Source organism: Microcaecilia unicolor, chromosome 14, assembly GCF_901765095.1.
Source record: "Microcaecilia unicolor chromosome 14, aMicUni1.1, whole genome shotgun sequence".
NCBI classification, from domain to species: domain Eukaryota; kingdom Metazoa; phylum Chordata; class Amphibia; order Gymnophiona; family Siphonopidae; genus Microcaecilia; species Microcaecilia unicolor.
In genome coordinates this window covers 44,863,238-45,007,416 of record NC_044044.1, presented here as the reverse complement: position 1 = coordinate 45,007,416, position 144,179 = coordinate 44,863,238, and the positions used below count along the sequence as shown (strand labels likewise).

Here is a 144,179-nt window from a genome sequence, read left to right as displayed (position 1 = left end):
GGACAGGATGTTGGGCTCGATGGACCCTTGGTCTTTTCCCAGTGTGGCATTACTTATGTACTTATCCAAGGGAAAGGGAGATGCTTACCCATGGGCTAGAGTGTTGAGCTGCCCTGGGAGGGGGTGGAGCCACAGCTGAAGGGTTGGCTAGGACAACAGATCTCACTACCCCCCAAACAGCCTTTGGGCCATCACTGGAATTGGGGTCCAGAGTAATTGCAGTGGTTGCCACCCCTAACGTTAGCCCTGCATCCTTCCACCCCATATGAGTGAAAATGTGAGCTCTCCGTAAGCTGTCATCCGTTTGTTTTTCCAGACCAGTGTAAGGATTACCCAAAGCCTTCACTGTACCAGAGTGATGAAGTCAGATAGGCTGCCCCTAACCTTGTTTGCCCCCACTGCGTGCAGGGAAATCAAAAATATAAATAAATGTGTGCAGTGGAGGGGGAGGGGGAACCAGGACTGAGTTAGACTCTCTAGGTTGACCTTGGTGAAGTGGTTACTCTATTACACGTGTGAGGTTCTAACAGTGCTGTACCACCAACTACAAACAATTGAGCTTCAGGGGAGTGCGAGAAAAATGGTTCCATTTTGTTTTGTTTTGCTTCATTTCCTTTCCAGTTGATTTTGTTTCATTTTCCGCATCAATTGATTAGTTCAGTTTGTTTCATTTGTCACACCCACTATTTAGTTGTGTTTTACAGTGCAACCATGCTTTTTGTTTTGTAAATAACACGTGCGAAAAATCTTTTAGCACCTGCTAAATAGTGCCATTTCCGACGGAAGGCCACATCACATCAACGCACGACTGCTGAAGTTTCCATGTCGTTTTGGAAAACAAACCCAGACATATCACTAGTACCTTTCCGCTTCTGCTCTTCAGAACAGGACCTAATGAGTCTGCTCTAGTACAATCTTGAAAGTATGCATTGGACTCTGGTATAATTATAGCAGGAATGCAAAGAACAAATCATAAAGAAACTTCAAACTGCTCAAAATACGGCAGCCAGGCTTATATTTGGAAAAATCACAATTCGAAAGCACCAAACCCCTACGAGAAAAACTACACTGGCTCCCAATCAAAGAACGCATTGCGTTCAAAATCTCTACCCTGGTCCATAAAATTATCTACGACGAAGCCCCAGGATACATGACAGACCTCATAGACCTACCAACCAGAAACACAACAAGATCAACACGAACGTACCCAAATCTCCACTACCCAAACTGCAAAGGACTCAAATACAAATCAACCTATGCATCCAGCTTTTCCTACATAAGCACACAACTATGGAACGCATTACCAAAAGCCGTGAAAACAACTTATGATCACCTAAACTTCTGGAAATCACTAAAAACTAACCTGTTCAAAAAAGCATACCCTACCGATCCATTACGGTACTTTGTAAGCCACATTGAGCCTGCAAATAGGTGGGAAAATGTGGGATACAAATGTAACAAATAAATAAATAAATAAAAAGCATATTGCAAGATCATGAACGATGCCAAAGTTTCTTAGTTTAATGGCTAGGACAGCCAATAAGCTTCATTTTTTCAGGCCAGAATGAACCAGTCCTGATCCCTCCCTCTCTCCAGTGAACATAAGGATAGTCATATTGTATTGACAGAGGTCTATCAAGCCAGTGGTGGCCCTACCATTAGGCCAACTGAGGCGGGGGATTCAGGCGGCACTGATTATAGAGCGGCATCTTTCCCCCTTCCTTCCTCAACTCCCCTCCACAGCCTACCTTCTTTTTTTGTTTTTCATAAGTCGGCAGTGGCACCGATCCCCATATGCTGCCCGGCCACCGGCACCAGCATCTCCTCTGTACTGTGGCCCACCTCGCTGAGGTAACTTCATGTTTCCTCGGAGATGAGCCGCAGTACAGAGGAGATGCTGGTGCCGGTGGCAGGGCAGCACATGGGGATCGGTGCTACTGCCAACTTTTTGACTTTTGAAAACAACAACAACAACAAAAAAAACAAGGTAGGCTTGGGGAGGGGGAGAGATGCTAGACTGCAGCTGAGGGGCAGGAAGGAGTTGGTAAGGGGGGGCCGTGATGCTGGGGTCCGGGGCACCATTTTATCCCTGCCTCAGGCAGTAGATTGCCTTGGGCCACCCCTGCATTAAGCCGAGTATCTGGTCTCAAACAATTGCCAATCCAGGTTGCAAGTACCCAGCAGATCTCAAAGAATACATCTATTTCCCAGATTTAATTTCCAGGGATTATTATTATTATTTATTGCATTTGTACCCCACATTTTCCCACCTTTTTGCAGGCTCAATGTGGCTTACAGAGTGTTATTATGATGTGGTCATTACATGATCTTAAATACAATCAATAGTAGGCTGAAGGTAGATGAGGATTTAGATGGGAAGGTGTTAGGTAAGGTCATGTGAGAGGTGTTTTTAGATGGGAAGGTGTTATGTAAGGTCATGTGAGAGGTGTTTTTTGATGAACCTGAGAGGTTTAAGGAATGATTTGTTTAATTAAGGATGTCTTTTGTAGGCTTTGTTGAAGAGATGTGTCTTCAACGATTTGCGAAAGCTGGTTAGATTGTCCATGGTTTTCAGGGTCATGGGTAATGCATTCCGTATCTGTGTGCTTTTGTACGCAAAAGTAGTGGCATATGACTGTTTGTATTTAATTCCGTTACAGCTGGGGAAGTTCAGATTGAGGAATTTGCGGGCCGATCTTTTGGCGTTTCTGGGCGGTAAGTCCACTCGGTTTAACATATAGAGTGGGGCATCTGCGTGGATGATCTTGTGAACAGTTGTGCAGATCTTGAACTCAATTATGAACAACTGGTCTCCTAAGTCTATCTGGACTGTTTCCCAGAACTTGTCCAATCCTCTATTAAATTCTATTATGTTGTTTCCTTAACCACATTCTCCGGCAAACAGATTCCACATTGAGAGAAAAGCAATGTTGTTCATCTGTACCAGGTGTTTTTCATAGTTGAAAAGACATACAAGTGAGTGACATCATCTAACTGTGCCGGGATGGAACTGCTCTCCCCAAGCTCAGAACTTTAATGCAAATTTCTGAGCATGTGCAGCCCTTCCCACTTGTACTGGTCTTCTCAGCTAGTTCCCAAACCCAACACTGTTATAGAACTTTTGGAGAGGTGGGAGGGATTATGTGCCTTATCAATCATGTTTCTTATGAAAAGACTAGTAAGAAATGCCCGTTTCGGAAACAAATGAAACGGGCGCTAGCAAGGTATTACCCCCTCCCTCCCTCCCGAGTTCCAGACCCCCCTTTCGTCCCTCCCTTCCGAGTTCCACACACCCCTGTCCCTCTCTCCCTCACTTCGTTGCGAGTTTCAGCTGCCGTCCGAGTACCTGATGCGAAGGGGAGCGTGTGAAACGGGCGGTAGCAAGGTTTTCGTCGAGGGCGGCGAAATGGCGGGCGTATTTACGTACTCCTGCCCCTGCGTGGCTTTTGTTGAACTCGTGCCCCCCTTGTGCCTTCCCCGGGCCGCGAGGGCGGAGCTACACTGCAGGCCAGCCAAACCGGATATCTCTGGCGCCTCAAGTTTCCGGCTTGAGGCTTCATTGGAACGTTGGAGGTGCCTTTTATATATAGAGATTTCTGTGCCCGTCAACAAGCAGGATTCAGTCAGGCAACAAATAGGTAACTCACAAACTTAGGGGACCTCAGTCCTTGGAGAAGCCCACACAGTCAAATATGAGAGTTGTTAGGTGGCAACATTGACTGGCTGAAGACGCTGTCCAGTGCTGAAGTCTGGTCCAAACAATGGTATGCAGTGAAAGTATGATGAGAGGACCAGGTTGTAGGTTGCAATCAATGAGGCAAATTTCATCAGTCTTACTCTAGCTTCCGTAGCTCTAAGTTGATGAGCTTAGACTTTGGAGGTGAGACGAATATGTGCTTGCTTATAGCAGAATTATATGCAAGAGGTCAGCCAAAGTTTACTAAAGTTCTTTTCACAACTGGCCTCCCACTTCTGTTTTGACTGAATGAAATGAACAGTTGAGTTCACATACTGAATGAAACAATTCTGTTCGAGTAGCAGGTAAGAGCCTGTTTACAATCTACAGGATGAAGGGCCTTCGCTCAAGAGTTTGAATGAAATCTCGGATGGAAAGTAGGAAGCACTATGTCTTCATTCAGCTGAAAAGGTATTACAACCATCAGTGAGCAGCCAGCAAATGTTTGTTTTGCATTATTTCCCAGTTGTTTACAGAATTTTCAATTTTATTCGGAATTTTCTGGCCATCTTGTTGTTTGGTCAGTTTCTGATAATAGTGCGCCCTGTTTAGAAATGGTGCACGCTATGTGGAAAGAGGCTGCACTCTCTTCCCGAGTTTGCACATGGATGGTGGTTTCACTATCAGGAAAGCGTACTCATTATTTGCACTATCATGTTTGTCCTGCTCATTTTTGGTTGGTAATGACATGCAACCCCATAGAATATGTCATTGACATTTCACACATCACTATAAATGACAGCCCATCCCTACTATGTGGTTTGTATATTACCGGTGCCTGAAGCTCTCCTAGTTGAAGTGATATCTATGAGAGAGTACTTTCCAAATTAAAAATCAAATCAATGTGGTGGGGGGGGGGGGGGGTTCTGATTTTTCTGCTGACATGCACCCACCCCGTCCACTTTGCAAGGGACGCCAATGGAAGGAGCGTGATCTTTGTGGCGCAGCTTCCCTTGCGCCCTGTGTGGCTGTACTGCCCACACATAGCTTTCTACAGCCCCGGGAGCCTTGTCCCCTGTCATGACAATGCCTTTCTTAATTTCAAGTTAAATAGAGCAGCAGGCTGAGAACCTTGGAAGTCTAATTGAAATACCTCTGCGGAGCTTTGTGACCTTGGACAAGTCAGAGGGTGTGGGCTATTATTAAGATGTAATATTTTACTGTTAACCCCAGTTATTAGTAACTAGATCTCATTGCATAAAATGGGGCCTGTGCTAAAATAATACAAGTTACTGGTAAAATAACCAATCTTAACAGTAGCCCACGTTGATAGTTTCTCCCCCATAGTATGAAGAGTTTCAGTCTCTGGTAACCTGAGCTGGTATTGTGATGCAATAATGCCTCATTCCACCAATGCAAAAGAGTCAACCTCATCAGTGATGTCATAATGGCTTGATTGTCCTATACTTGGCTCACTTTTATTACATATAGCAGTGATTTCCATGTCTAGTGATGGTAACCAGAGCTGAGATTGTGATGTCATAATGCCTCATTCCACCAATGCCTAAGAGCCAACCTCATCTGTGATGTCACAATTGCTTGATTGTCCTATACTTGTCTCACTTTTATTACATAGAGCAGTGATTTCAATTTCTGGAGACATTATCAATGGGAGCTCCTGTTAAGACAGGTTATTTTGCTGTTAACTCCAGTTATTAAAAACTAGGTCTCATTGATCGGATCTGTACTATAATAGCACATGTTAGTAACAAAATAGCATGTCTTAATGGTAGCACATATTAATAACTATGCCTCCTTAACCCTCCATTGCCTCATGCACATAATTAGATTTTGAGCCTACTGTCCCTGAATGTATCTCACCTTCAGCTACAAATGAAAAAGGCATAAGCCAAATCCAAATAAATAATCAAGCCCAGCTATTTATTTATTTGTTACCAGGCAGTGCGCATCTCAACTCACTTAGGCAAATGATCCCCCTAGGATTCTGTCCTCTGACCGCTTCTGATAGTTTTACGATGCAGAGAGAGACTTAGCTGATGTTCAGTAGCCCTTGGCTCTACAAGGAAGCCCACATGAAGCTCTTTGTAAGACCACTGATTGTGCAGACTGTGAGCGGCACGATGAGCCCAAGTACCAGATTTTTCTGCTGAGTTTCCATGACGATAAACAGAAATTAGAGAGAGGAATTAGTAATTATGACAGTGCAAATGCTCAGAGGGAGGAAGACCAGTTTTCCATGTCAGTTTGAATCCGTTAATATATACAGAGGCATCTTCACTTATTAGAGGGCTCAAAGGAGAGTCTATGACTGTTAGGCTTTCCCTTCACATTAGCTCAGGTGTCGGTCTCTTCCATCTCGGAATTTGGGTCTGCCCGAGGCATTAAAGAGGGTCATTTTAGAAGGCTTACGCAGCATTCCTAAATACTCTATGCATGTAATATGTGTTAAACTCACTGTTTACATTTATATGATCTGCAGTATGCACAGTTTGGAAGAAAGCATGTTGTGTGTGTTGTAAAAGCTGGAAAATTATGCGTATTTCTGATTTTGCAACAGCAATAAGCATATACTAAAAAACAAAATCTAGACCTATTCCAAGTTCAAGGCAGGCATAAGTGTCAGTTAACTGTTTGGATCTTGGGTTTGCATCAGTCTTCTAGATGCCCAGTTTTATGATAGAGGTCTATAAATTAATGAGTGGAATGGAACGGGTAGATGGGAATCGCTTGTTTACTCTTTCCAAAAATACTAGGACTAGGGGGCATGCAATGAAGCTAGAAAGTAGTAAATTTATAACGAATCCGAGAAAATATTTCTTCACGCAACGTGTATTAAACTCTAGAATTCATTGCCAGAGAATGCAGTAAAAGCAGTTAACTTAGCGGGGTTTAAAAAAGGGTTTGGATAGCTTCCTAAAAGAAAAGTCTATAAGCCATTATTAAAATGACTTGGGGAAAAATCCATTGCTTATTTCTAGGACAAGCAACATAAAATGTACAGTTTTGGGATCTTGCCAGGTACTTGTGACCTGGATTGGCCACTGTTGGAAGCAGGATGCTGGGCTTGACAGACCTTCGGGTCTGTCCCAGTATGGCAATACTTATGTTCACAACTCATGTGCTGCTGCTCCTATTTTTTTGAGTGTTCTTTATACAGATAGGTGTCCTCTGGCACTTACATGTCTAGTTCCCTTATCCTTATGTGTATTTTACAAAGAGCTTTGCATTCATTGAGCATTTTGTAGAATATGCTCATCGTGACCCAGCGGTCCCCTAACTCAGCAGCCTATGTGGGGCTTAGGAAGTGGGGTGGCCAACTTGCACCAGTTTTTCTCTCCTGGCAGGTTGATTGATTGCATTTGTCATACCGCCTTTCATATAACATCGAGGAGGTTTACAATACTCCAAATAAAAATGGAAAGACAATTCAGTATACAAAAATCTTAAAAATAAAGTCAAATAAGGAGGGGCATGTGGGAGGAGTGGCCTAGTGGTTAGGGTGATGGACTTTGGTCCTGGGGAACTGAGGAACTGAGGTGGATTCCCACTTCAGGCACAGGCAGCTCCTTGTGACTCTGGGCAAGTCACTTAACCCTCCATTGCCCCATGTAAGCCGCATTGAGCCTGCCATGAGTGGGAAAGCGCAGGGTACAAATGTAACAAAAATAAAATAGATACTATTGGAGATTCTACATGGAATGTTGCTACTATTTGAGATTCTACATGGAATGTTGCTAGTGGAGGAGTGGCCTAGTGGTTAGAGTGGTGGACTTTGGTCCTGAGGAACTGAGTTTGATTCCCACTTCGGGCACAGGCAGCTCCTTGTGACTCTGGGCAAGTCACTTAACCCTCCATTGCCCCAAGTAAGCCGCATTGAGCCTGCCATGAGTGGGAAAGCGCGGGGTACAAATGTAACCAAAAAAAAAAATAGCCTAATGATTACCAGACTAATGCAATCCAGAACACAGAAGAATAATTACAAACAAAATTAATCCTGTTAAAGGAAAAAGGGAAGAAGCAGAAAAATGAATGAAACAAACAGATGACTAAAGGAAAATCAAGAGCCTAAAACAGGTTCTAAATCCATTATGGTTCTACCCCCATCACATGTATGGAAAAAGCAAACATACTGATCATAATAGAAAAAAGAAGTTACGTGCGGCTGAATATCACCGGATAGCCCAAGCAAGCGATTTATTTACTGCCTTTTTGAAGGAATTCACTCAAGGCGAGAATAAGTCCAACATAAGCGATAGACAATTACACCTTCTGCTCAGTGTGCTGCTGTGGCTAGGAAAGCGAATAGAATGTTGGGTATTATTAGGAAAGGTATGGAAAACAGGTGTGAGGATGTTATAATGCCGTTATATCGCTCCATGGTGCGACCGCACCTTGAGTATTGTGTCCAATTCTGGTCGCCGCATCTCAAGAAAGATATAATGGAATTGGAAAAGGTGCAGCGAAGGGCGACTAAAATGATAGCGTGGATGGGACGACTTCCCTATGAAGAAAGACTAAAGAGGCTAGAGACGGCTGAGCGGAGACATGATAGAGGTATATAAAATAATGGGTGGAGTGGAACAGGTGGTTGCGAAGCGTCTGTTCACGCTTTCCAAAAATACTAGGACTAGGGGACATGCAATGAAACTACAGTGTAGTAAATTTAAAACAAATCGGAGAAAATATTTCTTCACCCAGCGCGTAATTAAACTCTGGAATTCGTTGCCGGAGAATGTGGTGAAGGCGGTTAGCTTAGCAGAGTTTAAAAAGGGGTTGGACAGTTTCCTAAAGGACAAGTCCATAAACCGCTACTAAATGGACTTGGGAAAAATCCACAATTATATAATGTTTGTATGTTTGGGAAGCTTGCCAGGTGCCCTTGGCCTGGATTGGCCGCTGTCGTGGACAGGATGCTGGGCTCGATGGACCCTTGGTCTTTTCCCAGTGTGGCATTACTTATGTACTTATGTATTTATGCCATCAAAACATGGCTGTTTAAATAAGCTTACCGCTATCATTTCGGTTTGTGTCTGGTATGGGTTGCTCTGGAGGTTTCTGATCCCACTTTTCCCATCTTTTCTGCTTTTTTCCTTATGTATCTCCCTCTCATCTTTGTTTTGAGTACAATTGTAAGTTTACTATCCATTACTGTAGTTTCTATTGTATTTTATTATAGAATTGTAAACCGATTTGATCTGGCTGTCAGGTATTTATTTATTTATATTTTGCTCACACCTTTTTCAGTAGTAGCTCAAGGTGAGTTACATTCGGGTACTCTGGATATTTCTCTGTCCCAGGGGGGCTCACAATCTAAGTTTGTACCTGAGGCAATGGAGGGTTAAGTGACTTGCCCAAGATCACAAGGAGCAGCAGTGGGATTTGAACCGGCCACCTCTGGATTGCAAGACCGGTGCTCTAACCACTAGGCCACTCCTCCACTAGCAACATTCCATGTAGAATCACCAATAATAGCAACATTCCATCTAGAATCTCAAATAGTAGCAACGTTTGATGTTCCACTGCACTAACCACTAGGCTACTCCTCCATTAGCAACATTCCATGTAGAAGCCTGCCCTTGCAGATCAGCAACGCGGCTGCGCAGGCTTCTGCGAGTCTGACGTCCTGCACGTACGTATGTGCAGGCCACTCCTCCACTTAGCATGGTGTCTGTCACTTAGCACAGGGCCTCTTAATGCAGGTTGCAAGTTATTAAAAGTGTGGATCCCCAACGTCTGCTCCCCATACTTGAGACATTACAATTTAAGTAGGCTCAGTTACACCAAGACTTTTGACAGCTCTCCTGTTGTAAAGTGAACTTTTCTAGCAGTGAAAAGGGAGAGCTAGTAGGGAGCAGTGGCCTGGGTTGATTTGTCTAAGGCTTTTTATACAGCTAGACCAGGAGTGGGCAACCACAGTCCTCAAGGGCCACAACCCAGTAGAGTTTCAAGAGTTCCACCATGAATATGTATGAGATTGATTTGCATGTATTACTTCCATTGTATGCAAATTGTCGATCTCGTATATTCATGGTGGAAATCTTGAAATCCTGACTGGGTAGTGGCCGTCCAGGGCCCCTTTGCCAGAATGTTAGACAGTTCTTATCCACATAAGGTACATAAGTATTCCCATACTGGGACAGACCAATGGTCCATCCAACCCAGCATCCTGTTTCCAACAGTGGCCAATCCAGGTCACAAATACCTGGCAAGATCCCCAAAAAGCACTAAACATTTTATACTGCTTATCCCAGAAATAGTGGAGTTTCCCCATGATCTATGGACTTTTCCTTTAGGAAGCCGTCCAAACCTTTTTAAAACTCCGCTAAGCTAACCGCCTTTACCACATTCTCCGGCAACGAATTCCAGAGTTTAATTACAGATTGAGGTAACACCTCTTATCCACAAGAGCATCTGGACATTTGCTTTAGTGGACTTCATAAAGTACACAGTAATCACAGAATCTTCTATTTGCCTTCAAACATAATGATGAATGTGTAGCCGTCATTCCTGGAAACCCTTACTGTCCCCCTCAACATGAATAGGAAAATTCAGAGGGGGTGTGAGAGACTACATGCTGATTTCTTGTCATCAGTAGTTAAAAAAACAAAAGAGAAGAAAAGATGTCATATTATTGTATTTCAAATGGCGAAGTTTGAGCTTAGGACTCAAGTTTAAACTAATTAAGACTGGATTAAATTTGTTTAAATCAGTTAAACAGGTGACATCGGAGAAGGAGAGAGAATTAGAAAAGGAAAGAGGAAGGGAATGAAAAGGAGGGAGAGACAGAAAGGGAGAGAAATGGAAATACCTCCAGATTCTATACATACGGCGCTTTGATTTGCGTGCAACTTCATTGATTAATGAGTCAATCAGCACTGATAATTGGGTGATAACAAAGCAATTATCGGCACTAATGGACAGTAATTAGAATTTACGCGCCCATTTTTAAGGCATGCACGTAAACCCTAGTACGTGGATCTGAAAAGGGGGCATGACCATGGGAGGGGCAAGCCTAAAGTTTATGCACGTTGTTATAGAATTAACGGGATCTGCGCCTAATTTATACATGAGAATTTACACCAGGTTTTCATTGGTGTAAATGGTCGCACCTAAATTTAGTGGTATTCTATAAACCATGTCTAATTGTAAGCATGGTTAATAGAATCTAGTCTATAGTGGGGAGGGAGGTGATGGGAAGGGAGAGAAGAGCAAGAATGAATCAGAATGGAAAGGAGGACCAGGAGAGACCTAGGTAAGTGAGTAGGGAGGCCTGCAGAGGAACCTGGGTAGCAACCTTCCTGCCTGGTGCTCAGGGACCCTCAAACCTAATGGGAAAGCAGAGACAGAGAGCAGGGTTGCTTATTATTTTCATTTGCATAATAGTCATCTCAAGCGAATTGAAAAAGGCTGGGCCAACCTCTCACCAGAAGACAAACAAGGTTTCCCAGCCACCTTCTGCTGGAGGTTTCCCTCTTACTTCCCTTCTCCGAGGACTTCAAGAGGACTGGTGGCAGGGAGTTTGCTGGTGTAAAGAAAATTGAAACAGATCGGAGGGAGAAGAGGACAGCCCTTGAGGCCTCAGGACAGTAGGGCAGAGGCGGAAGAAACAAATCCTAGGCACTGGGATCTGGGGAGTGGGGGGGGGGGGGGGGAGTGATTGAGAGTTTATTCACGCGCTAATCAGAATGACATGATGGCTGGTTCTTGACTGCAGCCCATTCACTGCCCAAACTAAGGAGGGCAGAAGGTCGCGACAGTTCACAGGCGCTGGGGCCTTTGTCATGCAAATGGGAGAAAACTAGTCAAGACTGTTTACTAAGGGTGGTGATGGCTGGGTTCAGAACAGCAAATAAAGACAGTCAAAGCCCAAAAAATAACAACTTAATGAGAAACAAACTGAAATTCGGCCTGTCTCCTTCTCCCTTTGGCCTACGAGAAGCAACCATCAATGACGCCAAGTGACAGTAACCGATCGAAACCCTGTGCCTTTGATTTGATGGGGTGTTCGCGAGGGGAGCCTGTGCCCCATGCCACAGACTGCCTTGATGGAGCGACGGGGCGGGAAAAAGACACTGATGGGCAAGACCGCACTGGCACGGTGCCTGCTGCAACCATCTTCCCAATCTTGCAGGGACAGCTGCTGTTGCAAAATCCTTTGCCTCTTGTCCCACCAACCTCCCCCACCCTCCTGCTGCCTTTTTATCATCAGCTTGTATGGGTATAACTGGCAGGGGTAACCATAGTAACGAAGGCAGCCTACCAAACTTTGATTACTGTCATTTCTTTCAGCGTGGGGGGGGGGGGGGGGAGAGATGGGATACTGTGTTTAGGGAAGGCCGAGAAGCTTCCATTTAATACATTTATTACACTGCAGAGGTTTCCCCTTTCTACTCAAACCGGCTCCTCTGGGTAGACTTTCCGGAGTACACACGCTGCTTTCTGCATTACATGACATTAATCGACATTAGCTGTGAAGTTCAATGTGAAAATACAATGTACAGGATTCAATTAATCAAATAGCCAGTGTAGGAAGCCAAAACTTGAAAGGCAAAAGAAATACAGAATAACATCATACTAGGGGAACATCAGGAATTCATGAAACAGAGACGTTTTCAACGCTTTGCGAAACTGTACATAACTTTCCTGATGCCTGCTTTCAAAATCTGCACCCTGGTTCATAAAATGATCTACGGCGAAGCCCCGGGATACATGACAGACCTCATAGACCTACCAACCAGAAACACAACAGGATCAACACGAACGTACCTAAATCTCCACTACCCAAACTGCAAAGGACTCAAATACAAATCAACTCATGCATCCAACTTTTCCTACATAAGCACACAACTATGGAACGCCTTACCAAAAGCCGTGAAAACAACTTATGATCACCTAAACTTCCGGAAATCACTAAAAACTAACCTGTTCAAAAAGGCATACCCTACCAACCCAACTTAAATGCCTGTACCCTGCAACACAACGAAACCAAAGCTGGTAATGGACATATAATAACTCTTCCTCTCTACGATTCCCTAATGTGTCTGTACACACGAACCTTATTCTATGACAACATTGCTATATTTGTTCATATCGGAATTGGCGAACGCCTTTACGGTACTACGTAAGCCACATTGAGCCTGCAAATAGTGGGAAATGTGGGATACAAATGTAACAAATAAATAAAAGCAATTGATTTCACCGTTTGGATAACCTTACAAACAACCTTTCTGCATCCCTAGTCTATGACTGAATATTCCGTTCCGATAAATGTATTAGTCCCTGCATATAATTTGGGGCAACTCCAAAATAGAATTTGATTCACTAGCAAACAGAGTTAAAAATGGACCACATTTTGACTGGGAGCCAATGCAATGTCATCAACAAAGGTGTTGCTTTCTCATATCTAGACGCTCTGAAGATTAAACGCATGATTTATAGTTAAGAAGAAGAAGAAGAGTATTTGAATGCACGTTTATTCTGGTTTCACTCTGTTTTGTGTGTACATAAGTGAGTGTTACCCTCAGTCCCACTCCATGAGGTGTTAATATGGGAGTCAATATTCAGCCGGCAATGCTCAGCATTTTGTTGGCGCTGCCGGAGTCAAATCTGGAGATTGAATGCCATGCCCTGTCCAGACTCTGGTATTGAGTTTCCAGGTTTACAGAGAAGGTGAAGCCATAGCTGATTAATCATGATATTCAGTACTTAACCAGCTATGGCGAACCACTTAAACATAAGAACATAAGCGTAGCCCTACTGGGTCAGACCAATGGTCCATCTAGCCCAGTATCCTGTTTTCCAAACAGTGGCCAAGCCAGGTCACAAGTACCTGGCAGAAACCCAAATCGTGGCAACACTCCATACTACGAATCCCAGGGCAAGCAGTGGCTTCCCCATGTCTGTCTCAATAGAAGACTATGGACTTTTCCTCCTGGAATTTGTCCAAACCTTTTTTAAAACCCAGATACGGTAACCGCTGTTACCACATCCTCCGGCAAAGAGTTCCAGAGCTTAACTATTCATTTCTGATGTAACTTCCTCGAGTGTCCCATAGTTTTGGAACGAGTAAAAAATTGATGTACTTCCACTCGTTCTACACCACTCAGGATTTTGTAGACCTCAATCGTACCTCCCCTCATCCGTCTCCTTTCCAAACTGAAGAGCCCTAACCTCTTTAGCCTTTCCTCATACGAGAGGAGTTCCAAGCCCTTTATCTTTTGGCCGCTCTTCTTTGAACCGTTTCTAATTCCGCGACATCTTTTTTGAGATACGGCAACCAGAACTGAACGCAATACTCAAGATGTGGATGCACCGTGAAGCAACAACAAAGGCATTATAGTGTGGAGCTGAGGGAGACAGAGAGGTACATAGCATCTATGTCTCTACCGCAAATCTGGAAGTGTATTGCCAAAAGTAGGAACATTTGTGCGCCTGGATTCCCAGCTAGTTCTCCTTGGTTTGTTGAAACTTCTTACAGCCTCAGGTGCTCCCATGTTTTATCCCCACAGTCTTCATTTGTTTCTCAGCAGGGATCAATTGGCTTCCTTTTCCTACACCAGTTTAAACTGCCTTTATCCAGTTATACATGCTCTGTACTGCCTTGGGTGAATTTCTAGAAAAAGGCAGTTAATAAATCTTAATAAACAAGAAATGCCTTTCAACATTAAGATCTTTATTCCTCTGGCAGAAAGATGCAGACCATCATGACAGTAGAGCTTTTTACCAGTCCATATACAGCTCCAGTTTTTGGGCAATATGCTGGAGCTGACTTTTTAAAAACAGAGGAGACCTTTTACTAAGGTGCGTGGAAAAACGGGCTGCGTTAGTGTAGGCGTGTGTTTTGGGCGCGCACAGATCCATTTTTCAGCACGCCTGTAAAAAAAAGTCCTTTTTAAAATTTTGCCAAAAGTGGACGTACGACAAAATAAAAATTGGCGCATGTCCATTTTGGGTCTGAGACCTTACCGCCAGCCATTGATTTAGCAGTAAGGTCTCACGCGGTAATCGTCTGCGCAAGTAGAACTACGGTTACCGCCCGGTTTCCGCTGCGCAGGGGAAAATAAAAATTATTTTCCGGCACGTGCGTAAAAAACAAAATGACCGCCCGGGCCTCGCAATAGCCGGGCAGTAACTGCAAATTTACACGTGTTAGGTGCATGTATAGCCCTTCCTTTCACTTCTCTGATAGTGCTAAGAATATGTTTTGTCTTCCTGCTAGACAAGCATCCTGCCAGGCATGCAACCTTCTTTGAATCTCTCAAAATAGGTGCCCAAATTAATGCCTTTGATAGAGTTCCTCGGCTGAAGTAATTTGGGAATCTTTTGATCGTGGGATATTACCTCAGGTCTCTCCAGCTCTGATGCCATTTTCAATTTCCATTTCTGTAATCTCGTCCGTTTCCAGTGCCTTGAGGGTATTTTGTATGGTGACATGCAAGAGACCAGTGTCTTTGCATCACAGGTCTTATCCTGCCAGAACCCAGTGTAACCCACGTACTTCTCCTTCTTCAAAGGTAGATTTTCCAGATGTTGTATATGGAGGGAGGCAAATTCTAATTAAAACCAATATATGCCCACGTTGCGTCAATAGGTGTAATGCAGAGGCGTACCGACAGATGGCGCAAGCTGTGAGCCTCCACATATCTTGCTTAGAGACTGGAGTCCCCTAATTAACAGCAACCAAGGAGAGGAAGAAGCATTAAAACCTTTACTGGAACTCAGGTGTGCTACAGAAACTTGCTTGTGGTCTTCATTGCTTCCTTTTTCAGTCATAGTTTTAGGTTTCTTTCCCTGGTTCCCTTTTGTATTCTACAGAATCACTTGCTCTGTTTGTCTGGAGTCAGCTGTTCACATGGCTATGCTGTAAGCATTCTTGGTGTCTCAGTGTGATTCTCACGTGGGGCTTCAAACAAGCCTACCCAAACGACCCAATTTAATCCTCGAACCTAGACCACACCACCAGTACTACCCACACTCCAATCCTTTCCCCACATCTTTTACTATTGTCCCACCCTATATAACTATGTTTCTCTATGACACATTGTACCATACTTTGTATTACCTCTGTTATACATTGTAACATACTTTGCACTATCTCTGTGATACTTTGTAACTTACTTTGTATTGTATCTGTGATACGTTGTACCATACTCTGCACTGAACCTGCAATTGAGCGAGAAAGAGCGGGGTATAAATGCTACAATTAGGATTTATTTACCGCCTTTTTGCAATACCTTGGGGGGAAGGAGTTTATAGGAGTGATTATGATCAGCACAGTAGCACCCCATGGTTTACCTGGATTCACAATAATTGGCGTGCCTTGTTTGGTAGGGCAACTATTTTGAAAATACGCACAAGTAATGTCCTCTGAGAAACAAAATACAGATACTAAAGAAAAATCATAAGAAGTTTTTTTTCCCTGATTCAGTTAAACCAGTTTTTCCCATCGGTGTCACTTTAAACTGAAATGGGAGTATGGGCCAGCACCCCTTCCAGTATCCTCCTGCTTCCCAGCCACCACTGCCACCTTCCATCAATCAGGAAGATCCGGGACTAACCATTTCCTTGAAGCTGCCTGAACGTTTTGTGTTTTTCCAAGAGCAGACAACAGGGGCTGTAAGCGATGCTCCTTTGATTCAGAGGACAACAATGCTGTGTTGTATGTGTCATGGGCCCTTAATGGACCTGGCAGATCCCCTTCAAAAAACCCAGCAGCAACTAAAGCTCCCTGAGGCTACATTATTTTGACTAATCATCTGCGTTTGGGCATTTTGCAGTGGGCTCCATTTTACAAAATGTGTTGGTTCCGGCGGGGGGAGAGGGGTAGATTTGCAAGCCAGAGACTGTTCCAGCTTCAAAATAAATAGCAAAGATGATTTTTTAAAAATTTTTAAAAGTGAGAAAGCCCATGGGTTCTTTTGCTAGGTTGGTACATAAGTAATGCCACACTGGGAAAAGACCAAGGGTCCATCGAGCCCAGCATCCTGTCCATGACAGCGGCCAATCCAGGCCAAGGGCACCTGGCAAGCTTCCCATATGTACAAACATTCTATACATGTTATTCCTGGAATTGTGGATTTTTCCCAAGTCCATTTAGTAGTGGTTTATGGACTTGTCCTTTAGGAAACCGTCTAACCCCTTTTTAAACTCTGCCAAGCTAACCGCCTTCACCATGTTCTCTGGCAACGAATTCCAGAGTTTAATTATGCGTTGGGTGAAGAAACATTTTCTCCGATTTGTTTTAAATTTTTGATAATTTTGAGCCCAGTTTACTAAGCCATGCTATAGGTGCCCTAACTGTTTAGTGCATGCTAATTTACGATAGAGACACCCATTATATTCCTATAGGTGTCTCTAGTGTTAGCGTGCGCAAATTTTTAAAATGCGCTGAAAAATTTGCATGTCTACAGCGCAGCATAGTAAACCGTTCCCAAAATGCTTGAGTCTTTGAGGGTACAGCTTTCATTTCATTTCCCCCTCCTGAGCATTTTAAACTTGGTCTTTAATCCGTTTCTGGATAACAGGAGACCTCCCATTTCATCCCCCTTTTGAACCTTGCACCATTGTGGTCCTTTGACTAAGGTAGGCTAACAATTAGCACACACTATATGTTAAGAGGGCCATTATATCCCTATGGCTGCCTTATCATTTAGCACACATGTAATCATTAGCGGTGCTAAATCCGTTATTTGTTTATTTGTATCCCACATTTTCCCACCTATTTGTACGCTCAATGTGGCTTACGTAGTACCGGAGAGGCCTTTGCAGGCTCCGGTGTGAACAAATACAGGGTGATGATGTGGTAAGATCAAGTTCATGTGGCACAGCCACACTAGGGAATCGTACAACTGAAGAGTTGTGTTATGTCCATTACTTGCTTTAGTTTGGTCGTGTTGCTGAGGTTAGTCATTTAGGTTGGATCGGTAGGGTATGCCTTCTTAAATAGGTTAGTTTTTAGTGATTTCCGGAAGTTTAGGTGGTCGTACGTCGTTTTCAAGGCTTTTGGTAATGCGTTCTAGAGTTGTGGGCTTATGTAGGAAAAACTAGATTCGTAAGTTGTTTTGTATTTAAGTCCTTTGCAGCTCGGGTAGTGCAGATTTAGATAAGATTGTGTCGATTCGGATGTATTTCTAATTGGTAAGTCGATCAAGTCTGTCGTGTAAGTCGGGGCTTCTCCGTAGATGATTTTGTGAACCAGGGTGCACACCTTAGTAAAAGGACCCCCATTCTGCCTTCCTAAAATCGAAAATGCACGTGTGAAATAAACTGCTGACCGTGGTCTGCTTTAGTGTTCAACTTCAAGTTTCCAGTTTATTGCAGCTTGATATACAGCGCCATCAAAGCCCTTCTGAGCGGTTTACAAAAAAATATTTTCAAAGGAAAGAACCAACAAAAAAAGAGAGAAGTTACAGAGAAGAAAAATCATAAAGAACAAAAAAACTTCAGTTGGTTTATCCAGTTGATACAGTTTTTGTAGGGTAAATACTCCGAAGTGAACATGTCAAAATATAAATGAATTTTACATACTTAAGGGGGAGGGGAGAAATGAAGGAAATTCTGACTCATTAGAAGAAAGTCCTTCATAGAGCAATTATTGACTCTGATGCAAATTTTACAAATGGTGCCTTAAAAATTGGCGCTGAAAAACTGCACGCTTAGCCCGATTCTATAAACGACGCCTAAAGTTAGGCGTTGTTTATAGAATACGCTCACGCGCCTTTCTCGTGACAGCATTAACAGTGAACAGAGAAGGGCAACGAAAATGATAAATGGGATGGGACAACTTCCCTATGAGGAAAGGCGAAAGCGGCTGGGGCTCTTCAGCTTGGAGTAAAGACGGCTGAGGAGAGGTATGATAGATGTCTATAAAATAATGAGTGGAGTGGAACAGGTAGGACTAGGGGGCATGCGATGAAGCTACAAAGTAGTAAATTTAAAACAAATTGGAGAACATATTTCTTCACCCAACGTGTAATTAAACTCTGGAATTCATTGCCAGAGAATGTAGTAAAAGCAGTTAGCTTAGCGGGGTTTAAAAAAAAGGTTTGGATCTCTTCCTAAAAGAAATGTCCATAGGCCATTATTAACTTGCAGATCCCGTGTTAATTTTTCTGTTAGTGCACAGGAGTTGCAAAACCAAAAAATAACATGGGAGAGCTTTCCGCCTCCTATTTGGGAAGTGTTAATCTTGCATTAAGAGGCCCTTTTACTATGCTGTGGTAAAGGGGGCCCTGCGGTGTCCTCTGCGTGTGAATTTGCCACACACTGAGGCCCCTTTTACCGCACCAATGTTTTTGTGAAAAAAGGAAATGGCTGTGCAGTAAGTATGAGGAGAGGTTAAGAAGGCTAGGGCTCTTTAGCCTGGAGAAAAGGCGGCTGAGGGGTGATATGATAGAGATCTACAAAATAATGAGTGGGATGGAGAGGACGGATGTGAAGCGTTTGTTTACGCTTTCTAACAATAATAGAACCAGGGGACACAAGATGAAATTAGAATGTGGTAGGTTTAAAACAAATCGGAGAAAGTTTTTCTTTACTCAGCGCGTAGTTAGACTCTGGAACTCATTGCCGGAGAAGGTAGTGACGGCAGCTGGCCTTGCTGAGTTTAAAGGGGGTCTGGACAGATTCCTGAAGGAAAAGTCCATTGATCGTTATTAAATTTGGGGGTTTTGCCAGGTTCTTGGGGCCTGGATTGGCCGCTGTCGGAGACGAAGTGCTGGGCTTTGCTCTTTTCCCAGCGTGGCAGTGCTTATGTACTTATGTACTTACCGTGTAGCCATTTCGTGGCGGACTCCTGCATTAACCTGACAATAACAGCTCCTCACGATTACCACCGGGTAAGCCCCCAGTGGGAAAAAAATAATAATTTGCGATGCGAGCCGGCAGTAGTGCTGGATTGGCGCATGAGAAAGTCACGGTGCGGCTTTGTAAAAGGGCCCTTTAATCTTTCCACATGTTGGTTTCAATTTACTGTTTTCAAGTTTACCTCATTTATTGTACTTACGTTTATTCTTGGTTATTTTACTATTGTTATGCTGTTAACAAAATTGTAAGTTTGATGTTAAATTGTACCTGCTTTACACCGCCTTGGGTGAATCTCTTCGCAAAGACGGTTAATAAATCCCAATAAATAAATAGATAAAAAAGGTTAGCTCGAGTTATCTGCAACAGTTCCCGTCTTATTCCTATGAGTCCTACTGCAGATAACTCGAGTAATCTTTAGTAAAAGACCCCCCCAAATAAATACCCTGAACGGAGTTGAAACTTGAATCTGCTTCTCGCTGGTCTTTATTCTTCTGTCCAAGAATTTGGCTGGCAAACATGGCCGCCGGTACTCAATGGCTAAAGAGATTGTTGGCGGTTCTCTGCTCCGTGCATCAGGGCTTTTGTTCCCCTCCCTAAGCAACATCGATCATATTTCATTTCTTCATCTTACCATAAATGTTTCCTTATTTATTTGTATTACATTTGTACCCCGCGCTTTCCCACTCATGACAGACTCAATGCAGCAGGCAACGGAGGGTTAAGTGACTTGCCCAGAGTCACAAGGAGCTGCCTGTGCCAGGAATTGAACTCAGTTCCTCAGTTCCCCAGGACCAAAGTCCACCACCCTAACCACTAGGCCACTCCTCCGCTTCTCCACTTATCAGGGAAACACCTACAGAAACGTATTTTTCATTAAAATAATAATTAAAAAAAACAGTATGTACTGACATTCCTTGCGACCTTGGTCAATCAGTTTCCTGTTGTCTCTGGTACGTCTGTAAGCTCTCTTGGGCAGGGACTTTGTCTTACCTGAGTGGTGTTTAGCATTGTTGCATTTCTGATAAGGAAACGGTTATGGTAAGATGAAGGCGCATAACATGATCGATGTAGCTCAGGGAGGGGAACAAAAGCCCTGATACACAGTAAGCGCTCTTCCACCCCAGCACCTACTGTTCCATTCTCCGCTGTGCCCCATTCCTTCCTCCACTACAGAATATGTCACCTTACAGCAAGTGTGATGATTTATTAGAAACAAAAACTAGAAAGATGTAACCATTTGATCCAAAGACAAGCGTGTGCCCACATCCTCTGAATGGATGGCGACTGACTGACCTTGAGCAACCGAGATGGTTCATATTATCTTTTCTGGCATTGCATGGGTTTTTTTTTTCTTTTCAAGAGGAAAAAAAAAACCCTTTCAAATCGTACTGCAACGATACCTGTCTATATTAAGTCGTTGCTAGGAATAAATATTTTCTATTCCCTTTAGTAGCAGGGAGATTTTATTATTTCCTGGCAGTAGTAACAGCATTTTGATAATAAAACCTTGTACTTCGGTTAAAATAAGTAAAATTTCAAAATGTTTTCTGTCCTTATTAAGAAGAAAAAAAAAGGTTTTCCCCCCTTCTGTGTCTAAGGCTCATCTTTTTACAGAAAACAAAAATATACATTTCTCATGGGGAAGAGAGAGTGAGAAACATTAAAAATATATTCAAGTATCTTTCTTTAGATTTTATGTTAAGATTTATAGTCTATTCTGTTTATCTTGGAGGATATCTTCAAACTTTATAAATGATGATTTTGGGGTGCAACTCTGGGCCATATGTTTTGGGGCTGCCCGCGAGTAAGAACCTTTTGGAGACTGTTGGCTCAGCAGACTGCCGTCATTTGGGAGATACATTGGCAAGTTGAGGCCCAGCTTCTGTTTGGACACCCCCGGCTGACGGGATACTTGCCAAGGGGATGCCGATCATTTGTATCAAAAGCCATAATGGTGGCAAAAAGGACAATACTACTGTCATGGCTGTCTGCGGAGGGCCCTACACTCCCTCAGTGGAGAGGACAGATGATCCACTTGTTGCGTACTGAAAGAACGAGATTGGGAGCTCGAAGGCCGCAGATTATGAAAGCATTCTGGCATTGCTGGACTCCTTTCTGGCTGACTTTGACACCCCAAGTCAGAGGGCAGGTAATGAACATGTGATGGGGAAGTGGAAGCCAAGCACTCACAGCGTGGGGATGCGGACTATAACTGAGATAGGGGAGAAGGGAGGGGAGGGGGGTAAGGGGAGGGAGGGAGGGAGGGGAGGGGGGAGAAAATTGTAAAAAGTTGTTGGAGAATGCAGATCAGGGTGAACAATGACCTAGATGCTAGAGTGTATGTGTTAGATATGTAATCTGTTCAAATTCTATTGGAAATGTTGTGCTGAGGTTTTTCAACAATAAAAATCATTGAACCATAAATGATGATTTTGGGGTTATTTTTAAAAAACTCACTTTCTTCTTACCCTGTTAAATAATCGATCCCCCTTACGTCCTCCATGTACAAATTCCACCCAATTTAGAATTTTTGCTTTACCCTTTATCAGCAATTTTAAAACAAAATTTGCTTCATAGTAACACAGTAAATGACGGCAGATAAAGACCTGAACGGTCCATCCAGTCTGCCCAACAAGACAAACTCATTTTACATGGTATGTAATACTTTATATGTATACCTGAGTTTGATTTGTCCTTGCCTTTCTCAGGGCACAGGCCGTAGAAGTCTGCCCAGTACTGTTCTTGTACTAAGTTCTGAAGCTAACATCGAAGCCTCTTAAAATGTACACGGTGCCCACCCCTATCCAGTCTCGATCAGGGCCTAGACCGTAGAAGTCTGCCCAGCTTTCATTATGTTTCCAGTTACCGGCGTCGCCACCCAATCTCTGCTAAGATTCCATGGATCCATTCCTTCTAAACAGGATTCCATTGTGTTTATCCCACGCATGTTTGAATTCTATTACCGTTTTCATCTCCACCACCTCCCGCGGGAGGGCATTCCACGTATCTACCACCCTCTCTGTGAAAAAAAGCACATCCTGACATTACTCCCGAGTCTCTGCCCCCCCTTCAACCTCAATTCATGTCCTCTAGTTCTACCGCCTTCCCGTCTCCGGAAAAGGTAGGTTGGTCATCATCTTCTTTATGGTAGCTCCTGGTTTTGATGGGCTTATCTCCAGTCTTTAGATGACAATGACAGTCGGTCACAGCTGCAAGGAAGATGTTGGGGAATGAGGTAGGGAAGCAATGAACGATAGCTGGAAAGATGGTAGACAACCCACCCAAGCCCATGTACATCAGAGATAATAATACTTATGCATCCAACACAAACCTAAAAATTGGGTTTTAGCATTGGAAATTAAAAATGCTAGTAATTGATCGGCTAGAAAGTATGGCATGCTAAATATGTAGGATTCCATAGGAGAGAAAGAAACCCAATAACATTTCACAATACCAAAATGTAATGCTTATGGTATTTCCATGATGAGAAGCAGAAACACGTTAGAGATTCCATGATACATGAGACTACATAGATTACGCCATGACATGGCAGCATCTGTGCAGAGAGTATTCCAGGACATATGGCAGAAACAGAAACACGTCTGACGTTTAATCATGGGAAGACATGATCGCCAAGGCTCTCCAATACATGACCAGAAGTAGCTCGTGCAGAAAGAGTATCTGAATATGTACACACACAAACCCTATGGAATTCACTTCAAAGACAGCTAAATTGATGGGATGACAGAACATATTATAAATAATATAGACGCATTATAGTTACAGACATTAGATGCATGTGTACAAAACACTTGAATAAGACAAATTATCATTCCTACCACAAAGGATCTTGCATATCTTTAAACTAAGATGCCTCCCTCCCACACACACACATAAGTGTTCTGATGTTCTGTGTGCATGTGTTTTCTTTTTGGGTAGTGTCAAAACCTAACACAGCTGCCATCTCAGCTTTGGAAAGGAAACTGACATGGAGCCTAATGTTTTCCTCGTCAAGCAGGCTTGTACAGTAGACGCTTGTCCTACATGGCCAACTCTCCATCCCATTATCCCCGACACTCTTTTCTATCTTTTCATTTATTTCTCTTTTTATTTCTTCACTCAACGTGTAATTAAACTCTGGAATTCGTTGCCAGAGAATGTAGTAAAAGCAGTTAGCTTAGCGGGGTTTAAAAAGGGGTTGGTTAGCTTCCTAAAGGAAAAGTCCATAGATGGACTTGGGGAAAATCCATTGCTTATTTCTAGAATAAGCAGCATAAAATGTATTGTACTGTTTTGGGATCTTGCCAGGTACTTGTGACCAGGATTGGCCACTGTTGGAAACAGGATGCTGGGCTTGATGGGCCTTCGGTCTGTCCCAGTATGGCAATATAAACTCTTCCCACTGCCCATTAATTATAACCCTTTTCAATGGAATGATTTTTCTAAGGGAAGTTGCATGTATGTCTTAGAGAAATCATTGTATCATAAAAAGCATTCCCTCCTCCCCTCCCCAGATTTGATAATTAATGGAACCAGTTATAAGAACATGTTTTTTTTCAATCCTTGTAATGTTCTATTTGTATTTTGGCAGAGTGGTGGGGCAAAATCAGATGCTCTTAATAAATGAGAAAAATAAATTACTTCTTGCAAACTGTAGTGGAATTTTCTTAACCTGAGATTTTGAATACAGCGGAGCTGTTTCCACCGGAGGAGAGAGAACGTCGAAGACGGAAGTCAGGGTGTGTGCATTTTTGCAAGGATTTTTTACCAAAAGACTTACTGGAGAAATAGGAATGATGAGTAAAGTGATTTGCAGATGACACAAAATGGTCTATGGACTTTTTCTTTAGGAAGCTGTCCAGACCTTTTTTAAACCCCGCTAAGCTAACTGTTGCTACTTTTCAGATTCTGGCAGGTACTTGTGATGTGGACTGGTCACTGTTAGAAATAGGATACCGGGCTAGATGAACCTTAGGTCTGACCCAGCTGCGCAAGAACGTATTTCCTGTTTATGTGGTGGTTGCTCTTCTGTAAAAGTCAGTCACAAGTTTGATCACTGTGTTAGTGTAAAATAGGCAGAGAGGGAGGGAGGGGAGGGGTAAGTTGCATCTATTTTTATGATTAACCAGCCCAGAAGTCATAATTCTGTTGGTCAGTACAGCTGAGTTCATTGTAGAGAGCTTTCTTTGGCTTTTTTAGATGGTCACTTTAAAAGATCCACACTTGGCAATGATTGCAGAAAATAAATACTCAGTTATCAATTGAAAGAAGGAAAAGTCTCAAGGCACTCAAGATCCGTAGGTCTAATGCGCAAAATCAATCAAAACTGAACTGACCTAAATGTTGGTCAAATGATCTGTTCCTCACCACTGGCAAAAACCTTCTATTTCAAGACTCGTTAGACCGTGCGCTTCTAAACATCGGCTGCTCCTCCCCGAAATAAACCAACGATGATCAGCGTCGCCGGAGTGGAGCGGGTAATTTTACATGCTGCCAGAATATTCCCTGTTCGAGAGAACCCTGAAGCAGCTTGGCGAAACGCTGATCATCGTTGGTTTATTTCGGGGAGGAGCACTGGACCCCAGAACTTTGAAACAACTCTGTTCAGAAAGAAAAGGGCAGTGTGAGCGGCGGATACGACCAAACTCAGCTAAGTACATTGAGAGTGGATTACATTATTCGAATGATTCACCGGCTATGTGTAAATGTTTATCTGAACTGAAAAGAGGGGCATTTAAAGCGTGCAGCCAATATTTAGGAGCACACAGTGTAATGAGTCCCGAAACAGAAGGTTTTTGCCAATTAACCAACATTTAGGTCAGTTTTGATCGATCTTGCTACTGGTTCTAACCGGCTTAGGCTACCTCATCTCACATTTAGCAGCTATTCTGAGCCAGCCCTGGTGTTTTCGGTGTTACTTGCTAGATTTGGTTTCATGTGCCTGGGTAGGTCATCGAGTGTAAAAGAAAGAGCAGGAAGATCGGAGCCACATCTACTGCCTCGCTATAAAGTTGCCGCAAAGTCACGATTTAAGTAGCCAGTCTACAAGATGCTTGACTGGATTCATTAGTCAGCTCAGCATTAGGAATTGATGCGAATGCAAGGGTTAGCTCTAACATAGCGGCAAATTTGAATTTTAAACAGAACCACTTTAGACCAGAAGGATTATGAATCAGAAGTCTCCTGTCCTGATATGGAATTTGGCACCGTACTAACTCCTGGGTTTTTAGTTTCTCCCACTGCTCTGGTGCAGTTGCACTGAAGAAACCTTACTTTGTAGCACAGGGATAACCTGAAGGGTGACGAAAATGATAAAGGGGATGGGACGAAAGGCTAAAGCAGCTAGGGCTCTTCAGCTTGGAGAAAAGACAGCTGAGGGGGAGATATGATAGAGGTCTATAAAATAATGAGTGGAGTGGAACGGGTAGATGTGAATCGTTTGTTTACTCTTTCCAAAAATACTAGGACTAGGGGGCATGCGATGAAGCTACAATGTAGTAAATTTAGTATGAATTGGAGAAAATCTTTCTTCACTCAATGTGTAACTAAACTCTGGAATTCGTTGCCAGAGAATGTGGTATAGGCGGTTAGCTTAGCGGGGTTTAAAAAAGGTCTGGCCGGCTTCCTAACGGAAAAGTCCGTAGACCATTCTTAAATTGACTTGGGGAAAATCCACCGCTTATTTCTGGGATAAGCAGCGTAAAATGTATTGAACTTTTTCAGGATCTTGCCAGGTATTTGTGACCTGGACTGACCACTTTTGGAAACAGGATGCTGGGCTTGATGGACCTTTGGTCTCTCCCAGTGTGGCAATACTTATGTACTTATGAAGGCTAACACGTGATCCATCAGAAGATGTTATATATCTAGCTGCCTCCTTAACAAACATCGCAGCTTGTGCGGTTACAGGTTGCCTCAGCATGGATTGCGTTCGCAATCAAACCGTTTGCAAAGGAAAATAGCTGGTGCGCATGGCCTGAGAGGCAGCAGCTGCTAAGCAGGCATTCAGACCTCCATATTGTGTGAGTCTGACAAGCTTCTGGGGTGGGGAGAGCAGGGCAGCAGTGGGGAGTATCTTCTTAAAGTGACTTTCCTCGTTTTAAAGAAAGCTCCCCTCCTTTTCCCCCCAACTATGTACTTGACACAGTTGCCAGAGCCGCCTTTGCTCAAAAAAGAGCCAAGGCTGATAGAGGACTTTGTTATTTAATTTCCACTTCTTCCTCCCCTATTAGAAGGACAAGGAGTGAGCTACATTAATGAAGCATTGTTGAGGGAAGGGGCCAGCCCATGAAGTGCCTTGGTGAACTCTGAATGAAGAACTCAAGACGGCCTTAGCTTCCAGCCTTCTCAGTCTTGTATTATAGTTAAGTACTCAACCAAATTCTCAACTTAAAACAAAGCTGGTCACTCTTCTGCACCTCCCCCCCCTCCCTCAATCTCCCTCATTATCCACCCACACCCCCTCATCTTCTGCAATGGGAGAAAAATCTCATGCAGAGGGTCAGAGCGTTCCCTCGCAGTTTAGCTCATCCTTTTGCCCATTCAGGAAGGTCTAATTTAAAAGGACATCGGGGAGGTTGCCCTCTCAACTCGTAACCCCCTCCGTTTCCCTGCGCCTTCTCTTTTACAAGAAACTGGCACTCAGTCGTGGGAAATGCACGAGCAGCTGTCCGTCATAATACCGTCTGGTGTCTCTGCTCGCTCGCACCCCCTCCAAGATGCCCTCTCTCAATTACCCCCTCTTCTGTTCCTTTCCCTTTCAGCGCTACCCGCCCGAATGCCAAGCTAAGCTGGGCAGCGAAAAAGTCTGGAATAGCCCCTTCTTAGACAAAACAATGGCCAACAACAGTAGAAAAGAATTAAAAAAAAAACATCGTTAGCACTAATTATTAGGCACAGGGACAGACAATTAATTTGCAAGTCAATTAGTCTCAAATAGGGTTTGTGTTCCCTGTTCTTAACCACTGAGGGGGAAAGACATAGCGAGGCCTTATTTCTTGATGCTCTGGGAAGGTTTGTCTCTGCCACATTCTTGGCAACGTTGGAGAAGGAAAAAGTGGGTTTGAGGTTATAGCTGTGACCATGAGGAAATGGACAGGCTGCATTCTTGCCAACGTTGGAGAAGGAAAAAGCGGATTTGAGGTTATAGCTGTGCCCATGAGGGAATGGACAGGGAGGCGAGGAGGGTGGATGCCTGGGTGACATTCTTGTAGCTTTTTCTGGTCTCCTTTTGCAATCAGCACTCCTGAAGGAGCTGTGAAAGCCTGGAGGTACCTTTGATGCCCTATCAGTGATGTCCTTCCCTGGTACACTGGTCTGGTTTGGAAGAATCCTTGGGTACACTCCCCTCCTCTGTCAGGCTGCCCCGGAGGAGGTTTTCTGGAACAGTCACACACACTGCTGGGTCACCTATAAAACTTTTATAGAAGTTTCACGCAGGGGAGGTAGATGCACAGAACAGACTCTCAAAGGGGGTAGTGGAAGCCAAGCCAATAACAGAATCCTCAATTACTACTACTACTTATCATTTCTATAGCGCTACTAGACATACGCAGCGCTGTACACTTGAACATGAAGAGACAGTCCCTGCTCGACAGAGCTTACAATCTAATTAGGCCAGACAAACAGGACAAACAAGAGATAAGGGAATATTAAAGTCAGGATGATAAAATAAGGGTTCTGAACAAGTGAATAAGGGTTAGGAGTTAAAAGCAGCATCAAAAAGGTGGGCTTTTAGCTTAGATTTGAACACGGCCAGAGATGGAGCTTGACGTACTGGCTCAGGAAGTCTATTCCAGGCATATGGTGCAGCAAGATAAAAGGAACCGAGTCTGGAGTTAGCGGTGGAGCAGAAGGATGCAGATAAGAGAGATTTACCCAGTGAAAGGAGTTCCCAGGGAGAGATGAGAGTGGAGAGGTACTGAGGAGCTGCAGAGTGAATGCACTTATAGGTCAATAAGAGGAGTTTGAACTGTATGTGGAAACGGATAGGAAGCCAGTGAAGTGACTTGAGGAGAGGGCTAATATGAGCATAACGACACTGGCGGAATATTAGTCGTGCAGCAGAATTTTGAACAGATTGAAGAGGAGAGAGATGGCTAAGTGGGAGACCTGTGAGAAGCAAGTTGCAATAGTCTAAGCGAGAGGTGATAAGAGTGTGGATGAGGTAGTGTGCTCAGAAAGGAAAGGGCAAATTTTGCTGATATTATAGAGAAAGAAAGGACAGGTTTTAGCAGTCTGCTGAATATGTGCAGAGAAGGAGAGGGAGGAGTCGAAGATGACCCCAAGGTTACGAGCTGATGAGACAGGAAGGATGAGAGTGTTATCCACAGAAATAGAGAATGGGGGAGGAGGAGAGGTTGGTTTAGGCTAGGGAAGGTTGGAGGGGAAATACGGGGTAAAGATGCACACAAGCACTGTTCCCTCTAAGCTGAGTAGGAATCTACTCATAGTCCTCCCAGTGGGGGGGGGGGGGGGGGGGATGCTGTTTCACTATCACTTTTTCAATAGTGAGGGACAGGCAAGCTCTGCAGTACTCCAGGGAACCTGCCTGTTCCAAGTCCTTGAAAACACAATTTTGAAGCAGCGCCCCCTACTGGCAACAAATCTGTTGGAGGAACTCCCGGTCAGCATAGAGGGGAGACCAGTGGCGTTCCTAGGGGCGCTGACACCTGGGGCAGATCGCCGATGTGCCCCGCCCCCGGGTGCAGCGCCCCCCCCCCGGAACAGCACGACGCCCCCCCACCAACAAAGAACCCCCCCCCCCCGGTGCACGCCGCTGGGGGGGGGGGGGGGGTTGCCGCGCACCTGCCGGCTCTTCGTTTTCATGCTCCTTCTGCCCCGGAACAGGAAGTAACCTGTTCCGGGGCAAAGGGAGCATGAACACGAAGAGCCAACAGGCGCGCAGCACCCCCCCCCCCAGCAGCGTGCACCCGGGGTGGACCACCCCCACCGCCCCCCCTTGGTACGCCACTGGCGGAGACAACTAGGATGCTGTGCATTTAACAGGCGCTAAACTAATATTCTTTAACGGCAAAGTAGCGTGCCAAATCTGTTATGGAATATTAGCATTATTTCGGCAATGACGCACCTAAATTTAGGTGAGAACACTTAGGCCATGTCAATGGCAGGTAGAAATGTGCATGCAACTAACGTGATTCTATGAAGCATGCGCTGGGATAGTCATTTCGTCCATGGCCCGCCCATGTGTGAATTGGCACTCAGAGTGTATGGGCGTAGACTTGCGCATGTGCGGGAATTGCTAATCTGTGCACATGTCATGATACGTACACAGAATAGCACTCCAACGCAGGCAAATCAGCGTGCTGCTACAATTTTTCCAATGCCCACGTTTATCAGCATGTGCTTACGTTACCGGCATTAATTCTCAGCCCAGCACACCGCCTTGTCAACTCATTCCCTTCAAGGAAGCCAGAAAAAAAAGTTGAGTCTATGATTACAGTGAAGAGAAAAAAAACAGGCATGAAATTACTACTACTTAACATTTCTAAAGTGCTACTAGGGTAACGCAGCGCTGTACAATTTAACATGGAAGGACAGTCCCTGCTCGAAGAGCTTACAATCTAAAAAGACAAATGTACAGTTAATCAGATAGGTCAGACAGATTGGGGCAACCTATATGTTCAAAGGTTAGGTTCCGAATGCAGCATTGAAGAGGTGAGCTTTAAGCAAGGATTTGAAGATGGGTAGGGAGGGGATTTGGCGTAGGGGTTCAGGAAGATTGTTCCAGGCATAGGGTGAGGCAAGGCAAAATGAGCGGAGCCTGGAGTTGGCAATGGTGGAGAAGGGTACTGAGAGGAGGGATTTGTCATGTGAGCGGAGGTTGTGGGCAGGAACGTAGGGGGAGATGAGGGTAGAGAGGTAGTGAGGGGCAGCAGACTGAGTGCATTTGTAGGTAAGAAGGAGAAGCTTGAATTGGATGCGGTATCTGATCGGAAGCCAGTGAAGTGACTTGAGGAGAGGGGTGATACATCAGTTCTGGCGGAATATAAGATGTGCGGCAGAGTTCTGAATGCATTGAAGGGGGGATAGGTGGCTAAGTGGGAGGCCGGTGAGGAGTAAGTTGCAGTAGTCGAGGCGAGAGGTAATGAGAGAGTGGACGAGAGTTTGGGTGGTGTGCTCAGATAGGAAAGGGCGAATTTTGCTGATGTTAAAGAGAAAGAAGAGACAGGTCTTGGCTATCTGCTGGATATGCGCAGAGAAGGAGAGGGAGGAGTCGAAGATGACTCCGAGGTTGCGGGCAGATGGGACGGGGCGGATGAGGGTGTTATCAACTGAGATAGAGAGTGGAGGAAGAGGAGAAGTGGGCTTAGGTGGAAAGACGAGGAGCTCGGTCTTGGACATGTTCAGCTTCACTAATGCCGAATGCAGAGGAATGAGCTAACCTTTCAGTGGCAAGGGCCCACCCAGTACTGAGCTGCTCCACACCAGCACCTGCTGCCCTGCTGTTGAGCTGTGCTGGAGGGAATTCTGGCCGCCTTCGAAGAGGTCTTCAGCTGGCAGGGCTTGGGGGTTCAAGGGGGTACCACTGCTGAGTGGGCCTGAGCCAAAAGTGAATGGGCAACTGCCCATCTGTAGCGATGTCAGTGCCAGACACAACTCTAGACACCTGGTTAGGCAGACTGGATGTCAATATTTACTATTGTTATTACGTATTTATTATTTTAAGTTGATTTACTTATTTGTTTCATTTGTATCCCACATTTTTTCACCTATTTGTAGGCTCAATGTGGCTTACATAGTATCAGAGAGGCGTTACAGACTCCATTGTGAACAAATACAAAGTGATGTTGTGGTAAGATAAAGTTCATGTGGCACAGCCACATTAGGGAATCGTACAACGGAAGAGTTGTGTTATGTCCATTACGTTCTTTAGTTTTGTTGTGTTGCAGAGATCAAGCATTTAAGTTGGATCGGTAGGGTATGCCTTTTTAAACAGGTTAGTTTTTAGTTTTTTCCAGAAGTTTAGGTGGTCGTACGTAGTTTTCAAAACTTTTGGTAATGCGTTCCACAGTTGTGTGCTTATGTAGGAAAAGCTGGATGCATGAGTTGATTTGTATTTGAGTCCTTTGCAGCTTGGGTAGTGCAGATTTAGATACGTTCGTGTTGGGATTTGGGATTGAAGGTGCCCAGAAGGCTGCAGAGAGGACATTGCGCCCACCCCAAATCTGATTTATAGTGGATATCCCGTGAATTAGCTGACGATCCAGGACTTAGGTTTGCGGATCTCAGCCGTAAGCGGGCACGCAATCATTTTATCTGCTGTGAAGCCGGAAGAATCCGGGCTGTATTGAAGTGATGATACTTATCAAGCCATCCTCTCAGACTCACCGACCCAGATTAATAACATGCAATTTTTAAGAAATGTGCTCACATTTTAATAGCTGCTGCTACGAAACCTATTAAAAGCCCTAAACATCTCCCACTGTTCACATAAACTGTCTGTCCACTTTTGGCACGGCAGGCGGTCCTTGTCTGCTTGCAAGCTTTTGCAGCACCTTCATTAGTGGTTAATAACAGCGTTGGTATTTTTGCTATTATTGTCATTTAATATAGTTTTAAGGCAGGCACGGTGTATTGTGTGATACGACAACCATGCAATGAATGATTTTCAGTCCCTTCCAACATCATAGCCAATGAAAATGCAATGTACAAAGGAACCCCACTCTTCCAGTATTCAAATTTAGGAGTGGAGGAGTGGCCTAGTGGTTAGGGTGGTGGACTTTGGTCCTGGGGAACTGAGGAACTGAGTTCAATTCCCACTTCAGGCACAGGCAGCTCCTTGTGACTCTGCCCCATGTAAGCTGCATTGAGCCTACCATGAGTGGGAAAAGTGCGGGGTACAAATGTAACAAAAATAAAATAGATACTATCGGAGATTCTACGTGGAATGTTGCTACTATCGGAGATTCTACATGGAATGTTGCTAGTGGAATAGCAACATTCCATGTAGAATCTCAAATAGTAGCAACAGTGGAGGAGTGGCCTAGTGGTTAGGGTGGTGGACTTTGGTCCTGGGGAACTGAGTTCGATTCCCACTTCAGGCACAGGCAGCTCCTTGTGACTCTGGGCAAGTCACTTAACCCTCCATTGCCCCATGTAAGCCGTATTGAGCCTGCCATGAGTGGGAAAGCGCAGGGTACAAATGTAACAAAAATAAAATAGATACTATTGGAGATTGTACATGGAATGTTGCTACTATCGGAGATTCTACATGGAATGTTGCTATTCCACTAGCAACATTCCATGTAGAAGGCTGCGCAGGCTTCTGTTTCTGTGAGTCTGACGTCCTGCACGTACCGGCCCACCGCTCCCCCTTCCTACGCCACTGATTGAAATGCTCCACCATTGTTTGGCTTAATACTGGCTATGGGCTGGAGATAAAGTGTGAACCGTTAAGATTGCCTATCCTCCTTTAGATTAAACCAACTGGCTCTTAGCAGCTCCATTTCCTTGCTGTAGATCGCTGATGTGCAAATTGGAGCTTCTTGTCTGGCAGGGAAGAACAGAAAGGATGATGCACAGTGTCTGCTTCATTTTGGGTCCAAGAAAACAAATAGGCAGGCGATTCTCAAGATCCAGCACGGACTAGAAAAAAGATGCGAATCGCCAATGGGAATGTTGAGAAAAATAATTTATTCATCACATTATTTAAAAGACACCCGACACGGCTGCATTTCAAAGTTTGCACCCTGGTCCACAAAATCGTCTACGGGGAAGCCCCGACCTACATGTCAGACCTTATAGACTTGCCTACTAGGAACGCAAAAAGATCATCACGCACGTTCCTCAATCTCCACTATCCTAACTGTAAAGGGCTAAAATATAAATCCACGTACGCGACCAGTTTCTCATACATCTGCACGCAGCTATGGAACGCACTACCGAAGGCCATAAAAGCAACGCAAGACCTAACCATCTTCCGAAAGCTACTGAAAACAGATCTTTTCAAGAAGGCATACCATAAACATCCATCTTAAATACTAAATAATGCCATTATACATTATACACGATCTATACAAATTTGACCTCTTATCGCATGACTGCTTAAACCCTTTCTATTATTGATCAAGCACTACCACTTTAAACCTTACGTTGAATAGGGTCTCTCTATAGACGATGACCTAATGTACAGTGGGGGAAATAAGTATTTGATCCCTTGCTGATTTTGTAAGTTTGCCCACTGACAAAGACATGAGCAGCCCATAATTGAATGGTAGGTTATTGGTAACAGTGAGAGATAGCACATCACAAATTAAATCCGGAAAATCACATTGTGGAAAGTATATGAATTTATTTGCATTCTGCAGAGGGAAATAAGTATTTAATCCCTCTGGCAAACAAGACCTAATACTTGGTGGCAAAACCCTTGTTGGCAAGCACAGCGGTCAGACGTCTTCTGTAGTTGATGATGAGGTTTGCACACATGTCAGGAGGAATTTTGGTCCACTCCTCTTTGCAGATCATCTCTAAATCATTAAGAGTTCTGGGCTGTCGCTTGGCAACTCGCAGCTTCAGCTCCCTCCATAAGTTTTCAATGGGATTAAGGTCTGGTGACTGGCTAGGCCACTCCATGACCCTAATGTGCTTCTTCCTGAGCCACTCCTTTGTTGCCTTGGCTGTATGTTTTGGGTCATTGTCGTGCTGGAAGACCCAGCCACGACCCATTTTTAAGGCCCTGGCGGAGGGAAGGAGGTTGTCACTCAGAATTGTACGGTACATGGCCCCATCCATTCTCCCATTGATGCGGTGAAGTAGTCCTGTGCCCTTAGCAGAGAAACACCCCCAAAACATAACATTTCCACCTCCATGCTTGACAGTGGGGACGGTGTTCTTTGGGTCATAGGCAGCATTTCTCTTCCTCCAAACACGGCGAGTTGAGTTCATGCCAAAGAGCTCAATTTTTGTCTCATCTGACCACAGCACCTTCTCCCAATCACTCTCGGCATCATCCAGGTGTTCACTGGCAAACTTCAGACGGGCCGTCACATGTGCCTTCCGGAGCAGGGGGACCTTGCGGGCACTGCAGGATTGCAATCCGTTATGTCGTAATGTGTTACCAATGGTTTTCGTGGTGACAGTGGTCCCAGCTGCCTTGAGATCATTGACAAGTTCCCCCCTTGTAGTTGTAGGCTGATTTCTAACCTTCCTCATGATCAAGGATACCCCACGAGGTGAGATTTTGCGTGGAGCCCCAGATCTTTGTCGATTGACAGTCATTTTGTACTTCTTCCATTTTCTTACTATGGCACCAACAGTTGTCTCCTTCTCGCCCAGCGTCTTACTGATGGTTTTGTAGCCCATTCCAGCCTTGTGCAGGTGTATGATCTTGTCCCTGACATCCTTAGACAGCTCCTTGCTCTTGGCCATTTTGTAGAGGTTAGAGTCTGACTGATTCACTGAGTCTGTGGACAGGTGTCTTTCATACAGGTGACCATTGCCGACAGCTGTCTGTCATGCAGGTAACGAGTTGATTTGGAGCATCTACCTGGTCTGTAGGGGCCAGATCTCTTACTGGTTGGTGGGGGATCAAATACTTATTTCCCTCTGCAGAATGCAAATAAATTCATATACTTTCCACAATGTGATTTTCCGGATTTAATTTGTGATGTGCTATCTCTCACTGTTACCAATAACCTACCCTTCAATTATGGGCTGCTCATGTCTTTGTCAGTGGGCAAACTTACAAAATCAGCAAGGGATCAAATACTTATTTCCCCCACTGTATGTGACAATCCAACTTATTACTCAGAAACCTTCATGCAATACCATAATGCAATCTTCCTTACCATGTATGTATGCACATGGTATATATATATTCCACGATCTGTTCCATATATATCATGTTCCATGTATGTTACCATGTATGTATGCACCTAAACGCAATACCATTTGTAATTCTGTTACCCGGAAATGGCAACCGCCATTACGGCAAATGTAAGCCACATTGAGCCTGCAAATTGGTGGGAAAATGTGGGATACAAATGCTACAAATAAATCAATCAATAAAGTTATATGCTAGCCCCTGATGCAGCCCTTTAGGAGGGCGATATGTGGCCGGGTCGGGCCTATTTTAAATAATGTGGTGAATAAATTATTTTTCTCAACATTGGCGATTCGCATCTTTTTTTTCTATTCCGTGCTTCATTTTGGGTCCAGGTTGACTTGTTCATCTTGTGTTCCATTATATTTTTTCAGTTCTTGTTGAGGGGGTTTTCCTGTTTACCACTGTTCAGGCTAGAGACAGGTTCGAAAGACAAGATCGTGAATTGCTGTCTGTGCAGTCTGACCAGAGTTAATTAGGCATGGATCCCCAGGGCTCAGCAAACAGGTCCTTTGTCTGGGAAAGAATCACTTGACCCCTGTCTTCTTGTGGCCACGACCTTTGCTTTGGGTCATGCTTCCGACAAGACAAGTGTGTCCATGCAGGTCTATCAACCCTTCAGCATGGTGGGAATCCCCAGCTTGCCTTGTCTGTCATGATGAATAGTGGATATTACAGTTTGAAGCTTTCCGACTGATAGCAGAGAGCAAGGCAAATGATTAATGTAACATAGTAACATAGTAGATGTCGGCAGAAAAAGACCTGCATGGTCCATCCAGTCTGCCCAAGACAAACTCATATGTGTATACCTTACCTTGAATTGAATTTGTACCTGTCCTTTTCAGGGCACAGACCATATAAGTCTGCCCAGCAGTATTTCCCGCCTCCCAACCACCAGTCCCGCCTCCCAACCACCAGTCCCGCCTCCCATCATCGGCTGTGGCACGGACCGTATAAGTCTGCCCTCCCCTATCCTAGCCTCCCAACCACCAACCCCTCTTACGGCACAGCCCGTATAAGTCTGCCCAGCAGTATTTCCCGCCTCCCAACCACCAGTCCCGCCTCCAATCACCGGCTCTGGCACAGACCGTATAAGTCTGCCCAGCACTATCCCCACCTCCCAACCACCAGTCCCGCCTCCCACCACCGGCTCTGGCACAGACCGTATAAGTCTGCCCAGCACTATCCCCACCTCCCAACCACCAGTCCCGCCTCCCATCATCGGCTCTGGTACAGACCGTATAAGTCTGCCCAGCAGTATTTCCCGCCTCCCAACCACCAGTCCCGCCTCCCATCACCGGCTCTGGCACGGACCATATAAGTCTGCCCTCCCCTATCCTAGCCTCCCAACCACCAACCCCTCTTACGGCACAGACCGTATAAGTCTGCCCAGCAGTATTTCCCGCTTCCCAACCACCAGTCCCGCCTCCCATCACCGGCTCTGGCACGGACCATATAAGTCTGCCCTCCCCTATCCTAGCCTCCCAACCACCAACCCCTCTTACGGCACAGACCGTATAAGTCTGCCCAGCAGTATTTCCCGCCTCCCAACCACCAGTCCCGACTCCCATCACCGGCTCTGGCACGGACCGTATAAGTCTGCCCTCCCCTATCCTAGCCTCCCAACCACCAACCTCTCTTTCCCCCACCTGTTCTGCCACCCAATAATCAATATTGCCCTTCCAGGATGATACTGAAAAAGCTGAAGAATGGATGAAAACCACAGAGTGGGAACTGGATGACAACTAGAGAAATAGAGGCTGAGCTGGAGAGCTACGGAAGGAAAGGGAGAGCGTAAACTTTGAAAATACAAGATGAGCTCCAGAGAGAAAGGCATAACGAATAATGAAATGGTGAGCCCACGAATCTTCGATAAGGATTTTCTATTGTACGGGAAAAGCAATTGTTATTCCAGTCTTCTGTTGTACAACACAGATGACGGACTGAAACGCTTTAGCAAAAAGGCAGCAACGTAACAGTCACGTTAAAGAGAAAAGGCTGGTGGTAGCGTGGATGTAATTTCTGCTTACTAAATCGGTGAGTATAATTTTGGACGTGTTTAAGTTTGACCATTGTATTAAGTCAAATGCAAATGGCATTTTTCTCCACCTGTACTATTCACTCTCCCTGTGATAATAGAACAGTTCCAAATTGCCCCATTTTTGTTAAAAAGGGAAGAAAGGGAACACATTCTGCCTATATGAACATCTGTTCAAAATCCAGATGTGTTATTAAAACATTCTATTTATGAGAAGATCTTACGTGGCTATCCCTTTCCTAATAATTCTTGGTACCCTGTTTGCTTTTTTGGCCGCCGCACACTGAGCAGATTTCAGCATATTTTTTTGTTTTTGTTACATTTGTACCCCGCGCTTTCCCGCTCATGGCAGGCTCAGTGCGGCTTATGTGGAGCAGTGGAGGGTTAAGTGACTTGCCCAGAGTCACAAGGAGCTGCCTCTGCCTGAATCGGGAATCGAACTCAGTTCCTCAGGACCAGAGTCCACCACCCTAACCACTAGGCCACTCCTCCACTGTTGCTACTATTGGAGATTCCACTAGCAACATTCCATGTAGAATCTCCAATAGTAGCAACATTCCATGTAGAATCTCCAACAGTAGCAACATTCCATGTAGAATCTCCAATAGTATCTATTTTATTTTTATACATTTGTACCCCGCGCTTTCCCACTCATGGCAAGCTCAATGCGGCTTACATGGGGCAATGGAGGGTTAAGTGACTTGCCAAGAGTCACAAGGAGCTGCCTGTGCCTGAAGTGGGAATCGAACTCAGTTTCTCAGTTCCCCAGGACCAAAGTCCACCACCCTAACCACTAGGCCACTCCTCCACTGTTGCTACTATTTGAGATTCTACATAGAATGTTGCTATTCCACTAGCAACATTCCATGTGGAAGTAGGCCCTTGCAGGTCACCAATGTGGCCGCGCAGGCTTCTGCTTCTGTGAGTCTGACGTCCTGCAGGACGTCAGACTCACAGAAACAGAAGCCTGCGCAACCTTCTACATGGAATGTTGCTAGTGGAATAGCAACATTCAATGTAGAATCTCCAATAGTAGCAACATTCCATGTAGAATCTCAAAGAGTAGCAACATTCCATATAGAATCTCCAATAGTAGCAACATTCCATGTAGAATCTCCAATAGTATCTATTTTATTTTTGTTACATTTGTACCCCGCGCTTTCCCACTCATGGCAGGCTCAATGCGGCTTACATGGGGCAATGGAGGGTTAAGTGACTTGCCCAGAGTCACAAGGAGCTGCCTGTGCCTGAAGTGGGAATCGAACTCAGTTCCTTAGTTCCCCAGGACCAAAGTCCACCACCCTAACCAAGTTGCCCCCTGGTCCTAGCATTTTTGGAAAGCTTAAACAGATGCTTCATGTCTACCCGTTCAACTCCACTCATTATTTTATAGACCTCTATCATATCTCCCTTCAGTCGCATTTTCTCCAAGCTGAAGAGTCCTAGCCACTTTAACCTTTCCTCATAGGGAAGTCGTCCCATCCCCTTTATCATTTTCGTCGCCCTTCTCTGCACCTTTTCTAATTCCACTATATCTTTATTGAGATGCGGCGACCAGAATTGAACACAATATTCAAGATGCAGCCGCACCATGGAGCAATACAAAGGCATTATAACGTCCTCTTTCTGTTTTCCATTCCTTTCCTAATAATACTTAACATTCTATTTGCTTTCTTAGCCGCAACAGCACACTGAACAGAAGGTTTCAACGTATCATCAACGACGACATCTAGATCCCTTTCTTGGTCAGTGACTCCTAACGTGGAATCTTGCATGACGTAGCTATAATTCGGGTTCCTGTTTCCCACATGCATCATTTTGCACTTGCTCACATTAAACGTCATCTGCCATTTAGACACCCAGTCTCATAAGGTAACCTCGGCTCGTAACCTTGGAGTCATCTTTGATTCCTCTCTCTCCTTCTCTGCCCATATTCAACAGATCGCCAAAACATGTCGCTTCTTTATCTACAATATTAGCAAAATTCGCCCTTTCCTTTCTGAATATGCTGCCAGAACCCTTATCCACATCCTTGTCACCTCTCGCTTGGACTATTGCAGTTTACTTCTCACTGGTCTTCCGCTCAGCCATCTCTGTCCTCTCCAATCTGTCCAAACTTCTGCGGCATGACTTGTTTTCCGCCAGAATCGTTATACCCACACTAGCCCACTCCTCAAGTCACTTCACTGGCTCCCTGTCCGCTTCCGCATTCAGTTTAAACTTCTCGTACTGACCTTTAAATGCATCCACTCTGCAGCCCCCCCATTACCTCTCCGCTGTCATCTCTCCCTACATTCCTCCCTGTGAACTCCACTCGCTTGACAAATCTCTCTTGTCGTCCTCCTTCTCCTCCACTGCTAACTCCAGGCTTCGCTCCTTTTCTCTCGTGGCACCTTATGCCTGGAATAGACCTCCTGGACCTATACGTCTAGCTCCATCTCTACCTGTTTTCAAATCTATGCTGAAAACCCACCTTTTCACTGCTGCTTTTAGCTCCTAGCCACAATTGCCCTCCCCTTGTCCCTTCCTCCCTTCTCACCCATTACTTCCCTCACCCGTAACTGTCTTATTTGTCTGTATTATTTAGATTGTAAGCTCTTTTGAGCAGGGACTGTCTCTTTGTGTCATGTGTTCAGCGCTGCGTGCGTCTGGTAGCGCTATACAAATGCTAATAATAATAATAAGGTCCTCTTGTAATTTTTCACAATCCTCTCGCAATCTAACAACTTTGAATAATGTTGTGTCATCAGCAAACGTAATTACCTCACTAGTTACTCTCATCTCTAGGTCATTTATAAATATGTTAAAAAGCAGCGATCCCAGCACAGACCCCTGGGGAACCCCACTAACTACCATGCTCCATTGAGAATACTAACTATTTAACCCTACTCTCTGTTTTCTATCCTTTAACCCATTCTTAATCCACAATAGAACACTACCTCCTATCCCATGACTCTCCAATTTCCTCTGGAGTCTTTCATGACGTACTTGGTCAAATGCCTTCTGAAAATTCAGATACATAATATCAACCAGCTCCCCTTTATCCACATGTTTGTTCACCCCTTCAAAGAAATGTAGTAGATTGGTGAGGCAAGATTTCCCTTCACTAAATCCATGTTGGCTTTGTCTCATTAATCCATGCTTTTGAATATGCTTTGCCTATAATTTCCCGGATCTCCCCTGGAACCTTTTTAAAAAATTGGCGTTACATTGGGCACCCTCCAATCTTCCGGTACCACGCTCGATTTTAAGGATAAATTACATATTACTAACAATAGCTCTGCAAGTTCATTTTTCAGTTCTATCAGTACTCTGGCATGAATACCATCCGGTCCACCTCCTGTTTTGGGGAGCGGGCAACGTGAAATGGGCTCTTCTATTTGAAAGCTGATGGGTACTCTAGGAGGCTCAAACTGACCACTGTCGGCAACAGATGATAAATATTGTTAGTAATATATCATTTATCTTTAAAACCAAGCATGGTTACAGAGGATTGGAGGGTGGCCAATGCAATGCCAAATTTTAAAAAGGGTTCCATAAGTGATCCGGGAAGTTATAGACCAGCGAGTGACGTCAATGTCAGGCAAAATGGTAGAGACTATTATAAAGAACAAAATTACAGAGCATATACATAAGCATGGATTAATGGAGAAGGGTAGAGAGCGAGGTTACCCAGCGGTCTGTGATATAGAGATGGGAATAGCTAGTGAGGTAATTAAATTTGCTAATGACACAAACTTATTCAAAGTAGTTAAATCACAAGAGGATCGTGAAAAATTGGAAGAGGATTTTACAATACTGGGAGAATGGGTGACTGGGTATCTAAATGAGGTTTAATGTGAGCAAGTGCAAAGTGATGTATGTGGGAAAGAAGAACCCAAGCTACAGCCGCATAACGCAAGGTTACACATTAGGAGTCATAGACCAGGAAAAGGATCTAGGTGTCATCATTGATGATACGTTGATGAAACCCCCTGCTCAGCGTTCAGTGGTGGCTAAGAAAGAAATTGAATGTTAGGAAAGGCTAAAGCGACTAGGGCTGTTCAGCCTGGAGAAAAGATGGCTGAGGGGAGATATGATAGAGGTCTATAAAATACTAGATGTAAATCACTTGTTTACTCTTTCCAAAAATACTAGGACTAGGGGGCACACAATGAAGCTACAAAGTGATACATTTAAAATGAATCTGAGAAAATATTTCTTCACTCAGCATGTAATTAAACTCTGGAATTTGTTGCCAGAGAATGTGGTAAATGCAGTTAACTTAGCAGGGTTTAAAAAAAAGTTTTGACAATTTCCTAGAAGCCCACAAGCCATTATTAAGATGGACCTGGGAAAATTCATTGCTGATTTCTAGGCTAAGAAGCATAAAATCTGTTTTACTGTTTGGGATCTTGCCGGATAGTTGTGGGATTGGCCACTGTTAGAACCAGGATACCGGGCTTGACAGATCTTCGGTCTGATGGAGGATCAAGTGAGTTGGCCAAGAGGTCTCAAAGAGATCCTGCAATAACTATTAGGCTACTCTTTCATTCTCACAAGACTCCATTATTTCCTTGGGTCACTTAAAAGAGAGAGAAGGATTTTTCCATCTTGCCTAGGTCTCCCTCCCCCACCCCCCCCAACCCCAGTAAAGGCTTAGAATATCTCCATTGAACTTGAAGCAGTCCCTTCTTGGGCTCCAGCGCCATCTTCTGTTGGAAGAGTCTCAGGCAGCTCTCACAGAGGGCAGAGCCTGGCACTGATCTGTGTCTTTCTGCTGCTGTTAGCCCAGTACACACTAGCACTCCAAGCCCAGTCACGCAGATAGTACACAGGCATTGTCCCTTTACTCCTCTTCAGCCCTTCTGAAAACATTAGAGAATAGAAATAAAAGCCCCATGCACAACCCAGTGTCCCTCACCCAGAAGATGGGGGGTGGGTATGGGGGAGGGGAGGTGGTTTATTTTATTTTTTTTTCCCCTCATGACATTTCATCAGATTCCCAAGCAGACAGCCTTAAACAAAGGCATTCTGTCGAGGTGGCTATAGAAGCCAAGGGCATTACACTTTCATCTCATCCATATGCAAAACAGAAATGCACTGTGGCAACAGAGGTGCAGGCAGAGACTGTGATTCTCAGGGGCCCTGGCGATGGGAAATTTCTCCTACTGTTTGCTCATTTGCATAATACAACTTTCCTTAATCCAGACACTGAGGTGCATTGTTTAAAGAGAGGAGAGGGGAGGGGAGGAGCGGGGGTGCACCGAGGGTTTGAGAGCATGGGATGGGTATTCGCATGCCAAAGAAAAATATGACCTTGGGAAGCATGGCAGGGGGGGGGGGGGGGGGATGTTAAAACCTGTACATAAAAAACAGCGACAAACACTGGAAATGGTAAACTGCAAATTTAGGAATTCATATGTTCTGTACCTGCACAATCCCTAAGACTCCTGCATGAGCACAGTTTCTTTAAAAAAAACCCCACAGTTTGTACTAGGGAGCAATGTAGCATTGTAAGTGATTAATTAGGTTTCCGTTTGAATTACTTGTCAAGTAATTCCATTAATAACCTGCCTTTTGCTTCAACATGTGCTCTTTACCTCCTTGTCTGCTTCTAACTCACTCAGAAATGGGGATGGGGTCTAGGAGGATCATGAGCCTTCATTCAGACCCGCACAGAGATTTTTTCCTTATATTTTAAAACCTTTCTCCATCGTACCTACTAGTCTGGACATTGCCGACTACTGCGATAGCATCTTCATCGGTTGCAAAGCCCAAATCATGAAAAAAACTCCAAACCGCCCAAAACACAGCAGCCAGACTCATTTTCGGCAAATCACGATTCGAAAGCGCATCACCGCTTCGTGAAAAACTTCACCGGCTCCCTATCAAGGAAAGAATAAACTTCAAAACCCACACAATGATCCACAAGATCCTCAATGGTGAATCTCCAAGCTACATGTCCAATTTGATCGATCTTCCAGCCAGGAACTGGCCCAAATCTTCTCGAACATATCTCAATCTTCACCTTCCCAACTGCAAAGGCCTCAAATACAAAACCTACTACACATCCAACTTCTCTGTTATAGGCAGCCAACTCTGGAACGCCTATCCTAGACATATCCGAAAAACCAGTGAACATCTACCCTTCCGTAAGCTGCTGAAGACTTACCTCTTCAAACAAGCTTACCCAAACGACCCAATTTAATCCTCAAACCTAGACCACACCACCAGTACTACCCACACTCCAATCCTTTCCCCACATCTTTTACTATTGTCCCACTCTATATAACCACGTCTCTCTGTGATACATTGTACCATACTTTGTATTACCTCTGTGATACATTGTAACATACTTTGCACTGTCTCTGTGATACTTTGTAACATACTTTGTATTGCATCTGGGATACTTTGTACCATACTCTGTAAGCCGCACTGAACCTGCTATCGAGTGGGAAAGAGCGGGGTATAAATGCTATAAATAAATAAATAAATTGCAGTAGGGTTGACTCAAAAGCCTGTGGAGCACTGAGTCAACTTTTGAGTGGGTGCCCAACCCCCCTCCCTGCAAATCTGTAGCTCCCCTCTCTCTCAAGTCCCCTCCCCCCCACACACTAGAGATAAAAAGTGCTGAAATCCCGAATTGCGGTCCAGCATCTCTCCTCTCCCTCAGGATTTAGGTGCCCTCTATTACTGGTGCCCTGGGTCAGTTCCTCACCTGGCCCGTAGGTTGAGCTGGCCGTGCATTGCAGTAAGATTTGTCAACAAGAGGCTGTGGTCCAGGTCTCCTTCCAGAACCTGCAGCCTGGAGTCATAGGCCCGGAATCTGGACCACTGTACAATGTCTGTCACTTCAATCTCTCTCTCCCTCCCCCCTCCCCCCCCCCCCCCCCCCACCCAGCACTGTGAGGGCCGCCTCTGTAGCGTGGGTTCTTTTGAATTATATAGAGGTCGTTTTACTAGCCTGCACGTTATTCAAAATTCTCACAGGAGAATGCCCAGGCTACCAATTTATGATATCTCTGGTCTGTTTTCCGATATCTAGAAAACGCTATAATATTTGTAGCATGAAAATAAAGACACAAACAATTTTTTCTTAAAGAATTCCTCAAACACTGGGAAGAGAGAAAAATATATCAGCTTTTGGAATTCTCTCCCATTTACATAAAAGAATCGCTTCAGCTATATCAGTTTTTTTAAAAAGATTATCAATAGATATCAAACAACATAAAACATGGAAAAGAAAATAAGATGATACCTTTTTTATTGGACATAACTTAATACATTTCTTGATTAGCTTTCGAAGGTTGCCCTTCTTCGTCAGATCGGAAATAAGCAAATGTGGAAGATGACAGAATATATCAGTGAAACATCAACACCTCTCTACTTAAAAAAAGATTAAAAACTTGTTTGTTCTGTAAATATGTAATAAGAAATTAAGTTTATAGTATTGATAATCGGTCAACGTTTGATAGTTTATGATGATTTGTGAGTCTCTCAGGCTCATTTTCAAAAGAGATAGACGTCCAAAAAGTGACTAAGTCATGGACGTCTTTCAGCAATAATGGAACAAAACAAAGATGTCCAAGACTAAAACTTGGACGTTTTGAGCTAGACCTGTTTTTATAAAAAATAGCTGTAGTGAGAATTGAACCCACTTCCCCAGGATCAAGGTCTGCTGCACCAACCACTAGGCTACTCTTCTACTCCACATAAGAGGTGCCCCAAATGACCAGAAGACCACTGGAGGGACTCGGGGATCACCTCCCCCCCCAAATCATAAAACATTTTTCCAAACAGCACTTTCAAAAGGAAAATGACCTTTCCTGTTCTGATTTTGGACATTTTACAAAAAAACATCCAGATTCAGACTTAGATGTCATATCCAAAAATGCCCCTTGTGCATTTGACTTGCCCAAAGTCACAAGGAGCAGCAGTGGGAATTGAACCCATGTTGCCAGGAGCAAGGCCTGCTGCACTAACCATTAAAACACTCCTCCTCTGTTTTGGATGTCTTGCATGTGGTCGTCTTTGTGTCTTCTCCCCGCCTCCGAATTTGGACGTTTTACAAAGATGTCCAAATTCCAACTTAGACGTTTCTTTCGAAAATGCCCCTCCAAGTCTACTAAATAATATATAAACTGTTTATTTTATTTTTGTTACATTTGTACCCCGCGCTTTCCCATTCATGGCAGGCTCAATGCGGCTTACATGGGGCAATGGAGGGTTAAGTGACTTGCCCAGAGTCACAAGGAGCTGCCTGTGCCTGAAGCGGGAATCGAACTCAGTTCCTCAGGACCAAAGTCCACCACCCTAACCACTAGGCCACTCCTCCACTATAAGTATGGCAATACTTATGTACTTATCTAGGCGCTGATATATAGAATCTGGAGGATATTGTGGAACCCGTAGGTGCAAACGTTTCTGCCTGCTGTTGACCTGCTGTAGCAGTTCACACCGCATTTTAAGAGTGCCAATACTGACATTAGCCTTTAATAAACGGCATCTTGCCGGACATATGCAATTGTAGAATTGGCGCTCAGTGCGTGGTATCGGCGTGTCTATCTTTAGCCACCCAGTTATACAATTCCCCCCCCCCCCCCCCCCCCAGTGATTGGATTTGATCTAAAAGGTAAAATTAAAAAAAACAAGGAACCACACCAGCTAGAAGGAGGGGATAAATTGGCAGTGAGGGATGACAGGCCTTCCTGATTCCAGCACTTTTAGCATTCAAGGGTTCGGGGAGGGTTAGGGAAAGAGAAAATTGCAAGGCAGTCGCACATGGAAAATTGTGTTGGGAATCCTAAGGATAGGAAGCAGAGGCAGCTGCGTGGAGTCTGTTGCCAAGGATACCAGGCTGGTGCTGCAAATGCCAGCAGTCTTGTTATCCCTTTCTTGACTTAGGAACGCAACGAGATGCTCTGGCCTCGGATTTGTTTTCCAATTGCAATCCACAGGACTGACCACACAAACTGAGCCAGGGATTTGGGGGTGGGGGGGGGGGGGGGAAATACATTCTTAACGAGCCGGTATATACCCCGAGCATGAAGGAGAAAGACAGCAGTGCATCATGGTACACAGAGTATATAATTAAACTATAGAGGGGGTCAAGCACAGATAGGAGATGATGTTGTAAAATGATTTCTTTTTATTTTGGAAGCCTTTGTTTCCATTAATCATAAAATAAAGCTTTTCTTGTAAATCTAGGGTTGACACGCCACCTCCACCCACCACAGTAATGAGTTCTAAGGCCATCTTTTCCATTCATTGTCTACTTTCCCCCAGATAATGTGATGGCATTGTGTGCCTTCTACCCAGGGAAATGTCAGGAGGTGACCCACTTGGCCAGAGAGTGCTGGACGAAGGCGGTGGCACAAAATGTGCGTATAATTATCTACCCCACCGCATTCCACGGTTCCACCAATTTGTCACTGGTCTACAGCTTAAATTGAAGAACAAAGCCGAGGGGTCAAACTGTGCAAACATGTCACAAGGCAGAGGTCAACAGCCTGATGGCGCTCCCCTCAGGCCATTGACATAGGCCCCCTCCTCCCCATTGCCCTGAATGGGCCCTGAAGACAAAGTCTTTGTCCTGGAGGTCCCTTAAGAATTAGCTTTATCAATAAAATTGACCTCCAGGGCTTGTTTAAGAGACTTTCCATTCATTCGTTTATGTGTTAACAATCCCCAGCAAATAATTCAGAGTCAGTTCCCAAGGGCAATAGAAAGCATGGAGAACTTTGCCTAGGAATAGAATGGGGGGAAAGGAGGATTTTCTAATGGGAATATTTGTTCTAAAAAAATGTAAGTACCCCATTCAGCCAAGCTTACATTTTGATCTGTTAACCAATATCTCTAGCTTTCTTTTCATATGGGAGACCTGGTTCAGTGTGATGGGAGGGGTTGGTGTTGGAAGGGATTTGGAGGATCTCTGCAGGTTAAGGTGAAAATAAGACAATTTTTTCTTTTTTTCTTTTGTAATGGTAGGGCTTCAACCAGTGTTGTCAGTGCATTTAGTACCGAATAGCAAAACAAGGGATGGTACCTAGGAAGCACCATTACTGAACACTAGACCTTACAGGTCACAAAGCAATGGGGAAAAAAGGCATAGGACCTTTGCCGGAGGATGTGGTACAGTGGTTAGCGTATTTGGGTTTCAAAAATGGTTGGACAAATTCCTGGAGGAAAAGTCCATAGTCTGCCATTGAGACAGACATGGGAAGTAACTGCTTGCCCTGGGATTTGTAGTATGGAATGTTGCTACTCTGAGATTCTGCATGGAATCTTCTCACTCTTTAGGATTCCAGATTCTTGCTATTTCTTTGGGGTTCTACATGGAATCTTGTCACTCTTTAGGATTCCAGAATCTTGCTATTCTTTGGGGTTCTACATGGAATCTTGTCACTCTTTAGGATTCCAGAATCTTGCTATTCTTTGGGGTTCTACATGAAATGTTGCCACAATTTGAGTTTCTGCCAGGTACTTGTGACCTGGCTTGGCCACTGTTTGGAAAACAGGAACCTGGGCTAGATGGACCATTGGTCTGACCCAGTATGGCTACTCTTATGTTATGACCAGGTCATGGGGTCATGTTTAATAAGCACATTGCAAGTTGTCTATGAATTGGGCAAGTTCCTGGAGGAAATGCCCACAGACTGTTATTTAGAGGGAAATGGGGGAAGCCACAGCTTGCTCCAGGATTGGTAGCATGGAATGTTTCTACTGGGTTTCTGCCAAATACTTGTGACCTGGATTGGCCACTGGATACTGGGCTAGATGGACCATTAGTCTGACCCAGTATGGCTATTCTTATGTTCTTATGCCTTAATAACCAAGGTTTGCAATAAAGAGTTGGCCGTCATATTTTGGTATTTCCTTGCAGGTACATTTGGTTGTGGAAGACAAGCAATTGTCCCTTCTTGGCTGTTAAAATGCCTATCAAAGTAACCTCTGGAATCCTAAAACATGGGATCTGCAGTTTCTCCGTCGACAAGCCCATTGTCCGATGGTACCAACACAGATTGGCTCTCTCCAATTGCTGAGGGCCAGGAAGAGTGGTCGGGTAAAGCCACTGGGGCTCAGAGATTTGTGACTGAAGTTTCCTGTTCATGTGATGACATTTTTTTTTGGGGGGGGGGGGGGGGGGGAAGATAAATGAGACCCTAAGGCATTTTACAGGTAGACATGCACATGGATGGAGTCTGGGTGAAGCACGGGCGGGACCGATAATTAACCAATGGGTCCTTTTACTAAGGTGCACTGAGAATTGGCCTGCACTGTTGTAGGTTATTCGTTATTTGATACATTTGTATCCCACATTTTCCCACCTATTTGCAGGCTCAACGTGGCTTACATAGAGCCGGAGATGCGATTGCAGTCTCCGGTGTAAACAAATACAGAGTGATATTGAGATAAGATAAAGTTCACGTGGTATTGCCACATGAGATAAGGTAAAGTTCAGGTGATGTAGCCACATTGGGGTGTCGTACATGGAAGAATTGTGTTGTGTCCATACCGTATTTTGGTTTTGTTGTGTTGTAGTGGTCCGGCATTTATGTTGGGTTGGTAGGGTATGCCTTTTTGAACAAATAAGTTTTTAATGTTCTCCGGAAGTGTAGGTGGTCGTACGTAGTTTTCAAGGCTTTTGGAAATGCGTTCCACAATTGTGTGCTTATGTAGGAAAAACTGGATGCGTAAGTTGATTTGTATTTGAGACCTTTGCAACCAGGGTAGTGCAGGTTTAGGTACGTTCGTGATGATTTTGAAATATTTCTAGTTGGTGTATTAGACACGCGCAGGTCCATTTTTCAGCGTGCCTGCAAAAAGGCCTCTTTTTTTTTGGCCGAAAATGGACGTGTGGCAAAATAAAAATCGGCGTGCATCCATTTTGGGCCTGAGACCTTACCGCCAACCCATTGACTTAGCGGTAAGGTCTCATGCATGAACTGGGCAGTAATCGTCAGCGCGCATACACTGTCGATTACTGCCCGGTTAGCGCCACATGGTAGAAAATAAAAAATTATTTTCTGCTGTGTGTATCGGACGCACATAAAAAATGGAATTACCACTCGGGGCTCGTGGTAGCCAGGTAGTAGTTCCAAATTGATGTGCATTGAATGCATGTAGGCGCCTATGAGGCTCATTTTCAAAGCACTTAGACTTACAAAGTTCTATAGGTTACTATGGAACTTTGTAAGTGCTTTGAAAATACACCTTTATGTGCCTTAGTAAAAGGGCCCCCAAGCAGGGGCGTAGCTACATGGGGCCACAGGGGCCTGGGCCTCTGTAGGTTTGGCCCTGGACCCCCCTGCCAATGACCCTCTCAACCCACCCTCCTGCCGCCAACCCGCCGTCTAAGATAAACTCTACCCCTACAACAAAATGGTAGAGACTATTATAAAGAACAAAATTACAGAGCATATTCAAAAGCATGGATTAATGAGACAAAGCCAACATGGATTTAGTCAAGGGAAATCTTGTCTCACCAAGTGGAGGAGTAGCCTAGTGGTTAGTGCAGTGGACTTTGATCCTGGGGAACTGAGTTCGATTCCCACTGCAGCTCCTTGTGACTCTGGGCAAGTCACTTAAACCTCCATTGCCCCTGGTACAAAACAAGTAACTGAATATATGTAAACCACTTTGAATGTAGTTGCAAAAACCTTAGAAAGGCGGTATATCAAGTCCCATTTCCCTTTCCCTTACTACATTTCTTTGAAGGGGTGAACAAACATGTGGATAAAGGTGAGCCAGTTGATATTGTGTATCTGGATTTTCAGAAGGCATTTGACAAAGTACCTCATGAAAGACTCCAGAGGAAATTGGAGAGTCATGGAATAGGAGGTAGTGTTCTAATGTGGATTAAAAAACTGGTTAAAAGATAGAAAACAGAGAGTAGGGTTAAATGGTCAGTATTCTCAATGGAGAAGGGTAAATAGTGGGGTTCCCCAGGGCTCTGTGCTGGGACCACTGCTTTTTAACATATTTATAAATGAACTAGAGATGAGAGTAACTAGTGGGGTAATTAAATTTGCTGACAACACAAAGTTATTATTTTTTTTGTTACATTTGTACCCCGTGCTTTCCCACTCATGGCAGGCTTAATGCGGCTTACATATTGTATACATGTACTTATTTGTACCTGGGGCAATGGAGGGTTAAGTGACTTGCCCAGAGTCACAAGGAGCTACCTGTGCCTGAAGTGGGAATCGAACTCAGTTCCTCAGGACCAAAGTCCACCACTCTAACCACTAGGATTGTGAAAAATTACAAGAGGACCTTATGAGACTGGGAGACTGGGCATCTAAATGGCAGATGTGATTTAATGTAAGCTAGTGCAAAGTGATGCATGTGGGAAAGAGGAACCCGAAATATAGCTGTGTGATGCAGGGTTCCATGTTAGGAGTCACCGACCAGGAAAAGGATCTAGGTGTCATTACTGATGACACTGTGAAATCCTCTGCTCAGTATGCAGTGATGGCTAAGAAAGCAAATAGAACTCTCCATTCCCTTTACTATCGTGACGAGATCTTACTGTCATTTAAGAACATAAGATCAGCCATACTGGGTTAGACCAGTGATCCATCAATTGCAGTGTATTGGAATTCACCAGTAGATTCTAATAAGGAGGCCCATTCCCTGGATGCACCTCCTAGTGGAAAGATGGAATTATACTATTCCATGTTCTGGGGACTAGGGTTAGGTAAAGCTTCAGTGTATAGAACTATATTTGTCATTCATATTCAATATGAGTAAGCATTCTAAAACCCAGTTCTGTCAGGTGAGGATCAATGAATGGGATAAGAAGTGTACACTCACTGATTCTGCTGGTCTGTGGCCGTTTTCAAGTCCAGACTAAAAACCCACCTCTTTACCGCTGCTTTTGACTCCTAACTCACTTGCCCTGTCCTTTATCCTCACCTCATTATTCCCTTACCCTTAATTGTTCTGTCTGTTTACCTGTCTTTCTAGATTGTAAGCTCTTTGAGCAGGGACTGTCTTTTGTGTATGGTATACAGCGCTGCGTATGCCTTGTAGCGCTATAGCAATGATCAGTAGTAGTAGTAGTAGTCTCTAAGGGGAGAAACTGAGATTCTCACAGTTCTGAATGTTCCTACATAAAATGTTTGGATTCAGGATATGATGGAGATAGGACAAGAGTCCTGACGGCCTGTAGCTAGCTGAAGGCTGAAGTAATCCCTGACGGATAAGTTAAACCAGTATCAGCATTAGCCTTACCTTGCACGCGTGGAACCCCAGTCCCACTTGACATTCGAAGTATCTCAGCTCCACAACGTGCAACAAGACAGAATGGGTTCAGTCTATGGCTGTAGATGTACAACCATCTGGCAGCCGTAACATCTAGTCAGGGTGACACTACCACCTAGCAAAGCAGAAGAGAGGTACAGTAAGGTACATCGCATGGGGGCATGCGATGAAGCCACAATGTAGTAAATTTAAAACGAATCGGAGAAAGTTTTTCTTCACTCAACGTGTAATTAAACTCTGCAATTCATTGCCAGAGAATGTGGTAAAGGCGGTTAGCTTAGCGGAGTTTAAAAAAAGGTTTGGACGGCTTCCTAAAGGAAAAGTCCATAGACCATTATTAAATGGACTTGGGGAAAATCCACTATTTCTGGGATAAGCAGTATAAAATGTTTTGTACTTTTTTGGGATCTTGCCAGGTGTTTGTGACCTGGATTGGCCACTGTTGGAAACAGGATGCTGGGCTTGATGGACCTTTGGTCTTTCCCAGTATGGCAATACTTATGTACTTATGCTGGAAGGCCATATTTTCAGAAACCCATGGAGAAGATACAGACTTACGTGTATTTAGTGTTTAATCTTCTGCCCTAAGCTTTTGTAGTCACGCAGCCCCTGAAAACAGGAAACAGACCCCAGAACAAGAGAGAAAAGCCCCGATTAATTCCTGTCACCTATGAGCTTTCAAGGGCCATAGAGGTCACCACCTTCAGAAATGCAAACATTTCTTATCCCTCCTGCTGCTGAGAGGTAGGAGTAAGGAACTGGTACACTGGAAGAGAGGCACAAGGTTTATGCTAATCACAGCCATGATGGTAGGTGTACAAGAAAAGTCACAAGTGTCCCTTTCTTGTGTGACCCTAAATTGTGTCCAAGCAGTTATGGGCAATTAGTGAACCAACAACATTTTCAATTCAGGAGCCTTTATGGTCTCTCCCATTATGCGGTAGGCCCTCTTTGTTCCAAGAGTCTTTCATTTCACATTCATTCATTTTATAAATAAACTTGGCGTTTCAGGCTTTTGGGCCTTTTTCCTCACAAAGAGCGAGCTGACCTTGACTGTCCTATTCTACCCAGAAACGTCTATACAGGAGGAAAGTGAAGGCCAGAGAGGAAGCACAGTGCTGAAATACTAATTAATTTAATTACTTCTTTTTAAATGAAATTTGTTTAGACGGCAGGAAAAGAAAAAAACCATATTGTGTCAAGAGGTCAATAGAGAAACCAGGGAAATAAAACCTTATAATTACTGCTGGCCAAGGTCAGGGAAGCAAGTGTGCTCTTTCAATGGCCAGGAAAGGAGTGAAAACCTTTCCATGGCTCTCTTATGCAGAGAAGTTAAAAGATCCATTTTATCTTATTCACAGGCTTTATCTTATTATTATTAACATTTGAAATGCCCAGCTCAGGCAATGTGCGAGGTTTGTAGCCCTTCTCCCGTTGTGTGGTACAAGGAGTCCGTAGCTATCTTAGGACTCAGCTGATATTCATTAAGGAAACAGAGTTCGCTTTGTGTTTAGGTTCAAATCCATCTTTTTAAAAATTGAATTTGCTTGTTTGTTTGTTTTTTTTCAAATCCAACCATTTTCCTCTTGCTTTCCAAAACAGCTGCCCCTTTGATTGACTGCCCTATACTGTAAGAGCGCAACCAGCAACCACTCGAATAGGTGAGGGTGGTTAGAGGTCAACAGACAATCAGGGAAGCCCAGTTCAGATCCCGCTGCTGCTCCGTGTGACCTTAGTCAAGTCACTTACGGGTCCTTTTACCAAAGCGCGCTAAAAAAGTGTCCGGCGCTGGTGTCAGCGCGTGGGTTTTCCGTGCGCTGCAGCCACATTTAGTGCAGCAGGAAAATGGCCACTTTGTCACATGTTTTTGTAATGGTCATGCGCTAATTTCCCCATTAGTGCATGGCCATTACCGTGGGAGCCCATATCATCACCTATTTTGGAGGTGGTAAGAGTTCCCGTGCTACTCAGGTAGCGTGTGGTAATATGCCCATGCTACCTGACTAGCGCTGACATGCCTACTCTCAGCCCATAGGCACGACTTCCATGCTGTAAAAAAAATTTTTTTTCTAGTGCGGGATTAGCGTGTTAAGCAAAAAACTACCGCAGGATGCCTCTGCATGTCCCACAGTAGTGCCCTTTTAGTGCATGGTAGGCCCACGTTAGGCCTACCATGCCTTAGTAAAAGCAGGACCGCTTTTACCAATGGGCAAAGGGGGCAGCTGCCCCAGGCCCCTGCACAAAGCGGGCCCAGCGAATCCCCTTGCCCATCGGTCAATTTATCCTCAAGTCCTATATCTCTCTCTCTGTCCCCCTATGTGAGTCTTGTATCTTTTCTTCTCTCCCACCTCATTACTACCCTGAAAAGTGTTCTCTGGAATCGGCGACTTAACACAGTCAGCCTTCTGCTTCTGCCATGCCCAAGGAGGTTTGATTGAGAACAGGAGACGGCATGACGTGAAAAAGTTGAAGCCACTTAGGGCAATCTCTTTTCCCAGCCGTCGTTCTGCATATACTCAAAACAAAGCTAACTAAACTGTGAACTGCTGCGTCCACGTTGTCATTCTTTTTTGTTGGTAGCATTTATTATTTAATCTCACTTATATTTTCAAACATGCCAGCTTGTGCAACATACCGATGTACACAGAGGAAGTATAATAATGGAATAACGTTTCATAGGTAGAGTAGTAATTTGTTGTAAATCGTAATCAGTGTGTCATTTGGAGGGGCTGGTTATAGGGACTTCCTAGCACGCGTTGTATTCATGCAGACATTTTTTTTCTCCTGGAAAAGCACCACTAAAACAGATATCAAGTTATGAAAATCAGGTGCTCAACGTTTACAGTTTCTATGTATTTACTTATTTTTGACATTTATATTCCACATCAAACATGAATTAGGGAGCACTTAAAATCTTTTTTTTTTCCTGTGTGTACATCAAAAGAAAAGGATGGCATCTGGGAATATGCTCCTTTTGTTTTGTGGAATGCAGTGGTATATTATAAAAATGCACTTAATATTGTTTATTACTACTATTTATAAGAGAGAGATTGAATACTATATATAGATGCATTCTGGGAATAATGATGGTTAACAGAAAGCAGCAGTAAAAGAGTGGAGCTGAATGACAGGAACAAATCTGGTGGAGGGGAAATGAGTCAGCATGAGTTCAGTAAAAGTTTGTATTGTGCTACGTTGGACGGTTCACTGTTTTTATTGTAGGTGTTGTGCTTTGAATAAAGATGTTACTGAATTCTATTATTCTGTCTCACTGTATTTCCACTTTGGCACAGTATAAGTCATCACAAGGACAAAATATAAGAAAACCAATGGACTGCATTAGGGGCTTATAGCCCGTTTAGTTATGTTTAAACAAAAGGAGATCTGCATGAAACAAAATATTTATTTTTATTTTGGCTTCTAAAACCACTTGTCCCTGAAACATGCCTCAACACAGAATAATCCATTTACAAAAGAGATGAGGTGATGATGTGATTCCAGATGTGCCCCAATGAAAGAATTTAATTTTACTTGCAATCTCTAACACCAGGCTTCCCAAGGCAGATTACAACAACAGTTAAGATGAATGAACCCATCAGTAAACAGGATATCCTCACTGAAATTTGGCCATCTATTACTGTATTTTATAGTACAGTGTAGAAAAATGAGCACAAAATACAACGTTTATAACTGCTTTTGCTACCAGCTACAATAATTTTTGAAGCTGTTTTTGTGATCTTCAGTTTTTATTTCATGATCTTTATGTATGGGAAGCTTTTAAATAAGTTAAAAAAAAACAAACAAACAACTTTTGTCCTCCACCTTTTAGGGAATTGCCTATCCAACTGGAACAGCATTTTGCCTTCTTACAGATAGATCATAACCAGTCCCTTATTTCTAAGAATTTATTGCTTTCATTAGCCTTTGTTTTGGGTGAACCAGTGACTCCGCCTACTGGAACCTGTGACTCCGCCTACTGCCTTTAACCCATATAACGGGCTAGGTCAAAGAGGTTGCTATAGACAAGCCTGAGCCGCACCGTCTCGTGCTCGCAATCTAACGTCCCCTGGGCCGTGTGGTACCGGCGTCGGGGGCGGGGCCTTTCCTCCGCGCGCCTCACGTCACCTACTCTGACGCACGCAACTTCCTGCTTTCCGCAGAGGCGGGAACTTCCGGGAAGGGACGGGAATAGGATGCTTAGTAGCTGTTAATTGCAGGTGTTGCTGGAAAAAGAGACTTTTCAGGGCAGTTCTAACGCGGGAGAGAGCGAGCAGAAGGCAGAGGGAAAGATACGAGACTTGCGCGGGAGGAGAGGGGGAAAAAGAGGCTGGACCGCAGGAGCAGGCCGGGGGGGGGGGGGGGGGGGAGGGGCGCTCAGAAAGAGACGGCAGAAAGTTAACATGGGGAGAGATGAGGGCATAGAAAAGAAATGCTGGGCAGTGAGGGGACGGGGTTGGACAGGACAGGGACAGTGGAATGCAAAGTGGAGTAGACACAGGGGCACCATTGGAAAGGAGGGAGAGACAGGGACACAGAGGGGCACTACTGGAAAGGGTGGGGGGAGACAGGGACACCATTGGAAAGGAGGGAGAGACAGGGACACAGAGGGGCACCACTGAAAGGGTGGGGGGAGGGGCACCATTGGAAAGGGGGGAGAGACAGGGGCACCATTGGAAAGGAGGGAGAGACAGGGACACAGAGGGGCACTACTGGAAAGGGTGGGGGGAGGGGCACCATTGGAAAGGGGGGAGAGACAGGGACACAGAGGGGCACCACTGAAAGGGTGGGGGGAGGGGCACCATTGGAAAGGGGGGAGAGACAGGGGCACCATTGGAAAGGAGGGAGAGACAGGGACACAGAGGGGCACTACTGGAAAGGGTGGGGGGAGGGGCACCATTGGAAAGGGGGGAGAGACAGGGACACCATTGGAAAGGAGGGAGAGACAGGGACACAGAGGGGCACCATTGGAAAGGGGAGAGTGACAGGGACACAGAGGGGCACCACTGAAAGGGTGGGGGGAGGGGCACCATTGGAAAGGAGGGAGAGACAGGGACACAGGGGCACCATTGGAAAGGATGGGGAGACATGGACACAGAGGGGCACCACTGAAAGGGGAGAGTGGCAGGGACACAGAGGGGCACCACTGAAAGGGTGGGGGGGAGGGGCACCATTGGAAAGGAGGGAGAGACAGGGACACAGAGGGGCACCACTGAAAGGGGAGAGATAGGGACACAGAGGGGCACCAACGGAAAGGGTGGGCAGAGGGGCACCATTGGAAAAGAGGGAGAGACAGGTGCACCATTGGAAAGGGTGGGGGTAGAGACAGGGACACAGAGGGGCACCACTGGAAAGGGTGGGGGGAGGGGCACCATTGGAAAGGGGGGAGACACGGGCACCATTGGAAAGGAGGGAGAGACAGGGATACAGAGGGGCACCAACAGAAAGGGTGGGCAGAGGGGCACCATTGGAAAAGAGGGAGAGACAGGGGCACCATTGGAAAGGGTGGGGATAGAGACAGGGACACAGAGGGGCACCACTGGAAAGGGGGGGATAGGGATATGGAGACAATAGTTTATCTAGCTATACCCACATGAATACCTGCCTACCACCATCAAGTAACTCCAAAAATTACACCTACAACCGCAAACAGACCAGTACTTGGAAACTTGGTCCTAGTAAATGCCAGATCAGCCAATAAAAAATTTCCTATGGTCCATGATGTCATCAGTGAATACCACTTAGACATCTTGGGAATAACTGGGACCTAGATGGAAGTCTAGGAGTACCACTGGCTGGACTATGCCCCACAGGATCCACTATCCTGCACCAACCAAGACAAGGAAAGCTGGTGGAGGGGTAGCAGTCCTGATCCATGAAATAAATCAAACTGCGTAGAGTCTCCATCCTCCACCTGAGTCAGAATGCCTACTAATCCAGCTGGGAGACAACCAGTGTAGCTGCTCCTGGTCTACAGAGCACCTCGCAACACCACATCGTCTGTGCAAGAACTGCTGAATCTACAAACTGAAGTAACCCTGTGCAAAAGCTACATTGGCTACCAGTACTTTACAGGGCTAAATTTAAAACTGTGTTTGATTTTCAAGGTGCTCAGACAAAATGGGCCACAGTACTTAAAGAATAAGTTAGCCCTTTACACGCCTTTAAGGGCCTCTCAAGGATCATCACTATCTGTTATTTTTGTCATAAGAAACAGTACGATGTGATGCCTTCTCAGGAGTAGCCCCCACGCTCTGGAATTTCATATAACTCGAGATTACCTCTACTTCAGGAAGCAGGTGAAAATCTGGCTCTTTCCCAAGCCTTTAATACATAGGGTGACTGACTATACACTCATTCTGCACCTGAACTAGCTTGCTACACACTACAGTTCCTTATCTCTTGCTGAACTATACAACGAACTTGCCTTGACTTTAAGGAACCATCAAATTATCCCAACTGACTCTGTACCATGCATCTTCATCCCATCATATATCTGCTCTTGATCCCTCAGCTATATGGTAAGCTAAATTGTAGAATATCTCTAGCATTATATCTATGTTGTTGAATGTTCTAATGCATGCTTATTAGGTGTATCATTAGTATTATGCTAATATTGTATTATATCTCTGGTATTTGAATTCCAGTGGGAATTTATTCAAATAAACGTTGGTGTAAATACCAGTGAGTAATACTATAGGGTCTCAGTTGGTATCCCAGCGCCTAAAATATCCATTTACATTAACGAAAACATGGTGTAAATCGTGGTGAGTAGATTTAGACGCACTGGACCATAATCTATAACTATGCCTTGTAAATTTTGGAATGCCAAGAAATGCACATGTCCCGTCCATAACCACACCTCTTTTTGGCTGCACGTATTAGAAGTTAGGCACAGTGCATTACAGAATACGCTTAGTGAGTTGTATGCATAAATTCTCTTTTTTAAAATTCTTTAAATTATTTTAACTTGAAGTTACACAAAATCAATACAAAACCGAGTGAACATAACAGCTGCTAAAAACAAGTTACTGTAGTTATTTAGATCCATAATTAAGAAACCTTTGTTGAAAGAATAGAGTCCAAAGTAGTCAATTTTTTAATTCTGGCTGGTAAACTGCAGTGATGAAACTGAAGAGCTTGTTCATATTTTTTATACAAAAGAATTCAATCAAAGGCAAAGATCTGCCACAGAAATAGCAAACCAAAAGAAAAAAAGCAGATCAAAAAAGACAAAAAAATGGAACAGGAGGGTAACAGAAGAAGTGGTTTTAGATATGTTCTATTATAAAATATACAATGTGATGTTTATGTTTTATTCATTATGTATTTTTATTTTGTAGCTTTTTGTACCCCTGACGCAGCCTGAGGGCGAAAACGTGGCCACGTCAGGTAACTTGTAAAACCACTTTTGTTACCCTCCTGTTCCATTTTTTTTGTCTTTTTTGATCTGCTTTTTTTCTTTTGGTTTGCAAAAGAATACAATTCCAGCAAATTTAGATGTTGAGTATTATCTTTCCAGTGAGAAATGATCAGTTTCATAGCTATGGTGACTGAAAGAAACCGAATAATAATTTCTCTTCATCAGAAAGTGGAAAGGAAATGCATAGAGATTTCCATATTACATATTTGGGTAATAATGGCGATTTAAACTTAAAGATGTCTTGTAATTTGTTCCATATATTTTGCCGAAATATTAAAGTATTGGGACAATCATAAAGTAGATGCATAAGAGTTCCTTTCTGTGATTTACACGACCAATATTGATTTTGATGGATTTACGCTTGTGAGGAGTCCATAGAGCTCTATGATACATAGATTGGGTAATAGCTGCTGATAAAGATGCTCTAGGACCCTTAGACCATATCTGAGACCACTGAGCATCTGATAGTGAATCATCAAGATCTTTCTCCCATATTTGTTAAATACTTTTACAAGAATACTTTTAATAATTTTGAAAAGTTTGAAGCGTGATGAGACAGTGTACATGGACCTTCAGTAAAGGTAATCACATTTGAAACTTGACTCATACAAGTTAAATCTGAGTTGTTTGATTTAGTAAGACCTTGTAGCTGATACCTTTGTAGAAACTGGGAGTCAGGGATGTGAAAAATCCAGTTCCAGTTGTGTGAACAATTTGAATTGGCCATCTGATATTAATTGGCTTAAAATCCAGATATTACAATTTTGCCAAATTGGCCAATTTAGTGTTTGACCATAGAGTCTCAACTTTTTATCCTTCCATAATGGTATATCATCTATACTATTGGGATTTTTTGGCAATGTTTTTGCTAGCTGGCCAAGGAAGTGGTTTGCAACACAGGTTTAGGGCCCTATTTACCGAGGTGCGTTAGTGTTTTTAGCGCGCCTACACTTATTTTGCGTGCTAACAATGTAGGCACCTATAGGGATATTGTAGGCACGTACATGGTTAACGCGCCTTTCCTGGATTCATCTGCTGCTACTAAAGGAAAGTAAACAGGACCCTTAGTATGGTGAGAGAACATAAGTATATATTAGGATGGGCTAAAACGATAAGTGAAACTGGGTGTGACATTTCTCTTTCCAGTTTTAACCATATAGGGGTTGTAAAGGGGTCCTTCCCTTGAAACCAATCATATCCTTTAGAAAGAATTAAAAATTATGATAATCTCTAAAATTAGGAAAGTTAACTCCTCCTTTTTGTTTAGATAATTTCAGTTGAGTTAGAGAGATGTGGGGGTGGAGGGGGGGTTAGACTGCCATAGAAAGGAGGTTGAAAACGCTGGGATGAAGTTCCACTGGGAGCACATCTAACATATAATTGATTCTTGATGCTAACGTCATTTTAAGAGTCTCTAATCTTCCCCACCAACTTAAATGTAATGGAGACCATTTTTGTATAGATGTCTTTAAATATCGAAGGAGCAAATCAATATTTTTATCTATGGTTTCTTTAATAGATCTTCCTAAATAAATGCCAAGATACTTTATATGAGATAGCTGAATATTAAATGAGAAGAGGCTTAATTCTTATATATTTAAATCTTCATGTAAGTGTAGACATTCAGTTTTCTCCCAATTTATTTTAGAGCCTGAAATATATAAAAATGAGGATATTAGTGGCAAAATATGAGGAATCGAAGAAATATTGGTATAAAGTAGTAAATTATCTGCATAAAGAGAAAGTAAACCTGTAATATTATTATTTGATCTCAAAGCTATAGCTAAAGGTTCAACGGCAGATTGAATAGACATGGAGATAACGGACAACCTTGTCTTGTTCCTCTGGAAATTGAGAACTAAGAAGATAATTTGTTGATTACAAAATACTAGCTTTTGGATGTTGATAAAGCAGTTTGACCATGTTGATAAAGTTTGGTCCAAATCCAAATTTTTCTAGGGTAAAAAAAAAAGGAATTTCCATTCTACCCTATCAAACACCTTTTCTGCGTCTGACATTAAAGCAACTAGCTTTTCAGTGTGTTTATTGGCCATAGGGAGTATATTGCATTATCATCTAGCATTGTCACTTGTGGATCTATTGCTCATAAATCCATATTGGTTTGGATGGATAATGCTGTTCATAACATTTGATAATCTAATAGCCAGTATTTTAGCATAATTTTACTATCTAGATCTATTAAAGAGATACTGAGGTGGTGTCTTTTTCAGGTTTAGGTAACACAATAATTTCTGCTTCTGTGAATGTGCCTTGAACAAAGATCTTATCTATAATACCTGAAAAGAATTGTAATATTAAAGGAGTTAAAAGTTTTGAAAAATGTTTGCAATATTCTGCAGAAAGACCATCTGGCTCTGGAGCTTTATTAATTGGTAATGATTTGACGGAATATTCAATTTCTGTACTTGTGATAGGAGCTTCCAGTTTTTTAATTTGTTCTGAAGTAAAATGTGGGAATGATAAATCTTAAAAAAATTTAAAAATCTCTTGATCCGATATTAACAGGTCAGATTTGTTTAAGTTTTTATAGAAATCTTGAAATGATTCCAAAATAGCTTTATCATTTGTTATTGTAGAGTTATGTTGTATTTTTAAGAGCTACTACTTTTTGTTTTAATTTTCTTACCTCTTAACGAATTGTCTAATAACCTTCCCATCTTATTTTCTCAGTAGTATTGAGCTCCAACGATACTGGTGGGATGTAATTTTACAAATGAGATCATTATAATCATATCATAATTTACATAATTCTTGAAATATGTAGTATTTGTGGCAGATTGAATTTCTAGAGATTTTATCTTTCCTTCTAGATGAATTAACTCTGCATTTTTTTCTTTATACCATCTAGCTGTAAAAATTAGTTAGAGGTTTCATCTTTTGAGTTAAACTTGCAGTATTCTTCTATTTCTTTATTAATATATTCTATAAACCAAGGTTCATTAATCAATTTAGCGTTGAACCTCCATATTTGTGATGTTTTTTCCAAACCCGAGAGAGTTAAGAATAGATGAATAGGGGAATGATCTGAAATTGTCATCGGTAAAATTTCAGAGTGTACTACATTGGAGACTAGGTCACCAGATATAAAAAAGAAATCGATTCTAGAGTGTGATTTATGAGGTATTGAATAAAAAGTATAATCTTTAGTAGAAGGCATACAACAAGGATCAACAAATATGAACTCCTGTACACATATCCAGAACTGCCTTTACAATATTTGCTTGCCAAACTGCTACCATGTTTTTCTCATTACCATGTTACCCAAGATCCTTCTGTTATTACTAAATGTATACTCATATATTTCAACTATTCATGATGTATTGTAAACCACATTGAGCCTGCAAAGAGGTGGGAAAATGTGGGATACAAATGCAACAAATAAATAAAGAAGGATGAAGAAGTCTCCAAATGTCTTATAAATTGAAGATCCTTCGTTAAGTGTTGGGAGAATGACTCTGCTTTTAGATGTGGGGGCCACACTGGAAGATTTTCTGTCTAACATAGGATTTGTAGTTAAGTTAAAATCTCCTCCTTTTAAAACAGGGATTTGAATAAATTGTACCGAAGACTCAGCTAAAGATTTGAAAAACTGAGCATTATCGTTGTTAGGAGCGTAAATACAGCAGAAGAGGACATGAGTAGAACTCCATTTTGATTCCAGGTAAGATCATCTGCCTTCATGATCTGAATGAGAGGATATAGTTATTATGGGCAGGGAAGATTTGAAAAAAAAAAATAGCAGTACCATTTTATTCCCAATGCAGGAGAAAAAGCTCACATTGTATATGTAGAATGTTTAAGCAGATGTATGGAATTGGAATCAAGATGCGTTTCTTGTAAAAATAAAACATCTGGAGATAGTTTAGAGAGAAATGTCCAGAATTTGTGTCTTTTAAATGGATTATTTAAACCTTTATTATTTAAAGAAATCATATTTAATGGATTAGCTATTTGTACTACCACTAGAAAAATAATGATAAAAGAGACATGTTTGCATTCACATTAAAAAAAATTATTATTATTAACATTTGTATAGCACTACCAGACGCACGCAATGCTGAACACCTGACACAGAGAGACAGTCCCTCCCTGCTCCATAGAGCTTACAATCTAAAAATACAGACAGCCAAGACAATTATGGGCGAGGAAAGTACTGGGTGAGAAGGAACAAGGATAGGGGAATTGAGTATTATTATTATTAGCATTTGTATAGCGCTACCAGACGCACGCAGCGCTGAACACTTGACACAGAGATACAGTCCTTGCTCGATAGAGCTTACAATCTAAATAATACAGACAGACAAGACAGTTACGGGTGAGGGAAGTAATGGATGAGAAGGGAGGAAGGGACAAGGGGAGGGCAATTGTGGCTAGGAGCCAAAAGCAGCAGTGAAAAGGTGGGTTTTCAGCATAGATTTGAAAACAGGTAGAGATGGAGCTAGACGTACAGGCTCAGGAAGTCCATTCCAGGCATAAGGTGCCGCGAGGGAAAAGGAACGAAGCCTGGAATAAAATAGCATAATACGGTTGAGCCAATTATATATTCAAGCTCCATATTGGTTATAGTGATCTGTAAGACGAAATGAGCTGCAAACAGAAGAGTAACAAACTGTGTATGTGCCATCAAGAGATTAAGCAACAGGCCACAGAGAGACAGAGCCGCCTCTCAAAGTATTCTTAGGGATTATAGTAACAGATGTAATCAAACAGTTGCACAAATTATAGTTCACTACAGAATCCTGAGAAGAGGAGGTTATATTAGGCAAGGTGTTGAACGTATAAATTTAAAACTCAGTGCAGTCAAAGAATATCTGAGATTGAATCAGCCACTCCTGAAGCTCCTACATGCGCCCAAAGTGCGCCAATTTTGAGTTACTGCCCGGCTACTGCGTGGCCCTTGTGGTAATTTCATTTTTGACGCGTGTCCGCTACGCTTGCTTGTTTTTATCTCATTGTGACTCACACTAACGGTGTGCGTGAGTTTTTCACTGCATGTCATTTGGAGGAAAACTCTGGAAAACATCAGACAGTTGAAACTAGTCTGTTGAAGTTTTTTAGTCATTGGTGTGACCCCTGACGCAGATGCGGTGGCACCGAAACACGGCCCGTGTCGGGTCTTCCTCCAATCAAATTCTACTATTAAAGGATTTTTTATATGAAAGAACTGTGTTCCCTGTGTTTTTAAAGGCCCTTTGTGCTGTTTTTTTTTTGCTTGCGCTATGCTTGCTGGAAAATAATTTTATTTTCTGGCATATGGGCAGTAATCGGCATTCAATGCTCGTAGACCATTACCGGCCGGCTACCACATGAGACCTTACCGCTAGGTCAATGGCTGGCGGTAAGGTCTCAGACCAAAATGGATGCACAGCAATTTTCATTTTGCTGCGAGTCCATGTTCGACAAAAGTTTTAAAAAAGCGTTTTTTTTACAGGCGCGCTGAAAAATGATTCTGCGCACGCCCAAAACACGCATCTACACTACCGCAGGCCATTTTTCAGCATGCCTTTGTAAAAGGTCCCCTGAATATGTATACATGAAATGTGTGGAGAAATATGTGTATCAAAAATACAGAAGAAACCTGTCTTCGCAAAAAACACCAGTAATCAAAAACAGCGAAGATGATGCAAAAAACGGAAAAAAGGAAAAAAAGAAAAAAGCCAAAAATAAAAAAAGAACAGTGGAAAATAAAAAATAAAAAGTGAAAAACGCAAAATACATAAATGGAAGAAAAAACTATAAAAAACAAAACTATAAATGAAATACAAAAATCAAAAAAAGGACGACACAAGCAAAATGGAAAAAACTAAATGAATTTATTGAGGTGATATGACTCGACACAGCTGTGTTTCGGCCCAACTGGCCTGCATCAGGAGTCTGTTACACCATGTATGTATTTTCTGGTAATATCAGTCCTTGAAGAGTATTCAATTAAACGCACCTTTATTCAAAATCACTCTACCTTTAAAAAGGCTGTGTGCATGATCTGACAAAAATCGTTATAGAAGACTCTGGCTCAGAAAATATATATGTCTCACTAGAATAGCTGCAAAACAGCTTAGCGTTCGCTGGCAATCGATTGCGAACGCTAAGCTGTTTTGCAGCAATTCTAGTGAGACATATATATTTTCTGAGCCAGAGTTTTCTATAACGATTTTTGTCAGATCATGCACACAGCCTTTTTAAAGGTAGAGTGATTTTGAATAAAGGTGCGTTTAATTGAATAGTCTTCAAGGACTGATATTACCAGAAAATACATACATGGTGTAACAGACTCCTGATGCAGGCCAGTTGGGCCGAAACACAGCTGTGTCGAGTCATATCAACTCAATAAATTCATTTAGTTTTTTCCATTTTGCTTGTGTCGTCCTTTTTTTTGATTTTTGTATTTCATTTATAGTTTTGTTTTTTATAGTTTTTTCTTCCATTTGTGTATTTTGCGTTTTTCACTTTTTATTTTTTATTTTCCACTGTTCTTTTTTTATTTTTGGCTTTTTTCTTTTTTTCCTTTTTTCCGTTTTTTGCGTCATCTTCGCTGTTTTTGATTACTGGAGAAATATGTGAACAGGTACCCAGTCAAATCAAGTTGGGGAGACTTTGCTTGATGACGATGAGTCTTCCATTGGTGAGAATCTTTCTTGTTCCATATATTCTGTAAGCACTTCCGGATCTTCGAAAGATGTAGTTACATTATTAATAGTTATCTTCATAGTCGCAGGAAAGAACAAGCCGTATCGGGTGCCAGTGTTTTTCAGTTGAGGACAAAGCGCTAACAATCTTTTCCTATTATCCACCATGTTTTTATGTAAATCGGCAATAATAAGGATCGAACTGCCCTCTTATTTTATCGTTGCTCTTGAGATTTGTAGAATTTGATGAGCATGCCGATAGCTCAATAATTTAACAACTATTGGATGTGGTTTTTTTGATCCTTGAATGATGAAAGATGGCGTCCTATGCGCCCTCTCAAATTCTAATGGCGATGTTCATGAAGGAAGTTAGTAGAATCTTCGGGATACAGGAATATAAAAACTGAAATATGTCTTGGCCCTTATATTTCTCTGGTAAGACAAAAAAATGTTAGATTATTTTGCCTGTACCGGTTGTTAGAGCCTTCTAAATCTTTGTCCAATCTTTGAATTCTTTTGGTAAGTCTGGGAAGTGTTTGTAGTTTAAGAGTCATGCGCATCTGTGCATGCAATTCAGGTTGTATTCCGTATTGTGCATGCAACTTAATTAGCTTAACAAGCCAATCAGTGCCCATAATTGCCAATTAACAATCAATTATTGACACTTGTTGGCTTTAATTAGAATTTACGTGCACAACTTGCTCTGCATATTCTATAAAGGATGCGCATAAATTCTAATGCATAAAGGGGGTGTGGCCATGGGTGCACGCTCTCTTTTGAGACAGTCGCCATGGGATTTAGGCATCTTGCCTTACAGAATAGCATCAGTCCTAACAGGAAAGAAAAATTGCATTTCATCAGCTTACATCCTAAAGGATATATTTAAACTCTGAAATATCTTGCTCAATGAAGCCATGTACAGATAAAAAGTAAGGCAGACAAAGCAGACCCTTGTGGAACACCACAATTAATTGCGTAACTATCAGGTACAGAATCACGAATTTTGACTACAAAAGATCTTCCCTTTAAATGAGACTCAAACCATTGTAAAACTTGACCCCAAATACCCAGATCATAAATTATCTTCAATAAAATTACATGCTTGATCTGGTCAAATGCAGAACTAGTATCTAAAGTTACCAAACAGTAACAAATATTTGGAACCATTCCAATCCTCAATTCATCTATCATGGATAACAGCAAAAGGTCCACAGTATGGGCCCCTTTTACCAAGCTGTGTCAAAAGGGGGGGCCTGCATTGGCGTGTTTTTTTTCACGCGTGTTGAGGTCCCCTTTTCCCGCAGTGGGTAAAAGGGAAGTCTCTCCTTCCTGCAGGAAATGGCCATGCGACAAGTAAAGCACTTGCGCTGCGGTCCTTTGGGCGGTGGGGGGGGGAGCGCTTACCGCCACCCAGCGCTGGATATGACGGCACGCTAGGGGTAGGAAGTATCACCGGGCTGCTGTGGTAGCCCGGCAGTCGAGCGGTAAGCCTGCGTTGGGCTTACTGCAGCTTAATAAAAGGGCCTGTATGATCTTTTCTAAATCCATACTGCGTATGCCTTGTAGCGCTATAGAAATGCTAAATAGTAGTAGTAGTAGTAGTAATATTCATTTAACAAATTATTTCTAACAACAAAATCTATCAGCTGTTTCAGTACTTCTTTCCTTCTCTGTTATTTTAGCCAAAAAGGCTAAAACCGAAATCAGTCTAAAATTTCTAGGTACTGCCACATCCATGGAATCTTTCTGCAGAAGTGGCTTTACAGTTGCTAATATCATACAGTCAGCCAGTCGACCCTCTGAGAGTGATTTATTTACTATTTTTAGTCACCAATGGAGCTACTATATCTAACATTGATCGAAACAATATAGAGGAACATGGATCGCTATAAGTATGTGTAGAGGACGTTCTTTACTGTAGCTGTTTTCTCATCATCATTCACATCAGAAATTCAGATCAAATTTCTGATGCACCGTCCACATCAGTCTCAGATTGCACTCAAACGTCACTAATCTGAGTTTCATCCACATATAATTTATTTTCATGGACCCATTCATCATATATATGTGATATCCAATTTTGAACGCAGATCTTTGGATACCATATATAAAATCCAGAGGTTAGTTATATAAAATACGTACGTATATTTACTTCTGCTCTGATGTCCGTGCCTTTCATCTAGGCCTGATTTCTGCAGGATTTGTGCTGTTTTCTAAAGGTACAGGTGCTTATGTGTCTATAGAACAGGCACCTTCCTGCCTTATTAACCTAGGCACCCTGTTATAAATTACCCTCTATAGAGTCTTAGACTGGGAAAAACAATCTTTGTTCATAATTAGGCCCCTACCCTCCCCCTCCCTACGTTGACGTTAGTCTGTCCCGCTTTTCTCTTCCATATGGTCTTCACTATTATCATATCTCACAGGGCTCCCTTAACCAGAAGTATTGCAGGTGTCACCAGAATGTGATTCACACTACAGAGAAGGTGGGAAAGTTGCTTATTATGGATTTATACTGAGGACACCCAGGAGACCAGCTGGATCCTAGGGAGGAGGGGGGTGGGAAATCACTGTCACTACTCCAGACCAGCATGCACTAAAGAAAAACGAGCATTACTTCCAGGCATTGAAGCTAGGACCCCCTCCCCACACCCACTAATTAAGACTGCCAAGACCCGGAACATTTCACTGGAGCAGGCTGCATTCTTGTACCTATAGATCATGCTTCTGAGGAAAAGAGTCCAGAAAACTATTTTGCCACTTATATGAGACCCTGCAACGGTTGCTTTATTCAGTTTTATTGAGTCCCAAGTACGTTACGTGCTTCCTCTGAAAATCCAGTTCCTGACAGTGCACTCCTTAACGAGAGGGTTTCGGATGCCATGAACTGCCCATGGAGCAATTTTAACATAGTAAGTGACGGCAGATAAAGACCTGGACAGTCCATCCAGTCTGCTCAAAAGTCACATTCATTATCAATCTAAGATGAAATCAACAGTGAACGTGATATTATATATTTAATCATGGTCTTTGGTGCATGCACTGCAAGTTCCCAGGGATTTGTGCTATAAATTAGATACTTAACAGGTGGATTGGGACATCAACAGTGCACCAGTGTCTCTTAGCGGTATTCAACACACTTCAGCCTTAGATTTTAGCTTGGTTACTGTGTAGAATTGACCTGTCGGCAATAACTATTTGTAATAGCTCAGGAAGATGCTAGATGTTGGGTTTGGCCACTAGATGGCAGGAACAGATAAGAGTGATTGTAGCAGCCATCTTTCTCTTTCACTTTCTAATCTACTCTTGCCCTTTCTTACCACCTCTTTTTCACCCATTCAATCTGATAACCCTTTTGTAGTCTCTGCTTTCGATGTTGCTCATATGCATGTTTATAATGAAACTAACTATTCTTGGGAAGACAATTTAATTGACTATCAATGCTGTAAATATAGTTATTCCACCAAAATGGGCTTAGTTAAAGGGCTCTCGGGCCACACTCTCTACCAATAAAATTGCACTCTTGGTTTTGGATGCCTCTTGTGGATTAGTTTAGATGCTGAAGATAATTTTCTTTTGCTATCATTAGGGATCTAATGAAAGCACCTAGGACCTTTATGTTTCAACGTTTTTATTGATGATGAAATAAACATGGTATAACAGATACCATAAAATATAAAACTTCAACAGTACAGTGGAACTTCACATATAAGTATTGAACAGACCATCATCAAATTTTTATATACTTCTCCCCCCCCCCCCACACCCACCCTACCCTCTCTTCCACCCTCTCTCCCCCGTTACTTCTGTGTGTGCCAACCAGTATTGGGGATACTGGGTTTAAACATTCAGACCATGGGTACTGCCAAGGTAACTCACAATAGATTAAGGAGCAAGCTACGCCCCCGCGGACTAAGTCCTTGTATATATCGGCCCCATATTGACATGAACTGTTTTTTTTTCTTTTCGGGGCCCCCTTTGTCTCTCTGGCTTCCCAGGTGGCCAACTCTTGTATCTGGTTCCTCCAGTGCCAATACACCGGTGGATCCGGGTCTATCCACTTCTGTAGAATAGTCTTATGTGCCACTAAACATACCTTGCAACACCAAACTCTATTTCCTTTTGCCTGGGTCGCAAAAGCTGCTTGTGTGTCTAAGACATAATGATCCCAGGTTCTCACCTAGGACCTTTAATAGTTGCAAAGGCACTTTGGAAACTTCAGATGAGACCCCATCTGGATCTTAGCCTAAGGCAGTATTTTCCAAGTCCAGTCCTGGAGTACCCTTTGCCAGTCAGGTTTTCAGGATATCCGCAATGAATATGCATGAACTTGATTTGCATACACTGCCTCCTTTATAGGCAAATCTCTTTCACGCATATTCATTGTGGATATCCTGAAAACCTGACTGACAAGGGGGACTTCAGGACCGGACTCGGGAAACACTGGTCTAAGGGATGGCTTGGAAAGAGGAAAGTCCTCAGCTATGAAGAGAAAAACCAACATCCACCAGGACCTCTGAATAAATACTAAGCAAAGCAGCAGCAGTTAAGCTACACTTAAGGATTAGAATATCATTTTATGTCGTTCACTTTGGAAACTTGATTCCTGATAAAGAAGCTTTGCAGAGAGAACAAATTGCCCCTTATGCCAAAAGCACTTTGGGATTTGTCATTGATTCCTAACGCCAACATGCCATGACTAACTGACATCAGATGTAAACTGGTTAAGAAAGTGTTGGGTTTTTTTTCCCCAATCAACACAAGGGTGAGTTGTAGAATTTGTTGCCAGAGAACAGTGATCATGGCTGGTAGCACAGCTGGGTTTAAAATGACAGATCAATTAGCACTTATTGGCTAAGCAGACTTAGGAATTGCCTCCTCTTGCTTCTAGCAGTGAACGAAGGGAAGGAATCTCTCCATTAAGAGACAACTTCTTCAAGTGTCCTAGACTGGCTACTGTCAAAGGGGAGTAGTGTATACAACAAGACGCTTCCATGCACAATGAAGGAGGACAATATAGTACTCAGGAGAAAAGTATCTTTATTCCATAGACTCAGCACGGCACCATGTTTCGGCTAAGTGCCTGCTTCAGGAGACTAAAAACAAAAAGAAGTTATCTACAGAATATAAACAAAATGCACCATAAAAAACATAACAGAGATGATCACATACAATTAAAACTGTCTTGACTATATCGTTGTCCTTCATTGTACTTGGAAGTGTCTTGTTGTATACATTACCCCTCTTTGACTGTTCTCTACGTCCGTAGTGTTACTGTTTTCCATCTTTGGTGGGTGTTTCTTTCCAGACTGGGCTTACTTTCTTCTTCCTCTTTAATTGACTTCTTATCTTTCATTGTTCTCTCTTGCATTCCCATATATCCTCTCTCCATCTTTACCTAAGCCTTCCTTCTAGTACTCTGTTCTGAGCCTCCTCTTTCTGTCATATCACTTTGACATTTCTCTTTAGATTGTATCTTTCTCTATCAGCTCTTCCTATTGCACGTCTTTGTAGACTGCTGCCTTTTCCCTGTGTACCACCATTTCTTCTGATGTTCTTTTTCAGAACCTTTCTTTGCACCAACTTTCCTTTTGTTGTTCTTTTCTGAAGATCTTCTTTCTTCGGCATACACCTTCTGCTACTCCTGTCCAGGACTCCTCTTAGTCTATTTCTTTTTCTACAGAGCTCTCAATTGCCTTAAGATGGTGCTTTCCTTTGATCTTTAAAAATTAGGGATCTTAAGTTTTCATTGCATCTTTTCCTGTGACAGTATTCTTCTTTCCTCCAAGTTTTGGTAGACTTTCCTGGTATACCCTCGAAAATTTCAGGGAGACTCCCTATCATCACTTTTGCTTTGTATGGCACTTAACCAAAGGTTACATTACACTTTTTGTGCATGAGTTGAAGCTCTGTATTGCAAGTGACCAGCAATTGGTGGACAACTCCATGTAGTGAAAAGTTTCTCAGATGATATCAAGATGAATTTTAGCATGGTGTAAAGGGGTTTACAGAGCACTGCCCCTCACCCTTAAGAATACAATTTGCTAAAGAAATGGATCCCTATGACTGCCACCTTGGTCCAGAAGGTTGACTTTGGGCCAGAGGTTCCGACTGAGTCCAGCCTTCTGCAGGTTCCATTTGGCGACCAAATTTCCATTTCACAGAAGGCTAACCTAGAGCACAGATGTTTTTTTCTGGAGTGCCAAGCCGGACCCCCCTACCCCAACCCTTGCAACTCATGATGTTATAGCCAAGCTGGGAGTGGTATTCCGGCAACACCCCTATTGAATCCCAGAAGCCCAGCAACAAGTTGGGGCGAAGGAGGTCACTTTTATGCTGGAACTGGGAGTCATTTCCGATTGTGTTGGTGCCAAAGCCAGATAGGAGCATCCGATTTTGTATTGATTTCTGGAAGGTGAATGCTGTTTCATTTCTACCCTGGACCTGAGCAAGGGATATTGGCAGATACCCCTCACCCTAGCTGCCAAGGAGAAGACAGCCTTTTCAACATCCCAGGGTTTGTTCCAGTTCACATTGGCCTTCACAGAGCTCCACCTGCCTTCCAGCACCTCGTGGACTGCCTCCTTAATCTGCATGGTAGTTATGCAGCTGCCTACTTAGATGACATCATCATTTACAATGAGGACTGGAGGACACATCTAATCCAGGTAGAGGCAGTACTGGATAGCCTACGGACTGCTGGACTGACAGCGAACCCAAAGAAATGCTTCTTTAGCAGACAAGAGGTCCAAGTACTTGAAGTACTGCGAGGCTGCTACTTGAGGTTGTTGCAGCCATTAGGAGATATTAAAAGGGGTGCTATGCTGCTCTGGGCTTGGGAGGGAGGATCGGAAGGATTCAGGAGCAATTGTTTTTTGCTTTAGTAACCTATTTTACCCCACCATTTAATCAAGCTGATAGTTTATTGTTATTTAGTCTTCCTTCAACTTTTTATAAAATATGGAATACATTTGGTCTGGGCTTCTAAGATGAGTATATTTAAGCAGTGTCCACACCTCCTACAAATGTTTAATATTTACAGCCTTTCTTTTTAGTTCTAATTAGCTCAGTTTTTTTAAAAATAGTTTCTCTGGCCAATATTTATTTATTTATTTGCTGCATTTGTATCCCACATTTTCCCACCTATTTGCAGGCTCAATGTGGCTTACATTATGCCACAGTGGTGATCACCATTAATATTCAAAGTGATTTAAACAAACAGGTTGCTGGCCACTTAAATCTCTTGTGGCTGCCTAACTGCTGATATTTAGGCTCGTGCAGTGCCTTTGAATATCAGCTCTGACTGGCCATGTTTAAAGTGGGCAGGTCAGGGGCAGTACATGTGGTGGGGTTGGGAGTGGGCAGGGCAGGGGCGGTACATATGGTGGGGTTGGGAAGGAGCTGGGAGTTATAGGGGCGGGGAAGAAGGTGTCTGGGTTGAAGACCCACTCCTTCCATCAACCCTCAAAAAAGTAAAATAAAAAATGATTTAAGCTGATTCAGTAGCTCTGAGATTGTAGTACACTAGTCTAGGTGATGGATTTAGAAGTGAGAAGGGGAGAGCATGGCAAGAAGCTGAAAGGTTTAGTCAGTGAACAAATTGCCTCTGCAGGAGGTCTGGCTTTCTTTCCCAGGCTGGAGAACAGATGGTACAGCTAATCCCACTAGCCATTCCACCACAGATACAGGCCATGTTGAGGAGGGGGAGGGGGTGCTGTTCACTTACAGTTTACAGGCTCTAATTTTTTCTGGGTTGAATTGGAGGTGACTTGTTATCTTTCTGGGGCTATTTCTGGCACTGACGATCGATCGCTGAAAATATTTTTGTGTCGTTTACCTCAAATCTTCTGAGGTCTTTCATAAGATCTGTCAACACTGCTACTAGATCTTTTTCCCATCCTCAACCTGGGCTCCCCCAAAGAGAATAGGATGCTATGCAATCAACACCGCTAGCGCCCTGATCTGATTTGCAGCTTCAAAGCCATTTTGATGCCCAGAGCTGGTAAATAAAAGAATCTGTGAGGAGGAGGAGAATCTGTATGAATCCCCTGAAGAAGGCATGAAATATCAAAGTAGTCCTTTCGTTGAAAATGAGACTTGACATGAAATGTACTGAGGTGTATTTTAAAAAGAATTAATTTTTTTGAATAATGAATACTTTTGTTATGTAAAGCACTTCAAAACTATAGGACAGTAAGTGCATATCGTACCAACTGTTTGTCTAATATTCGGTTTAAATAGACAATTTAGGTGTTTTTGAATATAACATTTCAATGATTTCCACTTTTTGTGTCTGAACATGAGGGGAGTCAAACTCAAGGTCCATCTCTTTCCACTTATGGTTACCACCTTACCCCTTTGAGCAAAATGGGCTGATTCAGTCCTGATTTTGCAAAATTGTGTGCAAAAGTTACGACTTCAATGCTCTTAGAAAAAAACAAAAGGAAAATTAGAGCTATAGCTACAAATATGCAATAAAGAAAAGCAGGACTTGGGTCAGCCCACCTGAGGCAGAGAGAGCGCAAAGAAATGTTTAGGATGAGAGGAAGAGACAGGACAGTGCATAGACCCTCCTAACTGCCAGAAATCATGAAATAGGGAGACATTGAGCCTAGGATGATACCCTTTAACAAGGCTCGTTGGCGGGTGTCACAGTGCGTGATTTTGTTTGGAGTGGGGGTGGTTAGGGATAGTCCTTTCGATGATCTTAGCATAAATTTTGAATCTGCCCTAACTTCTCTTTCGAACGCATCTAAACTAGAGTTGCATACAATTATGTGTATTCTTGCTATCGTATGTACATGTCTACCTGGGGCAATTTTAAAAGCACTATTGTACGCTCATATATTGGCATACATATGTGAAAAAGTCTATATTTACCCAGATTCATGGTGGATACATGGAATGCCCTCCCGTGGGAGGTGGTAGAAATGAAAACGGTAATGGAATTCAAACATGCGTGGGATAAACACAAAGGAATCTTGTTTAGAAGGAATGGATCCACGGAATCTTAGCGGAGATTGGGTGGCAACATCGGCATTTGGGAAGCAAAACCAGTGCTGGGCAGACTTTCTGCAGTCTATGCCCTGATTGTGACTGAATAGATATGGATGGGCTGGAGTGTAAATTTTAAGGGCTTCGACATTAGCTTCAGAACTTTTGTACAAGAAGAGTGGTGGGCAGACTTAGACGGTCTGTGCCCTGAGAAAGACAAGGACAAATCAAACTTGGGTATACATAGAGGCATATTTTCAAAGCACTTTGGGAGGCTAAGTTCCATAGGTTTCTATGGAACTTTGGGAGGCTAAGTGCTTTGAAAATGTGCCTAATACTATATCACATACCACGTAAAATGAGTTTATCTTGTTGGGCAGACTGGATGGACCGTACAAGTCTTTATCTACCGTCATTCACTGTGTTACTATGATTATATAAAGGTTGCCCAAAATTGGGCATATATCCCAGATTGGTGCTCAAAATAATTAGTTGATGGGCTCCAATGATTTAATTATTAGAGATAGCAAGCACTTAATAGGCACTAATTATGATTTGGGCACCAATCTGGCTATACACTATTATGTAACAATGGGTGACTAAATTGGATCACATGCAACTCAAAAGGGGGCATGGGCGGGTCGTGGAGTTCACAATAATGATGTTGCAGAATAATGATGAGTCACACCCGATTTGCACGCCAGGATTTATACCACCTGGTGTAAGTCTTTGCACCCAGAGTTGAGCTCTGAATTCAGTACTCAAGAGCCCTTTATAGAATTGCGTTGAATGCCAGATTTTCTCAGCGCTGAATTTTTCAGTGTCATTTATGGAATCTGACCCATTGTGTTTTAGGGTCGGGGTGTTGGATATTTGGTTTGTGGAACTGAAGTGCATTTGTTCTTCTGTCTGTTATGGGCGGAACATGGGCGTTCCTAAAATTAACATGTGTAGTTATAGTATGTGAGAAATGTGCCTAATTTCTGTGTAAAGATTTGCACCACATTTCCTTTGATGCAAATGGCCATTCCTAAAGTTAGGCATACGCACTATTCAATAAACCAAGCCTAACTTTAAGCTCGGCTTATGGAATAGCGCTTTTTTTTCGGCACCATATAGAGAATTCACCCCTTAATTTGGGAATCACCACTTGCTATATATTTTCCGGAACATGTAGCGGCCGCTTGTAAAAAACTGGAATTACCACCTGGGCCCCGCGGTAGCTGGGCAGTAGTTCCAAATTGGCACATGTTGGATGTTCATAGGTGCCTATGTGGCTTAGTAAAAGGGCCCCTAGATGCTTCCGAAAAAGCACTTAGTGTTATTCCATATAAAGCGCCTAAAGATGGCACATAGGGCCAGGGAATGTGCCAACATTTAGGCATGGCCTTTTATGCCACTGAAAACCTGGTGTAAATACCCGTTCCTAAATGTAGACATATTCCCCTGAATTCTATAGCAAATCGTATAAATTTGAGTGACGCCCCTGACACGCCCACACTCCTTCCATAGCTGTGCCCCCTTTTCAGCTGCATACGTTAGAATTTACGCATCACTCTTTTTAGAATATGCCTAAAAAGAAGCGCACATAAATTCCAAATATTGTCAGTTAGCGATGACAATAGTGGAGTGGAGGAGTGGCCTAGTGGTTAGAGACTGGTCTTGCAATCCAGAGGTGGTCGGTTCAAATCCCGCTGCTGCTCCTTGTGATCTTGGGCAAGTCACTTAACCCTCCATTGCCTCAGGTACAAACTTAGATTGTGAGCCCTCCTGGGACAGAGAAATATCCAGTGTACCTGAATGTAACTCACCTTGAGCTACTACTGAAAAGGTGTGAGCAAAATCTAAATAAATAAGTAGTAACACAGTAAATGACAGCAGATAAAGACTTGTACAGTCCATCCAGTCTGCCCAACAAGATAAACTCATTTTACATGGTATGTGATATAGTATGTATACCCGAGTTTGATTTGTTCTTGCCATTTTCAGGGCACAGACCGTAGAAGTCTGCCGAGCAGTGTTCTTGTAATAAAAGTTGGTATATTTTGTTCTTATAAGTACACCTTTGTTTTAGCATGTCATACTTCCTACTGCACACGCACCCACCCCATTTCCATCCTTTCTTACATAGATTTCAAAGTAGCATAGTAACATAGTAGATGATGGCAGAAAAAGACCTGCATGGTTCATCCAGTCTGCCCAAGAAGATAAACTCATGTGCTACTTTTTGTGTATACCTTACTTTGATTCGTATTTGCCATTTTCAGGGTACAGACCGTAGAAGTCTGCCCAGCACTAGCCCCGCCTCCCAACCACCAGCTTTCCCACCCAATCTCGGTTAAGCTTCTGAGGATCCATTCCTTCTCAACAGGATTCCTTTATGTTTATCCCATGCATGTTTGAATTCCGTTACTGTTTTCATCTCCACCACCTCCCGCGGGAGGGCATTCCAGGCATCCACCACTCTCTCCGTGAAAAAATACTTCCTGACATTTTTCTTGAGTCTGCCCCCCTTCAATCTCATATCATGCCCTCTAGTTCTACCGCCTTCCCATCTCCGGAAAAGGTTTGTTTGCGGATTAATACCGTTCAGATATTTGAACGTCTGTATCATATCACCCCTGTTCCTCCTTTCCTCCAGGGTATTCATGTTCAGGTCAGCAAGTCTCTCCTCATACGTCTTGTAACGCAAATCCCATACCATTCTCGTAGCTTTTCTTTGCACCACTTCAATTCTTTTTACATCCTTAGCAAGATACGGCCTCCAAAACTGAACACAATACTCCAGGTGGGGCCTCACCAACGACTTACACAGGGGCATTAAAACCTCTATTATTCTGCTGGTGACACCTCAATCAATGCATTGCTATTTAAAGGGCTTTATTTCCGGTTCAGGGAAAAGGTCGGTGTTTTTTAGCTAGTAGACGCCATGTCAAGTGGAAGTAGAAAAAAGTATGTTTATTTTTCTGTTGCGGGTTTTTGAATTACAAATATCGTGAGCACTTATATTTATAAGTATGTTTTCAGATACGGAGCACGTAGTCCCCTTGAAGAAGCTTGTTTGAGAGTGGGAAACGGAGATCCCCGTTGGGTAGCAGAGAGCTAAGTGTCCCTTTGTTTAACTATTTTGAGATTTGGTGCACGATACATATATAAAGATACAATTGAAAAAGATAATAGAATGATTTAAGAAAAATGTCTTTGCAGGTTTTTATGACCGATGATAAGAACGGAGTCCAATAAAAGCTGACATTGAAGATGTTACACTTGCTGTCAAGCTGGGACTTTTGAGGTCTTTTCCTCCAAGTTAAGTAGATTGGTATCATCTATACTCAAGAGATGAATGCAATTCTTTCAGCTTGTTTAGGTGTTACACGCATTGAGATTTGCTGAAATTGTCTATTTTTGGAGACCATTTCCGCACGTCTCACTGTTTGGAAAAGTCAAATGTCAACTTTAAAAATTGTATTCTGTCTGCAGACAGGGTAGGGATTATACGTTCATTGTCCTATGGGTGCAGCCTGAGCACTGAAATGAATTCTCACCTTGCCTCGTTTTTGGTTTTTTTTTATCAGACAGCAATGATGCAGAAGGGGCCGAGCCCGCAGTGACGATTCTCTCCTTCACTTCTCTCATTCTTGGCAAGTTCCACCCCCCCTTTCCCATTCTCAGTTTTAATTAGGAGGGCTTCTGTGTGTGTATACATGTGATCCTTGGCCTTAGAGACAGGGCAGTGCTGCCTTTGATGTCTTGAGTTCGCTATAATGAACCAAGCAGCTCATTATATAATTTTTAAAGTAAAGATTAATCCCTCCCTCCATGCGCATCAATGCCTCCCCATCCCTTCGAAGCCCTACAGCCATAGCACTGCAAACCAACAGCTGCCGGTATTATAAGTTATTTGTTTAGGCATACGAGGCCTCCTAAATGTTCTATAGAAATACATAAGGGGCAGTCCCTGCTCCTTTGAGCTTACAAGACAGACAAAGAGACACAGACAAAAAAAACAAACAGGAGGTTTTGAGTTCAAAGCAGTGGGACCATGATAAGAGGGAGCAAAATCAGGTGGGTTGATGATGAGATTAATTGAGGAAAGAGGAACTTTAATTGAGTCGAGCTGCAGGGAGTGAGATCTGTAGAACAAGAACAGCTGATGCTGGGTCTTCCTAAAACACAGATTCTCTGGGTGAGAAATCTCATTACTTTAAATGGGGCTTCTCTTACTTTTAAGCCTGTTGTAGCGCTTTTTTGGGGGGGGGGTGGGGGGTGGATGATCCTGGAGGGGCCCTTAACTTGGAGAAACATTAATTCCACTGTCTATAGGAATGTTTGGTTCAAACTCCTCTTGATATGCTCACTCAAATCTCTTTTGGTTTTGTGATAGTCCTGTAGGTTCTGGCCCTTTTTCAACTAGATTACTGTAATTCCTTATTTTTGAGGACCTTCAAGTGAAAGATGTATATTGTCTATAGGTAGTCTGAATTACAGCAGCTGAAATGGTATAAAATGCTCTGCGTAACGTTCAGAGCTGTGCATAATATGAAGCCTGGGCCTCTTAGTAGAAAAAGAGAGATGAATCCCTTCATGCCACCTCTGATCGGGGGATGATTTACAGTTTTGTATCCATCCTATGAGGGTTGTCTAACTTGGCTAGGACAAGAGTTTGGCCCTTTCCCGCGGGAGGTGGTGGAGATGAAAACAGTAACGGAATTCAAACATGCGTGGGATAAACATAAAGGAATCCTGTTCAGAAGAAATGGATTCTCAGGAGCTTAGCCGAGATTGGATAACAGAGCCGGTAGTGGGAGGCGGGGCTGGAGGTTGGGAGGCGGGGATAGTGCTGGGCAGACTTATACGGTCTGTGCCAGAGCCAGTGGTGGGAGGCAGGACTGGAGGTTGGGAGGCAGGGATAGCGCTGGGCAGACTTATACGGTCTGTGCCAGAGCCGGTGATGGGAGGCGGGGATAGTGCTGGGCAGACTTATACGGTCTGTGCCAGAGCCGGTGGTGGGAGGCGGGGCTGGTGGTTGGGAGGCGGGGATAGTGCTGGGCAGATTTATACGGTCTGTGCCCTGAAGAGGACAGGTACAAATCAAGGTAGGGTATACACAAAAAGTAGCACATATGAGTTTATCTTGTTGGGCAGACTGGATGGACCGTGCAGGTCTTTATTCTGCCGTCATCTACTATGTTACTATGTTTTACCTATGTTGCCCCCACTGTCCTGAACTTCTCTTCTGAAGGATCCTTTGCCTGAGGAGTAATCCTACTTTTTAAAAACAGGGTTTTAGACAGGTGCAGCTCAGCAAGCCTTGTATCCCGTCTAGCTTGGTTTATTTGTATTCTTTCGGGGTAGCCCTAATGTATGGGTCAGTTCTGGTTGCTTCTTATGCTTTGAAATTTTGCATTGCAGTGAGAATTATTTCTCTGATATGTGTTGTTTGATTTTTTTTTTTGTTTCATTTGTACCCTGCGCTTTCCCACTCATGGCAGACTCAATGCGGCTTACATGGGGCAATGGAGGGTTAAGTGACTTGCCCAGAGTTACAAGGAGCTGCCTGTGCCTGAAGTGGGAATTGAACTCAGTTCCTCAGTTCCCCAGGACCAAAGTCCACCACCCTAACCACTAGGCCACTCCTCCCACATGTTATTTCCAGTTGCTCTGCTGAGTTTGTTTTATCATCTTTGAGCCTTTGGGTGAGGCCATTAGCAAATGTGGAGTGATTGTTAATATCCACGACTGAGCACTGTAATATTTAAAATGTATTATTAGTGATGTGGTGATTGGTGGTGAGAAGCATTTGAAAAAGTCTTGAAAAAATAAATAAGGGTTTCTAATTGTTAAGCAGTTAAAATTTAATGCCAAGAAGTGTAGAGTGATGCACTTGGGGTGCAGAAACCCAAAAGAGAGATACCGGATCGGAGGGGAGAGATTAGTAACCTTGACTCAGGAGAGAGACCTTGGGGTGTTGGTGTCGGAGGATCTAAAGGTGAAGAAACAATGCGACAAGGCGACGGCCATGGCCAGAAGGATGCTAGGCTGCGTGGAGAGGGATATAACCAGCAGCCAGATGGCAGCCAGACTTATTTTTGGTAAGTCGCGGTTTGAGAGTGCAACATCTCTCCATGTAAAGCTTCATTGGCTCTCTATTACGGAACAAATAAATTTCAAAGTCCACACGCTGATTCATAAGATTATCTACGGAGAATCCTCAGGCTACATGTACAATCTGATTGACCTTCCAACCAGAAACGGCTCTAGATCTTCTCAAACTTATCTAAATTTACATCTTCCCAACTGTAAAGGAATTAAGTACAAAACATATTATGCAACCAACTTCTCCGTCATAGGCAGCCAAATCTGGAACGCCTTACCAAGATCTATTTGAATAGTCAATGACCACTTACCCTTCCGGAAGCTGCTAAAAACTTACCTCTTCAAGCAAGCCTATACAAATGACTTGACTTAAATTAGAAGTCCATCTACGCTACCCGGATCAGACTATAAGACAGAACCCGTACTATGCTTCCCTACTTAATCCTTTCTGAATTCATCCCTCTTCCAACCCTCATTATACATTTTTCCTTAATCAACAACACACTATCCCATTCTACACCTTCTTCCCACTCCCTACCTCCCTCCTCCCTTACCCATCTTACTTACCCACACCTAATTGTCCACCTCTTTATACACTATATTACAGCTATCTATTCTATGTTATCTTGTAAACCTGTTGTATTATGTAAGCCGCATTGAACCTGCTAATAAGTGGGAAAGCGCGGGGTATAAGTGTTTCAAATAAATAAATAAGAAGAAAGGAGAAACATGGGGTGACATGATACAGACATTCAAATATTTGAAAGGTATTAATCCGCAAATGAACCTTTTTCGGAGACGGTAAGGCGGTAGAATTAGAGGACATAAATTGAGGTTGAAGGGGGACAGACTCAGGACTAATGTCAGGTGTCAGGAAGTATTTTTTTCAAGGAGATTGTGGTGGATTTGTGGAAATGCCGACCCGCGGGAGGTGGTGGAGATGAAAACGGTAATGGAATTCAAACATGCGTGGGATAAACACAAAGGAATCCGGTTTAGAAGGAATGGTTCCATGGAGTCTTGGTGGAGATTGGGTGGCGAGGCCGGTAATTGGGGAAACAAAACGGGAGCTGGGCAGACTTCTGCGGTCTACTCCCTGATCATGACTGAATAGATAGGAATGGGCTGGAGTGTAAATTTTAAGGGGCTTTGATGTTACTTCAGAACTTAGTACAAGAACAGTACTGGGCAAACTTCTACGATCTGTGCCCTGAGAAAGGCAAGGACAAATCAAACTCGGGTATACATATAAAGTGTGCCAAAATGTTATAGCGTTCAACTCAAAAGGGGGTATAGTCATGGAAGGGTAATAGGCGGGTCAGTGACATCTCATGAAATTAGGTGCGATGTTATAGAATAAGGTCAATTATGCCTTAGTTGTATATCAGCATGTACACCAGGTTTCAGCAGGCAAAAGTGCAGCGCTCAAAGTTAGGCAAGATCCACTCTAATATTCGTGAAGGGCACCTTTTGCAGAATACTAGTTCCCAGCATCTCTTTGAATGCCGTGAATTCTATAATCATCAAATGTCTGGCAACACTCTCTGCTGGTGCTTCCAATACTATCTACTAGATATCCAATACTAATTTTAAGTGATAGGCAATGAACCTCAGTTGCGCCGCACTACATTCACGACTTTTCAGCAGAGTCTTATGCGCTCACATCGTCATCGGTTCAGTCGCCTCCACTACCCTTAGGTATTCAGTGTTATACTTGTGAATAACTTAAATTTTTACAATTTTTGGACTTTTCAATAAACAATATACTCATCTTAAAATGGAAAATTCATATATTGTTGGCAGTAGAGGCACAGTGCTCCGACACGGCACGTGTTTCGCAAATGCTTTTTCAAGGAGGTCCCCTAAAACATAAGGGTAAAAGCATTAAACCAACCCTTTTTAACACTAAAATAACCCCAATTATATAGAATCCAATCAATGATCTTACCTAGCAATCAGCATATTATAGCCTGCCGACTTCATGCCTTAGATAAGATGGCGTCGTTGTCTTAATAGTGTTACTTATATACTGACGATTCATGGGACCCCACCAATCATAGGAAAGCTTGAATTCTAAAATGGCATTGGGGTGCCTAGATTTTGTTATAGACTACTAGAGTAAGTTGCCACTTATGATTTGAGCATGCCCACTTTCGCCACGTCTATGGCAAGCATAAATACCATGCCTAAATTGTACACTTTGGCAAATAAATGACACTGTTTATCATATGTGCATGCAATTGTGGGAGATGTATGCGAGCACATACAGATACAACCCTTTTTGGGGTGTTTTTGGGGTGCCTGATAGCATAAATTCTAACAGGACTAGGTCTTGCAATACCAGCCTCAGTGAGTGAAGTCTCAGACGCAAATGTGTTCCCTCTTATCCTTAGATCCAAGCTCGCTGTACCCTAAAAAATAGAAAGAACTAACTCCACAACCAAGTATTATAAAAATAGTGTACATTTATTTACAACAGCAGCAAAGATAAAGTGCAAAGAAGACAAGAATAAAGACACAGGAAGTCTTATCATAGAAACAGCTCAGAGTAAACACACCTAAATCCCTAAGCTAGACAGACTCCTAAGTAAAAGAGTCACATTTAGACAAAAGTACATGGCTCATATACAACCTGATGCAGACTTCTAGCCGGTGGCAACGTGTTCCTCAGATGTTTTATCAGCTTCAGCACAGATCTGCTCTTTGGATGGAATGTCAGCATAGCAGCCTTCTGCCTCAAATAAGAGCCCCTTTTTATACAGAAATCATGGGCTACAGCTGTGCTAATGAAGTACATTCTGGCCTTGGGGGTGACGCACATTACTACTACTACTACTACTACTACTATTTAGCATTTCTATAGCGCTACAAGGCATACGCAGCGCTGCACAAACATAGAAGAAAGACAGTCCCTGCTCAAAGAGCTTACAATCTAATAGACAAAAAAATAAATAAAGGAAGCCAAATCAATTAATGTGGACGGGAAGGAAGAGAGGAGGGTAGGTGGAGGCGAGTGGTTACAAGTGGTTACGAGTCAAAAGCAATGTTGAAGAGGTGGGCTTTCAGTCTAGATTTAAAGGTGGCCAAGGATGGGGCAAGACGTAGGGGCTCAGGAAGTTTATTCCAGGCGTAGGATGCAGCGAGACAGAAGGCGCGAAGTCTGGAGTTGGCAGTAGTGGAGAAGGGAACAGATAAGAAGGATTTATCCATGGAGCGGAGTGCACGGGAAGGGGTGTAGGGAAGGACGAGTGTGGAGAGATACTGGGGAGCAGCAGAGTGAGTACATTTATAGGTTAGTAGAAGAAGTTTGAACAGGATGCGAAAACGGATAAGGAGCCAGTGAAGGGTCTTGAGGAGAGGGGTAGTATGAGTAAAGCGACCCTAGCAGAAGATGAGACGGGCAGCAGAGTTTTGAACCGACTGGAGAGGGGAGAGGTGACTAAGTGGGAGGCCAGCAAAAAGCAGATTGCAGTAGTCTAAACGAGAGGTGACAAGGGTGTGGATGAGGGTTTTGGTAGAGTGCTCGGAAAGAAAGGGGCGGATTTTACGGATGTTGTAAAGAAAGAAACGACAGGTCTTGGCAATCTGCTGGATATGAGCAGAGAAGGAGAGAGAAGAGTCAAAGATGACCCCAAGGTTTCGAGCTGAGGAGACAGGGAGAATGAGAGAGCCATCAACAGAAATAGAAAACGGGTGGAGCGGGGAGGTGGGTTTGGGGGGGAAAATGAGAAGCTTGGTTTTGGTCATATTTAATTTCAGGTGGCGTTGAGACATCCAGACAGCAATGTCAGACAAGCACGCTGAAACTTTGGTTTGGATGCAAGGTGAGATATCAGGGGTAGAAAGGTAGATTTGGGAGTCATCAGCATAGAGATGGTAGGAAAAGCCATGGGATGAGATTAATGAACCAAGGGAAGAAGTGTAGATAGAAAAGAGAAGGGGACCAAGAACAGAACCCTGAGGTACGCCGACAGGCAGAGGGATAGAAGTAGAAGAGGATCCACCAGAGTGAACACTAAAGGTGCGGAGGGAGAGGTAGGAAGAGAACCCCAAATAATGTAGCTTCAGGAGACAGCTGATTGTCGCACTGGCACCACGTTGAAAGAATCACCTTGAAAAGAAGCCAGGGTTTCATAAACAATGTGCAATTTGCCAGCCATAGCGTCTCTCCAACTGCAAGGGTAATTCCAAGAGTCCTTGGCTGTTCTGCCATGATGTCGATGCTGATAACCAGCACATTGGGACCCTTGTCTGCAGTCTTCATCTATATGCAAGGTCGCAGCTTCAGCAAATAAACAGGCTTTGCATTGAAAGAAGGAATAAGCTTGAGTCTGCATTTTAGAAGTCAGGTTATTAATGTTGAATAGTGCCATGTATTATGATCCCATGTATCTTTGTTATATAGAAACATATATAGTGCTTCATAGTGCTTGCTTTGCTCCTAAATGCCCATGCTCCACCCATGTGAACTCTCACTTGCATTTGTGCAATATGCAAGTTTCACGTTAAAATTATAGAATGCCGCTTAGCGCTCAACTAGCACTCGTGTGAATCTGTAACATCCATCTGCCTAGCGCTAGTAGTCTGTAATCTGTGTGTGTGAATGGTGCGTTCATATACATTTTGGTGCTCAAATTTTAGTATATGAGGGTATAATTTTAAGGTATGTTGGAATCAACCCAAGTAAAATACAAGACAAAACATGAAGCCGGAAGGAGGGAGGCAGATCCTGGGTTAGGGTTAGAATGCCCCGATCTGCTAATAATGTGTTTGTTTTTTTAGCAGACAATGTTAGAGTAGTCAAATATTTTCCAATGGATGAGACCAATCCTTTCTCTTCTTTTCACTTGCTCTTTTGTTAGCTCCAACTTTCCGGAGGTTTCTAACAAAACATGTGAGGTCTGGCTGTTAACATATGCCTTATATCTTGAAGGCTGGTCTCATGATGCCTTTGGGAACATATGGAGGTCATGATGAGGATGGGGAGACACACAAGCTGTTTGATATCTCTCATACCTCCAGTAGACGAGGTGTTGAAATTCTGTTTATATTCAGCATTGAAGCAAACAAGGCTTCAGACCATAATACCATTACAAATAATGTTAGGGTGGGTGTCCCAGAGAGAAAGCGGTGCCGACAGTCTCTGTGTCAACGAGTCCTGCTTCTACTTGCAGCTTTTCCTTCCTTGAAGAGTCAGAACAGAAATCCGTAGATACCCTGGAGCAGTGGTTCTCAACCAGTATGTCAGGACACACCTGGGTGTCTCCAAAAAGTGAGAGGTGTACCACCAAAAATTTAGCATAGACTGCAAGCCTCTGCTTTCCTTAGAAACCATCTCTGCCTGCAAGGTGGGGAGACCAGATATCCTGAAAGTCAGTTTATTGAAATCCCCATAATTGTTCCTTATTTATATACAACAAACACACACTTAAAACTTATTACTCTTCACTGGGTTTTGTGTTGCTTCACAGTATCTGACAGTAGAGGGATTTTATGTTGCTGTTACTGAGATGATCCCAAAATGTGTGTGTGTATATATATATATATATTTTTTTTTTTTTGGTTTAGTGTGATGAGTGAGAAATCTGGGACTGATGTGTTGCATACAGTTTTTTGATATGGTATTGAATGGTAGGCAAATTCACATTAAACTCACTGTCAACAATTAAGTATTTCATTTTTGTGTTCAGCTGTTGAATTTTAGTGTTCAGTGTGTCATATATATGAATATTGTCTGTCAATGTGCCACAGCAAAAGAAAGGTTGAGAACCACTGCACTAGATGTAAAACCAGGAGTGGGTCAATATGAACGGCCATGACCTGGACGTTGTTGCTAACCCTACTGAAAGTCATGTCGTGGTATGAGGAAGAAGTTCATATCAAAGCCTCCGTAGAGAGAAGATCGCCAATTTATGATGGCTAAATTTGACAAAGAGTACTAAAGCAAATTTTATAAATAAGTAAGTGTTTTGTTTAAGGGATCAGTTTCCACATATGAGGACAAATTCTTTGGTTTGGAGCCAGTAGGCTGAATGCGCAAACTCTGCCTCCTTCCCTCTATCCCCTCCTCCATCCTCAAAAAAAAAAAAAAAAAAAAAACATCAGGAAAATTAGGCCAAGACAAAATGCAGTGTTGGCATGCCCAACCCAATGTGGGGACAGAGGAACATACTGATATCAGTGACTTCTGCTGGCATGAAATGGATAGGCCTAGGAGCAGTCAAGAATAGGATCCCTCTTTAAGGTATGTCAAGGGTGGAGGGCCAGCTTGACTTTATGGATTTGTGCATTCAATTACTCAAGGGAAAGGGGAATGGGACTTGATATACCACCTTTCTGTGGTATTTTGCAACTCCATTCAAAGCAGTTTACATACATACAGGTACTTATTTTGTACCTGGGGCAATAGAGGGTTAAGTGATTTGCCCACAGTCACAAGGAGCTGCGGTGGGAATCAAGCCCAGTTTCCCAGGATCAAAGTCCGCTCCACTAACCACTAGGCTACTCCTCCACTCCCAATCAGCGCCACTAATTGGCATTAATTAAAATTTATGTGCAGAACTTGCTAGGTGTATTCTGAAAAGTGGTGAGCTTAAATTCTAATGTGTGCTACCAAAAGGAGGCATGGCCATGGGCGTTCCAAAAATCTACATGCAGAGGTTATAGAATACACCAACCCCATGCCTAACTTAGGTGCTGGTAGTTACACCAAGTTTAACTAGAGTTAGGTGCACGCATGGCCACTAGGCATAGTCTATAAACCGTGCCTAAATCTAGGCGCAATTTACAGAATACGCCTAGGTGGAAACATTTTTGATGTCGATTTTTCAAGCGCCATATATAGAATCTAATCCAATGTGGGTAAGGGGAAAGGGAAATGGGACTTGATATACCGCCTTTCTGAGGTTTTTGCAACTACATTCAAAGCGGTTGACATATATTCAGGTACTTATTTTGTTCCAGGGGCAATGGAGGGTTAAGTGACTTGCCCAGAGTCAAAGCTGCGGTCGGAATCGAACTCAGTTCCCCAGGATCAAAGTCCACTGCACTAACCACTAGGCTACTCCTCACCAGGGAGTTCTTTCGCTCAACTGGATGGTTGTGTCAACTTAAGTTCTGACCTGGCCCCTCTGTGAGAGTTTTAGGAGATGCAACAATTCTTCGTAGGCACCTTATGTTTAGAAGTGGGTTTGATCCTCGCCATGAATTCTCAGCACATCGGGCAATGCTGTCTAAATGTATCCCTCCCTCCCCCTTCCAGGAAAAAAACATACTGGAGAAACCCCTTCTCTTGCCCAATTAGTGGAATTGATGATATGATGATGAAAAGAATGCAACTTTCACTGCCTTGGGCATTTCTCAGTTGTTATAGGGGAACTAGAATTACTGCCAGCTTCTTCACATCCCTGTGAAGAGGAGGGGTAAGTGATAGGAGATAGACTGCAGCTGGTCTGCTTCTGCAGTAATGAATGTATGGGTGGGGAAGCAGCAAAAAAAAAAATCACTCATGGGTATGATTTCTTCATCCCCAATGTTAACTGCCACGTCTACCCTCCTCCCCCTCCCCAAACATGGAATTAGTCGTACATACAATACAAGCCCAGTACTACATCCAGCACTGGGACACTAAATAGTTTTTAACCCAACAATTTAACATCTCCAAATTCACAATAACAGTGGGGGAAGGGGCATTTCTTTTCTTGCATTTTTGTAAAGAAGATCATAGCAATCAGCCCTGGGCCTATTTTCAGGCTCCTGCTGTGGACAGACCTGAGGTACAATAACAGTACAAAAGGCTTCAGTTCGGCCTATTAATCCCAAGGCCTGTTTCTCACCTGTCAGCTTCCTTAGTTCTCTAAGTTTATCCCCCGCCTTATTAACCAATAGAATATAATTATTGCTGGCTTTGTTGTAGGGGGAAAGGGAGGTTGGGGTGGGGAGGGGGGGAGTAGGCAGATTGGGTTTCCAGCAGGAATGCTTGGTGGTACGTTGCAAAGGCCCTCAGCTCAGACTGTAATCCGTAAAGTGATCTTTCCCCTTTCCTGCCCCTTCTGCCTCCTGGTGTTTAATTGGCAGAAAATAAGATCAGCTTGAGGTGATATAATTAATACCGTCAAACCTCAATCTGTCCAGGGACTTTTTTTTTTTTTAATAAGCATTTTCAAGTATGTTGTCCCTTAAAGAGACAGAAAGGTGCCCCAATTCCCTTAGCACATTGATAAGCTTAGGAAGAAGGGAGACCATGAGTGATAATCTGTTCTTCTAACAATATCTCGTGCTTCCCTGTGCTTTTTAATGCCCTTCGCACTGCAGCATACTTTTGTCCTTCTATCCACTCACAAGATGTGCCTGAGAACCAGGCAAACTGGGTTTGACTCCCACTGCAGCTCCTTGTGACTCTGGACAGGTCACTTAACAATCCAGGCACAAAACACATACCTGTATATAATGTGTAAACTGCTTTGATTATAACCGCAGAAAGGTGGTATATCAAATCGCATCCCCTTTCCCTTTTGACTGTAATACACAAGACTAGGTAAACCATAGACTTGTTGAGACAGAGAGAATGTCTTCCTTTCCCTTCGAACAAACAAACAAACAAAGCAAACACTGGGCCTTCAGGATTGAGAAAAATGTAGTCCTTTATTTATGATGACCCGACACGGGCCGTGTTTCGACGTACAAACGCCTGCATCAGGGGTCAAAAGACTCCTATAGGTCAGCTATGGACTAGTGAACAAGGATGTGAAATAAACAATCAGGATATATTTCCCACTGTTTGAACAACTCGTCTGTAGAACGCCTTCAGCCTCGTAAACCGCCTTTCCCTTCGCACAGTTTGTACATTTTTAAAGAAATTGTATTGCGTAGACAACAAGCCAGGCTACACTTGCTCACTAACTCCTGCATTGCATCCAGAGAATAAGAGCACAGTGTTGGGGACACTGCTTCTAACTGGCCTTAGTGGCCAATGTCATATAACACATTGAGGAAAAAGATTTAGGTGTTGTCATGGACGGTACACTGAAATCTTCTGCTCACTGTGCGGTGGTGGCCAAAAAATCAAACAGAATGTTAGGAATTATTAGGAAAGGAGTAGAGAATGAAACAAAGAATATCATAAGGACTTGGTATCACTACATGATGAGACCATACGTTGAGTATTGTGTGCAATTCTGGTCATATCCTCTCTAAAAAAAGATATAGTAGAATTAGAAAACGGATGGAGAAGGGTTACCAAAATGATTAAGAGGATGGAATGACTCTCAGGTGAGGTTGGAGCTCTTCAACTTGGAGAAGAGGCGACTGACTGGCGATATGGTAGAGGTCTGTAAAATCCCGAATGGAGGGAACGGGTAGACATGAATCGACTGTTTACTCTTTGAAAAATTACAAAGACTAAGGGACGCTCTATGAAGTTACATAGATAGTAGTGCTCATTGAAAACAGAAAATATTTTTTTACTCATTGTATAGCTAAGCTCTGGAACTCTTAGCTAGAACAAGTGCAAAAGCAGTTAGTGTAGCTGGGTTTAAAAAAAAGGTTTGGACAAATTCCTGGAGGAAAAGTCCATAAACATTATTAAGGTAGACCTGGGGAAAGCCACTGCTTATCCCTGGGGTTAAGTAATATAGAATCTTGTTATTTTGGGGACTCTGCTAGGTACTTGTGACCTGGACTGGCCACTGTTGGAAACAGAACACTGGGCTGGATGGACCCTTGGTCTGACCCAGTGGGGCAACTCTTGAGTTCTTATGTTCTAAAATACTTACATATGGTATGGGGGTGGGGTGGGGAAGATGGCAGCAGGCTGCTGATCGTGATGTTTGCTGCTCTGTAGTTTTACCTTAATGGGGAAGGGGAAGGCATGGATCTATCCCTTGGAGACCCCTGCTCCTCCGCTCTTAAGTCCTGTGGATTCTTTTGTCAGTGCAGAGAGGCTCAGAAAGAATGTTCTGGTGAGATGCCTGTGAGGGTTTTGTCAGAGACAGGAGGACCGAGAAATTCTCTAGCTCACAACCAATGCAGCTATATGCATCACCCCCAGTGGCTGCCGAAGTCAGATAATGCCTACTGGAGTTCAGTGTTCCCTTGGCTAGAGGTAGGGAAAACAGGTCTCAGTTGCCGCAAAGGGAGTCTCTACAATCTATGGCAAGGGATAGGGAAGCTGCAAGGAGGACTGATGTCGTCATTGGGTCCTTGGTCCTTGGGGCCACCATGCCATGCGCTCAGAGTTTTAAAATATCCAGACCGTTCTGTCACAGTGCTGTTCCTCACCTCAAATTCTGCCACCCCAGGTGGACGTGCAAGAAGGGTTGTAAGCTCTGAGGACAAGGACTGTCAGAATTTAAGAAAGAGTTGAGTGGAATGGGTAGACGTGAATCGTTTGTTTACTGTTTCCAAAATATACTTGGAATAGGGGGCATGCGATGAAGCTACAAAGTAGTAAATGAATCAGATAAAATTTGTCTTCACTCAACGTATAATTAAACTCTGGAATTCGTTGCCAGAGAATGTGGTAAAGACGGCTAGCTTAGTGGGGTTTAAAAAAGGTTTGGACGACTTCCTAAAGGAAAAGTCCATAGACCATTATTAAACTGACTTGGGGAAAATCCACGGCTTATTTCTGGGATAAGCAGCATAAAATGTATTGAACTTTTTTGGGATCTTGCCAGGTATTTGTGACCTGGACTGGCCACTGTTGGAAACAGGATGCTGGGCTTGATGGACCTTTGGTCTGTCCCAGTGGGGCGATACTTATGTACTTATGGTAGGCATGTGGGATCCCTTAGGAAAGGAAGAGTTAGTGGTTACTGAGGATGGGCAGACTGGATGGGCCATTTGGCCCTTATCTGCCGTTTCTGGTGTTGCTTCAGTAATGTATGATCTTTCTCAGGCTTTCCATCCATGAAGGCAAAAGTAGTATGTTTCTGTGTTAGTCTACTTTAAAAGGATTAGAAATAAAAGAAAAAACATATGGTGATACCTTTTTTATTGGATTAACTTAATACATTCATCAAAAAATGTATGAAGTTAGTTCAATAAAAAAACCTATCACCTTATTTTCCTTTCTTTTGTGTTATTTCTCTTTGAAGAAAAGGATGGGGGCTAGTTTAAATCCTTCATCACAAGAGGAAGATGGTAGAAAATGGTTGATTTTTTTGCATTTTTGTGTGTGCTTCTGTCCTGATTCTGTATTAGAGGGTCTTACTCCTGTCTGAATGGCAAGTTGGTACCTAGCAACAAAAAAAAAAAAAAAAGAGAAATCTCCGCTGGTTATGCAAATGAAACCAGAAAGTGGAGGTGGCCACAAATGGAGGTGAAACCACAAGTCCAAATATGAATACTTTATTAATGACTGACCTGACGTGGCCATGTTTCGGCATAGTGCCTGCATTAGGGGTCGTTGTATATGAAGCAGATATCTGTACCACATTCCTAGTGCCCAAATATCACATATCAGAGTAGAGTGGTGCTCCGATTAACGCTGTTCTCAAAATGAATTCATGTATAGGTAACGACCCCTGATGCAGGTATTGTAACATAGTAACATAATAGATGATGGCAGAAAAAGACCTGCACGGTCCATCCAGTCTGCCCAACAAGACAAACTCATATGTGCTACCTTTTGTGTATATCTTACCTTGATTTGTAACTGTCATTTTCAGGGCACAGACCGTAGAAGTCTGCCCAGCACTGTCCCCGCCTCCCACCACCAGCTCTGCCTCCCAATCTCGGCTAAGCTCCTGAGGATCCATTTCTTCTGAACAGGATTCCTTTATGTTTATCCCACGCATGTTTGAATTCCGTTACCGTTTTCCTCTCCACCACCTCCCGTTGTACTGAACATTTTTTAACTTGCATTGTGATGGTGGTCTCTGATCCCTCTCCAGAAGAAAGACCTCTAGGTTGAACGCTTTCATAAGAATATAAGAAAATCCCATATGGGTCATGAGATATGCCCACCAAGCCCAACACCCTCTCTCTGACAGTGGCCAATCCAGATCACAAGTACTCAGAAAGATCTGAAAGAACAGATTTTTTTTTGTTCTTGCTCATATCAAGGGATAAACAGTGATTTTCTCAAGTCTTCTTGGCAAATAGTGGTTTATGAACTTTCCTCCAGGAACTCATTTGCACAAAGACATACAAGAAGAGGTTTCAGAATTTAAATTTGTGTACCCTATTAAAAACTAAGGTCAAGGGAGGTGTGATACAGATATTTAAATGCTTAAAAGGTATAATGCACAAGAATAAAATCCTCTCTGTAAGGAAGGAAGTTATAGAACTAGGAAACATGATATGAAATTGTGGAGAGATGGACTCAGGAAATACATTTCACGGAAAGGGCGGTGGATGCCTGGCGTGCCCTCCTGGTGGAGGTGGTGGGGACAAATGGCAACGGAATTTGAAAAGCTGTAGAGTAAAAACAGAGGACCCCCCCCCCCCCCCCTAAAAGGCGAGATGATGGAAAGCAAGCATTGAGCACTTCAGCTCAAGTCAGCAGTAAGATGACTTTTTTGCACATGTAAGTAGGGCTTGATAGGATAATCCGAACAGAGCGGCAGTAACAACTATTCTAAATGATGGGGGGGAGGGGAGGGAACATGCACAGAGCAAAGATTAGATGGGCCACTTAGTGACATACAGCAGTAAGTGACAGATTACCTATGTACAGCTCTTTTATTTACCCAAGTACAGAACTATAAGGGGGAGTTGCCCCTCAACTGTCTTAGTCCTTAAAGCTGTATGGCTCTAACCTTGGGAGAGAGGAGATCCCAAGGCTGTAGCTGATTTTTCTCGAATAAAAAATAAAATAATAGGCCTGATTTACAGAAGATGTATGGGGTCTTTTACTAAGCTGTGGTAGCGATCTTAGCTCACGGTAGAAATCAGCTGGCGATAAACGCAGAGATCCCCATTATAGTCCTACGGGCATCTCGGTGTTTACCGCCAGCTGATGTCTACCGTGAGTTAAAAACGCTATGGCGGCTCAGTAAAACACCCCCTTAATTTGTAGACTCTGAACTGAAAACCCTTTCTTATGAAAACCGTTATTTGATTGTTGCCATTCACTGGTATCAAGTGAAGACCTGTAACCACATCCGTTACCTCGGCTTGTGCCCTCTGACAAATGATACTCACATAGAAACGAGGAGTTACACGTGCTTTTTATTTTTGACAGTTGAAATGGTGTAAATATATACAACTAGCTAATATTCAGCAAACTTAATGGCAGGATGGGGCTTGACTGTGTCATTATGGGGTACAGGACAGAGAAATTTTGTTCTTGGAGGTTGGCACAAGTCAGAGCCAGGGCTGGCATCTGACACCTTGAGCTTTCGTTCAGAACTGCCTGAGGCCTTGTCCCCTGTTTTATATCCCTCCCCCACCCCTTTGGGTCAGGGGCCATGCACCACTGCTTCTTTTGTAACCCTCCAGTTTGGGCCCTGAATCAGGCCACAAGGTGTCACCTTTCAGCAAGGACCACAACTCGGACCTCTTGTGGCTGTGCTTCTGCCTTTGCAGTGCTCTTAGCCAACCAAGCGAGCCTTCTCCGGAGTAGCCCCCACACTCTGGAATGCATTGCCTGAAAGGCTCCGCTTAACACAAGACTACCTCTACTTCAGGAAGCAGGTGAAAGCTTGGCTGTTCAACCAAACCTTTCATAGAAGAAGTAACTAACTTGTTAGTCTCACTCACACACACAAGGATTGACTCGGGCTGCACACACTGCAGCGGGACATGTTTATCCACTCCTACCCTAGCTGAGATAATATTTAACCATCTCTCTGACCTCACGTGCAACTTTCTTCAAATCAGTCACCTTACTTTCTAATTCTTCCTACTTTCTTACTCATTTATACCTCAATCCTTCCCCCCACATCTCTTCCTCTTGTTCTTCTCGATACAATTGTGTTATCTCCGTGATACTTTGTAACCACACATTGTAAGCCGCACTGAACCTGCTATCGAGCGGGAAAGAGCGGGGTATAAATGCTACAAATAAATAAAAATAAAATGTATATGTTACAACTTTGCCTTACCCTTCACTACCAATTATAATGTTCTAGTACATATTGTGTTGTCATTGCAAGTAGTATACCATGCCATACTTTGTATTGTTGTTCGAATATTTTTACTGCTGTAATTGCCTATTGCTCATGTTTGATCTATTCTTACTGTACACCGCCTTGAGTGAATTCCTTCAAAAAGGCAGTAAATAAGTCCTAATAAATAAAATAATAAAGAACTAGTACTCTGCTGCATGGCAGGGCACAGAAACTGCTATGGAGCTATCAGACTGGCATGATTAAGCTGTACCGTGGTAACATAGTAAGTGACGGCAGATAAAGACCTGAATGGTCCATCCAGTCTGCCCAAGAGTCACATTCATTCTCAATTCAAGATTAAGTCAGCAATGAACGTGATATTATACACTTGATCATGGCCTTCCTTTGTTGTTTCCCAGAAACGAGTCTGCCCGGCCCCATTTTGTTGTCAAAGCCCAATGTATTGATTAATAAAAAAAAAAAAGGTCTGTTCAAATAAAGCTGTAAAAATACTGCCTCTACCTGCTACATTGATTTTTGAAAAGAAACTGAGATGCAGGGAGTTGTGATCAGAGACCACTCTCAAATGTATGGTTGATTGTTTCTATCTTCTTTTTAAGGTGGAGTTCCTTTCCCCGATGTTTTTTTTTTAATGTGTGTAAACTGTTTTGACTTGTTTGACAAAAAAGGCAGTATGACAAGTCTGAATAAACGATAAATGAGAGGAACTGACTGGGAAAATGATTTCGCTGAACAAGCGCATTCAACAGAACACGAGACTGGGAGGGAAAACAGATATAATGGAAAGGAGTTTGTATATCTGTTGTGGGAAGGGCTGTTGGGGTGTGCATATATCGTTTATTTCACTTGATGTACTGTTTCTCTTGTAATCAAACCGAAACGGTTTACAGTAGCAAATAAAACAATCAGAACATAAAAACAAAGGAACACCATTATTTGATAGTAAAGCTCAAGCTCTCAAGACCAGTCATTAGCACAAACGTTTACGAGACTCAAACCAGTCACAAACATTTCTAAAATCCAGATCCAATTATATTTATCAATATAAATTAGCAAGTGCATTTTCCTGTTCTCATTGCAAAAGATCGGTCAGATAAACTGAATAACTTATAAGCCGATTTGAAGATAATTTATTGTCCAAAAGCCAGATTGAAAAAGTATATTTTCAATAGTACTCTGAAAGACTTCTATGAATCTTCAAGTCTCATATTCTGAGGAAGCAAGTTCCAGAGGGCCGTGGCAAGGAAGAGAAAAGCAGCCAAGCGCGTTGATTCCCATAATGCTTTTAAGGGGGGGTAGTAGGACCAACCTATTATCAGTTACGGAGCGAAGCGTATGAGAAGGTGTGTAAGGAACAATATGGGGTTGCTAGGTAGGAAGGAATTTTATAAGTCACTTTAAGGATTTTGTATTTGATCCGATACTCAATGGGAAGCCAATGCAAGCTCTGTAGTAGAGGAGAAATACGATCATGGAGTGGGACGGATGGGAGCAGGTGAGTTTGATGGGCTGCAAAGGTCGTGCGTGCTTAGGACGGGATGGTTGTGTTTGGATGTGTTTTTCAGTATTTGAAAGGGATGTGACAGATTGTGGATGCTTGGGAAGGGTGTCTGGTTTGTGGAAAGGGGTATCAGTGACTGTGTCTTTTGGGTGGCGTAGAGAAGAGATGTTGGGGGTTATGAGGGTTCTGTTGTTCGGGGCCTGTGACATCTCACTCTTTTACCAGTAACAGCCTTTTACGCACCAGAGGAGGAAAGAATACATGAAACATGAGCATTGCTATAATGTGCTTTCTTTTCCTTTTTAAACCATATAACCAGTGTAAATATCGAAACTGAACGTCCCTGCTACCTAGCCTTGGGTAACAGTGAAATAAATCCTTTGTCAGTCTCCCTTAGGTTATACTGACCCCTGGTGGCAATAAGAATTTTAAAAAATCGAAGGAATATAGGAACGGAAGACCTTTGAAATAAGATTGATTGAATATTTTAACACCCAACAGACAGGACTTAATAAGGATCTGGGTTTTCTAACCCATTATAAACCATAAAGTTGTGTTTCTCTGTTTATTTCTCTGTTCATTACCCTCCTCTCACCTACCAACACCCATCCTGTTAGAATATCAATGAAATCCTTTGATCTCCCCATGCATACCCCCACCCTCCCACTCTGTCAGACTGTCAAAGTGATGCTTTGATGTTTCTCTTATATATACTATCTGCTACCACATTTGCTTATTTCCGATCTGACGAAGAAGGGCAACCTTCAAAAGCTAATCAAGAAACGTATTAAGTTGGTATCATCTTATTTTCTTTTCCATGTTTTATTTTGTTTGATTTCTATTGATAACCTTTAAGAGTGGACTAACATGGCTACCACACCTCTCTACTTAAAAAAAATCGAAGAAAATAATAGGATCAAAAATTTAAAAAAAAAATAAACTACTGATTTGATTCATATTGTAGCTAACACATTTACTTTTAAGAAACCCCAAATGATCAATGTATGGCGAGCAAAGACCTCTGAAATACAGCATGCCATGGAATTCAAAATAATCAAGTATATCGCTCACGTGTCAAAAACTACTACTACTACTTATTTCTATTTATTCATTTTACATTTATATCTAAAAACATAAATGTATTGGCAATCTCAGAAATAAACAATTATAAGGCATTACAATAATATATATATTGCTATAAAATTTTCTTTTACATTTGTCCACAATAATTTGAATCAAGAGCTAAGAAATTATAACAAAAGGAAATAAATTAATAAATTAAACTATTTACCAGCGGACGGGAGAAACGAGTATCCACAGCCGATTTAACAGCATTCTCAAAATTACGGGAGTGGCTCCTGAGATGGAGCAACTTTTTCTTTTGATTCAATAAACTCTAACAGTTTCTTGGGATTAAAAAAAACGTAATTCACCAGACAGAGCTTACAATCTAATTAGGACAGACAAACAGGACAAACAAGAGATAAGGGAATTTTAAAGTGAGGATGATAAAATAAAGGTTCTGAACAAGTGAATAAGGGTTAGGAGTTAAAAGCAGCATCAAAAAGGTGGGCTTTTAACTTGACGGCCAGAGATGGAGTTTGACATACCGGCTCAGGAAGTCTATTCCAGGCATATGGTGCAGCAAGATAAAAGGAACGGAGTCTGGAGTTAGCGGTGGAGGAGAAGGGTGCAGATAAGAGAGATTTACCCAGTGAACGGGAGTTCCTGGGGAGGAATGTAGGGAGAGATGAGAGTGGAGAGGTACTGAGGAGCTGCAGAGTGAATGCACTTATAGGTCAATAAGAGGAGTTTGAACTGTATGCAGAAATGGATAGGAAGCCAGTGAAGTGACTTGAGAAGATGGCTAATATGAGCATAACGACACTGGCGGAAAATAACACATCTTAACGGAAGCCCATGTTGATAACTTCCACCTGCACCTGTCGCTTGTACTCTCCACTAGCACTCTCCACCCACCAATTGGGTCCCAACCGCCTCTGGGCGAGTCGCCTGCTCTCAAATTATCCCCAGTGATTTCTAGATTACTGGGGCCACACTCCCAGTGGTCCCACAGTTCCTAGAAAGCACTCACAGACCCAACACACAAACCACCAGGATTCTTAGTCAGTCCAGACAAGAGAGTCAATAAACTAAAAATGTTTATTGTCATGAAAAATTAGAACAATGAACAGAAAAGGTGCAATCAGCAAAACAATAACAGGTAACTGAAGTATCAATTATAATACTATCTAAACATTTGTATACTATGTAACTAGTACCTGGGGAAATCAGGACATATAGCTGCTCACAGGTTATCAAATATAATAACTGTTTACAGGGCCTCAGCAAAGAGATCTTTCTCTCTTCTCTCTGGCTAAGACTGGAGAAAAAGCCAGTACATCCTAGCTGAATTTTGAGCTCCTGGGCCAATCAGAGCCCTGAACAACAAGTTTTAAAAGTAGCTGGTCACATCACTTATCTGTGTTAACTAAAGAAGGAACAGTTTTCTGTAACAGCTTTAAACATAAACATGCACCACCTGCTGGCCAAACTAGAGAAATACACTTCAAGAAATAATACAGCTTTACAGGCTTAAAAACCCACTGTTTTGTCACAGTTTTATTTTATGCTTTTTGGCAGTAAGAATTCCCCATTTCAGGACAATTTTGCTTCTTTTACTGGCACTCACTCATCTCAAGCTCTCGACCTGTGAAATCCCAGAAGTAAATCAGGTTTTGGTCTGTCCAGGAAATATTTCTGAGGGCAAGGGCTTGTTAACATGACAGGGAAAGACAAACCCTGTACTGGTATACAGTCACTCCCTGACCCCAGCTGGATCCTGGAATCGCAGGGAGATAGACTTACTTGCCCACTGTCACAGAGCCAGTCAGTGGTAGAATCTTGAACTCAAATTCAGGGCTTGGCTTAGTTCACAAACTGGCTTTCTAAACACTAGTCATTTTGTTTCCTATGACTGAATAGGTGACAGCCAAGTAGTAATGGTTTCTGGAGGGTTATGGTATCAGTGGATATTTCTCTTGAGAACAGGGTAAACCAATGTCCCAACATAGTGTTAAGGAGTTCTTTTCCCTCTGATCCAGTATCCCACAATGATGTATGGGATGGTGGGAGAGGCACTAAGCTGCCGAGGGGCCATCAGAGCCAGTCAAGAGTACTGAGTCACCTAGACAGACTTTCAGCCTTATGCTACCTCCCCAACATACAGATAATTAAACTCAAAACTCATGATCATCAAAACATCACCCCTCCCATAACAATCCTGTAAGAATATATAACTGGACATCATCCTTTTAAATATGAATGCATGCATGTGTAATGTGTGTGCCCGCTCTCCCTACAGACCAAAGTATGCGTGTTGGTTCTTCGAGTTTGTGTGATTGTCAGGATCTTTTGTTTTGATTTGATCCCAGCTGCTCTTTGCCACCCCTTAGAAGCTTCTACCCTAAGTGACTTCCTACTCTTGCCTAATGGTTGAGCCAGCCTTAGGTGCTCCACTAAGTTTCAGTTGCTTTAGTGAATATCAAAGGAACTGGGTTACCTATTGAGACAGTTTGGAGTTGCTAATCTCATTGTCATGGTACATTTCCAAGACAGGCTGCACAGTTTAGACACTGCTGAAAGTTGTCTCAGAGCCAAATGAGAAGTATGTTGTAGGCACAGGAGCCAACTTTTCAAAATGACTGCAAGTGCTAAACACAATACAAGTGCATGCTCTATGATTACAGTAAAGGAGTATGCGGTAACAGTGGTTAGCGTATCTGGGTTTAAAAAAGGTTTGGACAAATTCCTGGAGGAAAAGTCCATGAAGCAAACATGGGAAGCAACTGCTTGCCCTGAGATTTGTAGTATGGAGGGTTGCCACAATTTGGGTTTCTGCCAGGTACTTGTGACATGGCTTGGCCACTGTTTGGAAAACAGGATACTGGGCTAGATGTACCATTGGTCTGACCCAGTATGGCTACTCTTATGTTCTTATGAAACACCCACAAAGCTAGCACCTATGGTGGTAGGCCATTGCACAGTACCAGTATGTACCACTTGTGAACTCACACTGCATGCTGGTTTGGACAGAAACATCATGCACTATGATTCTATAACAGTTGTAACAGGTGAGCCTTTATGATCCTGATTAGATTTGTCTATGGTTCTGCTGGAAGTGGTGGCTATGGGTATGTGAGTGCCAAGCATTATAGATTGCCAATAACATATTCTGTAATGTCTTTAATACGCTGACTACCCAGGTGTCGCCCTAGGGCTGGGAACCATCCTTGCAAAAAAATAGCTCATGTTCTCAACCATGCCGGCCATAACACTATACAGCGAGGACAGGAATGTGGAAAGACGTCCTCGGTAAAGAGGCGAGAGTCTGAAGCTAGTGATTCTGCTATATACAGACGCAAAGGAAAAGGGGAGGTAGAGACTATTGTTCCCTACTGACCCACAAAAGACAGAGCTGAAAATGCATGAAAAAAGTTGGCTTGGATTACCAGAAGCAAAAAAAACCATGGCCTTAATAAAAGGCTGTCCTTATTACACAGGTCAGGCTTGGCAAATTAGGCTGCCTATGCTAGCAGGTCTTGTTTCTGTACTAAGATTGTTAAAAGTCGCTGTTAGTATATGTATTTTTTCATCTTGTACAGTTATTGTAGGAAGAGACAAGGTGTCTTCAGTAATTACTTGGTGAAATCTTCAGTAAATACTCAGTGAATTCCTTTGAGGTTTCCATTTTCAGCCCTCTGAAAAGGATAAGAAAGCGACTTGGGAGCCAACATGGTAGAATCGTCCTTGTCCCTCTTTGAAAATTGCCAGTGGCTACCAATTTTTACGCTGAAGAATTGTGAACAGCTTGTTGTTGCAAAGGAGTTCCTGACAGAAAAAGGCAAAAATGAAGTCAGATATTAATGGGGTGGAGGAGGAGCATTCCACTATATTTTACCCAAGATGAAAATGCAAATGATGCAGCTATACCACTTCTCCCCTGTGCATCTTCCAGGTAAATGTCTTTTCAGACTGTACAGGGAGTCGATATACATCTAACACCTATGTGATTCCTCGGAACATAGATGTAAAGTTGACTATGGAATTCTAGAAGTGGTGCTATTCTATAAAGGCTCTGCGCCCTTTATGGAATAGCGGGTAGCACTGATTCCTATACCTAACTTTGGGGTCCTTTTACAAAAGCGCACTAAAAATAAGCATGCACTAAACGTTAGAGAAGCCCATATATTTCTATGGATGTCTATCGTTTAACACACACTAATCAGCGTGCACTAAAACTGCTATCACGCCTTTTGTAAAAGGCCCCCTTTGGGCGCCAGACTTATACCTGCTGAAACCTGGTGTGCATGCTGTTGCCCGAGTTAGGCGCGCTTGCCCAGTATTCTATAACTTTTCAGAATGCCCCGCCTCTCCTGTGACCACACTCCCTTTTGGGATATAAGCTATAGGAGTTAGGCCCCCTGCCTTATAGAATCGCAAGCAGCCAGATGCGTGTGCAGATTTTAACGAGTGCCAATTCACATCAGTAATTGGTTCTTGGCACCTGGCTATTGATGGTTAAGAGCGCATTAGCCAATGATTTTGTGCGCATATCTCAGCAGTGTGTCCAAATTTGGGCACTGTATATAGATTTGGGGGGTTATGTACATGTGGATGGAGGCAGGATTATACTCTCATCTCTGCTTGTGCACATGTTTCTCTTAAGTGCTGGTATTTTGCTGCCTTGTTTGTCTCACGTGAAAGCTGCACTTGCACTGTAGCACGTTCTGCTCTGTGTGTAGGCATGATACGTACGTTTGTGCAGCTTAACGGCGTTACGCCTGCGCATGCTTCTCGTTATCCTCAGTGTTCACAGCCATCATTTGGCCATGTCCCGCATCCTCTTCTGGAACCTGTGCATGGACACAGAGAGGAGGTAGTAAATATGAGTACCCGCACCACCACCACCCCCACCCCCGGAAGCCTTCCTGGTTTTATTCCCTTTGCATGCTGGGCGCTCGTAGTCCTGACTTCTCTATAAAAAGCAGGAGGTCCAGCTCTGGGAGTCTAATAAAAGAAGGATAAAAACAGAACTGGATCAGGCTTTCTTGAATTAATGTGGCCCTTGTTACCCCTTACTCAAAAGCTGGCTTTCCATACAGGGGTCAATATTCAAAGCGATTTAACTGGCCAGGAACAGCTTCTGGACTGTTAAATCACTTGCTCAGGGCTATCTCATGATATTCAGTGGCAGTTAACTAGTTAGTGCCCTGAATATCACCACTGACTGCTACAGTGAAAGCTGGCAATCTTGTGGGTAGTGCAGGGGCAGAATCAGCACTTATGTAGATAAATACCAATATTTGGCACTTATCTGCCTAAATTAAATGGCCATGTCAAACCACATAAAACTCAGGCCTATCTTTATGCGGTATTGCTTATGCGGCTAAATGCTGAATATTGCACTTAACCACACAAGAGATAGTTGGCTGCAGAAACCAGTCAATGCCAGTGCCTGGACATAACCTGGTTGGCTAAAAAATGCTCACCACTGCCAGCTGAATATCAACCCCATAGAGGATTGCTCAATAGCTTGACAGGTAGATCCAACCTTGAATTTATCCCGCTGCATACGGTACATGGAACTGTGTCTTGTTTTCTTGAGTAATGCAATATAGAAGTCAGAACAAAGTTCCTGTATGCCATGGGATAAAATGAAGACTGGATGGGATAATCTGGAACCAGCTGGCAACCCTAAATGTACCGTGAAACTGAGCTGCCAACAATGGGTGGCATCTGTTTGCTTTTCTCTGCGGGGGAGCCACTTTGCCAACCAATTGAATTTGTAGTGACTGTGTGGAAAAAAAAATACACAGTTCCACTATTTTCAAACTCTAGTGAATTTATTCTGAAAATGCACTTTATTTAGCAAAACAAAAATCAATAAAATTCTGTTTTCGATTCCACCAGCTCTTACCTCCCAGAAAATTTCATCTTCAAAGCATTGTGTGTCTGGAGGGGAGCCCATAACAGGTATCTTTAGGATAAACCCTGGGGGGCAAAAGAAAAGGCGAGAAAAACACATATGTTCCATAGTCTGTGATTAAATCAGAGTCATATAAGAATTTGTTATTTTAGGCTGCCTGAGCTGCAAGAAGCTTGATCCTGGTCTGTATCTTAGCTTATACTGACCTCTGGTGGACAAAGGGAAGTTTGCAACTCTGTATCTGTCAGTTCCCTGATTGGGGCACTTTATAAGGTAATTAATATTTGATTTGATTTACACATAGGCTTCAAAGCAGTTTGCAATAAAATTATAACAACAACATTCAAAAAACATATTAAAATAAATGCACGAAAATCACACTTATACAATATTCCCCTTAAAACATATTAAACTAAAGGCATAAAATCATACTTAAACAATGTCCCTCCCCTCCCCCAAAAAATAATCTACGTAAAACACAAAATACTACTCTTTACAGTTTTCCAAAGGAACTTACATGAAGCCAAGTTTTCAAGGCCTTGCGAAACGTCAGATAGCTATTAATGCTTCTAATTTCCTCTGGCAAAGAATTCCACAGATGAGGGCCAGAATAACAAAAGGTTTGATTCATAGTGGAAGATAATTTAACCAGAGATAATGAAGGAAATTCCAACAAGGTACGCTGAGAGGAGCGTAATTGTCTTGTGAGAACATACCTTTTGACCACAGCTAAAAGGTACCCTGGAGCGCCCATACGAAAACCTTTAAATACCATGCGCAAAGATTATTCTTGCTGACACTGGCAACCAGTATAATTCAGCCCAAACTGGTGTTATATGATCATTCCTCTTCTTTCCAGAAATCAGACGGTCTGTGGTATTCTGTACCAACTGCAATCTTTTCATACTAATCTGAATCAAACCCTGAGAAAGGGAATTGCAGTAGTCCAATCTACTAGTCACAAGAGCATGAATGATTTTCACCAAATTTGCTTTACTTAGAAATGGCCACAGTTGAAGAACCATTCTTAATTGAAAGTAGCAAGACTTAACCACATCACTAATCTGCAGATTAAATTTCATTTGGTCATCACAATGATATCCCAGACTAACAAAATCATGAATAATGACAATTTGCTTACCCTGCAACACTAGCTTTGATACCAGTGGAGTTGAATTACGACAAATCCACACAGCCACAGACTTCTCTGCATTCAAAACCAACTCATGGCTACTTAACCAGTTGCCTAAAGCTGCCAATTTCTGATGGAAATTGGCGATGACATCTCGCTGATTGTTCATCTTAAAGACAACCAGCTGAATATCATCACAAAAAAGTGAAAATTTAAATCTAAGCTCTCCAATAATTTTTCCAGAGGAAACACATACAAATTAAACAATAGAAGGGCTAGAAGTGGTCCCCGAGGAACCCCTCTAACTAACTTCTTTGGCACCGAATGTTCTTGATTCTTCACTACTGTTTATGAACGATTTCACAAATAAGAAACCCACTTCAATGCTGTAGAGCTAAGCCCCAAACTACACAATAAACCAAGCAACTTAAGGTGAGAGACAGTATCAAAAGCAGCACTTGAGTTGAATCCAAAAAGCATCAAATCCCTGATCCATTTTCGCTAGTATCTCGTTAACTATAGACGATAAAAAAAGATTTGTTAAAACGATTGCATCTATAACCTGATTGACACTCATGCAAGACCAGAGTCCTCTCAACAAATTCCAATAACTGATCTAAGACTAACTTTTCTAATACTTAACAAAGACAAACTTGAAAAGGGACGAAAACTTGAATAGCCTCCCTCTGCTTCCCCCCGCCCCCCCCACACTTTTTTTTTAAAATTTGCCAGGGATTGGTCCCTCACTCAAGGAAAAATCTTCCCAAATCTCTACATCAGAACCCACGCTTGTACCTACCAAAAGGTAGTCAACCTTTTCCAAGTCCTGTGATAAATCACAAGCTGGAAAAAAAAAAAGCAGTGATTTTCTTCTCAAAAACAATCTGAAAACCTGATACTAGTCAGTGATACATTAGGTGATTCATAGAGAGAGATGACATTGTAAGGTCAGACACTCATTTCTAGCATTCTTTTAATTATTAAAACACAGAATTAAAAAAAGTGCTGAAGCACAGCTTGGAATCTTCAGCCACATTTCCCCTCTACTCCTGTCTTTTGTGGGAGTTGCTCACAGTTTCAGTATCCATAACTGCTTGTTCCCTGAAACAGAGTGATTGTGAAAAGCTGGTGGATATCCAAATTAGCCTTCATCCCTTTGCCATAAAAATGTGTGTTTTTTTTCTATGCATCCCTGGCAAAATTATGAGCCATAGACCACTGATGCTATACCATACAGTAGCTTAATCCCTCCCAGCGGTTTTTGCTAATGCCAGTGCATGCCCTCTGTACTGACTGCATAACAAAGTATGAGAAAGTGGTGGCTTCATCTAGCCTATACCAAAGATTGTTGGGGGGAGCGGGGGTGAGGAGTTGATAGTAGTCTTGCATAGCAGTGGTTTTCAACCTAGGCCTGAGGGACCACCTGTCCTGTTGGGTTTTCAGGATATCCACAATGAATATGCATGGAGGGATTTGCATACCAAGAAGGCAGTGCATGCAAATGATGCAAATCTATCTTATGCATATTCATTGTGGATATCCTGAAAACCCAACTGGCCAGGTGGCCCCTGAGGACTGGGTTGAAAACCACTGTTGTATAGTAACTTGGGCATAGGTGCCAACTCTGTAGGTGCTGAGGGTGCTTGAGCACCCTCAATTTTGACCAAACTCCTTGATTGTGTCCAGGGAGAGGTCATTTCCATTGGGTTTAGCACCTCCAATCATTTTGGAAAGTTGGCTCCTATGACTTTGGGGAAGGAGGGGGACACATAACCTATTCTTTGACCTTATACTAAAATATTGTAGGATCTGCTACCCTGTTTACCAGTGAGAACATTAGAAATAGATATTTGCGGACATAGCTTCGACATGGCACTCACCAACCAGAACTCCTCCAACGAGGGCAAATCCCAGTGCCACAAACAAGGCAATAATCTGGTATACCCCTTGGGACTGAGCTGTCCGGGAGCCGTCGGAGATCAAGGGGAAAACATCATCCATCCTGCAGGAGAGCAAGCAGACAAAATTTGTAAAAAATACAGAACATCCTAATACGGCAAATCTTCAGGTTGTGGTGCCTGTGAGGGGTGTGAGAACTTGTCCTGTCTGGTTTGAATCCCCCTAGGAGAATATTTCAGCATTCTGGTTTTAGCAAAACTAAATATATTCCCACCACTAGCCCTCCCACCCCATCCCTCTCCCTTGGCCAAACACCACCCCGCAGTTGGGAACTAGAGTCACGGTAAAACAAGAGAAAACTTATCCATCAGCTTGCGCAGTGGTGGGAGGTCTTTGTCCCAGTAAATGCTAGATACCAGATCAGTTCTTACCCATAACCATAGATGTCTGCTGTAGCCAAAGCTGCCACGATGGCACCAATAATTGCCCCCATCACACCAGGCATCCCATGGAGGTTGTGAACACCACAGGTGTCCTGTATTTTCAGCTTTGAGTCTAGCAAGGGCTGTAGGTGAGAAAACATACAAGGCTGTCACAGACGTCTTCAATGGGAACAAGATTCACCATATCCCGGTTCCAGCATCTGACCCCTTTCCTCTCCCCCCCCCCCCCCCCCTTCCAGGTTTCAGCCTCCCTCTATTGCCAGGATTTCTGTTCATTTGTCATTTTCTCTCTCCTTTTCCTTTCAGCTTTCTTCAGTTTATTTTCTGCCTCTGTCCACATTTCTTTCTTACTATCCAATCTTAAATTTCCATTTTTTGACTGTCTACCTACAACTTGTTCCTCTTTCCTGCCCATTTTCATTGTCTGCTCTCTCTCTCCTCCCCACTTCCATCCAGTATTTCCCCTCTCCTCCCCACTTCCATCATCTGCCATCTTGGGTACAGTGTCTTTTCTCCACTTTCCCTCCTGGGCCCAGTGTCTTCCTCCCCCTCCATTTCTCTCCTCCCCTTATCTGTCTTTCTTACCCTCTCCCCCCCTCCACTGGTCCAGCATCTATCCCTATTCATCTACCTCTCCTCTAAGGCCTGGGATCCAGCACCTCTTCCTGTCTGTCTGTCTGTCCTCCCTCCCTCTCCTCCTCCTAGATCCAGTAGGCCAGCACCTCCATCTCTCTATCCCTGGGTCCAGCACCTGTCTTTCCCCCTTCATATGGCAAGTCCAGCATCTGTTCCCTTTCCTTCCCCTCTCTTTCCTGGTTCCAACGTCCTTCTCCTTTCTCCTTCCAACCTCTCCCGATTCCATCGTCTCTCCCCTCTCTCTTCTTTCACCCCTTTCCTGGTTCCAACATTTCTCCTCTTTCCTTTCCTCTCCCCCTGTTCTTGTTCCAGTATCCCTCTTCTCTCTCCTTCCACCCTTTCCCATTTCCAGTGTCTCTCCTCTCTCCTTCCTGCCCCCTTTCCTGATTCCAGTGTGTATCCCTCTCCTTCCCTCCTCTCAGTCCCTCTGACTTTTTCCCTTTGCCACCAGTAGTAGCACTGCATCAATTAAATCAGTCTGCCTTGGGGCTTCAGGCCTTCCCTGTAATGTGTCCTCCCCTCACGGAAGCAGGAAGTTGCTGGAAAAATCATAGGGAAGGCCCAAAGCCCCGAGGCAAGCTGATTTAATTGACACAGTGCCATTGTCAGGCAAAGGGAAAAAGTCAGAAGGACTGCGGGGAGGGAGGGAGAGGGACAGATGCTGGAACCGGGAAGGTGCGTGGGAGAGGGCAAAGAAAAGGGAGAGATGCTGGAACCAGGATGGAGGGGGAAATAGAGGTGCTGGACCCAGGGAGAGTGATGGGGGGGGGGGGGGGGAAGAGCAGGCAAGGAAAAAAAGGTGCTGATACACTGTACTGTCACATATCAGCACAGAAAAGCCCTGCTTTTAGGACTGAAGGGCTTCCTGTGTCCTGTAAATAGTAAGTCCTACTTCACTGCACTATTCTGTATGGAAAAGATTCTCATAGCAGACTAGCAGGGACTTACAGTGAGGAACTTGAATCCAAGAGTGGAGATAACACCAGCCAGAAACCCAGCAATCATGGCTCCGAAAGGTGTCAGCATCATCTCTGCCGATGTACCGACGATCACACCCCCAGCTAGTGCTGCATTCTGAATGTGAACCTGGGTGGAGAGCACAGTTTCAAGTCTCCAGATTAGAAATAAATGAACCACAATTTTTTTTAAAATCTTGTGCAAATACTCACTGTCAGGGACTCAATTCATTGACTTATAAATAATCCCCAACGTGACGCAGCCATCAAAATCAATCCATATGCAATGCAACAAACATAACCCCCCAAATTTGGTGAGAACAGGGTCACCAAATAGTATCACGTCACAAAGGACAAGCTGGGTGCGTCTTCCCCATCTGCAGCATATATGGGCTTGTAAGGAGCAAATTTATGACCGGTTGCACCTTTCCCCCTGGAGCTATTTTGTAGCATGATGTTCCAGTGATCATAGACTTGGAATATCAGAATATGCAACCATGTGTATGTAGAGACAAGAATTCCATCTGTTTTGCTCCCTTAGAACTATGGGACACAATCTTCCGGAGTCTATACAGGTCACCCAAAATGCACCCAAATTAATCAGTTGAGCTGTTAACATGCAATTCTTGATGTTAATTGGCTGCAATGCATCTGCCTAGGTGCTATGCTATAAAGCTGCTACCCAAAAGGGGCGTGGCCATGGGCTGGTCAGGGGCGTTCCAAAACCATGGGTGCGATGTTAGAGATTTCCAGAGTACCATGACCAACTTTCAGGCCAAGATTTATGCTAGATTTCAGCAGGCATAAGTCCTCGCACTCGAGGTTGGGCGTGGGAATCTGCTGTAGGCGCTATTCAAGAAAGGCGCTTGACACGGCACGCCCCTTATCAAATGAGTTTAGCGCAGATCTTTTCCAGTGCCTAACTTTGAGTGTCATTTACTAAATATGGCCCTATAAGGATAATTCCTTAGTGGCAACAAAACAGCAGTTGATGCTAATAAAAGGTCAACATTCATTCACCACATAAAATGCATAAATAGTTAAAAGGCTGACACGGTCATGTTTCGCCTTTTTCAAGGGCTGCATCAGGAGCTATAAAACATGTTAGTAAAAATCGTAAAAGCTCATAATACAAATAAATCATCAAATAAGTAATCAAATCATATGCCAAGTATATGTATGTTTTTAGTAGTTGATGCTATGTATTTTTTATTGGTCGGTACTATGATTTCTATACTGTCTTTTACATATGTGTGTTTGCTAAAGTCTGTGGCTTATGATTTGATTACTCATTTAATTTATTTGTATCATGGGAGATACTTGAAGATGTGGAAGGGCAAGCTTCTCCATCTGTGCCCTTTACGAGGAGGGTGAGAGAGCGAGTGGTTCTGCTCACCATGTCCAGTTTGCCTTCGCCGCTCAACAGAGCGGACATGGCGAAGGTCGCCAGGGTGCAGGCTGCCAGTGAGTAGTAGGTGTTCATTGCAGTCCGGTGCTGGTCATCACCATGAGCTGTGATGGCAGAGTTGAAACTTGGCCAGAACATCCACAGATAAATCGTCCCTAGGTTAGGAGAACAGCAGTGGTCAATGGACAAGTTCTGCAGTCTTTTCCATTCTTATCAAATAAATCTGTATTCATACAATTCTTGTCATTGAAAACAGGATAGCAAAGCCCTTCACATGATGATCTGGATTTCTGTGCTGACCCTTTCCTCTGGTTTCTTCTCTAAGAATTGTAACCTCTCCTCTTGTTCCTCCCTTATTGTTTCTCTTGTAATGTTCTTGCCCTTGGCATTTTTTTTTACCTGGTCTCCACCCCCATTTTTTAATAATTACTGTAAACTGCTTAGATATCTCTGTTTTATAGGTGTATATCAAATAATTTGGAACTTGACATGCCAGTGCAGTCTTAATTGTGGCCTCACTGCATCAACGGAGTTGTAATCCACTTTTTCTTAAAGAAATCGGCCCTACAGGTTCATACATGTACCAAAACCAGGGCTGGCTCAGCCTTTTGAAGATTGGCAACCTGGCCTAGACCATTCTAGCTTTCGGTCAAATTTAACTTCTTACCAATCATGGCAAAGAGGTCTGAGTGGTATACTGATCCCTCTTTGTGACGGCTTTTGTTAAGCTGTGGTCGGTAAAGGACCCAGGAGACCATCAGTCCAAAGTAGGCACCAAAGGTGTGGATAGTCATGGACCCTCCAGCGTCTTTAGCCTGAACAGAAAAACAGAAGAGACCCAACCTCTTAGATAGGCCAGACCAAAGCATGATACCAAGTTCATTGACGTCCTATGACATGCTTTAGTGGACAATTCTAGAACTTTGTGCCAAAATGTTGAAACCGCAATGGGTCAAACCTAATGCCAAGTCTATATTTTATTTAGCTAGTTAGTTATTCAGAATTTGCTATACCGTCTTAATTGACTTGCAGGGCAAGGCGGTGTACAGACTAATAAAATTGAAAAAGAACTACAATAAAAAGATAGGAAAGGCAAACATCCATCATTAAAGGTATAAGAGTAACATATCCATTAACGGTGCTGGAGAACAGAAATTGCAATGCCGCCACCTGAGATTGTAGGCCTGCCTAAATAACCAGGTTTTTAATAGGGCCTTAAAAATTTTCAGGGAAAGCTCACTGCAAATAGTGAGAGGCATAGTGTTGCAGAGAGCTGGTGTCACACAAAATAAAATGCACTGTCTAGTGCTCTCCGTTTGTGCCATGCGTGATCCAGGTTGGACCATTTGGTGGTCATCTAATGATCTTAGAGTTTGGGCTGGCGAATATGCAAAGATAAATAAACCGGGTTGCCTTGTCGGAAAGCTTTGAAAGCAAGCAGGAGGAGTTTAAAGTGTATATGGTACTCAATCGGTAACCAATGGTATATAATGGCACTTAGGTACTCTTAAGCCGTTATAGAAATAGTAGCACAAAGCCATGTTGACGTGCAAAAATTTAGATGCACCCACTTAAGATAGGTCAATGGAAGCTGGAAGCCTAAGTGCATTATGCAATGTGCACAACTGATAGTAATTCTATAATTGTTCGAGTCATTTGACAACACGCACATGGCCCACTCATGCTCATCCCATGTGTAACGCCCCCCTTGTAGTTACGTGCTAAACAACTTTGGCATGTCCTTTATAGAACAACACCTGGCACTTACACATGGAATGACGTGTTAATTGCTACTATTCTGTGAACTATACGTGCACATGGGGCCAAATTCTATATATGACACTAAGAGTAATGCATGTTAAATTGGGCTCGCACCCAATTTAGCGAGTGTGACTTAACTGAGTAACGAGCCAATCAGCGCTGATAATTGGGTGATAGAACTAATTGGCAATAATAAGGATTTACGCGTATTCTATAGTGATGTGCACACCCTAATGCGTGTACATATTTGGGGGTATGGATAGGGGCTTTTCTGGGGGCGTTCCCAAATGTTATGCGCTTTCATATAGAATATGACCAAACTGCGCCTAAACTGTAGGTGCTGGCATTTAAGACTGCTCATAGCATGAGCAAAGTGCCTGCAGTTAAGCGCAGTTTATGCCTAAGCGTGATTACATAAAGGACAGATACTCTTTACAGAATTGAGTTAAGCTCGTTAAATTTTTTGGTGCCGATTTTTAGGCATGTGAGACCCCGCGCGAGGGTTGGGGAGTGGGCCAGTAAAATAACAGCTGGACAAAGGGCTGAAACAAATATTTATTCAAAGGAATCCTCTGGCCTGTTCTTTTCACAGGCCCTGAGACATAGGGTAGGAAAACATCTGCAGTTAAGTACATCTAGTCTTAAGCAGGCCTCTGGTGGTCGGCCAAACAAGTCTGCAACTGCTGGAGTTGCCACGCCCCAAACAGCCTATAAGTTCTCGAGTTCCTCTGAGGGCCAGGTCAAGCAAAACTTGTAAGATTCAGTCCAACAGTAACAATGGCTTACCTCACCCAGGTCACGATAATGAAATGGGAGCTTCAGCAGCATACAGTGGGGGATTCAAGTCTTCCCTCCCTGGGCCTCTCTTAACCTCAGCCTGGCTCTGTCTTTTAAACTCCCAAGTATTGACTCCGCCCCTCCTGGCTCACTTCCTCCCAGGGTGGGATCAGTGCTCTTAAGGTGGCCCAGGCTAGTTAGAGAGGGACTTTTCTTAAGGGTGAGGTGCAGTGTTCTATAAAACCCCTCACAACGCACTACTTGTAGAATATACCCCATGGTGCTTCCTAGAATGAGCAGTGCTTGGCAATCTTTTTGTGGCCATGACCCCATAATTGTGACCAAATAAAATTGCGTGACCCCCTAGAGGTGTAGAATAATGGAGAGCCCACTCAGGTCGTGGCCCCAAACAGGGATTTTCAAACCCCATTTGGAGTCCTGATCCACAGTTTGGGAAGATCTGCCTTAAAGACGCTCGTGAGGAAAGATGTGAAGATTGACTCACTGCTCTGTAAGAAGCCTGGATTCCGCTTCTGAACCGAGATTGGCCCTCTTGCATCAGCAGGAGCTGAAAATACTCCAAGTGAACAGGAGGGAGGGCATTCTAGCCACCACTCAACAGTGACACCTATTGAATGATTCAAAGCACCACTTGTGGAGTCCAGAGGGCGCAGTGGTCTGCGAACCAGAGCATTCCTGGTGGGTTGGCTGGGGTAACAAACAAAGTGCAGAAAGAAGAAAATAAAAATGGAGAGGAAATCTCAGGTAGCTGAATATAGGCATAGGGAGGCTCTGATTAGGTTGGAAGCCCAAAGAAAGTAAAAGTTAAGAATGATTCATTTTTGGGCCAAGTAAGAGAAAATGAGTGGAGGAGTGGCCTAGTGGTTAGGGTGGTGGACTTTGGTCCTGTGGAACTGAGGAACTGAGTTCGAATCCCGCTTCAGGCACAGGCAGCTCCGCGTGACTCTGGGCAAGTCACTTAACCCTCCATTGCCCCATGTAAGCCGCATTGAGCCTGCCATGAGTGGGAAAGCGCAGGGTACAAATGTAACAAAAATAAAATAGATACTATTGGAGATTCTACATGGAATGTTGCTACTGTTGGGAATTCTACATGGAATGTTACTACTGTTGGAGATTCTACATGGAATGTTGCTATTCCACTAGCAACATTCCATGTAGAAGGCTGCGCAGGCTTCTGTTTCTGTGAGTCTGACGTCCTGCATGTACGTGCAGGACGTCAGACTCACAGAAGCAGAAGCCTGCGCGGCCACATTGGTGATCTGCAAGGGCCGACTTCTACATGGAATGTTGCTAGTGGAATCTCCAATAGTAGCAACAGTGGAGGAGTGGCCTAGTGGTTAGGGTGGTGGACTTTGGTCCTGGGGAACTGAGGAACTGAGTTCGATTCCCACTTCAGGCACAGGCAGCTCCTTGTGACTCTGGGCAAGTCACTTAACCCTCCATTGCCCCATGTAAGCCACATTGAGCGTGCCATGAGTGGGAAAGCGCGGGGTACAAATGTAACAAAAAAATATGGGCAATGCTGGATGAGTGTTTCCCAGACTTCTTCTAAACTTACTCAGCAACCCTAATACATTATTACAGCCATCATAGTTTAAAATGTAATGTTCATAGCACTGATAAGACTTGATATACCATCTTTCTGTGGTGCAAACAAAGCAGTTTACATATTCTGTGCAGGTACTTTCTCTGTCCCTACTGGGCTCACAATCTGTTTTTGTACCTGGGGCAAGGAAGGGTTAAGTGACTTGCCCAGGCTCCCAAGGAGCAGCAGTGGGAACTGAACCCAGCTTCTTACAAGCTCAGGTCATTGCACTAACCATTAGGCTACTCCTTCACTCTGTTACTTTGTTCATAAACTGGTGTTTTGCTGTCTGTCTTGCTCATTAGTTTAGTGGGATCTGGTTGTTCGTACCACATATCTTTGAACCCTGGAGTGAGTCCTTGCTAGGCCATTGGGTGTATTCAAACCTTTCGGGTCAGGAAGCCTTGGGCTAATGTCAGCTATTTACATGCTCAGTGGAAATCATTGGAGCGAGACCTTGAGAAAATATGAGTGATCCACTGATGGTTCCTTTGACATGGAAATTCAAGGAAACAGACTGTGTTTATAGCAAGGCCACGATGCGGTTAGCTAAGCTTGGTCTTTGCAAGCCATGCCTGCCAAATGTTATGTGTAATAAAGCAATCAAAGGCTTCTGTGATAAACCCTCCATATAGTAACCAACCAACATGATAGATCCAGCCTTTCATTTGTAAAGTACATAAGCATTGCTACACTGTGACAAACTGAAGGTCCGTCAAGCTCAGTATTCTGTTTCCAACTGTGGGCAATCCAGGTCACAAGTACCTGGCAAGATCCCAAACGAGTGAAACAGATTCCATGCTGCTTATCCCAGGAGTAAACATCATGGAATCCTGGCATTGTGCCGTTGGGATGTGGGAACTGAAAAGATTGGCTGTATCTCTGCTCTTCAGGACCTCCTACAGAGGAGAGAGGATGGGGGTCAATCACCATAGTTCCCTACAGATGAGAGAAGATGTGGGTTGGGGAGTATGGGGAGCCAAGACCCTTAATGGCTTCTGTATAAAGCAACTTACCCCAATGATATTGAGTATAATGTATTCGTTAATCCCAAAGAGTGTCACTTCAAACAAGGTCATGAACAGCAGCTGGACAGGACTGGCCTTCCCCAGAATTGCTCCGAAGGAAATCAATATGGCCCCAGTGCAGAAGTCAGCATTGATCATACTGGCAATGAAGAAGAGATACAAGATATGGGCACAGAGGTCAACATTCAAAGTGATTTTAAATGGGCAACAGAGCCTCCTGCCTGTTTAAAGAACTTGTGAATGCCTAGTCGCCAATATTCATTGACACCTAACTGGACAGTGCCACACTCGCCAGCCATGTTGGAAGCGGGCATGTGAGCGGCAGAGTCGGGGAGGAGCCAGGAGTTATGTGGTGCCAGCAGATAACCAGGCATGTAGGATCACATGAAAAGCAGTCCTAACTTTGCCCAGTTAGCAATGTGGTGCTGACACTGAATATCAGTCATCAGCCACGTAACTTCTGGGTCCTGGCCTGCAGAGCACAGTGTCCTCTCCTCCCTCCCACCCACCCCAGCATGCTCTGATTGCCCCTCCCACATCCCCTCCCGAACCAATTACTGACCCCTCTTCAACTCCTCTTGACACAATCTCAGACCTCCTTTCCCACTGCCAGTACCACAAGACTACAGCTAGAAATTGCAGCAGCCATCTTTACAGAGTGCTGCTAGGGGCAGGAGCAAGTGGGGTTCGTTCCTGTCTCTTATCACCCCACTGAACCAGCAGGGACTAAGGTAGGCCAAGGTGGGGGGGGTCTGTTCTAACTGGGGGGAAGAGGAGTCTATGATTGTGTCAGGGAGGGAGGTGTGCAGTTGTTTCAAGAAGGTGAGAGGGAGATTCGAGATTCTGTCAGAGGGAAGGTGAGGGGCCAAAATTGTGTCGGGGGGTGGAAGGGGGTCAGTGATTATGTGAAGGGGGTGGGAGGGGGGGGACATGGCTTTTGTGTATCCTGGCTGAATATTGGCCAGGATCACCATAAGAGTTGGCTGCCTGCCCGAGCCTGACCAAATGCCAATATTCAATGGCCCCTGCAAACATTGTTAAAATATCAATTTTTAAATACCATCAGACTTGCAAGTGTATTCATATTCACACTAAAACATTTTTTTTAGCAAGGGGATCCTCGGGTATCACAATGCAAGTGCAATCAACGATCACTTTGGTCCCTCATTTTTTATATCAAAAATTTGTATCAAAAATTCAATAGCTACTTAGCTTAGAAAAGGAATGGAGCCTCTGCCAACATGGCCAGGTTTCCCAATCTTCTTCAGGATACTCTTTGAAGCTATATGACAAGACTAAAGATGCTATTTTGGAGCTCTGTCCTGAAGAAGATTGGGAAACCTGGCCGTGTTGGCAGAGGCTCCATTCCTTTTCTAAGCTAAGTAGCTTTTGAATTTTTGATACAAATTTTTGATATAAAAAATGAGGGACCAATGAGGAGTATGCAGTGCTACATTAGGAAAGAGATTGTTGATTGCACTTGCATTGTAAGGGGATACCTGAGGATCCCCTTAGTAAAAAAATGTATTAGTGTGAATATGAATACACTTGCAAGTCTGATGGTATTTAAAACTTGATACTTTATGAAATGTTTGCTGGGAGAATTGATGTTGTTATGCATTAAATATCCCCGCATCTATGCTTGGTCCTGTTTATTGGGAATATTCAGTGCCCAGCATTGAAAATCTCAGCCTAATTCTGCCCATGGTGATCAGTGTTTCAAAACCACGGACAGCCACCGGCTGAATATTGAGTGGAGAATTTTTCTTTTTTGTTTTGTTACATTTGTACCCTGCGCTTTCCTACTCATGGCAGGCTCAATGCGGCTTACGTATTGTATACAGGTACTTATTTGTACCTGGGGCAATGGAGGGTTAAGTGACTTGCCCAGAGTCACAAGGAGCTGCCTGTGCCTGAAGCGGGAATCAAACTCAGTTCCTCAGTTCCCCAGGACCAAAGTCCACCACCCTAACCACTAAGCCACTCCTCCACTCCCCAACTGAGGTTAACTAAAGGAGTCTTTTACTAAACAGTGTTAAGCTGTTAGTATAGGAGTGTGGTAGCCGTGTTAGTCCACTTGTAAGGTTATCAATAGCAATCAAACAAAATAAAACATGGAAAAGAAAATAAGATGATACCTTTTTTATTGGCCATAACTTAATATATTTCTTGATTATTTGCTTATTTCCGATCTGAGGAAGAAGGGCAACCTTCGAAAGCTAATCAAGAAATGTATTAAGTTATGTCCAATAAAAAAGGTATCATCTTATTTTCTTTTCCATGTTTTATTTTGTTTGATTTCTATTGATAACCTTTAAGAGTGGACTAACACGGCTACCACACCTCTCTACATGTAGAACCTCAAAGAATAGCAAGATTCCGGAATGCTAAAGAGTGACAAGATTCCACATCAGAATCTCAAAGAGTAGCAACGTTCCATGTAGAACCCGATCTGACAAAGAAGGGCAACCTTCGAAAGCTAATCAAGAAATGTATTAAGTTATGTCCAATAAAAAAGGTATCATCTTATTTTCTTTTCCATGTTTTATTTTGTTTGATTTCTATTGATAAGCTGTTAGTATATAAATTACAGTGCATTAACTGCTACTACAGAAGATCACTAGCAGCTACCGCAGTGGCATAACAGTTTGCACACGTTCATTTCTGCATTAACTCCATATTGTGTTAGTGGGCAGGAACCAGACGGGTCATGGGCAGAGAAAGGGTGAGGACTGCGCAATGCAGGGCGCTCGCGTTACTTAATGCATGCTGTAACTTTTCATTTGTGCAGTTAGCGTAGCTCCATGTAGGGTCTCCTCAAATAGTGGGCACTAAGTGGAACCCAATTATGGACCGTATTACCTTCAAACTTTGTACGCTGGTCCACAAAAAAAATCTATGGTGAAGCCCCGGATTATATGATTGATTTACCTGATCTTCCGGCGAGGAACAGAAACAGATCATCTCGTAATTATATAAATCTTCATTATCCCAGTTGCATTGGTCTTAAATACAAAAACCACCTACGCGTCTAGTTTCTCCTACTTAGGAACGCAGTTGTGGAATGCATTACCGAACTGTGTGAAAACGCTGCATGATCATCAAGACTTTAGGCGCTCTTTAAAGACCTATCTGTTTGGTAAGGCCTACCCTACTGATGCTACTCAATAGACTCTACATTGTATTGCCTCAAAGGACCATTTTATTCCTTATTATTTTGTACCTTTTTTTACACATGTACCTCCCTTACCTGACCCTATTTCTTATTGACTTGTAAGCCACATTGAGCCTGCTTGTGTATGGGAAAATGTGGGATACAAATGCTATAAATAAACCGTGCTAATTGTAACCAGGTTCTACAGGCACTAATGCACATGTCACAGGCTGGGCATGCCTCCATCGATTAGTGTGCAACTTTTACACTTAACACAAGCTGATTTCTGCTATTAGACCCCTACAGTATGCACTGCACCTTTCTAGTAAGGACATCTTTCCCCTGCAGTATAAGTCCTGCACATAGAATACTCATATCACCTTTCTAGTAAGGACATCTTTCCACAAGAAGACGGCCCCCTTATGATGTGCAGGACACAAGTTGCAGATGTGTTCATGCAATCCATTGTAGGGGGTATCCTTTGGAAAGGTTTTACAGACCTCAAGGAAAGAGACACCTGAAGTATGAAAACAGCTTGGATAGCGGAAGAGACTCCTCAGACAGGAGACGACAGCAGCCAAGTTATGACTTCAACACAAACTGCTGAAGAGACATCTCAGAACAGGAGACAGCAGCACCTTAAGGGGTTAAATATCAAGCTGCATTAGGGCACTAACCCGCATTATTTACCTCCTTAACATGTGTTAAAGGGTGCTAACGCTTTTTGCAGTGCCCTATCACATTATTTAGGTCATCCCCACGTTACATAGTAATGAGACGCAAAACATGCAAATGTATGTAAAGCAGCTGATTACTATGTCCCTTGATAATTTTCCCCTTAAGATGTCTGAAGAGTGAATATAGTTTGAACAGATAAAGACAGTCATGTGGTCAAGAAGCAGCAGTATTTTGAAATACTTAAATGATAACACAGCAAGAACAGCTGAAGAAAGCAGCAATACCTCTCAATACCAACGTGAATTTTGCCATCGTGAAAGCCATGGAAAAATCCCTGGATCAAGGTTGACCACTGGAGGCCAAATGCCGCAATCAGAAAGTTGAAAGCGACGCTGCTGAAGCCATAACATTTCAGGAAAGTCATCAGGAAGCCGAAGCCGATGAAGATCATGGTGTGAACGTCCTGGAAACCTAGAAATAGAGATGCAGGGTTAGGATTCAGCCTTTAGAAAGGAGTTGGGTTCATTGGTCCAGAAAAGAGAAGATTGAGGGGTGACTTGACGGTGGTCTAGGAGAGATGCTGAGGACAGGATCAACTCTTCTTCATGGATGAGAAGAATGGAGAGGCTGTTTGGTCTTTTTCTGCCATCATACCTTATCAATGGAAGAGTAGTCTAGCGGTTAGCGCAGGAGGCTGAGAATCAGAGAAGCTCCTTATGATCTTGGTCAGGTCACTTCTCCCTCCTTTAGCTCAAATGTAAACTTAGGGCCTGATTTAAAAATGCTTTTCTCCCATTCTAGGTCTATAGGAAAACAGCCATGGTGTCTAAAGATACATTCAGTGCCAGCTGACATCTGGAATGTCTGGTTATAGAGGTGGCAGGCCATTAGATTTAAGCCCCGTGGGACATGAACCTATGTACATTATAGAACAACAGCTAGCCAAATCTATAATCCAGATTCACTGCAGACAGGCAGGGAGGTTATGGGCTTAGGGAGCAACAGTGAGATTTGAACCTTGGCTTCGGAGCCTTGTAGTCTATACCTCCAGTCCTCCATTAGGAGGAACTTTCTACCTGTGAGGGTGGTTGAGCACTGGAATACGTTCCCTAGGAAGGAGGTGACAGGATCTCCATCAATGGAAGGGTTTTTTTGTTGGTTTAGGGGAGTATGGCAACAGGTCTAGCTCTCTTGCTGTGCTCCTTCAGGCTTCCAATATCATAAGCCCTCCTTTTCAACAACCTGGGCATTTTTCCTCCCAGTTTTGATTTTCACATAAATTATTGTTATAAGTAATTTATAGCCCATCTATCTCCATACAGTCCTAGCTGGAGAATAAATAACCTAGTCACTCAAAAAGAAATAAGTGAAGAAAATAGCAAAATTACTTAACATTGAGAGTGAATTACTATAAACATGAGAGCCCCTTCTCTCTATATGTCCAAATGCATCATGCTAATTTCTGATTATTATGACAAAAAGGACAAAATTTGTCTAACAAATGTTACTGTAAGAAAGTGGTGCAGGACGTGTTTAACAATAAGTGGAAATGGATCCCAAAAGCCTGTATTACCATTCTTCAAGGATTTTGAATATTTCACAGAGTACCTGAAAGAAAATATAACCCTCCTCCCCCCTCTCCCCATCTTGACCAAACAAGTTTCAACTATATTTTGGAAAACCAAGTTGCATGGTTAAATTATTCTCACTATCCTGGCATACAGTTTTCAAAACCATTTTGTGGGTAGTGGAGGAGTAGCCTAGTGGTTAGTGCAGTGGACTTTGATCCTGGGAAACTGAGTTCGATTCCCACTGCAGCTCCTTGTGACTCTGGGCAAGTCACTTAACCCTCCATTGCCCCTGGTACAAAATACGTACCTGAATATATGTAAACTGCTTTGAATGTAGTTGCAAAAAACCTCAGAAAGGCGGTATATCAAGTCCCATTTCCCTTTCCCTAAATTATCTTTCCGTACATTGCCTTTCCTTCAATCAGTCTGGCTATGAGAATGCATATAGTTTGTGGAAAGGGGGTAGGGAGGGCATCTTTTGAGCACAATCAAAAAATTACACGTGGCATGTACTGGCATGTCCTGTTTCCCCTAGAAAATCTGTCTGCACTGAACCAAGGGCAGATATATCGGCAGGTACTTTATACCCAGGGCAATTTTCAAATGGAAATTGTCGTAGACTTTGTCCCAAAACAGTCTCAAAACATATCCACTAAAAATGCGCCCCTTTGCCCTGGACCATTTCAGATGAGGATCACTGAAGTTCCTGTGTGAGATGGATTTAGCAGAAAAATAGGTGGTGATATCTCTTTAGTAAAATGGAAACAGTCAATCACCTCTTTTTAAAAATACTTCCATTCCACGGAGATTAGGATCTTGAGGAGAGTCGAGAACATGAATATTTCTCTGACACATGAAATCAAGCAACGTCTCCATTCTCCTGCTATTAATATTGTCTTTGGCTACTAAAACTTTGAAGACATCCAGCTCTCAATTTTTGTTCTCCATAGTTCTCACAGACTGCGTATGAATTTCTGCCTGTTGTAAATCCTTCGTCCCCGTTCCCCTCCACCACCATCATAGTACTTGTAAATCTCTCCTCAGAGCAGACATTGCCAGCCACAGCATTAACAAGAAATCAAAGCCTCCAGTCCACTTTGATTCAGTGGTTACAGGTAGTACCATACAGCCCAATATTCAAAGCAGTTTAAACAGTCAGGAAAAGCTACTGGCCATTTATATAGTGGCCCTTAACCAGATAGCGCTGAGGAAAATATCTGTTTAGTGCCTAAGTTGAAACCAGATATTTTCTGGCCATTCCAGGGTCGCTATCTTGCCAGTTAAGTGCCGATTTTCAGCACTTAACCAGCTAAGGTAATCACATAAATAGGCATATATCACAACAAGGAATAGAGAGTATCGATACTATACAACATCAACGATCTCTCTAAGATAATGGCAAGTGATACTTTCTCAAGACTTTATTTATTTAAAGCATTTATATCCCACATTTTCCCACTGGTTGTAGGCTCAATGTGGCTTACAGCAGGCTAAGTCAAGAATACATACTAATGGCATATTAAAAACATTACAAACAGTAAATTAAAGTTTGGTATTGTATTAAACAATAGAAAAGTAAAGAAAATAGATTCAGGTGTTTCTGGATTAATTTGAGACCAAGACGTTGAACTGATTATGTTGCATCTGGAGAGTAGACCTTTTTGAATAGGACGGACTTTAATAATTTCCTAAACTTTAGATAGTTCTGGGTTGATTTAACTAATTTAGGTAAGGCGTTCCACAGTCGAGTACCCAAGAAAGGGAAGTTGGAGGCATATGAAGATGACTATGATTCTGTGAAGTGCATAAAGTTTTAAATAAGAAAAAGGAGGGGGGGGGGGGGGAGACTCTGAAACCAGCCCAACCACCAACCCAAATAGTTGTTTTCAAAAACAAGGTTCGAAGAATATCAGTGGGCTATTTATCATCACTGGCATTAACCCCCCCCCCCCCCCTTGTTTCTTTGAGTTCAAAATGCTAAACTTCACAGAATTGACTATGGATGGATCCACAAAAAGAAGTGAAAGACGACTTAACTTAAACTTCAAGTGCAGTAAACAGCGTGTAAGTGGTTGGTCCGTCTCACCGACTTTGGCCAGAGTTTCGCGGAAAAACAAGCTGTCTCAAGGCGTGGGAGACCAGTAGTTTTAACGCGTTCAACCTTCCTGCCATGGAATCCACATAAAACCCAGTCCTTTCTTTATGCTTTTCTTCTTAACCGGTTAACGGCTGAATATTGCACTAACCAGCTGAGGTTTGATCGCAAGCGTACACCCAGATATTCAGTGCTGGAGCCTTGACATGGCCCAGCATTGAATATCTGGGGATAAAGCCGCAGCAGTTAGCAAAACACTGACCTCTGCCAGCTGAATATCAGGCCAATAGTAAAGAGCAGCAGATAAAGACCAACATAGCCCATCCAGTTTGCCCAGAAAGAATGGGTTGTGCTGGTATTTAACTGTCTTTATTTACTATGGGGGCAACTGCATGACATGGCAGCTGCCTATAGACTCTGATGCCATCCGCTGAGCACCAAATCTATAATGGCATTTGTGCTCCGAGATGCTGTTTTAGAAATAGTAACAGAAACCCAACTTGGCATGGCTAAATTTAGGTGTGAATCAAATATAGGATATCTACAGATATCGGTGTGATATGTTATAATATCAGAGTACATAAGTACATAAGTAGTGCCATACTGGGAAAGACCAAAGGTCCATCTAGCCCAGCATCCTGTCACCGACAGTGGCCAATCCAGGTCAAGGGCACCTGGCACGCTCCCCAAACGTAAAAACATTCTAGACAAGTTATACCTAAAAATGCGGAATTTTTCCAAGTCCATTTAATAGCGGTCTATGGACTTGTCCTTTAGGAATCTATCTAACCCCTTTTTAAACTCCGTCAAGCTAACCGCCCGTACCACGTTCTCCGGCAACGAATTCCAGAGTCTAATTACACGTTGGGTGAAGAAAAATTTTCTCCGATTCGTTTTAAATTTACCACACTGTAGCTTCAACTCATGCCCTCTAGTCCTAGTATTTTTGGATAGCGTGAACAGTCGCTTCACATCCACCCGATCCATTCCACTCATTATTTTATACACTTCTATCATATCTCCCCTCAGCCGTCTCTTCTCCAAGCTGAAAAGCCCTAGCCTTCTCAGCCTCTCTTCATAGGAAAGTCGTCCCATCCCCACTATCATTTTCGTCGCCCTTCGCTGTACCTTTTCCAATTCTACTATATCTTTTTTGAGATACGGAGACCAGTACTGAACACAATACTCCAGGTGCGGTCGCACCATGGAGCGATACAACGGCATTATAACATCCGCACACCTGGACTCCATACCCTTCCTAATAACACCCAACATTCTATTCGCTTTCCTAGCCGCAGCAGCACACTGAGCAGAAGGTTTCAGCGTATCATCGACGACGACACCCAGATCTCTTTCTTGATCCGTAACTCCTAACGCGGAACCTTGCAAGACGTAGCTATAATTCGGGTTCCTCTTACCCACATGCATCACTTTGCACTTGTCAACATTGAACTTCATCTGCCACTTGCACGCCCATTCTCCCAGTCTCGCAAGGTCCTCCTGTAATCGTTCACATTCCTCCTGCGACTTGACGACCCTGAATAATTTTGTGTCATCGGCGAATTTAATTACCTCACTAGTTATTCCCATCTCTAGGTCATTTATAAATACATTAAAAAGCAACGGACCCAGCACAGACCCCTGCGGGACCCCACTAACTACCCTCCTCCACTCAAAGAAATGCTGGGACACTCCTTTGTTAATGTGTTAATCAACTTTAGGGAGGCCCACACACTCATCACTGGCAGAAAAACCTCCTATCTTTATTGTTTTAGCTCTTTCATAAAGCTGTTTAAAGTAAATGTGAAAAGAGACTTAGCTTTCCAGCCACCCAGTCGTCTGTTGAATCTCTATCAACTATCCACGGACCGATTTTGGCCAAGGTTTTGACTCCTGCTTCAGGGTCCACGGTCACCAACTGCTGCCATGGTACAGTTGACATCATAGTAAATGACGGCAGATAAAGACCTGTACGGTCCATCCAGTCTGCCCAACTCATTTTACATGGTATGTGATACTTTATATGTATGCCCGAGTTTGATTTGTCCTTGCCTTTCTCAGGGCACAGACTGTAGAAGTCTGCCCAGCACTGTTCTTGTACTAAGTACTGAAGGTAACATCGAAGCCTCTTAAAATTTACACTCCAGCCCATCCCTATCTATTCAGTCTCGATCAGGGCGTAGACCATAGAAGTCTGCCCAGCACTGGTTTTGTTTCCCAATTACCGGCCACCTAATCTCTGCAAAGATTCCGCGGATCCATTCTTTCAAAACAGGATTCCTTTGTGTTTATCCCATGCATGTTTGAATTCCGTTATCGTTTTCATCTCCACCACCTCCCGCAGGAATTCATTCCACATATCCACCACCCTCTCCATGAAAAAATACTTCCTGACATTAGTCCTGAGTCTGCCCCCCCTTCAACCTCAATTCATGTCCTCTAGTTCTACTGCCTTCCCGTCTCCAGAAAAGGTTCATTTGCAGATTAATACCTTTCCAATATTTGAACGTCTGTATCATATCACCCCTGTTTCTCCTTTCCTCCAAGATATATATGTTCAGGTCAGCAAGTCTCTCCTCGTACAATTTGCAACGCAAATCCCATACCATTTTCGTACCTTTTCTTTGCACCGCTTCCAGTCTTTTTACATCTTTAGCAAGATATGGCGTCCAAAACTGAACACAATACTCCAAGTGGGGCCTCACCAACGACTTGTAGAGGGGCATCAACACCTCCTTTCTTCTGCTGGTTATGCCCCTCTCTACACAGCCTAGCCTCCTTCTGGCCATGGCCTTCGCCTTCTCGCGCTGTTTCTTCATCATTAGACAATTATGTTGGAGAGATCGGGCTAACATTAGGGGACAGCAGACAAGCAAATGCCCTGGGCCTCCATGCCCCAGGGGGCCTCAAGCCAGCCTCAAGTCAAAGAAGGCATAGCTTGCAGGCACTCTTTGAGGCTTCCTCCCAGTTTCTGCGCTGGACACCTAAATGTCTAACACCAGCCCTGCAGAAATGAAGGAAAACGCAGCCTGGGCTTTGGCAGGTTTTTGCACAGTGCAGTGCTAATGTATACGTGAAAAAGGAGTGGGAAATTCTAACTAATGAGCTATAGAGTAGAAACTGTAAAGCAACCAAACAGAGAGAGAGAGAGAGGTGACTTTTACCATTAGGATAATATTTGAAGCCAGTGACCTTAGCAGGGTCTGTTTTGGATACACTCCAGAGTAATTTTATGAGTAAGAGCTCAGCACAGCAGAGATTAGCAGATAGTTCCAGTGAATGCTCAGGTGCCCACAAGTATGGGGTGGGAAAGAAGGAACATTGATGCCCCCACCATCTCCCAGGAGTTTCCTGACTAATTGTTTTTGTAAGTATTTCAATTTAATTCCTGTTGTTTTTCTTTTGTGTTCTCCTCCTGTTGTAACATTTTCTGTGGACAGTCATGCAAGCAGGGGCGTATCTGGAATCCGGCGGTAGGGGGGGCCACAGCCAGAGAGGGGGGGCACATTTTTGCCTCCCTCCCCCCCCCCCCGCCGCCGCCTCTCTCCACCCCCTCCCCGCCGTCAACCCTCCCCCGCTGCTTACTTTTGCTGGCGCCGAGGTCCGACCCGCAATCTCCGTTTTTCATCTTCCTCCGTGGCCATGCTTCCAGGAAGTAACGCTGCAGTGCTGATTCGTTGAATCCAGTTCGACGTCTGACGTCAGACGCCGAACTGGATTCAACGAATCAGCACTGCAGCGTTACTTCCTGGAAGCATGGCCACGGAGGTAGACGAAAAACGGAGATTGCGGGTCGGACCTCGGCGCCAGCAAAAGTAAGCAGCGGGGGAGGGTTGACGGCGGGGAGGGGGGCCAGGGCGAAATCTGCGGGGGCCCAGGCCCCTGTGGCCCCACGCAGATACGCCCCTGCATGCAAGTAGAGTGCAGAGCTTCCAAGTTACCCAGTTCCAGGAGGGAGACTTTGGGCCAGTCCTGGATTTCTGGCAACCTGACCCTAATGCATTATGGGACTTGCAGCACTGCTGTAAATGGTTAGAATCAGAGACTACAAATCCCACGATGCTTTGGGATCTAAATTGAAATCCAAAACTGGCCAAAATGTCTCTCTTGAAACTGGATAACGTGGCAGATCTGAAAGCGAACAATACCTTGTCAGAATTCTCATGGCCTCTTGCCCATCTGTCACCTGAAGCCTCTGAACTGTTTTCACTGAAGAGAAATAAATTAAGTTACAGAAAAGTGAGCACAACGTAAAATGCACTAGTTAGCAGTAAATACTATTTATTTAGGAATCAATATCCAAAAGAGATTAGCTGAGTAAGAAGCTCCTATCCAGTTAAAACCTGATGGCTGGATCCCAAGCTAATATTTAGCAGCATTTAAATCCGACGGTTCTGCTGACTGCTGCCATATTAACTGATTAGTGCAGGGGCAGGATGGTGCCAGGATTTACCTGATTAACAGCAATATTTAGTCGAGCAACTTTTTTTAAATCAATCACCTTACTTTCTAACTCTTCCTACTTTCTTACCTATCTATATGTTCCATCTTTGCTTACACCCTACGCTGTGTATTAAAAGCCTATATCCTAACAGCCGCAAGAATCATCTTTGGCAGATCACGTTTTGAGAGTGCAGCTCCTCTCCGTGCAAGACTGCACTGGCTCCCAATCAAAGAACATATCAATTTCAAAGCCCAGACTTTAATCCACAAGATAATACACGGAGAATCTCCGAACTATATGATAAATCTGGTCGACCTTCCAGCAAGAAACATGTCTGTATCCTCATGAAAGTACCTCAACCTGCACTACCCCAGCTGTAAAGGTCTCAAGTACAAAACTGATTATGGATCCAATTTCTCCTTCCTGGGCAGCCGTCTATGGAACGCTCTCCCTAGACCTATCCGAGCAATCCATGACCACCTACCATTCAGAAAAGCACTAAAAACCCATCTATTCAAACAAGCCTACCCAAAAGACCCAGATTAATCTCACGAACCCATCTACCTTACATATACTGAAGAGAAAACGACATTGACCCAGAATCTATCTCCCACCTTACCCTCCTCTCTCTATCACCTGTCTCTACCTACCTATCCATCCATTTACTACCCATCCATCCTTCTATTATGTTATACTTAATTTCCTACTTTACATAACAAAATTCTGTTACCTATTATTATGTAAGCCGCATTGAGCCTGCTTTTAGTGGGAAAGTGCGGGATACAAATATAATAAATAAATAAATAAAATGTTCTGTTACATATTGTGTTGACATTGTAAGTAGTAGACTTTGCCATACTTTGTATTGTTATTTGAATATTTTTACTGCTGTAATTGTCTATTGCTTATGTTTGATTCATTCTTACTGTACATTGCCTTGAGTGAATTCCTTCAAAAAGGCAGTAAATAAATCCTAATAAATAACTGGGTAAAAGTGCCTGGATAAGGTTAGGCCATCAAATAGGACTGTCCTAACTTTATCTGGGTACTGAGCTGAATATCGGGTACCCGGCTAAGCCATGGCAGCTGGACATACACAGATATTCAGCACCGAAATTGGGGTAAGATCTGGAGCTGAGTATAAGAAGCCCGTGGCGCTGACCACCATAGCCCAAACATTGACCCATCAGACTGGATGGACCGTACAGTTCTTTATCTGCCAACATGTACTATGGGATCCTTTTAATAAGCTGCGGTAAGCACTAAAGTGTGCTTACCACAGCCAAAAAACCTTAGCGTGGGGCGTGCTCAGATGTCCTGCGGACATTTTGTGATCTGTGCGTGTTTTCCACGGAGAGTAGGCATGTTCTGCGCTAAGCGCAGCTGCATTGCCTACAAAATAGGCTCGCACCCTAATGGGAAAATGAGTGCGTGATCATTAATTCAAAAACTAGAAAAAGAATCCATTGACCCATTTGACTTTTCATCACAGTTTGGTAAAAGGGCCTTATGTTACTATATTTGTTGAATTGACAGCCTTTAAAACCACATCAAGGTGGTTTATAGCAATAAAATAAAAAAAAGGGTATAAGAACACAAAAAGGAAACTGGACAGAAGCAGAAATCTTCATCTCTCGTCACCTCAAAAGGCCTGTTCAAAGAACCAAGAATTCAAGAACATTTTGAATCTGAAAAAAATAGGTTCTTGACATGAGTAGGGAAGAAGGGAATTCTGTGTGGTAAGCTGTGGTGAGAGCTGCAGTGGGAATCAAACTCAGTTCCCCAGGATCAAAGTCAGCTGCACTAACCACTAGGCTACTCCTCATTCCTTCTAAAAAGTACACACATTTCACAAAATGCACATTCTGCCTAAAGAGCACACAGTTTTCACAAAAAGTGCACATTGTTCCCAAGGTGCACTTTTCACCAATTGTGTGCATTCTTCCTAATGAGCACTTACTTTTCACAAAGAGTGTGCATTCTTTCTAAGGAGCACAGTTTTCACAAGGAGCACACACTTTTCAGAAAAAGTGCACGCAGTTCCTAAGGTGCACTTTTCACAAAAAGTGCATGCTGTTCCTAAGGTGCACTTTTCACCAATTGTGTGCATTCTTCCTAACAAGCACTTACTTTTCACAAAGAGTGTGCATTCTTCCTAAGGAGCACACACTTTTCACAAAAAGTGCACCTTGTTCCTAAGGTTAACTTTTCACCAATTGTGTGCATTCTTCCTAACGAGCACTTACTTTTCTCAAAGAGTGCACATCAGGGGCGTATCTGGACTTCAGCGGTAGGGGGGGCCAGAGCCGAGGTGAGGGGGCACATTTTAGCCTCTCCTGGCACCGCCGCCCCCCCTGCCATCGCCGACAACCCCCCTGCCGCCGCCAGCACCAACTCTAACAAGTTTGACCCCCCCTCGACCCGCCCGCCATCCGTCGCCATCTGTACCTTTGCTGGCGGGGGACCCAACCCCCGCCAGCTGTCTTATTCCTGCGTTTGGTTTCTTCTGAGTGTGATGTCTTGCTGCACGTACAACGTGCAGGACGTCAGACTCACAGGAACAGAACGAAGCCTTGCGATCTGCAGGGCTTCGTTCTGTTTCTGTGAGTCTGACATCCTGCACGTTGTACGTGGAGCAGGACGTCAGACTCAGAAGAAACCAAACGCAGGAAGAAGACTCCGGCTGGCGGGGGTTGGGGTCCCCCGCCAGCAAAGGTACAGACGGCGACAGTGGCTTGGCGGGGGGGTTGAGAGGGGCGTCGGCAGGGGGGTCCAGGGCCAAATTTACGGGGGCCCAGGCCCCCGTGGCCCCATAGCAGCTACGTCCCTGGTGCACATTCTTCCCAAGGAGAACATACTTTTTATAGAGAGTCCGCATTCTTCCTAAATAGGACACACTTCCTGAGTCATTACGTCTAGCTCCATCCCTGGCTGCCTTCAAATCCGGGCTAAAGGCCTACCTGTTTGATGCTGCTTTCGACTCCTGACTTGTCACTTTTATCTTATCGTGTCCTTTTGTCTGTCCTTCCCTTATCCTTATTGATCCTGTTTGTTTGTCCTGATTTAGATTGTAAGCTCTTTTGAGCAGGGACTGTCTTTCTTCATGTTCAATTGTAAAGCACTGCGTACAACTGGTAGCGCTATAGAAGTGATTTATAGTAGTAGTAGTAGTATTTTCCACAGAGTGGAAATACAAACTGTTTTCTTGGTTCCACCTTCCTGCCTTCAACTTGTGTTCAGCACCATGGGTAGGAGAGGCTGGAAAGGAGCAGCTGGAGAAGGCTGGCTGTGCCAAGAGGCTTTTGTGTGAGAATAGACCGGGATAGTCCTGCTCTGGGTAGATGAAGATCAGGGCAGCAGGTTTACTGGTCTGAACTACAGTGGCTCCCATTAAACAGATCAACATTGAATAAGCGAAATATCATGGACTCAGCAAAGGCGTTAGGTCCGTATCCAGCCCTGCATTGCTCATCATTGACTTGAGATATCACACATATAAATGGCAAGTGACCGACTCACCTGCAAATGCGCAGTAGAGACTTCCCTCTCTGTCCCGCCCTCGCGTCAAAAGACGTGATGATGTCAGAGGGCGGAACAGAGAGGGAAATGGAGACGGAGTGTCGGACGCTGCCGCTGGAGCCTGGAAACGAACATCGCGTGCACCAACCTGTCGTTTCTTTCTTTACAACATTCGTAAAATCCACCCCTTTCTTTCCGAGCACTCTACCAAAACCCTCATCCACACCCTTGTCACCTCTCGTTTAGACTACTGCAATCTGCTTCTTGCTGGCCTCCCACTTAGTCACCTCTCTCCTCTCCAATCGGTTCAAAACTCTGCTGCCCATCTCGTCTTCCGCCAGGGTCGCATTACTCATACTACCCCTCTCCTCAAGTCGCTTCACTGGCTCCCTATCCGTTTTCGCATCCTGTTCAAACTTCTTCTACTAACCTATAAATGTACTCACTCTGCTGCTCCCCAGTATCTCTCCACAGTCGTCCTTCCCTACACCCCTTCCCGTGCACTCCACTCCATCGATAAATCCTTCTTATCTGTTCCCTTCTCCACTACTGCCAACTCCAGACTTCGCGCTTTCTGTCTCGCTGCAACCTACGCCTGGAATAGACTTCCTGAGCCCCTACGTCTTGCCCCATCCTTGACCATCTTTAAATCTAGATTGAAAGCCCACCTCTTTAACATTGCTTTTGACTCGTAACCACTTGTATCCACTCGCCTCCACCTACCCACCTCTCCTCTTTCCTCTACACATTAATTGATTTGTTTGCTTTATTTTTTGTCTACTAGATTGTAAGCTCTTTGAGCATGGACTGTCTTTCTTCTATGTTTGTGCAGTGCAGCGTACGCCTTATAGCGCTATAGAAATGCTAAATAGTAGTAGTAGTAGTTTCCATAAGCGTGCATGTGGTTTATGTTGATGCAGGCCAGACTGTTTACTTAGAAATCCATTATCAAGTGCAGTCTAAGACATTATTTAAGAGTATACCAAACACTACTCACACCTATATGCCTAGTGCCCACCCTCCATGTTAACTCTGGGTCAGGCTACGCCCCTGCTTTGAAGGCCCTTGATGCCTTTTTGACTGTGCTTATTTTCACATTGGCCACCTCCCTGTAGGTGAAGTGTGCACTGCAGTTCTGTGAGTTTGTGTAGATGACAAGATCTATTGGTTTGCATTGACTGCAGCTGCTCTTTGCTTCCTCCCAGAAGCTGCGTCCCTAGGTGACCGCCTAGTCTCTCTCATGGCTGGCCCTGTCCTGCAGCCCCTCTTCCCTGCAGCAATCAACAACATTTTGGTGCCATCTTTGAGAACAGCATCTTTCCCCCTCCCTGCCCTGGAGTAGTCTGACTCCAGTGGGAAAATGAAAAAGAGGCGGGTGCAGTTCAACCAAGAACCCCTCCCCTACTCCCAAGCACGCAACCCTCATCTCCCTTTGGCAAGACTTGATACAGTTTTCCCTAGAAGGCTTCCAGCAGTTGCCTTGATGTAATTGTTCATTAATGAAGGGTCTGATGCATGCAAACAACTTTTCCTATTGAAAAATACTTATATAAGCTCTTTGGTCGTTGCATGAATTTATTTGCCTCCCATCATAAATCTCTGCCACTGACATACATCCTCCCCTCCTCTCCCTGGATAGCAGGTTCGCCTTCTTTCTATGAAAAAGTGTTGCTTTCAGGCTTCTTCAGAGCTTTGTAGACATCTCCTACAAGACAACTGATAAATGCAGAAGATGCCATCATCAGCTAAGTAGATTTTTCCCTCCACCACCCAGAAAATCAAGTCTATCCAAAAGGCACTTTCATACTGGGACAATGGAAGCTGTTTATTGCTCTGTCATTAGCCCCCCCCCCCCCAAAAGTAAACCCCTTGTTAGTTATGTTCTAGTCACTCACAAGCTTCACCTGGCCATCACTTTTATCTGCAAGCTCACCCAACGATGGCCATACTGAAACACAACATCATGATGCAGTAGGGCTATATATGGTCTTGGAAAACTCATATTCATCCCATCTAAGCTGTTGTAAATCTGCAGAGAACCCATTTCATCTTTGGAACAAGTAAAACTTCCAGTCATGCTGGCTGGGCGGAGTGAGGATCCAGCTTCTGGAGAGCAACTTATAGCCAGCTATCCATGTGCATCCTGGGCTTTGTCACCCCCATTGTCTTTATTATTTTTTAGGGCCATTGAGAAGCTTCCCTGCTGAATCTCGACCTAAGGGTCAATAGTAACACCTATACTGTTCAGCATTTAAATCTCATCCCAGGGGGGAAGTTCTCTAGTATTCTAATGTTCAATATGACTTTTAAAACAGATGATATACTACTGTGTATTGTAATGAATTTCAATCCTAATATCTTTGCTGCAGCTGAATTGCTTGGATGAATACCAACAATTTATAACTTAATCAACAAAAGTCTGAAGTTTTATGGGGAGGGAAAACTCCTGCCACAATCCCAGAGCTTTACAAACAGTTTGCTTAGTAACCCTTTTCAATAGTTCGTTTGAGGGCTATAAATTTCAATTTCTGCCGCCAAGTGGGCCTCACCCAAACCTCCTTCCATACATAGGAATCAGCAAGTGAAGCCTCTGAGGTACTCGGTGTTCTCCAAGACCCACCCAGTCTTGAGAAAGAGCACTTGGCCTCATTTATGGAAATTGCCACCTAAGAAAACGTGCCTCACTGGAAAACCTGCAGATTTTCGGAACAGCTTTGAAACCCAGGGCTCTTTAGATGTTCATTTTTAGTTTATCGGGTCTTTTTATTTGTTTTGTTGCTTTATTGCATTTAATGCGAGATTTTGATGTAATAATTTTGTTTTATTCTGTGGCTGGACCTGGCTTTGAACTTTTGGAAAGCTGAGTAAGAGGTACAAATGATTCTCAGGTTTTCCATTTCAATAACCTAAGCTTATTAGGACATCTCCAACAATACTCACCCTAAGGAACTAGAAAGAGCCAATGGGGGTGGGGGCAGAAAAAGGACTTGCTATGTCAACAGAGCCTGACTTTCAGTAAACAAGAACTTGATATAACTAAGGCGCAATACAATGAGATAGAAAAGAGTCATCTCCACCACCTCCCTCGGGAGGGCATTCCAGGTATCCATCATGGAGAGAGTGGTGGATACTTGGAATGCTTTCCCCGAGGGAGGTGGTGGAGATGAAAACGGTAACGGAATTCAAAAAAGCATGGGATAAACATATTCAGAAGGAATGGATCCTCAGAAGCTTAGCGGAGATTGGGTGGCAGCGCTGGTGGTTGGGAGGCGTGGCTAGTACTGGGCAGACATCTACGGTCTGTGCCCTGAAAATGGTAGATACAAATCAAGGTCAGGTATACATATAAAGTAGCGCATATGAGTTTATCTTGTTGGGCAGACTGGATGGACCGTACAGGTCTTTTTCTGCCGGCACTTACTATGTAGTAAAGGTCATGGATTGGATATACCTCCTTTCTCTGATACAACCAAAGCAGGTACTTTCTCTGTCTCTAGTGGGTACACAATTGAAAGCAGTGGTTCCCACACCCAACCTTGGGGAAACCCCAGCCAGTCAGGTTTTCTATAGTTCTGTGTAATGAATATTCATGAGATTGATTTGCATGCACTGCTTCCACTGCATGCAAATTTCTCTCGTGCATGTTCAGTGAGAATATACAGAAAAGCTGACTGGCTGGAGTTCCGACCCGCAGGACAGGTTTTGGAGCCAAAATCTAAGGGACAGAAAGGCTTGGGTATAGGTGTAATATGAAAGGATAGAAAGGCTCTGGGCTGGGAGGATCTTTATTCCATGCACCATGGGATGAAGTGAGACAGAAGGGATAGAAAGGCCTGTGGATGGTCATTATTCCCTACACTGTGTGATACAGTGAGATAAAAGGAATATGAAGAACTGGGGATTGTCTTTATGTTTATGTATATTATGCAATTTTATACACCTCCTAATTTGAAGGACACGTCTAAGCAGTTTACACAAATCCAAATAAATAATATCATGGAAAAGGAACTCAAGCAAGAAATAAGAAAGACACAAGCATTCAAAGGATCATAAAGTCAATAAAGAAAAGAAAATATTATAATAGCTGTCTAAATAGGATATTAATTAAACATCAAATCATATTAATCAAGTCTTTCTCCTGCCCGGGATCCCAATGACCCTCCAAAAACAAGCTGAAAAAAGTGTGTTTTCAGAGCAGTCTTAAAATATGTCAGATTATGTTCTGAACGAAGGGTTAGAGGGAAATTAATCCAAAGAGAGGGAGTTAAGAAGAAAAAAAAACAATTTCTTCTACTTTCCCATTTCACCCTAGAAATTCCAGGAAGGACAAGTCTATGATCATTGATGAATCTTAGAAAACACGTTGGGACATAAGGTATAAAATGCGAAGCTAAGTAATCAGGGAGACCCATGTGTAATGCTTTTTGAATCAATAGTAAAGTACTAACGATTAACAGTTACCAATGTAGGCACTGAAATATTGGAGATAAGTGGTCGTATCATCCTGCATGACTGGGTTAGGAACTGGTTGACAAACAGATGCCAGAGGGTGGTGGTTAATGGAATTCACTCGGAGAAAGGAAAGGTGAGTAGTGGAGTGCCTCAAGGATCGGTGCTGGGGCTGATTCTGACAATATATTTGTGAGCAACATTGCGGAAGGGTTAGAAAGTAAGGTTTGCCTTTCTGCAAATGATACCAAGATTTGTGACAGAGCAGACACCCTGGAGGGAATGGAAAACATGAAAAAGGATCTGCAAAAGTTAGAATGGTCTAATGTTTGGCAATTAAAATTCAATGCAAAAGAAGTGCAGAATGATGCACTTAGGGAATAGAAATCCAAGGGAGTCATATGTGCTAGGAGTTGAAAGCCTGATATGCACAGATAGAGAGAGGGACCTTGGGTGATAGAATCTGAGGATCTGAAGGCAACGAAACATTGTGACAAGACGGTGGTGTAGCTAGAAGGATGCTAGGCTGTATAGAGAGATGTAAGGAGATGTTGGTGTGGCCCCACCTACAGTATTGTGTTCAGTTTTGGAGGCTGTATCTTGCTAAAGATGTAAAAAGACTTGAAGCGGACCAGGGGAAGGTGACAAAAACGGTATGGGGCTTGGAAGACCTGAACATGTATACCTTAGAGGAGAGGAGGGACAGGGGAGATATGATACAGACGTTTAATCACTTGAAAGGTATTAATATAGAAACAAATATTTTCCAGAGATGTAAGGATCCTTAGGTGTAAGGATCTTGATAATGCGTATGACTGTTGGGCAGATTGAATGAACCGTTCAGGTCTTTATCTGCCATCATTTACTATGTTACTATGTGACAAAGTAGGGCGTGAAGCCATGTTCTGTAGTGATTGCAAATGTTTTATGTTCGCTTGAGTAATTCCTGCAAAAACAACATTATAGTAATCAATATCACAAGAGGAAGGGTCTATGTAAGGCTTCAAATAATAGCTTCTCATGGCTCGAATCTGACAAAAAGAAAAAAAACAGATTTTAATACTGCTGATATATGTTGAGTGAAAGTTAAATGTGAATCTATATAACTCCTAAATACTTAAAGGATGTAATCGTTGGAACTGGTAGACCAGATAAGGTGGGGGGTGAGTGACGGAACAGGGCCGTGGCCAGTAAGTTAGAAAGCTGTAGTCTTGCATTGATTTAGCACAAGCCTATGGTCATGAAGCCAAGTAGAAACAGCACCTAAACAGGTTATTAAAGGAGATAAGTCCAGGGAATCTGCTTTAGTATAATGAAGTCGGAGGATATCGTCGACATATTAGGCACTAATGCCATATTCCTGGGCTAAGTAGCCCTTTTACTAAGCCGTGGTAGGCTCTACGCACGTGTAGCATGCATCAAAATGAGACTATCACCAGGCCAGCCTTCCCTCCTGGTGGTAATTTCAGATTTGGCGTGCGCCCATAATGCCTGGATGAATTATTTATTTCCTCCTATGCCTGCCTGTTCCAGCAGTAATCGGCACTTGGCACACGCCAACCAGTCACTGCATGGGTAGCATATGAGCCTTTACCGATAGATCAGTGGGTGGCGTTAAGGGCTCAGGCCGGTTTTGGTTGCATGTTGGTTTCATTTTTACCGCAGGCCCTTTTTCCCCTCCCATTAACCCCCCCCCCTTTTTTGTAGATGCGGTAAAAACTGGCCTGGCGTGCGCCCAATACACGCGCCTACACTACCGCAGGCCACATTTTACCGCGGCTTAGTAAAAGGACCCCTAAAAGTGCCAAAGTACTAAGGAATAGATTACACAAAGTCAGGGATAAGATGGAGCCCTGTGGGACCCCACAATGAAGCGGCTGAGGAGATAAGGATGAACGCCATGATACCTGAAATGAACAGTTTTGTAGAAAGGAGGAGTGGCCTAGTGGTCTTGCAATCCAGAGGTGGCCGGTTCAAATCCCACTGCTGCTCCTTGTGATCTTGGGCAAGTCACTTAACCCTCCATTGCCCCAGGTACAAACTTAGATTGTGATCCCTCCTGGGACAGAGAAATATCCAGAGTACCTGAATGTAACTCACCTTGAGCTACTACTGAAAAAGGTGTGAGCAAAATGAAAAATAATGCAGTTTCAGAAATACCAAGAAGAAATGTCGCACTTCAAAGAAAATCCGGGATTTAGTGCAGTTTGTGCTTTCCTCAAGAAGTTTTAGCTATGAAGTTGTTGGTATTGACTCCTGAGGCAGGCCATATGACCGAAACGTGGCTCGTGTTGAGTCTTTTGATACCTACCAATACGTTGCTATACCGCACCTTTTACTTTGGGACTTTTTGTCATCTTTGCTGTTTGTGGTTTTGCTTGATTTATCCTTGTCATTCTCAGGGCACAGACTGTAGAATTCTGCCCGGCACTGGCCTTGTTCTCCAACTTCTGAAGTTGTCATCGAAGCCCCTCTCCAGCCCATCCAGATCTGTCCAGCTACTATCAGGGCACAGACAGTAGAAGTCTGCCTGGCACTGGCCTTTCTGTCCAGCCATGATCAGACCACAGAGCTTAGAACTCTGCCTGGTACTTGTTCTCCAGCTACTGAAGCTGAATCTGTCCAGTCACATTCAGGGCACAAACCGTAGACGTCCGCCCATCACTGGCTTTGCTTCCCAATTCCTGGTGTTCCAATCTAATCACTGCTAAGCTTGTTTGGTTCCATGCCTTCTATACAGGATTCCTTTGTGTTTATCCCACGCATTTTTGAATTCCATTACCGTTTTCATCTCCACCACCTCCAATGGGAGGGCTTTCCAGGTACCTACCACCCTCTCTGTGAAAAAGTACTTCCTGACATTCTTCCTGAGTCAGCCTCCTTGCAACCTCAGTTCATGTCCTCTAGTTCTACCACCTTCCCGACTCTGGAAAAGGTTTGTTTGTAGATTAATACCTTTGTTTGTAGATAAATAGAAAGGCTCAGGGATAGGAGGATCTTTATTCCCTGCACCATGTGATACAATGAGATAGAAAGGATAGAAAGGTCTAAGGATGGTCATTATTTCCTACACTGTGTGATACAAGGAGATAGAAGAGAGAGAAATACCTTGGGATGTAGTGAGATAGAGGAGACAGAAACACCTGGGGATGGTCTTAATTCCCTGCACTATGTGATACAGTGACATAGAAGGGATAGAAATGCCCGGGGATTGTCAATATGGCGGCTGACTAACGGGCTAACGAACTGTTAGCTCCTGATAACACCTCGGAGCTCACCATCATTCAGTTGCCAGTTGGCTGAGTGATGGCCCGAGTTTGGTCGTGCCGACTTTCCTTGATGCTGCGGGGTCCTGGTGCCGCTCCTTTTCGCCAGTTTTGATGTGGCAGTTCGTGCTGTCATCTTGGTCGCGATGTCCCTGCTCATGTGGCCTGCTCTGCTGATCTTGAGGGCCCTCAGGAAATTCATCGGCGTCCGGCTTTGGATCATCTGCTCGTCATCGGGCTTGTGCTTGTTTCGGTCCGAGGAGCCAAGGTCTGCTGTATTGTCTGCTGTGGCTGCCTCTTTCCCGATCTTCATTGCCTTTGCTGTCCTGGCTCAGAGAGTCCCGACAGTTGGAGCTGCGGAGGAGGACTGTTCGATTCTCCATCTTGAAATCTGCGCCGTTGGTCTACGGTTTTCATTGGCTTCTGGTGATCGTTGCCTCTCTCCTGGCCGCCTGCTGTTGCTGCTTTCCCCAGTGCTTGTCCGAGGATCGTCTTGCCAGGACTTGCTCCAGCCCCTCTGTCTAATCTGGATCTCCATCGTCCCCCTTGGCCCGCCAGGACTTTCACCGTTCATCTTTGCCTCCCTTACCCTTCCCTCCTTATCCTATCCTATCTTCTTATTTTGTTCTCCCGCTCTAACTACTGTAATGTAACTGTAATGTATTTATTTACTTGGTTCTTTGTAAGCCGCTTTGGGGCTGCAACACTGTGGCAAAAGGAGGGGTATAAATGTACTGAAGTAATAAGTAAATTTATTCCCTGCGGATTCTGGAGTTCAAAATGGCCACCGAGTAGAACGGACGCATTTAAGAGCTCCTGCTGAATTTACCTTTTTCAAGACTGAGGTGCTTTACCCACAGTTATTCCTCAGAATGCCCAAGAGAAGGGGGAAAGCCGCTGCCTTAGCCTCCCAACGGCTTGGAACCCTGACTCGAAGTGGCCCGATCGATTCTTTTCTCTAGCGGGCTCCAGACGCTAGTACACCGGTGAGCGGCTCGCTGTTGTCTCCTGCGCTTGTTGAAGGTGCGCAGGAAACCTTAGAGCTGGAAGTTTCTCTAAGCCCTGACGTTCGAACACCTCCTCCTCCTCCTGTGCCTCGTGGGTTCGGCCCTCCAGTTATGGCGTCTCCAATTCTAATCCCGGAAGGGGAGATAGAAGAAGGAAGATTGGGGGCAAAAGAAGATCACGAAGGAGTAGTACCGATAACGATGGCTGAAACAACGACGGAGGAACAAAATGTCTCTGGTGTGGCAGGTATTTCCTTACAATCAGAGGTAGGAACTTTTTCATTTGCACTTTTGCAAACTAAACCTCCCGAAGTAACGTTGCACTGCCTTGGACACTTATTGTTGATTTGGGTAAGGTATTAATACCTCAAATACAAAAAGTCAGACAAGATACTGAAAGAGTGGAAGATAAAGTAAAACAGTTGAATATACAAGTTGAAAAACAGGCGAAAGATATACAACAATTGCAAGAACTTCAATATACCATGTTAAAAGATCTAACTAATTTAAGAAGGAAAGCAGAGATATTGGAAAATCTTTCTAGGAGTAATAATTTACGATTTATAAACTTTCCTTATTTGACTACGATGGCTCCAAGGGAGATGTTAAAACTATACTTCAAAGAAATTCTTCAGATAAATGAGGAGAATATACCTCCATTTGCACAAGTTTTCTATCTCCCACCTAGGAACCAACATATATTAGAAAATCAACCTCTTGATGTATCAGCTTTGTTAGAATCCTCAAATACAGATCAAGTAATACCAGCTACTTTAGTGGCTACGGTTGCTTTGTCTCCGGACAAACTTTGGATATTAAAATTATTTTATAAATATCGTGAAAAGACTATCAAGGGATTAAAAATCAATGTATACCCCGATGTATCGAGGGAAACACAGATGCGTCGAAAAAGATTTCTTCAGAAGAAGCAGGAAACGATTCAAATGGGAGCAACTTTCTTTTTAAAATTTCCGTGCAAATGTTTAGTTACCTACCGGTCTGAAAAATTTGTGTTTTATGATTCCTCCCAACTAGAGACATTTATTACATCTAGAAGGACAGTTGGATTAACTTCTCCAACTAGTAATAATGTTTGAAATTAAAAGTAGTGTCTAACTTACGTCCGCCTACTCTTTGTAATTGATTTTATTTTTTTTGCCTGTTATATCTTCAACAATAATTGTATTTTGAACTCCTCAACGTGGACTTATATTGGTTTGAGGAGACTCTTATAAAATAGTATGTTTTTTCCTGACATTGTAACCTCATTTTGCCAATTTTCTTATCAAGTTTGTGTACTTGTAAAATTTGAAATTCAATAAATAAATAATTTAAAAAAAAAAAATTTATTCCCTGCACCATGTGATGCAGTGAGGTAGAAGGGATAGAAATGCCCGGGGATTGTCTTTATTCGCTGCACCATGTGAGGCAGTGAGGTAGAAGGGATAGTAATTCCTGGAAATGATCTCTTTGGCGCATAGGATCGAGAAGACTGGATTTCCTAACCATAAATCCACTGACCCTGCAGGAGACAGCTGTGCGATTATTGGACACAACAACGTGCTGAATGCCATCTATATTTCAGCAAAGCTGTGGGGGCAGAGCATAGGTGCAAATCTGACCATCCACACCCCAATCCCAGCCCCAGAGTGAATAACAGAGAGGGGCACGTCTCAAAGACTTTGCAGAGATTCGCAAAGTATGAAGACTGCATTAGAATTCCTCAGGCAATTTTCTCTCCTCACAAGGAATGCTGGAAAGGTGTTTGCCTGAAGAGCAGAAGACCGAAAGCAGGAGCTTATGCTGCGTCTGCCGTCTGTGGCATTCCCCAGCACCTCATAACAACTTGGCTGTAAAGTGCTTCTGTATAGGCAAATCTCTCTGACTTAGACAAGTCATTCATAAGTACATAAGTGTTGCCATACTGGGACCGACCAAAGGTCCATCAACATAGTAACATAGTAGATGACGGCAGAAAAAGACCTGCACGGTCCATCCAGTCTGCCCAACAAGATAAACTCATATGTGCTACTTTTTGTGTATACCCTACTTTGATTTGTATCGGTCATTTTCAGGGCACAGACCATAAAAGTCTGCCCAGCACTATCCCCGCCTCCCAACCATCAGCCCCGCCTCCCACCACTGGCTCTGCTGTATTTGAATTTATACTTGTTTTTGTTTAAAAAAAAATAATTTTTCAATACAATAACCACCCAGCAGCCTGTTTCCAACAGTGGCCAGTCCAGGTCACAAATATCTGGCAAGATCCCAAAAAAGTACAAAACAGTGAAACATCCCAACAGCATGTCCCAGTTTTTAAAGGTTAAGTGAAGGTGACCAACCTGTCCCTATACCCCGAATAACCCCATTTTATGCAGCTCCCACCCCTCCTCCTTCCTCTGGTGAGATAAACTAATCTTTTCCTAGGGCCTAGCTCAAGTATGGATGCCAGTAACATTAGCAATTTCCACATTTGTCCCCCTCTTCTACATGAAGAGATAACAAAGCTATTGGACTGTTCCATGGAGATAGGGTCCTGGTTAATGCAGTAGGCAGTGACAGGATTGAGCTCACCAGGATCGGGCTGAGCCAGTCCTGGATTTGCCCCCAGTGCGTCTATTTATTTATGTAGATTTTGCTCACGCCTTTTTCAGTAGTAGCTCAAGGTGAGTTACATTCAGGTACTCTGGATATTTCTCTGTCCCAGGAGGGCTCACAATCTAAGTTTGTACCTGAGGTTTGTACCTGAGGCAATGGAGGGTTAAGTGACTTGCCCAAGATCACAAGGAGCAGCAGTGGGATTTGAACCGGCCACCTCTGGATTGCAAGACCGGTGCTGTAACCACTAGGCCACTCCTCCACTTGTAATGACAATGATATTATTTTATGTTTTATGTTATTCGCCTCGTTATATTCTCTTTGTTATAAAAACTTCAATAAAATGTTTGAACTTAAGGGCGTTGGTGAAAGTCCTCAAGGAGGGGAGGGGGGGGAGGGCAAAGCATGACCAAGTTCACCTGGACTTCTAGTATGCAAAGTAAGGTGACTACACAGTTCCTTGTCGATGGGGGACAGCTGATCCAGTCCAGGTTTTTCCCCTAGTGCATGCAGGGAAATGTAGTTCTTATTTATCATTGGGTTTCTGTTAAGAAAAAATAGCTGCATCTCTTTGCAAGTACTAGGGCAGGAAAGTGTTTAGGATTGGATCAACCTGTCCCTAAGAATCTGGAACCAGCTGGTCCTCTATACATCCCCAAAACAGTCATTTAAAATGTTAACATTTCATTGCAATGGCTTTGCTGCTGTTTTTGAATGTAAGGTAGGATATCAAAGTTTTAGAAATCAATAAAGCAATCCTACTCACTCGGGTACCGGTAGTAGAAGTCGTTGTCAATGTTGGTTTTGTTGTGGTCATGGAGCTCTTGGTGCCATTTGTGGGCATCTGTCTCGGTGTCATAGCGTACAAAAACTGCAAAAAGGAGGATGGTGATAGCTTCCAGGATGATGCAGAGCAGGGGTAGCTTAACCCGCATGTTGGTGGAGTAGCCGGACATCGTGCAGCACCACCACCGGTTATAGGGGATGCAGAGAGAGAGAGAGAGCCAGATGGGTGCACTGACTGCTCAAGCAAACTGAAAGTTCCTGTTTAGGTGGCTGCTGGAGTTGCCTGGCAGATCCCACCCACCAGTCACTGCTCAGTTCCCGCCCTCTTCCACTCCAAAGGTCTCCAGGACAGATGAGGAAATTTTCAGAAAACAAAACAAAACAGGGAGCTTTACTTCCCCAGAACAAACAGTTTAATCCTCTGTGATTATCACTGCTAATTGTCGTTTCTCTAATGATACACCTGGCCGGTCTGGTTTTCAGGATGTCCCTAGATTGGCATGCACTGCCTTCATTATATGCAAATCTAGCTCATGCATATTCGTTGTGGGTATCCTGAAAACCTGACTGGGTGGGTGTGTCCTGAGGACTGGGTTGAGAACCCCCTGCTTTAATGCCACTAGACATGCAGCTCTGTACAGATGTACGTAAGGGATGATCCCTGCTCCGTTGAGCTTACCTTCTAGTCAAGACAAACAGACTAGATTCTGAATAAGAGGTGTCCAGAGAATATGATGTCTATGGGAAAGAGGAACCTGAACTATAGCTACATGATGCAAGGTTCCATGTTAGGAGTCACCGACCAGGAAAAGGATCTAGGAATCATCGTTGACGATACTTTGAAACCCTTTGCTCAGTGTGCTGCGGTGGCAATGAAAGCAAATAAAATGTTAGGTATTATTAGGAAAGGAATGGAAAATGTTATAATGCCTTTGTCTCACTCCATGGCACCTTAAATACTGTGTTCAATTCTGGTTACCATATCTCAAAAAAGATATAGTAGAATTAGAAAAGGTACATAGAAGGGTGATGAAAATGATAAAGGGGATGGGACGACTTCCCTATGAGGAAAGACTAAAGCAGCTAGGGCTCTTCAGCTTGGAGAAAAGGCGGCTGAGGGGAGATATGATAGAGGTCTATAAAATAATGAGTGGAGTTGAAGAGGTAGACATGAATCGCTTGTTTACTCTTTCCAAAAATACTAGGACTAGGGGCACATAATGAAGATACAAAGTAGTAAATTTAAAAGAAATCAAGGAAAATATTTCTTCACTCAGTGAGGGGCATTTTCGAAAAAGAAACGTCTAAATAAGAATTTGGACATTTTACAAAGACATCCAAATTTCGAACAGGAAAGAAGGTCATTTTCAAAAAAGATGGACAGTTATCTTTTGCTTTCGAAAATACTATGGACGTCCTGTGATTTGGACGTCTTTGTTTTTCGGCCATTTTCGGAAAAAAAACGTCCAAGTGTAAAACGTCCAAAATCAAGCCATTGGGACTTAGGAGGAGCCAACATTTTTAGTAGACTGGTCCCCCTGATATCCCAGGAAAGCAATAGGGCATCCTAGTGGGCACTGCAGTGAACTTCATAAACTGCTCCCAGGTACAC

At 43.3% G+C, this 144,179-nt stretch overlaps 1 protein-coding gene and 1 long non-coding RNA gene across 2 annotated transcripts; one reads left to right on the top strand and one right to left on the bottom strand.

Annotated features, from left to right (window-relative positions):
- The first annotated feature begins 86,373 nt into the window (after positions 1-86,373).
- LOC115456957 lies at positions 86,374-98,730 on the top strand. The gene is made up of 3 exons (XR_003939960.1): positions 86,374-86,456; positions 86,569-86,570; positions 98,718-98,730. It is a non-coding gene; the product is annotated as an uncharacterized LOC115456957 (long non-coding RNA).
- A 2,483-nt stretch (positions 98,731-101,213) lies between these two features.
- RHBG (Rh family B glycoprotein) lies at positions 101,214-142,826 on the bottom strand. Its single transcript, XM_030186345.1, has 11 exons — positions 142,548-142,826; positions 119,117-119,303; positions 114,989-115,139; positions 110,493-110,640; positions 109,814-109,980; positions 108,410-108,547; positions 106,814-106,947; positions 106,364-106,485; positions 103,343-103,416; positions 102,181-102,278; positions 101,214-101,253 (listed from the first exon to the last, which is right to left on the bottom strand). The coding sequence occupies exons 1-10, from the start codon at positions 142,735-142,737 to the stop codon at positions 102,201-102,203; spliced, it is 1,389 nt and encodes a 462-aa protein (XP_030042205.1). The 5' UTR covers positions 142,738-142,826; the 3' UTR covers positions 101,214-101,253; positions 102,181-102,200.
- Positions 142,827-144,179: the final 1,353 nt, after the last annotated feature.

Coding starts and splice junctions, on each gene's coding strand:
- RHBG (XM_030186345.1), bottom strand. CDS start 142,737: ATGTCCGGCTACTCCACCAACATGCGGGTTAAGCTACCCCTGCTCTGC. Junction 119,304..142,547: donor CTTCTACTACCGGTACCCGA/GTGAGTAGGATT, acceptor CTCTATTTCTAG/GTTTCCAGGACGTTCACACC. Junction 108,548..109,813: donor GCGAAGGCAAACTGGACATG/GTGAGCAGAACC, acceptor CTCTCCACCCAG/GTTCACATTCAGAATGCAGC.